Below are 140,311 nucleotides of genomic sequence, written 5' to 3' on the forward strand. Positions count from 1 at the left end.
CCATTTTGCCAGAAGATGTTCCTGGCCCAGAAGGAGAAGGAGCTGCACGAAAGCCCTGATGAGAGAATTACAGCTAAAACACATTGCTTTGTCTCCAGCAGCAGTTGCCCTTACAGGATCTCTATCTACCCAAAGCCCACCTGCACTGCCCCTGCCTCTGACAGGGAACAAGGACATTTTACTTGCTGGCAGTACCAGTGCAAGCCATCCCTGATGGAAACCCTCTGCCCATGCTCCCTTCCTGCTGGGGTGTAAACAGCTTAGCAGCCAAGGGTATCACAACAACCAGGATCAGTAGGAAAAACTGGAATTTAACAATCAGTCTTGAAGCAGTGAATGATATGGGTGAGTTGCTCTGAAGTGCATCTTTTTCCTCTCTCTTTTATTACAAAGAACACATTAATCTCGCTGGTGATCACTCAGTCTTTCAGGCACTATCACTGGACACAAAGCCAGTGTCTCAAAACTTTCTTCTTGCTTGTGCAGCTCCACAGTGCTACCCTGGATTCCCCTTAGAACTGGAGGTTTCTTCTCCATCTCAAAAAGAGATTGATATATCAAAACCAAATTCAATTACAAAATATAATAATATCCTCTTCTTGGAAGTGAAGCTGCCCCATATTCCAGACTGTGGCAGGATTTTTATAACCTCAAACCATTTTTACTAAGTTCTACTTAAAATACATCCGAGTCCCAATCCACCTGTCTGGTGTGTTGTAATGCTCACAGCTGAAGATCCAATCCCTGTCAATTCCTCCTGGATCTTCCAAAGGCCTCTTCTCAGTTGTCTTCTGCAGACTTGAACATAAGGATGGCATTGTAGATCTTCAGGGCAGGGCCCAGCTTGATGCTGAGTATTTTAACGATGTCATTCTGCTTGAGGAGCAGGAAAGCCTCACCATCAATCTGCTGGAGGTTGGAACATGAACAGGACAGAGATTAACCACCAAGGGACAGGCAGGATTCCTACTTCCAGCCATTCTGGGATTCCTGCCTAGTTCTGGCCCCTACACCCCATGATGTCCCCTTTCCAAGGGACACAGACTTCATCTCATGCTCCCTAGAAATGAGAAGCTCCCAGCTTGCCATCCATGGCAGAGGTAGAAAGAGATGAGCTCTAAGGACCTAACTCAAACCATTCCATGATTCCATATGCTATATAGACTAAGGCATAGTGAAGATGCAATATGGCTGGAAAAACACTGTCTCCTAATCCATCAACAAGGAGAAACATTTGATTAGATGCAAATTAAGCAAGTGATAAACATACTACCATGTGAAAATCCAGGATGCTGTAGGTAGCAGCGAGTGAAATCATGACACAATGTTTCTGGAAAAGGTTAAAAATTCACTCGAGCAAAAACATCCACAGAGACAACATAGATATAATTAATATAAACCCCAAATGCTGCAGGGATGAAGCCAAAGATTAATGGACACAGACAAACAATATGTGTCTCCCTAAGTTATTCCATTAAAGTCCATTTACAGAGACTGACAGCGTCTCCTCCTCTCACTTGATGCTCACCAGTGCAGCACACAGCACTGGACACTCAGACTAGCCAGAATAACAATTCTGCTATTTTTGTAGTCTTCCCAGCTAGAATATTTTCAGATATCAATGCCTGGTGCAAGAGGAAACACTGAGTAAACCCAGAGAACACATAATTAAAACAAAGAGTTGGGAGCCAGGAGATTTGGTTTTCTCACCAGACAAGAGACCCTCAGTAAAGTACCTAACCTTCCACTTAAGTAACTGGGAAGTTAATTCCTCCACTGGAATTGACAGCACTGCTCCCAGTGCACAGATGGTGACACCATGTCCTTGCATTTTATTTTCAAGCTGCCTCAAGTCTACACTGCTGCAATGAATGTGTTAAAAATAGCTTGAAACAAATGGGACTGTGCTGCTTAAATTAAATAACAGAGTCAAGATGAGCAGAAAACTGCTGGAAAACAGTCCTACATTTCAAAACGGTTTTGTGTCCAGTATTATTTATTCCTATGCTTCATTCTCACCACATTGCCTCACACTTGCTTATTTTAAACAGCCCTACCCTGAAGTGGACCTAGAAGCAAGTCTGTGCTTTATTATTAATTTCTTTGTTCCATCTTATTTGGATGGGTTTTAGAATCCTGTGCACAATTTGTTCTCTTCACTTCTTATGTATATAACAACCTATCCCCCTCCAGCCCCCCACCAAGGGAAGTCTGCAAGGGATTTATTTATCCTGGACTGGACAGCACAAGTGGAAGCACTTGGAGGCTGATCCTGGACAATGTGGGGGAGGTCAGCTCTCCTGTCACTCACCTGCACACCTGTATTCTGGCCAAAGCCAAACTGCTGAAAGAGTTTTAATTTCAAACTGACAATGTGGTTTGAGCATAAACTGACAAAACAACACAACCCCCTATAAATTTGGCCTAGGGAATCACACTTTGAAGCTGCAGAAAATAAGGATTAGAACAGACCATGGCTATGGCACTGTCAGAACCAGAAAACAGACACTGTGTTCAGAACCAGAAGAAATAAAATACATGGAGAATGGCTGGATTTATCAGGAGATTTGCTGGTACATCTCACCTCTGAATACACTTTTCCCTAGAAATCCCTTTTACACTCGGCTACAGTGAAAGATGGGTTCATTTAAACAAATGTCACTATTCCCACTATATTTGGTTAAGAAGTACTCTACTGTATTGTCACATTGTGGACAGTGCTTTTTGCAAGCCTGTATTTCTTTTGCCTCCTATTTTGTATGTGCCTGCATGGTTTTTAAAACAAGGGAAAATAAACCACAGATACATAAATCCACAAAATGCACTGCAGCCTGATTCTTCCTGAAAGGGAGCCAGCTCTGGAGCAGACAGTGATTCCAGAGCTGCCCATTCCAGTCACTGCCATGCAGAAGGAGTGATTCCAGCCCTTCCCTGGAGCTCTTACAGCCACACAGGAGAGCTCTGAGGACAGAAGCACAGAACCATACAATGGTTTCAGAAGGAACCTTAAAGCTCACCTTGTTCCACATCCTGCCCTGGGCAGGGATACTCACTAGACCAGACTGCTCCAAGGCCTGTCCAACCTCACCGTGGAAACTTCCTGGGATGGGGCAGCTACAGCTGCTCTGGGCATCCTGTGCCAGGGTCTCCCCATCCTCACAGGGAGGAACTTCTTTCTAATGCCCACCCTCCTTCAGGTTAAGGCCACTGCCCCTTGTCCTGTCACTCCTCATCTGAAGTCCCTCTCCAGCTCTCCTGAAGCCCCCTTAGGTACTGGAAGAAGCTCTGAGGTCTCCCTGCAGCCTTCTCTTCTCCAGCTGAGCACCTCCAGCTCTCCCAGCCTCACTCCAGAGCAGAGGGGCTCCAGCCTCTGGAGCATCTCTGTGGTCTCCTCTGAATTCACTCCATGAGCTCCACATGCTTCTGAGGCTGGTGCCCATGGCTGGAGGGAGCTCTGCAGGTGGGGAATCATCTGAGCAGGGCAGAGGGGAAGCACTGCACCCCCACGAGCTGCCCACATTGTGAGATGAGTCCAGGACAAGGTGCAAATTCATCGGTGGCTCCTAAAGAACCTCCAAGTTTTACCTGCAATGTAAGTGGAAGCTGAAGCACCCAATAAATCCTTGTCTGTGATCCACCTACAGAGGTGTGCCAAAAACCAGAACACCCTGTGCCCATGGAGATCTCACAGAGGCCATGGTAGACACACCAGGAATGGTACCAGAGCCCAGCCTGTGGCAGTTTTGACAGGACACACCTCACCCAGGACATGCTCTGACTTCCCAACTTCTGCTTGTCAAAAAGAAAGGTTCCACTCCTGCTCTCACCCCAGCCCACGAGGGAAGCCAGCAATTCCTGGAAAACCCTGTGCCTACCAGGATCCCCAGGAGAAGCAGGCACATGTCCTCATTAGAGGCAGTAAATGAGATCCTCACTAACCATTCCAACAGGGCATCTTTAGAGCAGTGCCAAAGCCATAGCACTACAGTCCAAGACAGGATGTTAAGCATAAGCTCCATGGTTGGAACTGCAGGGGAAATTTCAAGCAGCAGGATGCAATTAGCCATGGTGGAATTCAGCTCCATGCTGAAGCTGCCTCCTAAATGCCACTGCTCTGCAATGACATGGCTGAGCAGGTCTGAGCTCTCTGCCCTAATTCCAGAGACCTGCAGCACAGGGTCTGGGCACACCCCACTTACCTCTTCCCTGAACACAGATGCTTGTTCTTTGCAACCAGGTAAACGCTGGATAAAGCTCACCACCTGCAATTGCATGTGAGAGAAAGGAAACACAGACAATTAAAATGAGACAACATCAACAAAAACCCTCTTATTTCTGTACAAGAGTTTTCTATGCAAGAATTTTTAAAACTCTCATATTAATGAAAGACATAAATGGAAAACATTGCTGGGTTGTTGTAACTACTCTGCATATTTTGGTCACCACCAATAACTGCCCCTATTGCCTTTTGACCATTTCTCTCCCTGTAGGAATCTTCCTCCCTCCTCTAAAAGGTCTTCACAGAATCAACATTATTTTTCAAGATCAAAAGATATATATGGCTTAGACTAATTTAAATTCACTCACAACTTCACTTTCTTTACAGTACTGTTGGAAAGTAAAACTAACAAGAAAAAAGAATTTAGACAGTTTCCCAAGATGACATGCCTGTAGGAGACAAGATAAACCAACTGAATGAGCACTGCTGGTTTACCAACATGCAAAGGCAGAAGAGCTGGGAAGGAAAGGAATTTCAGTTTCATTTAATCTGTGCTGGGTGCACAGGATCCACAGAACCAAGAGGATTAAACAAGTAAAAGTTAATTTTACATTTCACATTAGGGAAAACCTTTCTAAGCAAGAAATCTGTTAACATTTGGAATGATCTCCCTGGAGTCATGCAGCAGCCATGGGGTTACATTATGTAACACCAAGAAGCATGAGGAGCAGCCCTGTGTGCAGTCGAGGACGACTTAATGTGCATTGTCCTCTCCAGCTGCAGCTTCACTGGTTCATAGGAGATTTGTATGTTGAGGCATAATCAGATCAAACATCTCCTGTTAATTGGATGCTCCCTTGCAGCAGCAGCTCTGCTTCATGAGGCATAACCATGTGAGTTGTTGCAGATGTGACATTTCTTCCCTGCACACAAACAAGCAGCTGGGAGGGGTCACTGTCAGATACAGGCTCCCTTCAACTTGGAATTGTCAAAGTCTCTCCTAAATCATCTCCAGATCATCCTACCACTAGACTTGGAGTCATTCCCTCCCGCCACTTCCAGCCAGGCAGGAACAGGGCTCTCAGAGTAACCTCCAGCTTTGCTCTGCTCTGGCAGGAGCAGCTCTGACTCCCGTGGTTTTGTTATGTAACCTAAAAGCAGAACATCCCTCTCTTTCATCCTCCTCTTTCACTCTATCTTAAAGGGAACCCCTAAAATCCACATGGCTTTTGGGCAGTGACTCCAAATTTTCTTCTGTAGAAATGTGAACTCCCATTAGTAATAAAAAACAAAATACTACTTTCGAGTCCTCCCATCTGCTAATAATTAAAACACAAATGAAAATCCTTCTGCCAGGTCTGGTTCCTTGAGAATATAAAAGACAGTTGGACCCTCGGGGCAAGAGCTGAGTGCTCTTTAGTGTGTGTGGCACTGAGAGGCTGGCAGACATCTCCAGGGAATGACCTGGGCTTGCCTTTCTCCTTTATCCTTCCCTGTACAACTGCTGCTGGCTACTGTCACTGACACGGAGTGACAGACCTTTGATCTGCCCCAAAGTCCTTTGTAGGGACATTGCAAATCCTGTGCCACTGAAGAGGCCTCTTGAACAAACAGCAGCCCTGGGATTTACCAGGAATGGAGAACAGATAGGGAAGGAAGATGGAAGAGGAGAAAATGGGAGAGAAGGTCCCCAGGACATGAGACAGACCCCAGGTACCACTGAGCACAGGGACCTGCCTGGCTGTCACTGCTGAGGAGAGGGATCCCAAACCAAGATTGGGCAGTTGAGGGATGAGGAAAGCCTGGGAGTACAAGAACAAAACACCACAGGAAATCAACACAATCCCACAGCAGCAGCAGGTAAGCCTTGAACCCTGGGAAAGGCTGAGACTGGGGCTCAGAGTGAGGGTGGGACAGGTGCTGGACAGGTTTGGAACATCTCAGTGGGATCAGAGCTTTTCTATGAGGAGGTGAAAGTCTGCTGACCCTTCCTGCTGTAACCACTCCATGGCTCAGAACTGTCTGCTGTAAACTCTCACATTCTCAAAGCACATTGGAGAAGGGAAAGGGCTTGAAAAAGAGCTTTGTGTAATCCTGAGAACATCCTGGAAACTGGACATGACCATTCTGGAAGGTGCTGAAGGGTGTCAGACACACTGAAATCAGCACAGCACTGATGGCCCGTGGTGACAAAGCAGCTCCACACCCCTTCAACAGCTACTGCAGGACTGACCCCCTCTGAGGCCACAGAGAGGAGCTGGGGTAACTGGGATTTAGAAAGCCACTCACACTTGGCACAAGGACAGTCCCTCCCCCAAGGTATTAGCATTTGATGCAGGATTAACTAACGAACAATACAACTCTAGCACATCCTAATGTTCTTCTATGAGTCAATGGTCTGCTCTGAAAACATGACAGGAAGCTTTCAATAAATACCAAAGCTGCATTAAAGTAACTAGTCTTAGTGAGTGCTCAGAGTTACCATGACTTTCTTAGCTTGAGGGCCCCTAAATACTGCTGCTGCTGCTGCTCTGCCATTTCAGCTGCTCTCAACCAGCAGAGAATTAAAGAAACATTTTTTCCCTTAATGTCGGTTTCATAAAATAAAAACAGCTCTTCAGCCTCAAACCAAAGGAGAATTTTACACCCCCATGCTCCTGTTTCAGATCAGCAGAATAGACTTCTTTGTGCAGCAGAGTTCAAAGCACAACCCAAAGGCAAATGTTTGCCCTGCAGAAAGATACTGGGAGCCCAAATGCCGACAGACCAAATATATTTTGGACTCCCTAAAATGCAGCAAGTCCTGCTGCTTTCAACTCCCAGACCTGTGGCTACATTGCATTGCACATGCTGATCCTGCAAGTGCTCAGAGAGAGCCTAAATTGATTCCTCTGGGAATTTGTGATGAACATAATTTGCAAAACCAGACCCACTTTACTGAAATTCAAGATAAAACCTGTAATGACTTTAGCCAGTGGTGCTCCATTGTGGTGCTGCAACTGAGGTTTTTAATGTGCCATTCACACTGCTACTGGCAGCCAAAAGTTCCCCAGTTGTTTCAGGCAGCAGCAGAGCTCAGTTTATTCTGGGTTTGAATCATGATATCCAGTGCCCTGCATCCATGTCTGTGGACCCTGCACACACTCATCCATTACCAAACTAATATCCCAGTTAAATTTACCCAGCAGTTGCTTTAAAGGTCAACTGCAAAGGACAAATTTTATTTGGCTTGGATCCTGACACTGTACTTCCATGAAGCAGCCTCCTGTTTCATCCAAAAGAAAGAGATTTTGATTATCATGTCAGAGGATTATCTGATTCTGACTTCATTGATTTGCTAAAAGACCTTTAGCAAATCATTGGAAGCCTTCTCAAAAGGACAGGAACAGTAAATCTTTCAGAGATTTTTTTCCTCCTTGGTAAGAATTTAATTCTAACACATTTTTATTAAAAAGAAAAAAACCAAAAAACCACAACCAAAATCCAACACTACCACCAAACCATAACAACACAACAACAAAAAAAAGGGACCAGGTTTTAAAACATCAGCACTAATTGCTCTGTTTCTTTCCCAACTGCTGTGGTTCCCATCTCCCACATCACTGCAATCCCACCAGACTCCTACCACTCCTACAGCATGAAGAGCAAAGTCAAGACTGGATTTAGATGTTAAGAGGCACTTAGGGAAAATGCACTTTCTAAAAGTCTCTGAAGATCCTCTCTGCATCATGAAGAGCAGTACCTTTTTCCTGCTTTGCAGATTCCCTGCATCCTTGCAAGCACAACACTACAGCACATTTCTCTGGAATTAAATGCCCTGCAATTAAGCACCAGGATCCAAATTGTCACCACTTCCTAAGCATAGAGAGAAATATTATTTATGCCCAAGGCATTGAGGCAAAAACCAACTATTCAGCACACAAAACACTCTGGCTTTTTCACACACCACCTAATTACATGAGACATCTCAAGAGCTGCAGAGACACATCTCCAGCTGCACAGCTACCTCTGCCAGAAATCAGGTCAGGCTGTGGGCAGTTTTGTTCCCAGGGAATCAGGCAGGGAGACTCAGCAGGAGTGGGCATGCACAGTGCACTTTGGAATTCTGTGCACTGTAAAAGTGAATCAGCAGCAAAGTCACAGGAGAGGGGGAGGGGGATCAGAGAAAGGGAATCTGCTGTCAGAATGATGCTTCAGGCCTGAGGACTGAGAGATCCAGGGGTAAATAAACAGAGGGAGGAAGGGAATCCTGTTGAGGGCAATAAGCTGTAGATACCAGAGGGTTAACAGGGGTCCTTCCCCTCCCTGATAAAGGGTCTAACCTCCAGCTGAGTCAGCTGTGGCACACGAACAGCAAACAGAAGACAACTGCTAGGAGAGGGAAGGACATAAAGATGTCTCCCAGTTAGCATTCCAGAGGAAGAGTGCTCTGGCATTCCTGCAGCCCTGGAGAACAGAACAGGGAACAGGTAACTCACCTCCTCCACAGTCCATTTGGCAACTTGTTTGGCTGTCAGGCCTGAGACCTCGGGCAAGAGCCTGCAGTGCTGCTCCCAGAAGAGATGGAGGCGGTGGGTCGGGTTAGAGGCCAGGGAAGGCATGAAGATAGACTGGTGGAGAGCCTGCTGGAGATCCAAATCAGGGCCTGGAAAAGGAAACCAGACAAGTCAGAGCCAGGCTTCAAGTAGGAGCAACTAGAACAAAGCAGGAGGAAGGGTCACAGCCTGGAGGGGAAAGCGAGTCAGGGTGAGCAGAGCCAGGCACGGCTACTGTGTGGCACACACAGCTCTCAGGGTGCTCTCCCCACCCTCCTGAGCATGAGAAAGGGAAAAAAAAAGATAAGATTGCCAGGCTGGAGGCTTTATCCTTAGCTTCTTCCCTGGAAAATGATGTCATGCTGCTAACAGAGAAGATGTTTGCAGCGTTTTATTGACAAGGTGGAGGAGTTCTGGTAACAGCATCCTCGGCTGGGAACTGATGGCACCATTCCAGCCCCAGCTGTAGCCAGAGCTCTGTGCTGCCAGCACAGCCTGGGCTCGCTCCCCAGGAGACTCCCAGGCCAGGAATGCTCAAGGTACCTCCAGACATCAACTCCCTCATGTGTCAAGTGATGGAAGCTTTGAAAACCAAGGCAAAAAAAGGAGGAAGGAATCACCCCTCCCTAATGAGATCACTGGAGCAGTGCAGAGTCATGGTCCTACAGGGACGTGCTGATTATACAACAGGAAGGCAGACAGAGGATGGGAGCAGGCAGGGAAGCACTCCTCTAGTGTACAGCGGCACGGGGGCTGCCCCGACCCCGGCCCCGCAGGCTGCACAGCGCCATCCCGTGGCGCTCCCGAGCATTCCCAGGCATCCGAGCCTCGGGACAGCTCCGTGTGCCGGGAGCGGCCGCTGCCCTGCAGCCCCTGCTGTGCTCCTGCCCCTGCAGCCCCTGCTGTGCTGCTGCCCCTGCAGCGCTGCTGCTGTGCTCCTGCCCCTGCAGCCCCTGCTGTGCTCCTGCCCCTGCAGCCCCTGCTGTGCTCCTGCCCCTGCAGCCCCTGCAGCCCCTGCAGTGCTGCTGCCCCTGCAGCCCCTGCTGTGCTGCTGCCCCTGCAGCCCCTGCTGTGCTCCTGCCCCTGCAGTTCCTGCTGTGCTGCTGCTCTGCTGCCCCTGCAGCCCCTGCTGCTCCTGCTGTGCTGCTGCCCCTGCAGCCCCTGCTGTGCTCCTGCCCCTGCAGCCCCTGCTGTGCTGCTGCTGTGCTCCTGCCCCTGCAGCCCCTGCTGTGCTCCTGCCCCTGCAGCCCCTGCAGCCCCTGCAGTGCTGCTGCCCCTGCAGCCTCTGCTGTGCTCCTGCCCCTGCAGCCCCTGCTGTGCTGCTGCTGTGCTCCTGCCCCTGCAGCCCCTGCAGCCCCTGCTGTGCTGCTGCCCCTGCTGTGCTCCTGCCCCTGCAGCCCCTGCTGTGCTGCTGCTCTGCTGCCCCTGCTGTGCTGCAGCCCCTGCAGCCCCTGCTGTGCTCCTGCCCCTGCAGCCCCTGCTGTGCTGCAGCCCCTGCAGCCCCTGCTGTGCTCCTGCCCCTGCAGCCCCTGCTGTGCTGCTGCCCCTGCAGCCCCTGCTGTGCTCCTGCCCCTGCAGTTCCTGCTGTGCTGCTGCTCTGCTGCCCCTGCAGCCCCTGCTGCTCCTGCTGTGCTGCTGCTCTGCTGCCCCTGCAGCCCCTGCTGCTCCTGCTGTGCTGCTGCTCTGCTGCCCCTGCAGCCCCTGCTGTGCTGCTGCCCCTGCTGCCCCTGCTGTGCTCCTGGCCCCTGCTGTGCTGCTGCCCCTGCTGCTCTGTTGCCCCTGCTGCCCTGCAACTCCCACTGCCCCTGCTATCCCTGCTGCTCTGCAGCCTTTACTGCTCTGCTGCCTCTGCAGCCCCTGCTCAGCAGCTCTCAGCAGGCTGGGGTGCCAGATGTGGGGGGTGAGCAGTCACTACATGGAAAGCACAAAGGAAACAGCTGGAATACAAAGCAAAAGCAGATTCCCAGGGTCTGACAGTTCCCTTCCTGCTGAAGGGGAAGCACCTCTGGAGGTAAAACCTGTCCTAGTGAACAGTCACTCCCCTGGCCCCAAAGCCCCTTCAGCTCATCTCATCTCCCCATCCCTAAAGGTCATGATACAGCATCAAATAACATCAAATTTCTAATAATGAAACCAAGAGAAGATGAATAAAGCCCGAGTAAGAACTGCTCAGTTCAGGAGCTCCTGGTGACAAGTGGGCACAGGACCTGCTCCTGAGAGGGCTCTCACCCCCTCCCCTCCTTCCCTGCTGCACTGCTGCAATGGTGGGGACAGACAGCAGCTGGTCTTGGCTCCACCTCCTGCTTCAGGAGGTCCCACTCATGCCCAAGGTCTCCCCCACTGCCACAGCCCTGCTGGGTGGGCACTTCTTCCATGTCAGAGCAATTCCTTTTCTCCACTAAACCCAAATCCTTGGACTAAGCACCCAAACCATGACCTAGACAAGTGACTTTGATGAAGAAGCAGTGATGTCATAGTTTAAATGTAGCTGGGAGGAAAGCTCTGGGTAATTGTGAATTACAGGTCAGTGGATGATTGCATTTCCCTCCCCTGATTTCCATCACTCCATGCAAGGTGAATGTGAAGGGAGCTTCCCTTGTCAGCTGCAACTGCAGCTTGGAGCTGGCAGATCCCTCAGCTCTGACTGCAGAACTCAGCATTAGGTAAAAATGAGTATTAAAAAAAAAAAAAAAAAAAAATCCAGGCACCTGTCCCAGTTTGTGCCTGCTTAGCTATTTTTGATTGGAGACTTATTACCATGTTAAATCCTCCTAAAAGCCTGGTCAGCTCTGTTCTCTAAAATGGCTTTTTATAGTAAATCTGAAAGTTAAGCATATGGTTTGCTAAAGTGATAGCAGAAAGCTGCTCTGAAAACTTAACCTGTCACATACCAGGAAAAACCCCCACTGTTTTTCTATTTAGCTTTTCATTTTCTTTTTCATCCATAAGAGAACCTTTAAAAAGTCCTTCAATGAGTCCTCAATATGTTTCTGAATATCCATGGGGGTCTAAAAAAAGGGGTGATGGAACCTAAACTATCTGCTAAGTTTTGAGCAAGCTCCCTTGAGCCCTGTGCTGACTTTGTCACAGCCTGACACAGGTCAGGCTTGTCCTTGTCACTAGTCACAGAGGAGTTTGCAGTGGCCCAAAAACCAGTGCAAACTTGTCTTCTCAGCTAATAAATAAAAGGCTCCACTTCACAAACTCCTCTATTAAACCTTTCACTTCTAAGTAATTTTACCCCTTCACCCCATATTAAAGGAAGACAAACTACCATTGCCATAATTTCTAGCATGTGCTTTCCCTTGACTGTGGAATCAAAGACAAAAAAGCTGCAAAGTTCTGATTGCTCCTCATGACCATGGGGATATTGCAGAGATAGGTACACACAGAAAAAGAAGGAGTAAAATTTAACCAACCTTTCCCATTGCTTTCCTGTTTCACCAGCTGAAACTTGATATAGGCATGTGAGCACCCAAGCCTGAAAGCAACAATTACAAAACAATTCAGAAGATACAGAAATGGATGCAATTTCTTTTCTATATGAAGATTAATAGGATTTATAGAAACTAAAAACTTTTTCCTCTTAAAAGATGCAATAGCTCCATCCCTGACCTTCCTCTAAGCTAAGGGCTGTTCTATTAAATTCATGTCCAGAACTCAGATCTGAGTTTACTGCAGGAAAGAGAGGGCCCAAAACAACAGGAGGAAGGGAGGAAATTTACCATGTAATTTTAAAACACTCTGCTGCAAAACTGATCAAATTGGGCTGTTTGCTATTTAGATCTGTTATTTCAGATACAGCAGCAGCATCAAAAAACATAACTGTTAATGCATGAAAATACATCACAAAACTCTTGTTTACGTTTTTGGTGTGGCTTTGATGTCTGCAGAGGAATCCTCATCTCCCCAGCCTCTCTCCCGACTGTTTTCTGACTGCTCTGATGGAGTGTGGATGCTGCTTTGACACCACTTTTCACTGTCTGGTGCAGATTTTCTGGAAAGACAGATAAATGACAGTAGCTGAGCTGACATCCTCTGTTCCCTTTTCCCACAGGAGAGCAAAGTTTGCTGCTCCTGGCAAGTGAGAGCAACAACCACCACCTTGTGGCAGAACTCTCCTCTCCCCTCCATGAGTACAAAGTGCTTTGTTCTTCTTCTGCACAGATTGAGACAGTTTATGTGAAATAAACTGTGGACTCAGGCTTTGATCCCAGCAGCTATAGGAAACCACTGTGTTATGGTGAAAGAAAGAGATTTAAGATTTCTGAATCTTGATACCTCTGGATGACATTTAAGAGTTTCCATGACTAAGTCTGATGCATAAATTGAGCTATAGAATTGGCCAAGGGAGGACAAGCAGCAGGGTGATACCAGATTTACAGCCTGAATTCAGACCTCCTACTATCAGGAAATGAAATACTTAGAAGAAAAGAAATACATTACAATAGTAAAATGCCATTTATTCTGTGAGAATTCAAAATCTCCCAAGAAAGCTTTATGGTAACAGTGCTATTGAAATGCAATAAATTTTGGTGTGGAAATTAGAGAATGAATTTGCCTGCATAGCTGTGGCATGGAAGGAAGCAACTTGGCCATGAAGGCTAGGGAGGAGAGAGAAACATTTATTCCTTTTTTTTTCTGCACAAATAGATCTTGAAAATGTTATAAATCTTAAACAAACAGATGAACTTTAAAATATAGATAAGCCTTCATAAGCAACAAAAAAACTATAGTGTTGCTGGAGTTTACCCTAGTGAGACTGGATTTGTGAACACTAAAAATGATCATAAAAATCCTTCATATCCTGGTCTGTCCCATGACAGGTTTAACCAACTCCTGCACTCCAAGAACTAAGGCACAGTTTCCTTCAGTGCTGCTAAAATGCAAGATTTCCTTGTAAGAAAACAAAGTATCTGATAGCACTCAGCTTGTTTGCTGCTAAGTGATACACACACAGTGCTCACCCAACCCGGGGTGGATCACAGTTACAGTTTAATAGTGCAAAATAACCTTGGCTTGACAGTTCTAGGACAGGAAACCAAGAAAAGAACATATTTTAAATTGAAACGGCAAGGAAAAATTTATGGAGACAGAATGCAATTTCCTTTGTTGGAATGTGACCAGAGCATCAGGATTAAGGAATCAAGAAACCTATTAAGGCATATGAGGGTATAAAAGTGCACTGCTCTGTGTTAAGAGTGTCTGGGGCAGAGGTCAATATTACAGACAGATGAACTCAATGCTCTGCTGTGTGGCAGCCAATTCTGGTGGTTTTCATCCTTGTAAATGGTTTTGCTCCCCAGTACCTGGCCAAGAGTAAAATTCAGCTCACCTGGACTGTGAAGAGTCACCCTGAGAAGACTCCTCCACTCCCAGCAATGGGCCAGGAGTCTCCAGCCTCCTGCCTTTCTGCATGCTGCTCCCAGGAGAAGCTCTCTCCCCACTCAGCCGGTCCTGTAACAGGTTTTCTCTGCTGAGGTTCACATCAGAGTATGGGCAGCCAACTAAGCTGTGACAGAGAAACAAAAAAGAGAAAGGGCAATGAAAACTTTACACTCATACAGTCTTCCCTGATGCAGGCAGAGAAATCCATCCCAAAGCCAGAAAAAATGAGGCCACAAACTCTCAGGAGGTGCTGTTACCCAGCTGTAGGTGTGAGAAAGCAGAGGACTGTATGGCAGAATTAAAAACCAAATTCATGTTGTCAGAGAACCACCACAGAGCACAAGAACACCTCATCCTCCGTAACCTGCAAACTGGAACAACATCTCATGAATCGCGTTTTGCAACTTTCAGACTGAAAAATTCAAAGCCCTTTACTACATTATAAACTACCAAGTCTTCTGACCTCTACCTGAGATTGTTTTCTTGCTCTTTAAATAATTTACTTGAGAAAAGGCTTTCTCTTCCAAGAGCACACAAGAAATCCAAAGGCAGAGCACAAAACACGAGCAACCCCTCCTCACTTTAATATACCACCCATGGCCCCTCTTCTTCAACTGTCTCCTTTCATGTTGTTCAGGAGTATATTATTTCACAAATAGAACTCCTTCAGTGCTGCTGGAATGTAGAAACTGGAGGGAATGAATCTGTTTGCTTTGCAGTTATCATGATTATAGTGGTATAAACAGAATTTATGATGAACCAGCCTGCTTAGACACAAGAGGGAGCTGTGATTGCAGTTACAGCTATCTCCAGAATAACCATCCTGAGATAATTTCAGTGCAGTTGCTTGGTGCTGCAACATCATCATTATTATTATTGTTGTTGTTGTTATTGTTACTAACAGCACTCATCTACATACGTGTAATGTGTTCCGTATCGGGGACCCCGGACGTGCCCAATCCCCTGGCAGCCTGGGGTGGGACATGCCTGTCCCACTGCTCCCTCTGCATCTTCAGCACCTGAGAAGAGTAAAAAAAGGAAGATAAGCAGATTTTCACGTGAGGAGCAGACTGCACATAGGAAATCACTCAGCCTAACAAGAGCATGTCCTGTATTTACCTAGAGGGACTTGCAGAGCGTGTCCAGTTTTGTCACACCAGCCCACAGGATGGATGTCAGGGCTGTCTGCATCCACCCAGAAATCATAGTGATGGTCCCAGCCATCAAAATGTATCTGCAAGAAGCAGAAGTCTTAGGAAAGTCACAGTTCAGGGCATGACTCAGCTTTTATGTTAACTTCCCCCTTTGTTTCCCCTTGGAGCTTGGAGCTGATTCATTCAATCTTTCAGATCAATCTTTCAGTCAGGCACAATCATCTCTGCACTCAGTCTAACTCCTTGTTTTCCTGCATCTGTGTTTTACAGAGTAACTGGGTTCTGGTGACACAGTCTGTCACCCCATAGCCCATGGGGTGCTCTAACAAGCAAAGTCCAAAGCTATGCAAACAAAAATGCTTATTTGTTTTGTTTTCTGTGGATCCCAAAACAACAGAAAAACCAACAAGTTCAGTGGGTTTTGCAGTGAATAAGCTGCAATTTTCTGCTGGATGAAGAGACTGGTAGTAGCTCAGATCCAGGTCAGGTTAACAGAGACTGAGGATCACTGGAGTTTAAACACTACTGGGTTGTTCATGCAGCAAAGTTTCAATGTATGAATTGAGTATCATGCCACTATGGACTGGCAAAGTTTGGCTTTTGTTCACAGCAATGAGACTCAGAATCAAGTGGATAATGGGGAGTGAACTCCAATCCTGCCCAGGGAATCATCCATTGGGAAGGAGATCTGTGGCCACAGAGCCTCCATCAGTGCAGCCTCCACTTTAACTGGCTCATAATTAGTTCCTCAGAAGCCAAAGCACAACAGATTATTTGGGCAATATACTTCCATGAAAAGACTTAAAAGGTTAAAATGCATTTATGTGACAAATTTGTACTGGAGAATGGCGCTTCTTCCCACATGTACCAGAGTCTAAACTGCACTGGGTTTTCCTTTGCTGGTAGGAGAAAAACCCAGTCAGGCAGCTTCCCCAGAGCACACTCATGCTGCCATCAGTCACTGAGATCACATGGAAAATGCCAAGAGATGGGACATCACACTATCAAGTGTTAGTTCAAAACAGTTGCATTAGAACAGCACTAACACCAGGTCAGTTCCATCAGATTTCAGCAAAACAAGGCAACAGAAGCCATCTCCAGTTGGGCAGGCCCAGAGGCCACAGCAACTGCCAGGCTGCTGTCTGCTGCCCCTCCTTCCCTTGGGTGTTTTCCCTGCACTGCCCACCCCGGGGCTCTCAGCACAGGCTCTGCACTTGGGAGCAAGGTCATACCTTCACACGGTGGCTGTCTTTGTCAACGATTGTTGCCACCCTTATCAAGATGGGATTTCGTCTGTCCACAGCCTCTAACTTCGTATTAACCTGGAATCTGTGAGGAGGACGCTGGAAGAGAGGATTACAAGCAGAATGCTGAAAGCCCTGGAGCTCTGAGCTGGTACCTGCTCTGAATGATATCTGCTCCAGTTTCCATCCTCTCCTAGCTGCCTTTGGAGCTTTGGGTTATCTCATGTGGCAGACTGTTCAGAGACTAAAATCAGAGTTGCAAAGAGGATGAGCTGAGTGTTTATCAGCAGCCCCATACAGCTGGAGCAGCAGCCTGAGGTGGCTCAGCACAGAGGAGCTGTCCCAGCCAGGACAAGAGACCCTTCCCTCATGGACAAAAGGCCAGGGACCACCACAAGCAGCTCCACTGACATGGCCTCCCCAGGCTGCCAGCACACCTCCACACTGCAGGGACATGGTCTTCTCTAGAAGAGACTGAGAGGAGGGAGATCTCAACAGTACATATGAGTATCTCCAGGGCAGGTGTCAGAGGATGGTGCCAAACTCTCCAGTGGGGCCCAGTGACAGGAAAAGGAGCAATGGCCCTGAATTAAACCACAGAAAGTTCAACTTCAACATGAGGAAGAACCTTCCACGGAGGGTGGCAGAGCACTGGAACAGCTGCCCAGGGAAGGTGTGGAGTCTCCTTCTCTGGTGACATTCCAAACACACCTGGATGCAAAATTCCAAACCCACCTGTGTCACCTGCTCCAGGTGACTCTGCCTTTGTAGGAGTTGGAATGGATGATCTTCAGCCTCTCTTCCACACTGACTATTCTGTGATGTGACACCAGCAAGGACAGTGGCCAGTTCCCCACTTTTCACATCTGAACACGCCATTGGGTGAAGCCTCTCTTCAGTACCCTGGCATCAGCTCCAGCTCCTGACCATCACAGTTACCCTCATTTCACAGACAACACCTCCTTGTGACAACACCTGCACTGCTCGTGAACAATTGCTGGCCTGGAGCCTGCCCCTGCAGAGACCCACCTTTTCCTCAAATCCTGAAGACTTTGGGAAAACTCCAGAATGTCCTTAGACCTGATGTGTGCCCTTGACAGCAACCTATGTAACCTCTAACCAACAAACAGCTTTTACCAATTTTTTCCTTTATCTGACTGCAAGTTCCTCCTCTGACCTCCTCAGCGGGGGGTTATGGATGCTCACTCAAAATATGTCCCTCTTCACTTCTGCACACAGAGCTCAGGATTTTAGCAAGAAATGATAAATTGTCTATTTGAACATGACAAAGAGGTTAATGAAATTATTAAAATCACTCTTTCCTCCCAGTCTTCCTTACCCTTTTTACTGCCAGTGGCTGGGGGCAGGAAGGAGATGCACTCCTGAGCTAAGGGGTTTAACTCCACACCTGAAGTCCCTCTTTGGTCATTTCACCTGGACACAGACATTTATCATTGGGCTGTCAGACACTGGACACACCACAAAACAAACAATCTAAACTGCTTTTATTTCCTAGAGCATCTTATTAACCAGCCAACCTTGTCTGTCCTCCCTGAAGAAGGAGCTGAGTGCTCAGGGTCCAAATCCTGCCCAGAAGAGGAGCCAGGCTCTTTGCTCAAGCCTTGCTGAAGGGCTGCTGCCCTTTCTGCAATAGCTTATAAATGTTTTGGAATTGCCAGCCCAAGAGGATGGACTGAAATAACAATGCTTACACTGGAGCTGTCTCCTGAGTTTTTGGGTGGAGAGGGCAGAAATCCAGACCAAAGACCTGCTATTTGTGCTGGTGACCTGTGTCTCCAGACTACAGAAGACAGCTCTTTAAAATTGTTAAAAGCTAATTCAGTGAGAAATGCCTGTTCTGGCTCTCAATCCGCATTTTTATGTACTTATTTCCTGTAATTGCTAGCTGGAATAATAATAATAATTTTAAAAAAATCAATAGCTTTGCCATTTATTTGCACTTCAGTCCAACCAAGCCAGAAAAAAATAACGAGGTTTGATCTTGAAAGAGTTCTATTAACTGCTGATATATCAAATACCTTTTCTGTCTCATTTTTGAAACACAGTTTTAGATGCTAATTTACACTCTTGAGCTACATGAGAGCCAGAATTAGTCCTTCTACCCTTCTCTTAAAGCCTGACACCTGGAGGAGCAGAGTAATGGCTGCAGAAATGTCTGGAAAACAGGAAAGGAGACAGACAAGGCATCTGCATTCCCCTTGGGAAGACACTTCACTTTGAAAGGAGGGATTTCTGAACAGGCTCTGTGTCCTGAGCTAAGCCCTCTTATGTACAGATGACATTTCTCACCACACTTTAGAGCCTGAAAATCTGAGGAAAGAAGTCACAATGGCAGATCTTACAGAGGACTTGGGCTGGGAGTTTTAAGTTCACACTTTCCAGCTCTACTGGGATTTTAGGAGTGTGGCTCAAAACAGCTTTGTCCACCCTTAGGGGCAACAACTCTGTCCCACTGACAGGCTCCAATCCTCATCCTGCCCCTGGCTCCAAGGTGCTTCCCAGCTCTGGGAAGCCTCAATCCCAGGGATGTTTTGGAGCTCCACTGTGCTGCAGGTAACTCCAGTTAAAGCCTTACAGCTCTCTGAAGAGGCAAAAGCCTCTTCCACCTCCCTGACACCACCCTGCAGCCTGCACCAACCTCACGTGGACACCTGCTGAAATCTGGCAATTATCAAACCTGTCTGGCTGGATTTTTGCCTCTCTTATCTGAGGCCACTCTGATTGCTTTTCCTCCTCAGTCCCAAAGACCTTTCCACAAAAATACACAGGAGGGCAGCAGGTATTAACCTGCACTCTCACTTCAGAAAAAGGAACCAGGACGTGTCTCACGATGGCAAAGAAGAGTTTTTAAACATATTGCAAAGTCTAGCAAGGTGAGCCAGCAGTGTGGAAGGGAAAAAATCAAATTAAAAGTACAGTTATTTTAAAGGTTTTTGGTTTGTTTCTGCTGACAGTGAGATTCCAGATAAACACACTGAACTGCAGTGAAAGAAACAAAAGCTCCCAAGGTTCAGAGAAGCACCTTCACACTGGGTCTGCAGGATGGTCCTAGTGCACCCAGAGGCTTGGCAGAGATGCTCTTTCACCTGTTCATACATTTATTTCTGTGGAAGGCACAGTTGGCTCCTCCCTAGATGGACTAAGATCTGTATCAGATATGAACTTGATATGAACTTCTCTACCTTCATTCCAGCCTCACCAGCCAGGGAAGTACAGATTTGCACAACTGCTAAGTGAATTTTAGAAAGGTTTTTAAAACTTCATATAGAGGGGACATCAGGTAACTGCACTCTTCCTGTCTGTGCCCTCTGTGAGGCACTTCCCACATACCTCTGGAAGCCAGAGTTACCTGTATGGATTGAAAGCTCTGCCCTTAAATATGCTAATGGAGTCACTGAAGGTATTTAGTCAAAAATCCTTTCTAAAACAGCTTTCCATAGTATTAAAAAAAAAAAAAAAATCTTGCATTTTTCTGGGAGTTTTTGCTTCTGCAGAACTGAGATGATAATTATTACCCAAAGTAAACCACAGTTTCACCCTCCCGACACAGACAAGGTGAACCACACCCAAATAAAGCCTGTAGCAAAAAAAGGGTGAATAACAGCACCTGAGCAAGAACAACCAAAGAGATTCACCTACCAGTTTAAAGGCTCTTGCTGGGGCTGCTTGGGAATTGGTTTCTTCCAAGTATTTCTCCCATGAGAAGGCTTTGGAATCCCTGTGTCCTGAAAAAACAGAGGATTAACATTCCTGTTAGAAAACTCCCCCATTTACTCTCACAGCAAAAAGGCAGCTCTGTGACACTGTAATTAGCACTTAGAAAGGATGGTGCTGGAAAGTTGCCTGTTTGCTCCTACCCACCAACTCCAGCACCCAGAGCAGCCCTGCCAGTTCCCCAGTTTTACACTGGGCTTGAACCCTGGCAAGTTCATTTCTGCACAGCTTTATCAATTCTTACTCTTTAGAGAAAACTCCAATTATGAGCTAGTCAGAGGATTCTGTGATGTGCAAATGGCATCACTAGATGAATTTCCTGTTTTATTAACTACTCTATGTCTGTGTGCCTGTAAGACTGTAGAACCTTCTCCTCTCCTGCAGCCCACCCAGGCTGAGTAAACTCAGCAGCCTGGAGAGAAAAGGCTCCATGGGTGTGCTGCTTTAACAACAGTGCGATGTCTCGCCCTGACAATTACATTTAAGAAACTGCTCTAATTATTTGCTATTTCAGTAATTTTTACTCCCAGTACAGGTTCTTTTTGTCAGGAGGGTGCAGTGACTAAATGCAGAGCTCAGCCTGCAAACTGCTGCATTTAAGTTCCTCAGCAGAGAGACCAGAACTGGCTGCAGGTGTTGTTGGGGGCACAGAAAATCCTGATATGAGCAGAGAACTGCAGAGCACAGCCCTGCTGAACCTTCCAGGAGCAGGGAGAGGTGTGTTGCTGCTAAGAGGGAATGTTCATAACCCCTTCCACATCTGCAGCAAAGACACTGAGGCCAGTTCCACTCGTGCAGAGGGATTGAGCAGTGCTTCCTACTCCACTGAACCTGGAACACAGCAAATACAGGAACTCTTCCCCTAGGGCTGTCAGTCTGACAAATGTCAGTCTTATTTTTATGTTTACTACTTTTTAGGTGAATTAACGCTTCCAAGGCCTGAAAACTACACTGGTTTCCCTGCATGTTCTGTCCTCTCTTATTTGCCAGCATTCTCTTAATTTACCAAATTCCAGTACAGCAGAAAGACATGTGGATCCAGTTACTCCCTCATTTCCAGAAATTTCATCCAGGAAATCATTAGAGCATGGTGCTACCAATGCCAAGGCCATAGTTCAATCCCTGTACAGCTCATTCACTTAAGGGTTGGACTTAACGATTCTTGTGGGTCCTTCCAACCCAGAGTATTCTGTGATTTCCAGAAATTCCATCTAGGAAATCATAGTACAGATCTCTTTTTCTCCTCGCTCACCTTGACGGAAATGCTGGAAATCCTTCTCACTTTTTCCCTTCTAAAATCAAATTAAACCATAAATTACCAAACCCTGTTCCATTCCTTCAAAGAACAGTGAAACAACATAAATTGCAGTGGCAAAAAGTAGGAACAATAACATCACTCAGCAGTAAAGAGTTCTGAAGAGCACCTGGAACTTGCAAACACATAATTACATGCAAGACACAGTTTGCAGGTTTTTGGCTAAGGCAGGAAGTAAGTCTCACTTGCAACCTACCAGGTGGTGTTGTCAGTGGGGTTCCAGTTTCCTGGCAGTAGCCGACAGGACGGATATACGGGCTGCTGGTTTCACACCTGAATCAAAGAGGGAAAGCTGGCACCAGTCAGATGGAAAGCAAAAAGAAAGGCAGGATTTCAAATGCTGCCTGATAGGCCTTTGCTGGGTGAGCAGATGCTTTCAGTAGGTGTGATCGTGGTGTAGAAGACAAGCACTGCCTTGTTAGAATGTGTAACACTGGGTTTTCAAGGCATTCAAGCTGCCCCAAAAGAGAGGGAAATACAAAATAAATCTTGCAATGGTTTTGTTGGAAGGAATCTTAAAGCCCACTCTGTTCCACCCCCTGCCACAGGCAGGGACACATTCCACTGTCCTAGGTGGCTCCAAGCCCTGTCCAACCTGTCCTTGGACATTTCCAGGGATCCAGGGGCAGCCACAGCTGCTCTGGATACCCTGTGCCAGGGTCTCCCCACCCCTCAGGGAACAATTCCTTCCCAATATCCCATCCAAACCACTCTGGCAGTGGAAGCTATTCCCCTTGTCCTGCCCCTCCGTGCCTTGTCCAAAGTCCATCTCCAGTTCTCCTGGAGCCCCTTCAGGTACCACAAGGAGTTTTCTTACCTCCAATGCTTCCCAGACAGCTCAGGCCACCCCGACTGGTTCTCCACTGAGCTGCCCAGCACCCAAATGGGAAGGGAACTACTGGGCAACTGGCTCTTTGTGAAAACCCCAGGTAACTATTCAGAAGCCTGACAACTGACATAAGATCCCAACTTTAGGGCCTGCATTTAAAGCAAAGCCAGTCTACCTGCAGACATGTATCAGAAATAGAATCTTTACCAGTAGTCATAGCTCTCATCCCAGTTATCGAAATGGATCAGCAGCCGGTTTTCCACCATGTCTGTGATGGTGGCGACACAAACCAGCGACGGGTTCTTCTTGTCCACTGCCTCCAGTTTCATTCCCAGACGAAAGCCAGAAGGTGTGACAGGCTGAGGAACAGGACACCATGAAAGGGAAATCAGCCACATTCTTGGTCAAGATGCTGAAATCCCCCTCATAAACTCCTTTGACCCCAAAACCCACAAACCAAAACACTCTACACTGACTGCCAGGAGGTTTGCAGACAGGATTTCTGTGAGTTCTGGCAATGACTGTTACTATTACTAAAAAAGAGCTAATGTGACTCAAAAAACAGCATTTCCAGGTACACCCACCACTGCAGACTCCCAGGCTGAGACACCCTGCAGTGATTTCTGAGGATAATGGGCATTGCACATCCTGTTTTACTGGTGGAAAAGTTAGGAGAATCTTCAGGGAGATGAAGTGACTGAGTGGGAAGCAGGGCAGAGCTGGGCCCTGATTCCACTGGAGTCAGTGACTATCCATGTGCAGCTTCCAATCCACCAGCCTGTGGGCTTTGTGTCACTCCAGTAACATGAAATGGGATGGAGGATTTCATGGGAATTGAGGTTAATAACCAGTGAGAAAGCACCAGTGGGGAAGGATGACAAATGCTCAAGATCCACAGCCCCATAATGAATCCCACAGCACACATGAGCATGCTGCTGGAAACCAGAAATTATTTTGGAAATGATTAAATTAGAGGAAAGTGACACAAATATCTTGACTGTAGGGGCACAGTAAAACAGACGGTTGTAATATATTTAATAAATGGTTCAGTAAATCTTTTTCTCCAGCATTAAGGAGGAAAGGAAATACAAATTCTTTCTCTGGAAAGTCAGGGACTGGGGAAAGGAAGAAAAATTGTACTAGTTTTCCTTCTTACAAAAAAAACACAGTGGGAAGTAGTTTGCATCTGACTGTACTGTGGCTGTACCTCTGACATCAGCATATTAAAATCACATAAATATTCTGGTCAAAACCCACTTAGCACCAGACCTATTCAAACCCCTTCTAGTCCATACCACCACTTACACTGCTGAGGGTCTTAAAAAGGCTTTTTGGAGCTGCTTGAGCTTTGCAGTTCTTCAGATAGGAAGTCCAATTAAATTCTCCCTCCTTGAAACCTAGGAAGAGAGAAAAAAAAGATTGTTTTACATGGCCCTGGTACATTCTGGTGAGTTTTTCAGAAACAGAAATTACCTGGAAAGAATATGAACTTTGCATGATAACTGCCCTGCTATGATCCCCAGGGGCTGTGCATTTCAGCTAAACCAGCTCTCTCTTTTTCACCATAATGGCCAATCATTAATCTCAACCTTCAAATGTTTCTAGAAAATTGAATGCAGGAAAGAACTGAAAGCAGGAAAGAAGCAAGTTCTGAAGCAGAGATAGACATCCAATCCAGAGTTTCTACTGCAACTAACAATGTCAGCCTTTGGGAATATCACAGAGATGATATTTTGCTCTTTTGTGAGTCACTGTGTTAGTTAAAACTCTTCCCTTTAGCCCCTCAGATTGAGTTCCACGATGAAATCACACTAAAAATGAAATATGCAGAGCCAGGACATCTAGTTCTTAGTGGAACTTATGATTTCTTGTACACCACACTATTTTCTGTCATACCTTTAGGAGGAAGCAACTTATGGCTTGTTTTTTCACACCAGCCCACAGGATGGATGTCTGAGGAATCAGCATTAGCCCAGAAGTCGTAGCACTCTGGATAACCATCAAAGTGCAGCCTTACCCTGTACCCCTGCACCTACAGTGAGAGAAGCACTGGTTATCACCAAGGGTCACAAAGGAGAAAGGAAATCACTAATAAAACACTCCCTCATATTTGCACTTACAGAAAAAGTAACTTAGGATCTCATTTATTTCTCAGAAACTCCAGCTGTATTTTAACTCACTTGCTCTCCCAGTTTCCATGCTTCTCTTTCCCCACTTCAAACAGCTGGAAATAGAACTGGTCAGTGGAATCTCCCCGAGCTCCTGCTCCATGCACACATTCCTGGGCTACAAAAGCAGCCTCAGAACTTTTATGCCTATACCAGATGAGCCCAGATTTCACATAACTGAAGCTGCTTTAAAAGCATTCTGACTTATTTATATTTACTAAGTCTTAGGGCCTCATGGCATTGTTCTTTTCCATACTTGTTCAGTACAGGCAATTAATAAGTTTGCTATTCTTAGTTACAAGTGCAAAAATCTGCCAGTAGGATTTCAGGCAAAGATCCTTAATCACATAACACATTCCTTCAGTGTCACCCTGAACTCCTACCATTAATTAACTAACTAAAGTACTATCACTCATGTTTCTACGCTTTATTGAAAAAAAAAACTAGATGTACATGGGACTTTTGGAATCAAAGACAAGAAAAGCAACTACCTCAGCCACTGTGAGAACACAGAATCGAGAGGGGTGTTCAGGATCCACCCCTTCCAATTTCATTCCAACTTTAAATCCATTTCGGCCTTGTGGAAATGATTGATACTGTGGAGGGGGAAGAAATATTTGTTTTTAATTCCTAAAGACAAAATCTATTGCAGAGCAGTCATAGCATACTTAAGACTTCAAATTTTTGTATTTCAGGCTTCAAATGCTCAATTCAGAGAAGAAAATCTCACCCCGAGTGTTTGTGGCTCCGACAGGTGCAGGCTCAGGGATCAGTAATGGCACTATCACCATATTTCACATTTACTCATTATTTTAATCAATCTCTCAAAAACACTGAACTGTGGCAATTAGCTACAAACACATCTTTGAACAGATGCAGAAATAAGCTCTTCTTAAACACAAAAGAATCCCCTTCCCAGTTCAATGCAGAACCAAAGAAGTGGGAAAGCTACAATCACTTTGTGTCAGTCCAGACTCTCCCCAAAGGCAACTTGTATCTTCAAATGGTGAAAGTCACAAGGCAGGCTTGATCTGCAGCCCAGTTTTACAGTTATTCCAGAAAGCATTTGTGGTTTTCATTTATCTGCAGTCTTAATCCAAGTGAAACAACTGAAATACAGTAAAAGTTTAAAAGCACCTTGAACTGGGATGCAAATGACCCAGTGCAGGACTGGACCTTGCTGTTAGGCTCCCTCTGGAAGGACAGACAGCCCTGGGCTCTGAACAGCTCACTGGGAGCTGCACATTGACCTGAGGTGCAGAGGCAGCTTCACCAAGGCTGAACTCAGCCTCTGGCACCTCCATGGGACTGCCACAATGCCCAGCCTCCCTCCTGGTACTCCAGGGAACCCACAGCACTCCTGAGCCAGGACAGGCTGGGATAGCTCTGTGCAAGCACACAGCATGTGCAGCACCCATCAGGCTGTCCCCCTCCTGCTGTCCTGGGAGCTGCCTAACAGCCCCAGAGCAGGGCAGATCCAAACAGCTGCTGCTTATCCAGGAGATCCAACCAGCCTTTTGTACAGCCTGGTTTGGGATGAGACTCCCAACTGCCTGCTTCCCTGGGCAGAAAACAAACATTTACTGCCTGCTTGTACCAAATACAAGTGCTGGCTTAAGGTTAAGGGTGGTCTCCAGTCCCACCTCCAGCAAGCCAGTAGCCCTGTGACTGCCAGTAATGCTGTGACAGCAAGGGAGTGAAAAAAGCTGCCAACCTCTCTGAACAGCTTTTGGGGAGCAGCTGCCATCTGTTCCTCTTCCAAGTACGAAGACCAGTTCCATACCTTCTTCTTTCCAGGAAGCACTAATAAATCAATAACAACGAGAAAATGAACATTTTTCTCTGATGCCTCCTGCTCTGCTTTTCTTCCTCTCTTCTCCTCCTCCTCCCACGTTTGCCCAGAAGAGGCAGTGTTACTCAACTTTTGAGGGAAGGTAGGAATTCCAACAATAGGAAAACCGTGCTCATTCCTCAGGAAATGAACATTTACAGTATCACAAGTCAAATGAACTGTAGCACCTGGACTGCTGCCCATGGAAAGGTGCCACGGGAAAGACTGGACGAAACAGAATAATTTAAAATTGTGGGAATTAATTCCTCCTCCTGACATTTCACAGAGGAATAAGGGGTTAAATATAAACTAACAGGCAGCACAGAGAGGCATATAACTGCAGCTAAAATAAGCCTAAAATAAAATGAATTTAAAACCAAGTTATTTTTTGGCTCAGTTCACAATTTTTTTTTTTACATATATGCATCTATATTTATAACCTCCTAATAACACAATGCATCTACTAGAGAGGCAGCTCCCAGATGATGAAAACAACTTGGACTAATTCTGGTAAAACCACAGTCATACACACAGAAAATGACATTCTAAATGTATATTAAAACTCTCCCCCCACTTACATACTGACTGATTTAAGGTATATAATACATTTAACTCATAGTCTACAATCAATCACGTTTACAAATTTTTTTTATTTAGCATTGTAGGTTGTGGCTGAAGTTCTTTAAAGTCAATGGAAAAAAGATTCTGATTGTCTTCACTGAGCTTTGGATCAAACTGACTCCTTCCAGATCCTTACCCTGTGCCCATTATGCAGGCAAATCCAGGATATTCCTGCTAATACACCCCCGAAGCTGACTGTGGTAAGAGGGTTATGTACTGAATAAGCTGTTCTGAATGTGAAATGAGCTCTCCTGTCCTTTTCTCTCCTGTTTATTATTATTCACTTTATAGTAGCTACTAAAAAAAATCTATAAACATTAAAGAAAAGAGACTATGAGCTTAGCTCACCTTGTTTTATTGGTTAGTGTTTCTGCGGCTTTCATATTATTTGATTTATTCTTCTCCTAGACACAGATATGTTAAAAAGAAGTTTAGCAAGATTGTTTTTCCCTCCCCCTCTGATCATCTCACAATGCAGGTACAACACAGATGTAGCAGGTAACTAAAAGGACTATTAGCCAGCATTGCTGTCTCTTGAACAACCCTGGAAGAATATCAGGAGGGAATGTTACATAGATAACGCTGATCTTGGTATCCCAAAGTGCTTTACAAGTTATTTAATATATGCTACTGCAGATCTTTTAAATGTGGCTGTTAAAGAGCAGCACAGGACCAAAATCTCCATTACAATACAGTGGATTTGATTTCTGCAATGCAGGATTTGCTGCTCACGTCAGCAGCCTTACTGGAACACTCCTTTTTCCTTTCCCTTTCTTATGTCCATCTACGCCAGGGAATGGATACAGCTGAAAAAAAGGAATTTATGAAGTCCTGAAGGAAGCAGAAGCTTCAAGTAACTCCTGTCATAGACAAACACCCCAGACAATGTGGTCTCCCCGTGTCACACTCCAAGCCCGACTGTCATTCCCATTTCTTCCATGTGCTTGCAAACTCGGGTTTGATCCCTCCCAGGCTGTCATTCCTCAGAGCAAACTAAAACCAGGCAAAACGTGCCATACAAAGCTGCCTGCCAAACACTCCCCAGAAGGGACAGGGGGACAGTTTCTAATGAGGACGAGGAGAAGGGGGAAGAGAGAGGCTGCAAGGATTTCTGAAAACACCCATCCCTTAAAATATCTCACCCACATCCCATAGAAAAGCTGAGCAAGATGATGAGTTAAACTGGTCATGACAGCAGAGGCTGCAGCTTTATTGCCCACAAACATCTACCCCTGTTCTGCCATACAGAACCCTGCATTATGTGAATAAACACGAATGGCTCAGAGGCACTGATGGGTGGGAGCAGAGCACAGGGGGGCACAAAGGTCCCCGGGAGGGAGCTGGGGGGTGCAGGAAACTGAAGGCAAGATCAACTCAGGACTGGAATACTGCTGTTTATGCACCACTAATAGAGGTTTCTGGTGGTGCAGTGAGAGCACATGCAAGTATGTAATAAAACTCAAACCAACCCTGTGATTTGACACTGATCTTCAATATCACACAACAGTATTTGAGTGTAGTTATTCTGGAGACACATGGTGCTATACTGTGAACTGACTTTCACTTCCCCTGAGCTATTCATTCACCTCTGTGACTCCTCAGAACAGAAACTCCCATCACTGACGTAAATCAGGATCAGACCCAGACCATTCCCCAGGTACAGAACAACCTCCCTCAGCCCAGTTTGCACTATACAAGGAACTCTGAGACAACTGCCCCTGTTTGTCACAGCTCTTTTTAAAGGAAGGACATGCAGCCTCATTTACCTCATCCTCATATGCATTTTCCTCCTCATCCTCTGAATCCAGAGGCAATCTTCTCTTTCTCCGGAGACGTCTGACAGGTCTGCCAGCCTCAGTCACCTGACAGCCACTGCTGGTAGTAAGATTTCTATTATTTCCTGTTTCTGCAATCATCTGGAATGTCTCTGATATCATTAAATATCCAAAATTAAAAACAATATCAAATTAAAAGTGCAATATTATTCCTGCACTGTTCCCAGTGTCTCTGAACCTCTTGGAATGAGGAGGCCTGGGCTGAGGACCTGAAGAAATTAAAGGTGTCTGCAGGATTTCCTGGATATAGAACTGAAACACTTGGTCTGACAGGTTAATTCTACTCACAGCAACACCATGGTCTCTTTAAATGCTTTCAAACAAAAAATGGGGGAAATCTGTGATTTCTGTACCTCTCCCTGTGCTGCTGGGAGCCCATTTGAGTACAAATCTTCCCATTCTCAAAGCAATCCATTTGCTCACAGGTTTGGGAATCAGAGCAGGGGACGGCTTGTCTGGGCACTGCAGGAGTAAAAAAAAAGACAACTATTAAATTAAAATGTTAAAACATCTTTCAGGTAAGGAGTACTGTCAAAGTCCTTTACAAACTTCCATTTACTGACACTTAGTATCCCATTGTGAGGGATGTAACTACCATCTGTGTGCTGCCATACCACCTCAGAAGGAAAAACACCCTTTTATTTGTAATGCTTTAATTTTGAAGCACTGGTCTCCAGTAGTACTCTCAGGCACTTCTTGGTTGACTTGATGATCTTAAAGGTCTTTTCCAACCTCAATGACTCTGTGATACTATCTGTGAGGGAGAGCTGCTGAAACAGTAATTTAATCAAAGGAAACTGGTGATTTACAAACAAGTGATGCTGAACAGCATGAAGGGCTGGCCCTGAAGAAGAATGACCCACGTTGCAGCAGACTGTGGAGAACTGCTGCCTGTGGGATAGAGTCACTTTGAGAAGTCCATGAAAAACTGTCTCCCACGAGAGGAATTCCCTGCTGCAGCAGGGAAGAATCTGACTCCTCTCCCCAAGAGGCAACAGAAATAAACTGTGATGAACTGACTACAACCCCCATTCCCATCTCCCTGCACCGCTAAGGGGAGGAGGGAGAGGTCTGACACCTATCCCTGCTCCAGCACAGCCCTGCAGACACTCAGCCTGTCCTGCTAAGGACAGCACAGGAAACCCAGATGCAGAACTAGAAAACCCATCCAGACACACACAGGCCACCTCTGGAAAAGGAATGAAGGTAAATTTCAGAGATTCATCAGGCCATGCAGGAAAATTTTACTGGTCCAGATAAAATTATGGAAGTGTGTTAAATAGTGTCACTGTTCATCTTATATTACTCCTGACCTGCAAATGCAACCAAGCATTTAAAAAAAAAAAAAAAAATTAAACTAAGGAAACGACATTTCTGATCAGCAAATAGCTGCAAAGATTACTCACTCCTGGATCTTCTTTACTGAGTGCATTATGGAGCTACTGAACTCCAGAATGAAACAGACAAGTCAAAGGTGGCTGCATTTGCAAGCTCTGCTCCAAAGCTTTTATTCAAAGCACTTCATTAGTCTGAGATCTTTTCTCAGCCATCTGCACTTCACTGAAACCTCAGTCTGAAAACATTTGCTTCACTCTGAAACAGGGCTCCTTGTTGAGTGGAGAAGCCCCCTCTGTCTTCTACTCCTGCGTGCTTCCTGCCCTCAGGATCCTGTCTCCAGCACCTTATCAAAGCTTTATCCCAAATGTTCTTCCCTCTCTTTACCTAAAGCTTATATTTCTTAAAGCTTCAAAGATGCTGGACTTGCTTCTGAAAGACTCATGTCCTTCTCTGCAGCCCCAACGAGGGAAAAGAGCATTTTCATTCCAACACAAAGAGAAAGATCCCATTTTGAAGAAGTGATTCTAAGTGGACTCAGCTGCTGCAGGATCACTCCAGTTCACTTCCCTCAAGCACTTCAGCAGCAGCAGCAGCATCCTGGTGCAGACTGCAGGGGCTGAGGCTGATGGCACTGCTCAGTGCCATGGCACAAGGTCAGTAGAAGGAGATCTCCAAGCTCCACATGCTGTTTCAGAGCTCCTGTGCCAGGGAGTGGGAAGATGCCCAGGTGCTGCAGGAGCAGGTCTCTGGGCAAGTGATGCTCCTGCACACAAAAGAACAGCTCTGGTTCTGCCCAACCCAGTGCAGACAGAGGCTGGGGCTCCCTCCTGCTATCATTTTACAACACATCTGTGGCCAGGTGAGCTGGGGAAGCCCAATCCCAATCCCAGAACACAAACTTCTAATTTTGTATTAGAAAAGCAACGAGCATCTTTACTAATAGTTTCTGATCTGAGGGTGAGGCCTGGTTGATCATGAGGGCAACCTCAAGTTTCATCCCACAGCTCTATCCCTCATTGCTAAATCCTGGAAATGCAGAATTTACTATCAGGACTGCACCTTCCTTTACACAACGCACCCCAATAGAGCAGGTTTGCTAAAATGAAATCCACACACACCCTTCAGAAATAATCTGTCCTTCCAGAGATCTTCTTGAATGGTATTAAGGAAAAATATTCCATGGAGGCAAGAACTGGAACATAGCAGCAAGAGGGGGTGGGAAGGACTACACAGCAAAAATATATATTTATATTTGGCACCTTAAGGACATAGCAGCTCTCTGGGCAGCCAGTTATTGTGCTCCAGCTGAACATTGCAGCCAGACCCACTAACCAAGGTACTCAGGGTCTTACACTTGATCATCAATATAAAACAACACATTATTATTTGGTGTCTTTCAGTCAACATATAATGTGGTGCTTTGCTGATTCTCTGTTTTAGGAAGAATCGATAGAAGTAAAGCTGTTCCTGAGGAACAGCTGGGTAAGGAGCAGAAGTGTAACACCTTGGATTGAACACAGGGCAAAAGTTACACCAAGGCAAAATAATCCAAAGGAGTCAGTGGAGCAATTCCATGTTTTATGGGAATGCAGGCTGCTGATCTCAGAACACTCCAAGCATGAAGGTTTATCCACATCTGCTGGCAGAATTGTTTCCTCATAGCTTAAGGTCCTTCCAAGCCTTTCCCACTGCTCAAAGGGAGGAAGAGGAGGAAAAGGAAGATTATCAGCACTGTCAAATGTTGGGGGCCTGATTCTGAATGCCTGATGTGCTAACAACAACCTGATTTTTCAGAGCTCTCAAGTTCCTTCAGCTCCCATTTCTTTCTCTTGATCTTTTCCTCCCCAAAGCTCAGAATTTGCAGCCTTGAAGACAATTTTGCGTAGCTGTTTTCAGCACAAAGGAACAGAACGGCTGAAGGTAATTTGCAAATGTCAACAGCCACTCCCCCTCCTCTAACACACAGCCCCAGCTTTGTGACCATCAGACCTTGGCTCTGATTCACCAGACCCCTCTTTGCCCCTGAACTCCACTCTTGACCTAAAGCCTTCCAGGTGCTCAACTTTCTACCCACAGGTTCAGTTTGAGCATAATTCAGCCAAAGGCAGACCCATGGGCCTGATGCATGGTAGCACAGGACACTTCAGCATTCCTGCAGCTCCAATTTCAGCATCACCACAACTCTTCATGATTATTTTAACTGGGCCAAAAGCAGGACAGACATTTGCAAATGGCAATAGCAAATATCTCTGGGTAACACAGGATGTTCTTTGTAGGAGTTCCCCAGCTTCCACTGGTTTGTCCAAACTGCAGGTGCAGAACATCTGCAGGCAGTGTCCATGTTCAGGGTCACAGAACACATCCACATCCCCATGGCTGCAGGGAGAGGCAGGAACTGGACTAAATGAGCCTTGTGTCGGGTGGGATTGAATATATTAAAATCTGATGCAGCCTTGTACATTTATAAACATTTGTTTGTAGCAAATATTTGGTTGCCAGTTTCAACAAGGGCAAACCCATCCCTTTTAAGATTTTATTCTTTGCATTCAGGCTTTAAAAATAAAGAAACTCAAGCACTAAGACTATTTACAAAGTTCTCTCAGGAAGAAGGAGTTCGGAAGTTACTTGGACAGAACTAATTAACTTAGAGAGTTTACTTCAAACTGGGCCAGGAAAACTGTCAAAAATCACAATGTAGAAAATAATCTTGAAGTTAACCAGAGAAGACTTGATAAAATAATCGGTCTTTCTCATCTCTGCATTCTATAAATACAGTAAAACCCATAGAAAAATACAATAAAGAAATTGCTTTTCTTATAATGCTCCCTATCAGTAAAATCTACAATAAAATCAAAACAAGCCAATAAAAGGAAGCAAATGGGGCAATTAAGAAAAGAGCAGAAACTAGCATGAAACGTTTTGAGGAACCACAGTCAGGCCCAAACATTCCTCATTTGTCCCAATCTGTGATTTCTTTTCATCTTTAGAATTTTAAGTCTCAGAAAAATTAAGGCAAAAGAAGATACTGTAAAACTGAGATGAGTCATTCAGTTCCAAGTTGCAGATTCAGATTTATGAAATGATAAATTATTGCCAGGCTGGCAGAGACAATGGAGCCTAATTAATATGCTTCCACACAGACCTCTATGCTTTTTCTTTAGACAGGGAATCCACAGGAAGTGGTCAGAAATACTCAGGTTTTGATCTCATTTCTGCCCCTGAACCAGTGCAGATTTGGGAAACCACCTCATTGTTACTGCAGAAAACCAGCTTTGGCTTTTAATATCCATTTTATCTTTGTTAGCAGAACCAAAAATAAATTAAAAAAAAAAAAAAAAAAAAGGTAAAAGTTTACACAAAGTGAGTGTGAAGGCTAAATAGGGAGATGGGGGTTCACTCTACTTCTATAAGCACCATTAGACTTGATGGGGAGAGAAACATTTCAACAGAAATCCCATTTCAGGTGCTGCCAGGATCATTTGCAATGACATGAGGATTTCAGTGTCTCTCTCTGATGAGGAATGCAATAGTGCAATAAACCAAAGACTGCAAATCAAGTAACAATATGAAGTTTGCAGCTAAGCTTCCATGGACCAGCAGGCAAAATCCCATTCAAGAAGCAGCTGGCATCAAGAGAGCCATCTGACACTGTGCTGTTTGGATTTACCTTTGTGCCCTGAACCAGGGCAGGAGCTGAGCAAAGCTGCTCCTCTGGCTCGGTGTGAGCTGGCTCTGAGAGCTCTGTGCATCCTTCATCTCCTGGGAGCTCTGCAGCAGTGTCTGACACCTGACGGGTGACATCTGCCAGGCTCTGCTGGGCCATCAGTCAGGAACAGAGCTGCAGTTTAAACAGGAACACACAAACCCCACCATGACTCGTTGCAGCACAACTAAACTGGTCTCAGAAGTGCTTGGAACACTTAGGAGCTCAGACACAATCACCTGGCTGGTACTTTGCTGTGATGATGACAGATGATGCTTTGCTCACCCGTCAAAACCTGTTACTCACCTCAGGCAAGTAATATTTTGCAAGGCTGAGCTAATACCATTACCATATAAAACCCTAGCCTCATCTCCAGGAACCTCATCAGTCAGGGACTGAAATGAACCTTCAGAGCCTGTGATGGAATTGTACCAATGCCTCAAGAGAAAGTGTCAGTAGCCACCAGCAAGCATTTAATGGCGTGAAGAGACTGTCTATGTCACTGAAGGGAAAAAAAACCCAAAATTCAGAACTGAGGAATTCTGAGCTCCACTCATTGCACTTCCTACTAATTTTTGTTTGCCATGAAGAGGGAAAAATTGTAACTACAAATCAAGGAAAATATTGCTCTGAAAGATTAGAGTGGAAAAGGGTCTAGGAAGGGAGAGGGATGCTTTGGCTGGCATGGAGAGAAGCAAACATTTTTTGTCTAGGCTCTGCCACAGGATCACAAGAAGAAGTACTTATGTTTTCAGGAGTTTGTCCAGCTTATTTGTATAACAGAGCCCTTCCAAGTTTCCCCTAAGCACATGATAACATATGGATTATGGTAGGTGCTACTGTGCTGGGAGAGCACCTAATAAAGAGCACCATGGCAATGTGACCCCCATCAGTTCATAGGATCAGAGAACTCTGAGTTACTCTAAAGCAGTCACTCATTCCAGAACGAAGCCCAAAGCACTGTTGGAGCCTGTGAGCTGCTCATCTTGGTTTGCTGACACAGTTGTGTCAAACACACACACACGTATCTATTTCAGCAGTCAAAACAACAGCACTGGCACAGGCTGTGGCTGCTGAGCCTGTGCCCACTCCATGCCCAGCCCCTCTCCTGCTGGCATTCCAGCACTCCCACAGAGCACATGCACCAGCACACCTGGCACTGCTGCCTCACGTGCAGTCTGACTGTCCTGTCCCCTTCTGCCATCACACCCCCCTTGCTGCCTGTCTCTGTGACACCGTGATGGCCGTGTGGCAGCAGCTCCTCTCTCCTGTCCTTACAGGCACTCTGTGCCATGCTGGACAGCATTTTGACCTATTCCAAACAGATTGAGAAGGATGCAAAAGAAGGCACAAACCCTTATTCCATGACAGAGCAAATGCTTTCTGTTCCTTTATGGAAAGAGAGGAGCAGGAACAGAGTGTACTTCCATTTTTATGGCTTTCACTAGGAGACATTGGTGCTGAGCTGCTTTCCCTAGCTCTCACCTCCTCCTGCTTGGGAAGAGCAGTGGCTCTGGGAAGGGCACCCAGCCACTGCCTGAGCCTTGCACAAACCTCACACAGAGCTCAGCTGGGAGCCCCAGGAGTGCCTCCTCCAGGCCTGAAACCACAAAGCTGCTAATCCCAGTCCCTGGGAATCACCTGTAACCACTCTAACACTTACACACACTTCTGAACATCACCTAGTGCCACACAGGAATTACACACCTTAAAAACCTTCATGCTCTCAGGAATGACCCAAAGTAGAGTCACAGAATCCTGGAATGGTTTGGGATTGGAAGGGACCTTAAATCCCATCCAGTGTCACCCCCTGCCATGGGCAGGGACACCTTCCACTATCTCAGGTGGCTCCAAGCCCTGTCCATCCTGGCCTTGGGCACTTCCAGGGATCCAGGGGCAGCCACAGCTTCTCTGGGCAACCTGTACCAGGGCCTGCCCACCCTCACAGAGAAGAATTCCTTCTTAATGCCTGATCTAAAGCTGCCTCTGTCAGTGTGAAGCCATTCCTGCTTCCCCCATCACTCCATCCCTTGTAAATCGCCTCTCTCCAGTTTTCTTGTAGGTTCCCTTTAGATACTGGAAAGCTGCAATTAGGTCACATCAAAGCCTTCTCTTCTCCAGGCTGAACAATCCCAATTCTCTCAGCCTTTCAAAAAGTTTAAAAGCTACAGCATAAATAGGGCTGTCAAAACAAATACTGTATGATTCATGAATACAACCTCTACCTGTTTGGTTAGCTATGCCATGCATATATCCCATCATTTTACTGGATTCAATCAGAAATCAAAAAAAACAATACAAACCAAACAGAGATGTGCCAAAAGACAGTAAACATAGTAATGTAACACCCATTCCCTGTGGGTAAAGTATTTTACCAGTAAATTGAACTATTCTCTTCAAAATAATCTGCCAAATTCAGCAAAGCACGTCTGCCCTCACAGCTCACCTGTGGAGCAGGGTGAGTGATGCTAATTAGGACAAAGAGGGCTTGGTCAGATCTCAGTTGGCTTTGGCTGCTAATTGATTCCATGTGTAGGAGTGTGCAGCTGTCAGCCTTTCTTAACAAGGACTCATTTGGTCATTTTTCCCCCAAGTCTCCAATCTAATTTTTCACCCCACTGTGTCTCCTTCTTCCCGCTCTTCTGTCCATGCAGCACAATTAGAGGGCTTGAGGGAAGGCTGAACTAAATTAAGAATTACAGAAAATAGGGAACAGTGTGTGGGGAAGAACCGACATTGCCACTCAGGAATCACCTTGCTATTCCATAGAGACTATAAATGCCCAGAGTAATCACTGCCATGGGTCAATCTGGTTTTGATCCAGTTTATTTTCTTGATATTAAAACTGTGCAATTCTGAGAACATGATTTAGGCCCCCAGAACACTTTTCTGCCCAGAGGTGAGGCATGGGCTGGCACATGGACACTCCAGACATTACCCTCTGACAGCACTCACAGTGGGACTGTTGGGGTGTCCTGTGCCAGGAGTTGGGACTGGATGATCTCTGTGGGTCCCTTTCAACACAGGGTATTCCATGATTTTATGATATCCATCACTACCCTGAGAGAATCTGATTCCACATCCCAGTCCCAGGCTTGCAGCACGAGTCACCTCTCAAAAATCACCAGCACTCATGGAAAAGGACAAGGGGGTTACACTGAAGCTTCACCTTTAAATACACATCCCTCAAGACCAATGGAATATATTGTCATACCCAGAAGTATCTGCACTAAAAGCTTTGCATGAAGAAAGAAGTGAGATAAGAGCCAGCCAGGCCTTCTCCTGCAGATAAACCACCACAATTTTAAGAATATTTAAAGTAACACTGCAGACACAGCTTTAAATAAATTCACAGTTACTTTTAAAAATCAGTGTAAAGCCTTAAAATTTCAGTAAATAAAGAGCTGGTGATAAAACTGCTGACAAACAGCATGGCTGAGGCAAGGAAAACACACCATTTCCTGAGGAGCCAGTGGGGCAGCAATGGTCTGCAGAGCACATCTGGCTATGTACCCACCCACCCTCCTGCAACTTGCTCATTATGGCAATGAAGCCCCTGAAGAATAAATCACCTCTGGCCAAGACAGTCAGAGCTGGCCCTGCACAACCTGCCCAGGAGTTGTACAAGCTGTCCCCAGCAGCTCAAAGCCAGCTCTGATTCCACCCCAGCACCCACCGGGAATCACAATTCATTTCACACACGTTCAGCTTTAATGGGATTATGTGCACTATAAGGTGCAATCAATTTTAGGGCAAAACTAGTGCACAGAGGCCAAAAACATCCTCTGTTTTAATTGCATCTGTAATTACTTTGTAAAACTGCAATCCAGCAAATTACCCTGGGGACTCCTATTAATCACCATTACATATCTCCCATGGCCAAGTAGGAATACTCACTCAGGAACAGACCATTCCCATCCTCAGAAATGTATAATCCAAGTAGATTATAGATCATAAAGTGAGAAAGCAAAACGCTGATGAGACTACGTCAGACTGTTCTGAATTGCTGTGTAGGGAAGGAAAGTTTGAAGCACCAAGTCCCTGTTTTCCCTCCTTTTTACTTCTGTTATACTATATAATAAAACACAGACCAGAAAGGTCTTTTACAACTTGGCACAAAATATCAGAGCTCTTTATCCCTTAAACCCAGTTTCAGGCCATTTTCTTAAATTTATCTCGGTTGTAATTGAATAAATTAAATGTTTTCATAGTATAAATCTAATCAGATTCCTTGCAGCACCAGGAGTCCATAAAACTGTCCTAATCCCTTTCTCCTGACACCAAACATCACTCAGACTGTCCCACACCGATCCCCGGCTGCAGCCGATCGATACTTTTGAAGGATTATATTTATCCCTCTGTTTATCAGCACCGACTTCCCCTCCCAAAATCCCCATCCCATTAGGTCTGCACTTTGAATTTGCTGCCAGAAAGTTTGATGGTTTTTTGTTTTTCCCGTCATGTAAAATCTGTTTTCAAACTTAAATCTTTCTGGTTTGGGGGAAGTTTCCAAGAACTGTTTCCACAGCACTGAGTTTATATATTTGTTAATATTTTTGAGTTGTCACAATCCCGAGAAGTTTCACCGGAGCGGCGCCCAGGCGGGATAACCCCGATTTTCTCCATCACTTCTTGCGTCAAAATTGGGCAACCATCACCTCAGAAACTGTAAATACTTTCTGGTCGTGCAGCGAACTTAATCCGGCGTCCTGACTGAAACAAATAGGCAAGGCAGCAGCCGTCCCGCGGGGACAGGGTAAAACTTTGTGTGAAGGATTTACTCATCACGCTGACGGCGTCCACCGGCGGGCTTGCGGCGCTCTCGCCCCTTGTGGGAGTTTAAACGCACTTTGCGCCCCCAGGGGCCGCGCCAGGCCCGGCCCGCCGGCGCCAGCCGCGCTCCCGGCGCCCACCCCAACATGGCGGAGCGCCCCCGCCCGGGCCCGCGCCCTGCGCCCGCCCGCGCTGCCTCCCTCACTCACCCACCGACAGCGGCGCGGCCCGGCCCGCCCCGCCGCCGCCGCCGCTCCGGGCCTCGCGATGGAGCCGGGCAGCTGCGAGCCCCGCGGGCCCCGAGCGCATGCGCGGCCCCGGCCGCGGCCCCGGCCCGGCCCGGCCCGGGGGAGGCGGCGCTGGCTGGGGATGGGGATCGGGATCGGGGCGGTTCTGGGATACGGGCTGCTGAGGTATGGGGAACTGGGGTATGGGGAACTGGGGTATGGGATACTGGGATATGGGCTACCGGGATACGGGCTGCTGGGATATGGGCTACTGGGATATGGGCTACTGGGATATGGGCTACCGGGATACGGGGTACCGGGATACGGGCTGCTGGGATATGGGCTACTGGGATATGGGCTACTGGGATAGGGGCTACGGGGATATGGGGTATGGGGAGGACCTAGGACAGAGCTGGCACTGGGACATGGAAACATGGGATGGAAATGAACTGGGATAGGCATGAACTGTGACAGAGCTGGCACCGGGAGGGGGCAGGTGCGGGACACTGGGGGCACTGGGGGCACTGGGAGTGGGCAGTGTGGGGGCGAGGGGCACAGCCCCACTCCCAGTGCTGCTCCCAGAGCCGGCTGGGTGAGGCCTGGGCACGGCCATGGGGCTTGGGGCACGTTCATGGCTGAGCTGGGGATTTGGGAAGGGGAGGTTTGGGGAGCTGTAAATCACCATTGCCACCAGCATCCAGCAAATCATGACCGTGGTGTCCCACTGCCTCCCACGCCCACCAGTAACAGAGGGTATTGCCCCTCTTTTCTGCATTTGTTAAACTTGTTTGTCTTCTCATCTGGGACTGTTACTTTCCTTTGTATTTGAGTTTTGCAACAATAAAAGAGATGGGGGTAGGATTTTTTTAATGACGCATCAGGGGTTTTCTGCCACGGTGAGTGAGGAAAGAGCACAAGCGGGCCCCAAGCTGTGACAGCTTAAATGGAATGGGATTTCGGGAAAATAATAAATGAGATTTGCAATGGCTCATTTGAAATACACATCACAATATTCTTCATCCCTCGAGCGAGGCACATAAAATACCCTTTAGAATCTTTAAATTTAGGCAGAAAACAAATAATTTCTCATCTCATCTGCGCCAGCAATTCCAGCTAAAACACAAATACTGCAGAGTCTTGCAGCCAGTTGAAGCATTCAGTGGGTCTGGGTTTACAGGAGTGTTGGAGAGAAAAAAAATTTACAAGTAATTGAACCATTCATATTTATTTAGACTCTTAATTTGATTTTAATTGTTGTAAGCTTTGTTGAGAGATTCCTAGTTCAGCAATTCTTGCCCTTTTATCTTGCTGCTCTACTGATTGTTTTGCCAGAACCTGCCCTGTGCCCACCACATGCATTCCTGCCTTCCCACCTCAGAGCTCATCTCCAAGGTGCTTTTGCCCCACAAGACAGGTACCTCAATCCTAAATCAGATTTGGGCTGTTTTTCAGTGCATTCTGATATGAATATAAACATTAAGTGATGCAACAGAGCCCAAGTGAGTCGTGTGCATGGCCCTGCCCATGGAATCACTGCTGTGGGGGCACTCGCAATGCTTCACACTAATATCAGCAGTAAGATGTCCCAGAATCTGGGAAGAATGGAAAGAATGTCCATTCCCTGGGAATTTCTGCTCCAACACTCCAACCACACACATGGTGGCTGTGGAAGATGAGCCCATCCCAAGGTGTGTCCCTGCCCTGGGCAGTAAAGCCCCAGTGCTCCTGCCAAGGGTGCTGTGTCCAAACCCTGCACTGCACTCCCAGGAACCATCACTGCTCCAGGTGCTCACACATGAAGGATTTTTGGCTTTCCCTTTTCTTACTGCACGCAGTGACAACCTCCACCTCAGACAAGTTTCCCACATACCTCCCCTCCAAAGCCTTGTCCTTAGGTATTTAAGGAATGGATGCTTCTCCCAGAGGGCTCATTAAAACCTGGTTTGGTAATTTCAAATAGAGTTGCCAGACAGCAGAAACTGGAGTCACTTTTTAGTCTTCGCTTAGACCGTATAGTTTGCAGATTGTTTTAAAAGTATTTTTCAATTAATTATCCCTTATTAGCAAAGATCTTGCCTTTGCTGGTTTGCTTCTGTACTAAGATTAAGCAGCAAAAAGATTAAAAATGTCATTTTTAGAGTAAAAAAAGCAATATATATAGCTGGAAAAGGCTTTTCCTTCTGAAGAAATTAAATATCACTTCCACAGAGATTTCTCATGCTGCCGTGGTAATATGACATTTGATAAAGTCTGAGCCACTCGGCAAGCCCTGACCCCTCTCAAAGTGTGGGGAAATATTTTGTGTTGAAAGCAACTCTGATGATCTATTACCTCTTCATCTTTTTAATATGGCAGGACAAGTTCCAAATGATCAAATTATATGGAATTACTGCACCTATGAAGTGACTCTTGCTGGAGAGCCACTGCCATCAGTTGTGAGCAGTTTGGAATCAGCTAAAGGACAGTTTTAGGGGAAGCTGTAACTAACCCTTTTATTCCAGACCAAGAACTCACAAAATACATTTTGCCTTCTATTTTTCAGAATGTTGCTTGCAGGCAGAACAGGTGCTGGGGATGTCACTTCTTCATTCAAAGCCAATTGTGCAGAAGAGCTTGTGGGAAGTTCAGTTTGAGCAATTTGCAAATGGCCCAAGTCTGAATTTGGGGTATTATTCAGGAACACCTACACACCTACAAAACTTGCAAGAAGCTGCCCTCCCTTCTCCCCAGGAATGCTGGGGACAGCCACAGAACAGCTGCCACCACCCTCTGTGCTTTCAAGCCCAGAAGCACATCCTGAGCTTTTTCCTTTATGTAGGCTCCTCCCAAGCACAGGGGTTAGGAGGAAAAACTCCTGGAAAATATGCTGGAGAAATAAGTTCTTTATCTGGACTGTATTCAAAAGTTCTGCCTGCACTGAATATGACTTTCTGAATTAAGAACCTTTTCTCTGAGTGACCCTGCACAAATTCAAACTTACCCTGATCAATAGAAAATGCAGACAATCACAACACAGCACCATGTAACCAAATGTCATCAAGCAAAAATAGTCTTTATTCAAATTTCATGGAAACGGGGATCACTGTACTTTGCAAGACAGGGAAAAATAAAATAAAAAAATTTAATATAAAACAAGGATATTGTCACAATACCAGAATATGGAACTGTAGTTTTTTCCCTATAGATTACTGCAAGTACCTCTATTTTTTTTTCATTTTGACTGTGCTATTCACAACTTTGTAAGTCCAAAAAAAATGGAACAGAAGTAGTATGAAACTTAAGACTTAGCACTTCCACTAAATGGCAGACATCAAAGGGCATCAATCTAGGGCAAAGACTGTTGAATTTGTCATACCTACCTATCAGTCACCACTGCAATCCCATAAACCCACCAGGGCACAGTGCTCAATCCCTGCAAGGCTCTCCCTGGAAAACAGGGCAATCTGAGGGCTCAAGGAAGAGCTGTACGTAAAGAGAACCCTTCTATTGGATAGAAAATGAATGGAGCAGCCTCACAGCAGAGAGTGCTGCAGGGAGAGAGTGCTGCAGTCAATGACAGACAGACCATCACGTTGTTAAAATACACAGCATCGACAGGGTTTCTACTTCAATCACTTGGTTACAGCTACTAAACATGTACAAAAGACTTTCCCAACCATTCCTAGTGGGGTTGCAGCAAGGTTAGGATCTGGAGCGGGACCTTGACCGCGACCGTGACCTAGAGGCAGACCTAGACCTGGACTTGGACCGGGACCTTGGCTTTGAAACAGATTTGGACCTGGAACGAGAATCTGATTTGACATTTGGTTTGGACTTGGAAACAGACCTAGACCTGGAGCGGGATTCTGCATCCTCTCCCTCACCTTTTGCCTCTTTCTTGTCTGACTCGGATTTGAGCTGCTCCTTTTCTTTGGAGCCTGACCTGGAGCGCTCATGGCTGCCCTTCCTTCTCTTCTTGCTGCTGCTTTTGCTGTCGCGCTTGCTGCGCCTCTTGCTTTTTTCACTCTTGCTGCGGCTCCGGCTTCTACTTCTGCTGTCATCCCTGCTCCTCTTCCTACTTTTCCTTTTATCCTTGCTGTGGCTCCTGCTCCTACTCTCATCCCTGCTTTTGCTCCTGCTTCTAGCCTTGCTAATGCTCTTCTCCCTGTCTTTGCTTCTACTCTTCTCTTTGCTTCTGCTCCTCATGCTCTCCCTCGCCTCTCCCCTCTCCTTACTCCCACTCCTGCTCCTGCTCTTTCCCTTGCTGTGGCTCCTGCTCTTGGCTTTCTCATCACTGTTATGGAGAATGCCCTCAGATTTATCCTTGCTTTTGTTTCGGGATTTCTCTGCACTCCTGCTGCGGCTCCTACTTTTATCCTCTTTACTTGGAGTCCTGCTTTTTTCTTTCTGGCCTCTGCTACGGCTCTTGCTCCGACTACGACTCTTGCTTCTGGAACGGGACACAGACCTGGAAGTGCAAAAGCAACAGACAGCTCTGCTTTAGCATGGTGAGGGTTTGAGCAGAGCGTGCAGAGAACGGGAGGGATAGGAAAAAGTGTTCCTGCTGCAAATTTAACGTGATGCTTCTCACTGAAGTGAGAGCCCCCAGCTCTCCCAAGACAAAGACATACCTGGATCTGGATCTGCTCTTGGAGCGGCTGCTACTGGCACTGCGGCTCCTGCTCTTATGGGAGTGCCTGCTTCGAGAGCGAGACCTGCAATGCAAGGAACCAGCTTCATGTTAGTACCTGTCCATGGAGAGCTTGTGACCCCCCTAGGCACAACCCTGGGGGCTGAAGCACCTTTCAGCAGCCAAATGTTCAGTTACACAACACAGTCACTTAGAGCAACCTTCTCCCCACCTCTCATTCCTGCTGCCATGTCTGGCTGCAAGCAGGGTGCTAATCTGGAAGAAAAGATGCCAGTTTATTTAAGGGATAATCACTTTCCCAGTCAAATCACAGTTTGAATATGGAGAGACACTGACATAAAGCTTTGACTTTATATTTTTATTTCATAAGCAAGTTCTTCAAGGAACAGTAAAGAACAGCTTGAGTTTTCTTGCAATGAGTTCTACCCCAGAATCGAAGGGGAGAACACTTCGTGCTGCTGAAGCAGCTCTTGGTCAGATAAGGAAAGCAACAAATCTCTGAGAAACAGGGAACAGGTGGAGGTTTCCAAGCTGAGAAAGAACTGTTAGTCCTGGTGCTTGGAGCAGAACACAGTGTTCAGAACTAAAGTGTTAGAAGCACCTTCTGTTTCATTCCATGTGCATGGCTCCAGTGGCCACGCAGCTGCTCCCACAAGGAACAAGGGCTGAGTATCAGGGAAGAACAGTGACAGGTACTGAGGGAGCAGGTCCACAAATCCACCAAGTGACACACCTGAGAACACAGCCCTCATTTGCCCTGGATACCAAAACATACTCAAAAAGCTAGATCTGTTGAGAACTCCAGATATTTCCAAGGTGTTTTGGAACCCCAAAGTCTGCATCCACTCTGCAGCCTTAGATACATTACACACATACCTTGAATGGCTTCGGCTTCTGGAGTAAGAGCGGCGCCGTCTCGATCCAGGTCTGTCTTCCACTAATCTAATCTTTCTGCCATTTACTTCTGTCCCATCCAGCTTTTCAAGGGCTCTTTTCATGTCAGAATAGGATTTGAACTCAATCACACCTTCATTTTTCCTTCCTTTGTGTGCATCTGCATATGTCACTTCCCCTGCCTGACGCATATAATCCTAGGGGAAGAGGACAGAATCACCATCGCCTTGAACCCAGAGCCAGGCTTCCAGCTGACCCTGCTCACTTCTGACACGATGCTCCCTGAGCCTCTTCTATTCACAGGCATGTCAGCAAGAGTTTGACCCAAACAGCATCTGTAGTGCCAAATAACACACCATGACTTCACAGAGTTAGTGTGATTAGAACCAGGTTGACAGTTTTCAGCCAAATGATAACTTAAGGTCTCCCACTTCAAATCTTAGATCAAATATGCTCTAGACTCTTAAGTTTCAAATTATAGAAGCAATTAAAGCAGTAAAATGCTTGCTCTCTAAATCATGTTTTCAAAAATAATTGGGAAAGGTGATAAAGGTGGAACATGAAGAGGAAGAAGCCCACAGAGAAGCAGACCTCCCTTCATCCTCCACCTCATCTACACAGCGTGTTCTGCTGTCAAAAGCCCCCACAGAATTCCAAGTTCAATTCATTTCCCCACTTCATGTTTCCTGGCTTCTCTGTTTCCATCCCTAAACCCCTGTCTTTATCAGGGGTCTGTTCTGCTCTGCTTTGAGCAAGCTGCCAGGCCAGGCTATCTTTCAGCCTCTGTGGAATTTGGCTGCAGTGGAAACAGGGCACAGAACTCTGGTTTGGTTTGTCTTCAACCCAGCTTTTGAACCCATTTTAAGTACACTGAAATTCGAGCTATTCCCAAAAAAGCAGTAATGCATCCATTGGAGGATTAATCATGCCATGCTCTACTTCGGATTTTAATACCAGAAGCAAAGACAAGCTACTGATGGTGTAAAGCATTAACAACAAAGACAATGGAAGCATCTCTGTACCTACCTGAACTAGTACAAAATTGAATTACAGACCAGTTTCTACTACATCAAAGTTTGTTTAGAACAAATTTTACAGGGGTCTCAGTAAAGGTGTGTAAAGTCTCTTCCTTGAAAGAGATCCATAAGAGAAAGCATTCCAGTAACAAATGGGTTTAACCATTGTTGGTCAGTTTGATAAGGAAGCAGCAATCTTTTTGATTTGCTATTGAAAATCCTGCTCCCTGATGTGCATAATCACGAGCCAACATGCCACCTCCAGAGTACTCAGAGGTACCGTGGGCTCCACAGTGTCACTCAACACCTCCACTACCAAGAACCACCTGCCACTCCTTTGGACTTCAAAAGTAAGTTTTTGGCAGAGATTTTGCATGATTACTCATTCTGGAAGCATCCTTTCCCTGAAAGTCTCATTAAAACAGCTTTAGATGGTGTGGAAATTGCTAACAGAGACATTGCAGGAACAATGCTATTGTTTCAAACAGCTGTAGCACCTTACAAGTTGACGGGTTAAATCCAAACTGACAAGGGTAAACTCCTTTATCTACAGTGAATCCTACCCCTGGCATGATTTGAATCTGTTTTGACAGTGCTTAAGAGAAGATAAAACACACCTGTTCATTTATTAGCTGGTGCTATGGATAAAATTATTCTCCCACTGTCCAGTGCCACCAGTTCTGGAGGTGCAACTCCCAATCTCTCATGAATGGTTTAATATATGTAAATATATTCCTGTATTAAGGTGTGTGTTACTTCCAAAATCTACTCCCCATGGAATTGCTCAGGAGCTGGAGCAAAGCAGAGCTGCACACCTCTTTGCCTTGCTGAAGATGTCTTTTACCCTTTGTACTCTGGAACAGAGAGAGGGTAAGGAAAGGGGCCCCATACCTTCAGATCCTGCCAACTGCAGCGGCTTGACAAATTTTCCACAATCAATCTGTATTCTGTACGGGTTGGGGGACCGTACTTATCTCTTCCGCTTCTTCTATAACCATATCCACCTTTAGGAGGTGACAAGCAGACAGCAGAGCTTCAGCCAGGGAAACAGAGCCTCGCTCTCCATCCCGATGGAACTGCTCTGTCCCGGGCGTTCCCAAAGACATCAGAGACACCACCCAACCCCCACCCTGCCAGGCTAAACCCACCCCCCCTTACTAACACCTTACAAGGACCCAAAGCATTCAAACTGTTTTACTGCAAGCTCCTAATTAAACAAGGCACAGAACTATAATTACACTAGAATTAACATGCAATTATGTTTAATATTATTTTTAAAACAGTTTGAGATAAGAAACTAAATAAAGCCAGTTGACTAATGTTACTTACATTGCTTAAAGGCTTTCTGAATATCTGACATGAATAAAGCTTTTCAGGCACCTATTTCAGATTAATCTCATCTGTCTCTAACCCTTGGGATCCTCACCACCCAGGTCTAATGGGGAAAGCTTGCGGTCGTCACATGGCTTCTTTATTTTTTGGTCAGCCAAGGGCCACATAGGTCAAAGAGCCACTCATGGAAAGGTACCCCAAGGTCAGCAAATGGAACAGGAAGTCATCTTAGCCTCAAAGGACTCTTTCAATTAAAACATTGAGGTCTTTGTTAAATCTGTGTTAAACATCACATTGCAAATAAAAATAATTCAAATAGTTAAGCAAAATGATAATAAAAATGGTACAAGAAACTGTGTTTATTAATGTATCAATTAGAAGAGTTTAATACAACAAACAAATTAATAAATATTCAGATCAACAATTACATTTACAGTTCCAGAACACTAGTCACAACTTTATATCTCTTTCCTTTTCAATGACTTTTATAAAACAGCAGAGCAATGTTTTATTTCAAACGAGCCATGGATACAAAAGCACCAGTGCTTACTGCGTCCAGAACCGTAAGTGCTGTCGCGGCGCGGGCCCCGGGCGTGCTCCACGATCACTCTCTCCCCGCACAGATCCTTCCCGTTCAGCTCATACACAGCATCGTCTGCATCCCGCAGGTCATCAAACTCCACGAAGCCGTACCTGGGCACACGGGGGGAAGAGGCATCACTGCAAGGAACTGAGCCTGAGCTGCTGCTCAAAAGCAACTTGTGCTTTCCTGCAGTGCCCTGCAGATCAGCCTCCTGAGCCGACTGGAGGGTTCAAGGCCTGGAGCCTTAGAAAAAACCTACAAAAAATATTAAAATCCTTCTAAAACTAGGGAGAGAAATAGCAAGGCATGAAAACACATCTGCTGATTCACTGAATTGAATCTGAAGTCATTTTTCATCAACAAAATTATAAATCGTGTGAGAGTGTAATGGCTGAATTCATTTATGTTAGCAAGAGATTACTATTATGGCGTAATCTTTGATTAAATCAAGGGTGTTATCTATCTTTTTAAAGGTAGAAGTTAAAAACCCCAACCATTAAAGGTGAACACTACCCCACACACACCAAAAAAACACAGAATCACAGCACTGTTCAGGTTGGAAAAGCCCTCCAAGATCAGGGAGTCCAACCATGACCTTAAGAGATGGCCTTAGCCATCCCTGGAAGTGTCCAAGGCCAGGCTGGATGGGGCTCAGAGCAACCTGGGACAGGGGGGTGGAGAAGGATGGGCTTTGAGGTCCTCTCCCACCCAAACCACTTTGGAAACCATCTTTGGAAAGCAAACACTGATTTTAAACTGAGGTAGAGGGAAGGATGGAAGTTTGAAGCTTTGACCTGTGTTCTTCAATTCACTGCAGAAGTTACATCCCTCTGTTCTCCAGGTATTAGGATGAAACCTTGAATTCTTCAGAGCTGCCCAGAGCAATGTAGGCAGGTAAGTACAGGAGTAGAACTAGTTTGTTTTTTTTTCTTAGAGGCATCACAAGTAGCTTTTAGTGTGTTCACAGGTAAGATAAAAAGGAGGCTGAAAAGTCTAATTTTCTGGTCACTTCATACATTCACTACACATACAGAGCTGTGACTGTCAGTGCAGCTCTGAGCAGGAAAGAGTATGAAAACTAAGAGCACACAATTAAAAACTGCAGCTTGAAATGGAGAATCCTACATGACCCACATTTTTCATTTCCCCATCCTTCCCTCAGGTAATAATTGCTTTAAGCCATTGAATTTCAAGCTCAAATTACAGCTAGTGAGCCCCAGCTAAGCTTTGAGAGCTCTGTGCTATCACTTTGCATTCCATTGTCCCCCTCCAGCCTTCCAGTTCTGCTGCTGAAACACACAGTGGAGGATCCACCAAGGAGAACCCCCAGATTTCCAGAAATAACTTCAAGAATCTCTCCAGTCAAACACTATGCAGAAAGTTTCAATTGTCTCCTGGGGAATACCAGAAACAAGCCATGGAGGAAAGCTCAGGAGAGCACAGATCAGCCCAGGTCTTCCCAAGCACAGACACAAAACATGACTGCTCAAGTTCCATTTTTGACAAGGAATTTAACTGCAAACCTGTTAAAAGACTTCAAAATACAAAACTAAAAAGACACTTAAATTTACTTAAAAATAGAAAGGCAAGTCCCTTTTCCACATCAGCCACATAACTCAGCAGTTCCACAACTGTCAAGAAAGTTTAGCTGGCTCCCTGCCCCCACCCCCATCATGTACAAAACAGAAATACTGAATTTGGATTTAACTCAGCAACAGGAAAACTGACCCTCCCCAAACACTACCAAAGATACACAGCAGGACTAGAAAGCAGCAGCCTCAGATATTTCAGCTAATCTTCAACGACACCTGAGGCTGTGTGGGTTAAAACACTGACACATGAACAATTGTTTGCTCTAATAATGGATTTTATTATCTTATAAACCTGTTAAATGTCCACCTGCCAGCACAAACAGCATTAAAACTTAATGAACCTCTTTCACCTTAATGCTCAAGGACTTACTTGAACAAGAAATTCTTCTCCACTTCTGAGGTGTAATAAATACCTGTCTCTCCTGGTCATATAATGATAAATCCATATTTCATTCAGCCTTCCTAAGGAAGACTTCAAGCTGGGTTTCTTGCAAAAAGCAAAGGCACCAGCACTCATGAGGCTTTGGGTGTTGGGGAAAAACCCACCAAAAATGGCAATTTGCTTTTTCTTCAAAAATCCACACTTGTATGTCTTGGCCAAGCCCTGGTGGAACAGGATCCAACCCCTGCAGATGCAGTGAGGGCTCAGCTGCTGGAACAGCACAGGTGAGAAGACAGAGGTATGGTGGGTTTGTGGGGACAGAACAGACCCCTAGAGGCTCTGGGAGCAGCTCTGCACCCCATATTCAAAACAATGGTGTTTTTCTGGGGAGTGGTTATCTTGGGGTGCAGCCTGGCTCACCCGTGAGTGCTTGCCCTGAGGTGCAGAGGGGCTGGGGTCCCCTCAGGGGACACCCCCTCCCTGCAGGAGGTGGGGCAGGCCATAGACGAGCTGGCCCCTAAGAACTGAGGCAGGATATGGCCGTGCTACCCCCCGATTGTCACTGAAACCCAGGCGCCCCGCCTTGCAAAAAGAAGAAACCCAGCCACCCATCCGGGCCCGCCCCAAAGGGGCAGCTGCAGGTGTCCTGCATTCACTCCAAAAAACCGGGAACCCAACTGCCCAGCCTCCCTCATCCCCACCAAAAGGAGAGTCCCGGCATCTGCCTCTCCTCAACAGAGCCCCAGCCATCCTGCCTCCCCCAAAAGAGACCCAGATGTCATGTCCCCCCTAGAAAAGGAGAACCCAGGCATCCTGCCCCCCACCCCAACAGGGAACCCGAGCATCCTGCTTCCCCCAATGGGGCAGCCCAGGCCTCTTGCTCGCCCTTCCCAGGGGGGTCCAGGCAACCTGTCCCCCTCCCGGAATGGGGAACTCAGGCGTCCTGCGCCTCAGAAAACGGGGAACCAACACATCCTGCCCCCTCCCCCACAAAAGGAGAAACCCAGACCTTCTATGCCTCCCCAAAAAAAGGAACCTAAGCAAACTGCCCTTTCCCAATAAAAGCCCAGCCATCCTCTCCTCCCCCGCAAAAAGGGGGACCCAGCCGCCCCGTCCCTCTTCCAATGGAAGTTCAAGCATCCTGCCGACTCCCGAAAAGAGAACCCAATATGCCACCCCAATAAAGGCCGAGGCTTGGCACCTCCCCACCAGGGGGGAGCCCGAGCTCCCTGCCCCTCTCATCCCCACCCAAGGGAGTTGCCCCAGCCGTCCTGTCCCCAGCACTGCCCAGAGCGCCCCGGCGGCCTCTTCTCCCGCGGCCCCGCCAAGGGCCTCAGGCGCCCGGGCCCTCTCCTCGCGGCGGCGGGCCGGAGCCCGCGCTCACCCGTTCTTGAGATCCACCTCCAGGATCTTGCCGTAGCCCTTGAAGAAGCGCTCCACGTCGCGCTCCCGGGCCTGGTAGCTGAGGCGGCCGATGTAGACCCGCGGCATCGCGGGGCCGGGGCTGCGCCCGGAGGGCGTGAGGGGCCCGAGGGCCGCGCGGCCGCCTGACGTCACGGCGGCGCGCGGGCAGCGATGCGGGGCAACGTCATCGCGCGCCACGCCCCTCGCGCGGGCTGGCTCTTAAAGGGGCCACGCCCCGTGTGGGCCCCACCACCTGCGGAGATGGTACCCGTTCCCCTTGGACAGCATGGATCGATCCCCCCTTTCCCACGTGCGAAGCCCTAATGGGCGTTCCCGTGTGTCTGATGTGCAGGGCAGTGTGGCATCCCCCTTCCCGTGCTCAGGGGGCTTGTGGGGTCCCCTTTCCCCATGTGTATTGGGGTGTATTGGGGTCTGCCTTCCCATGGTGGTCCCGTTTCCCATGGAGAGGATGCATCGATCCCCCTTTCCCACATGCAGGGCACTAATGAGGGTGCCGAGGTGCCTGTGGAGAGCCCCGGGGAGTGGCCTGCTCCCAAAATGCTGGATCCTGATGGGATCCCGAAGGCGGGCAGGGATGGGGGTCCCAGATCCCCATGCTCGGGGTGCCCATGGCATTCCCCATCCGTGGCCAGACTTGGCTGTTCCTCATTCCCTCTGGTGAGCAGCAACATCCCTCTTGCTGAACTCTAAATGTCAGTTTGGGGGAATTTTATCCTTTTGGTTGAGACGTCAGATGTCTAAATCACACCAAATCTCAACAAAGGCTCTTGGAACTTTCCAGCATTAGCAGCCGCCCTCCTAAAAAAACCCCACAACCACCTCCAAAATGATTAATACTGTGTAGGTGCAACATCAGCAGCTGGATTTCCAACTATGATCCTGCTCATTTAACAAGGAGAAATAAATAAATTTATTTATTCCTTTGTGCCCGGGTATAGGAGTGAGAGGCCGGAACATTTTGTGAAAGAATTCCCCAAAGTATGCTGGATTTTATTACTGAGCCAAATAAACAATGGGGGATAAAAGCTTTGCATTAATTTTTCTGTTTTATGTCATGTTTAATAGTGCTTGTAATGATCCATAGGTTCTTTTTTTGCTTTTTTTCCCACTTTATCCATTGATCAGGAAGCATGGAGGCATAGGATGGGGCTCTGCCTCCAATGCTAGCACGGGGAAGGAAAATGCACAATACTGGGGGATTTATTAGGGATGGAGGAGGAGAAGGGTGACACTGGCACAGAGTCCATCCTGAGGCACTCCTCTCTGCCAAGGGAGATCTCAGTGTGAGGGGATTTAGGGGGGATGAAATGGCTTTGACACATCCATTTAGTTTCCAGCATGGCACTGGGGTTTAATTTCAGAGAGTTCTGCTCTTCCAGGCGCACATACAGCTGACAGTGCTCCCTCCAACCCTGAGCAACATTCCTGCCCCGCTCTTCTGCTCACCCCATGGGGCTCAGAAAATTCCCCAAATGAAGGTACACCCTCCTGGGCTGTCCCCACACCCTCCCTGTGCAGGGGAATGACACTGCCATGTCCCAGTGAGGAGTGGTCTCCCCAGGCCTGCCACAGCCCCACCAACTCAGCCAGGGCTGCAGGATGAACGGCAGAAGAGCCTTCAGCTGTCATGACCGGCCCCTCACAATTCCTCAGTCCAACACACAATTCCATGGCCGCAGTCCTCCTAATCAGAGTGTGTTGGGAACAGGGCACACAGGTGGGAGAAACTCCAATGAGGCCCCTGGGTCATGTTCTGAAGGTTCCGAGCAAAGAAATTTCAAGGAACCCAGCCCAAGGGAAGCTATTTCCATTGCAAGATGTGTTTTGGGGAACATTTCCCCTATAATTCATCCTATGGAGCAGCACGGAGAGCCAGCTGGGATCCCAGAGCACCGCCCAGGAACAGGGACAGTCCCAGCAGGAGCAGCTCTGTGGTCACCACACAGCGGGGCTACTCCAGAGCGTGCTGGCTTCATGTGCTCGGGAACGGTGGATTCCCCTCAGGGCAGGCACCATGAGCCCGGGCAGTGGGAGGGACTCTCCCGCCCCTGGCAGCTTCCCCTATGAGCCGCTGGCACCAATCAGAGAGCTGGTTTGGTGATGGACAGCTCGGGAAACCAATGGAAGGTTATTTCGCTTTCACAAATCACAGTAGACCAAGTTAACTCCTCCCTCTTTCGGCTTCCGGCATCCGGAGGTGCGGGGGTTCTCTGGCAGGGGCCCGGCCCGGCACCCCGGCACCGGCTCTGCGGGGATCCCGGCCCGGCACCGGCTCTGCGGGAATCCCGGCTCGGCACTGCCTTTGCAGGAAGCCCCTAGGCCGGCCCCAGTTGGCTCGGGGGGCCGTGGCTCGGCCGCATGGCACCCGGCCACGTGGCCCCCGGCCCCCCGACCGCAAGGCTCCGGGCAGCCTCGGCCCTGGCCTGGTGGCCCCCGGCTCCTCATGGCCCCGGCACTGGCTGCATGTTGTTTCTTCACGATCTGGCTACAATTTTAACTTCTTAATGCTTGGATGAGATTCTCGATCTCCTGAGCTCCCTATCTAAGGCATGGAGATTCTCGATCTCCTGAGCTCCCTATCTAAGGCATGTTGACTACAGAAGTCGGCAGAATAAAGATAAAGTTCCTGATGGGAAAAGATTGAAAAGATGCACCTGATAAGTAGCTGAAAACCTTTATTTTGTGGGGCGATGAGGGGATTGTGACTTCACTAAAATTCCTTTAAACTGTGAAATATACTTGGGGAAGATGGGTGCTTGAGATGAAGACTTTTTTTTTGCCTCGGGAAATTGAGCTCTCCGTTTTGTGACTGGAATATGAACAGAGACATTTGATAGAGAAGGAGATGAAGAGAATTTTGTTTTTCAGCAGCCTGCCTTTAAAAGTACCCCATGTGTGCATTGTAACCCATAACATGGCTCTGGAAGGACTGTGGGAATGAGAGGAAAATTCATAGTTTTGTAGGTCCTGGGCAGATGCAGACTGTGAAGGTGAAGACACCTCCTAAGTCTAAAGCAGAAAAAGAAACTTTTCTCTTTTAAGTGTGTTTTTGGTTGTTTTGACTGGCTCCTCTCCTTGCTTCCCCCGTGCAGCTCCGGCCCCTCCCCTGGGCTGTTTTATCTAGGCTGGTGTTTTCTGGCTGGCTGCTGCTGTGCCTCGGTTCTTGGGCTGTCTTGCTCTCTGCCGTTTGCTCAGCTGCCCCCCCCCCCCCCCGGCTACTTTAGCCGCCTTTCCCCCCCCAGCTGTTTTGGCTGCGCCCCTGTTTTGGCTCGTCTTGTGCTCTCTTTGGTTTGTTTTGGGCTCGCTTTAGCTTGTCTTGGGCTTGCTTTGGCCTGCTCCCAGCTGCCCCTCCCCCTCTCTCCCTTCTCCCTGCTCCAGGGATTTGCACCGACTCCAGAGGATGAGGATCTGGACTTAGGGAACCACTGCTGGGTATCGGCTCGGAAGGCTCTGCCGCCCTCCCCAGCGAGGACCGGCCGGGTTTGTCTCATCTGGGTCTGAGCTGGGGAGTGTTTATTTTGTATTTTTGTTATTAAAAAAGTTTTTTCCATTTTCCCCTAAAGAACAATTCCTTCCGAGCTCAGTGAAGGAAGGAATTGTAAAAAAAGGCGGGGGGGTGGGGGGGGTGGGGGGGGCTTTGGAGCTCTTTTTCCCCAAATTTGTCCTAAACTTGGACATATTATTTTTGGTGCCCCATGTGAGGAAAACTCACAACCTTGGCGTTATCAGCACCAGAAAAAGTGGAAAAAACTTTTATCTAATAATATGTTGTTTTCAGCTGTTGGTATGGCTACGTCTCTTAAGTCCATAATATCTTTTGTTGTGGGAGCCTGTTTGTATGTCGGCTTGTTAGGTTTCTTTGAAGTTTTAATACCTTTGTGGTCATTGGGTTTGTTTACTTATGCAGAGATAGCTCCGGTGTTGTCTTTAATACGTAGTTTTTGTATGAAAGGGATATTAACAAAAATACTCACCGGGCTTGGCTTGGTTGCAACGGCATACTGGAGATTTTTAAGAATGTTGGAATCTGCTTCAGGAATGTATAAATCATGGTTTGTGTTATTTATCAGAGGAGAAGCAGGCAAAGAAGATTTCCTGCCTTTATTTCCTTTCCTGTCCTCTGAATCAGTTACCTCTTTATTAGAAAACATTCAGATCTCCCTGAATATTAAGGAAACCATCTTTATGGCAATTAATTTAGTAAATCTTTGTTGCACCATTTGCAGTTTATATAGAATGAAGGCTGAGATTTCTAAAGGGGCTGGGAAGACTCCTGATTTAGGAGTCAAGCTTGGCAGGAGGAATCTTGAGTGGAATGGCAAATGGGAGAAAATGGGCCAGATTTTAAAGGAATTTTCTGACCCCATAATCTGGGAATTCCCAACTGAAAAGATTCGGGATCCAATCGAGGTTGCAAGATACTTAAAAGGGAAGTGCCAGGATGGTTCTAAAGAGAAAAGGATTATTACAGTGAGCTGGGCCCTGGCACATGCATATTGCACCCTGCTAGGCACTATAGAGCAGGAGACAGAGGAAAGTGAACAGGGAGATAAATTATCAGAACTGAAATTATTATTTGGGCGAATAACTGACTGAAGTTTTCTCTGTATGTTGTTGGTAAGAAATGTGGAATGAAGGGAGGAGGGAATAATCTAGGAATCTTATTCTGATTTTTTTTTTTTTTTGTGTTAATAATAAATTTCTTCTTGTACTTTTTGAAGTTTTAAGCCTGTGTTGTCATTACTCCTAAATCCTATCTCAGAAGGAAATTAAATATTTAAAATTGGCAAACCCAAGTCACACCGTGACACAGAGGAATTCATACAGGCATTTCTGCATGGGGGAGAAGGTGCTCAAGTGAAAAACCTCAGTTCTGGGGCACTTGGATGCCCAATGCTGTTCCCTTCCTTATCCCCCTGCTGGCACAGCTCCCAGGGGCACTGGGACACAGCACTGCCTGGCAGGACATTCCACATGGAAATACAGCTGGAGTCACCTCTGGGGTCAAACAACTCTCTGGGATGATTTCCCAGAGGGTTTTGGGGTTATTTCTGCATCTCCCACCTCCTGCTGCCAGGAGACGGGTGTCATGCTGTGATGTCACTGTGATGGAACAGAGGCTGGAGAATTTCCCAGGCAGCTGGAGCTACGGAACTCCATCCTGCTGACTGCCAGGACCAAGAAGCTGGTTGGAGGCAGCCAAGCTGTGGTCAAATAAGTCAAAATGGAGCTATCTTCACAGGAGACATCCTGTGCTTTTGACCTGGAGGATCCAGCTTGGTGGGTGACTTCAGCTTCTCCTCACCATCCCGGAGATGATATGCAACCATCTTGGAATGCTGCCACTGGACCCCCTGCAGACAAAAATGTCCTTGAAGGTTGGCCTAATGAATCCTGGGACCCCAACATGAAATTTAGCTCCTTGGAGATCTCTGCTAGCACCAAACCTTTGGCTGACTCTTTCCTTGAGAAGCTTTGGGAGATCCTGAACAACCAGAGCTTCAAATCAATCTGGTGGGGCAATGATGGGAATTGCATTATCATCGGAGAAAAGCTCTTCAGGAAGGAAGTGCTAGGTAGGAGGGAGCCCCAGAAGATCTTTGAAATGGAGTCCATGAGAGGCTTCCTTGTCCAGCTCATGTTCCATGGATTCCGCAGACTGGAAGGGGATTCTCCCCTGCTGACCTCCATGGAGGAGCTCCGAGCAGTAGCAGCAGCTGGGTCTGCACTAGGAAAGGTATGTCAGCTCCTCTTGACTCAGAGATTCCTTGGGACATTCAGAGGGAGGTTCAAGTTACAACTAAAATATGCCTAGACAAGGCTGGAGACTGACAGGAGCAAACAGCTTCGTTTTGTCATGGGGTTAGTTACTCTGGACATGCTGAGGGGCCTGAAAACTAGCAGGCATTGGGTTTCTTCAGCAGTTTTCTGGCTTTTGAAAACCCTACACTTCTCTGCTCCCAATGCTCAAAACATGAGGGTTGTTGTAACTTAACAAAGCTCTGTCCTCACACTTTTCTTAGCCGAAGACTGAGATGTGAAACGCGAGTCCTTTAAACCCCCATTTCTCCTTTCTCATGCCAATGCCTGGCTCTCTCGGATTTCTTCCTCCTCCTCACAGCAAACAACCTTTCTTTGCCTTTTCCAGCTGCTGTTCTACTCCAACCCCTTTTTCACGAGGGATGACCCGCCCCGTGTCCAGAGGGGTGTGCAGGGTGCTGGGGAAAGCAGAAATCCCCCAGCTGTGCCCCATCCAGGCACTGAGATCCTGGCAAAGCTCCCAAGGAGAAGGTGGGATGCTCAGCCGGCATCGAGAGCGGAGGAGGAGGATGAGGACACACAGACATCCACGAGCAGCAGCTGCACAGTGCCCAGGGCGGGCACAGGGCCACGGACAGGCCGTGCCAGGCCCCCGCCATGCAAACGGCCCTGCAGACACAGCCCCGCCGGCTCCCAGCCGGCAGCTCCTGCTCCGGCCGCCCCTCCTGCCCCACACGGGCCCCTCACACTTTAGGCACTGCCCACACCCTGCTCTGGGCAGCCCAGCCCAGGGGCTGAGCCGCCCCTGCCCTGCCCTCCGTGGTTTGCGGTGGCCGTGCTGGGACCAGGGCCAGGGGCTGGCCACGCTCCGGCCCGCGGCCGCTGCCCCAGCTGCAGCCGCACGGCCAGCGCTGCCGGACCTTGGCCAGAGCTGCACCAGCAAGAGGGACCATAGGGAGCTTGTGGGGCCGTAGAGGCAGAAGTGCAGCACAGGAGGAAGCAAGAACACACTGTTGGTTGTTCTCAATAATAAATCTTTTCACATTGCTCTGCAGTGTCCCAGTCACTGTCCCACACCTGGGAAGGAGGCCTTCAGGGACACTGAGGGTCTGGCTCCAGTGTTTGATGGCCACAGACTCTGGCCCTTGCAGTACCCTTGGCAAAACCCAGCCAGGGGTGACCCAGGCACCTCCAGGAGCTGCAGCAGCACCTAGGGCTACTCCAACCACAGCACCCCTCATCATCTGGGGCAGTCCATGCCCCTCCCTTCTCATTCTTGTAGCAGGCCTGGAGGCAGTGTGGCTGCAGGGAGATGACTTGGGCTTCCCTGCTCATACCACATTGCAGCAGGGATAACTACAGACCTGCCAGCCCCAAAAGCACATGTAAGGGGGAACTGCTGCTCTTTTCACACCCTGGGCTGAGCGAGCCATAATTTGGGCTCCCAGACTCCCCCAGCTCCACTGAGATGCAGCCTCACTCCAGCAGCACTTCCACACAAAGCTGGAGAGACTTTCAAAACTTTCAGTGGGCACCCAAAATGTGAAAAACAAAGGAAAAAAGAAATTAAATGGATCTGGAGAGTCTTTCCCCCCCTCAAGTCTGCGGACAAGCATGTGGAACAGGACAGGGCTCCAGAAGATGCAGGTCAGAGGAGGAGAATCTGCTTGGAGGACACGAAGGGCTTCATGCAGTCCTGCAGCGCTGCCCTGTAGTGCTGCAGCGGGAGCTCAGTGCAGGCTGGTGCTGTCAGCTGGCCCCGGCGGATCAGCTGGCACAGCGCCTCCATCATCGCAGCCACGCTCTCCTGGTCTGCACGGGAAGCAGGGAGCTCTCACTGTGCCATGCAGGGCCATCCCCACCCTGGGAACATCTGCCTGAGGCACACAGGCTCCCTGGGTGTGCCCCCTGCTCAGGCATGTGGGATGAGGGCAGAGCCCCCAGCATGGTCCTTGCCTGAGCCCAGCACCAGTGTCTCAGCACCCTGGTGATACCTTAAGCTTTAGCTTTCATATTTTCCAGATTCTGTACTGCATTAGTATATAACTCTGAACTTCATATGAAGTGTTACCCAGTTCTCTTCACAGTTTAGTTAGACAAAACAATCCTTTTTCAGCCTGAGAACCAAGGACACTGCTACAGCTTATAATAATAATATAAACAATATAAATAATAATATATAAAATAACATATAAATAGTATAATCAACAGGGAATTGAGAAGAACAATCTGGGAGGATGGGACTGCATTACATGGAGTTGTAATTGAACAATTAATGCCAATATGTAAATGGACCAAAACTTATAAAATTGTGAAAATGTGTGACTCATTGTCCATCTTGGGTGTAGCCTCAGCTGGGCTACTGTACTACCCAAGGTGAATCCTTTGAAGGCTTTTTAATAAATACCTATCTATTCCTTTAACACTGTCTAGCCCCTGCTCCAGGTAGCCTCTCAAAGCATCACTGGGACAAGCAGAGACAGCTCCATGAGTGGGAGTGCAGATGGTACTGGGTGGGGTTTGGCTGTGCCCCCACACCTGGCAGGGACACAGCTCCTCAGACCCCAGGTCAGTTCCCCCCAGCTCAGTTCCCTCAGCCCCCAGCTCAGTTCCCTCAGCCACCCCAGCTCAGGTCCCTCAGTTCCCTCAGCCCCCTCAGCTCAGTCCCCTCAGCCCCCAGCTCAGGTCCCTCAGTACCCCCCAGCTCAGTTCCCTCAGCCCCCCCAGCTCAGTCCCCTCAGCCCCCCCAGCTCAGTTTCCTTTCACCCCCCCAGCTCAGGTCCCTCAGCCCCCCCAGCTCAGTTTCCTTTCACCCCCCCAGCTCAGTTTCCTTTCACCCCCCCCAGCTCAGGTCCCTCAGCCCCCCCAGCTCAGTTCCCTCAGCCCCCCCAGCTCAGTTTCCTTTCACCCCACAGCTCAGTCCCCTCAGCCCCCCCAGCTCAGTCCCCTCAGCCCCTGGCTCACCCTGTGCGTGCTCCTTCCTCCACTGTGTCATCCAGAAGCCGCGGAGCCGCACATCACGGAAGATGAAGGCGCTCTGTGGAGAGGGAATGTGTGACACGTGTGTGTCCTCCTGGTACCCAGTGACATTCCTATGTCCCCTTGTGCATCCCATGTCCCCTCACACAGGCAGTGACACACGTGTGTCCCCTCCCAGCATGACAGTGGCAGTAAGGCCCCTCATTGGAGCTCCCATGTATAAGCCAGTGATGCAGAGAGGCGACTCTGAGGCGTGGAGTCAGGGCAGGTTTGATGCTCAGCACTTGTGGGGTCATTTCCCCAATGGAATTTTTAGGCAGCCCAAACCATCTGTATAAAAAGCCAAGAGTCCAGAAGTGGGACACAGTCTGTCCTGTGATGGACCCCATTAGGCAAATGATAAAGGCTGGAGGGTCTCAATCTGCAGCTGGGGAGAGCCAGGTGCCCACAGTACCAAGGGGATGGGGACACACAGTGGAGCACAGGGGACTAAGGAGGGGCATCCCCAGTACTCACCACAGGCACCATCACAGGCTGCTTTGCCATCCCCCCGTAGGTGACCATGGTCCCCTTGGGCCTGCAGTAGGAAAGGGATATTGGGTTAGGTGGTCCCAAAAGTGAAGCTCTGAGTTGTCACTTCCTCCTCTCCCATCCCCAAACCCCCTGGGGCTGTCCTTGCACCCAGGGCTCACCAGTTACCCCCCAGATCCCACTTTACAGGCTCTCCTCTTGCTTCCATGCACCACTAGCTGATTTTGCAGCTCAGCACACCAGTTACACCTTGCCAGGACCTGGGGGACCTTCATAACTTGGACCCCAGCTGCCCCCAGCCACCAGCACTGTGAGACTTTAAATCACTGTTGTTATCCAAAAACACTTTTCCATTCATCTTCCCTCTCCAAAAGTTCAACAGACTCCAGAGCAGGACCCTCTACTGCCAGTTTCTGTCCCCAAGCTTGTGCCCAACCCAGCCAAACTTACTGCAGATGCCGCAGCATCTCCGTGGTGCTTTTGCCTCCAACACAGTTCAGGGCAAGCTTGGGCCTTGGGATGCTCTGCAAGAGTTTACAACAAAGGTTCCCAAACTTGATGGCTCCTTTAGGTGAGGGGAGCACTGTTCTTGACAAAGCGTCTCCATTAACCTCAACATTTACCTGAGGGCTGCTAAGAGTTATAGAGCTAAAAATCTGTCAGAATCAAGGAGCATTTCAATCCCCTGCAGGAAGACACCTTCAGCTAGACCAGGCTGCTTCAAGCCCAGTCTAATTGGAACCAAAATCTGTGATCCTTCCCTTGGGGCAGCAGCAAAATCCCTCCACTCCCGGGGCTAAATCCTGATCTGGAAAGGAATCTGTCCTTCCCACCGCCCCTGCATTTCTCCCCAGTACTGAACAGCAGTGACAGCCCTGGACCATCTCTCCAGTGGGATCAGCATTGAGGTACCTTAAATATATCTTTCATCTCTGGCTTTCTCAGCATCTCCTCTGTGATGACGTGGTCAGCACCCAGGGCCATCAGCCTCTCCACCAGCTTTGGGAGATCAGGTCTGGGGTAGGAAAAAGGAGATTAAAAAAGAGGACTAGATGAGCCAGGAAGCAGAGTTCCACCTTCTCCCTCCTTCTGCTCTGGCATTGAGAGGGCACAACAGGGAAGAGGCTGGAGGAGCCAACAGGAGAAAATTCTGAGTTGGATGAGCAGATCCAGCTCCCAAACTTGCTCCTCCCCAGGGGACCCACCTGTTCCTCACCACGTTGATGCTCTTGATGCCGGAGGCCCTGGCGATCTGGATGACGGCCTGACCCACACCACTGTTAGCAGCATTCTGGATGATGGAGTCACCTGGAGGTGAACAAACCCAGATTCCCCCTGCAGAGGCAGCCAGGAGATGCGTGTGGAGCTGCTCCCTCGTGGCAGGGCCATACCGGGCACCAGGCTCTCGAAGTCGGCCAGCATACGGAACGCTGTGCAGGGGTTGACGCTCAGAGTGGCAGCACAAAGCACTGGGATGTCACTCGGCACCTTCAGCAGCATCTCCTCAGGGAAAACCCCCCGTGTCCGCCACGTCCCTGGGCACGGCAGCACCATGTGCACAGCCACAGCAGGGGGGAGAAAGCAAAGGAAAACCATCAGCTCACAGCACAGCCTTGGCACCAGCAGCACTGAGCACTGGGAACCAGCTGCACTCTGAGAGGGAATTATGGAATGGGCTCCCATATGGGTAGAGTCAGAATGCCCCAAGAGGCAAGGAATGGATTCCTCGCTGCCTGCCAAAATTTATCACCCAGCACAGCCTAATCATTTCCCAGAGGGATAATGGGACTGGGGCTCCCCAGCTATGTGTGCTGAGATAATGGAAATACTCTCCCTCCTATAGATGAGCCCATATATTCTAAGCCAATTTCGTCAGCTTTACTCCCTCTACGCTTATATCCAATTTAACCTTCCACCATCTATTTACAGTGTTTTTATGCTTAAAAATACCCCATTTGGCTCTTAACTCCATCGTTTTCCTTCTCTCATTTAGCAAAAAGCCTTTTAAGAAGAAATAGGCAAAGAACAAGCTGTGACACTAAACCACAACCAACAAATATTAGGCCATTTGCATTTTGGAGGAGCACAGGAGACATTCGTTGGGAAATAAATTCCCACACTCTCCCAGTGAGAAAACTACAGTGAGAAGCCACCACGAGCTTGCCCATGTGAAATGTTTTGTCCCAGGTCTTTAGGGAAGCTCTAAGCTGATGGGACAAAACATGGTTGTTTCCAGAGAAACACAGATTGCTGCAATGCTTTATAATGGCACAGACATCCCATAATAGGTCTATGCTACACAAAAGAAGATTATTGCTAAATTTAAGTTTGGCACTAGCAAAGGCATTGCCACTGCCCCTATTCCAGGTGTTCTAGAGTGCATGCTAAGTCATGTGCACAGAAGCCACTTCCCTGGGGACCCTCAACCTTCCTGAGAGCCTTCCTGTGTCTGTGGAAGATGAGCAGCATCACTTGCTGGGGCTGGGGAGCAGGAACTGAGCTCGCTTTAAGAAAATTACATTTAAAATAAAATTAAAATATATCAATAAATTAAAAATAAAAACAGGTGGTGAAAATAAACCAAGACACAAACAGGTAAGACATAACTCCATCAGTTATCCCAACTGTCTCACTATGATTGGTCTTACATGGCAATAAACGGGTTCCAACTCCTGCTTCCCTCGCCCAGCATTCCCTAGGGGAGCTTTGTTGCCCATTTTGATTCCCTCCCATCAGGTGTAATTGCTGTAAGTGACAGGGCTCATGGCTCTATCCACACCCTACAAAGATGGTGCTTTGGAGAGCTGTGCTTTTACTCTGGAGCCCCCAAAATCCCCCCAGCAGCTCATATAGGAGCACAACCATGAGTTTGTTCTCTGGGCAAGCCTGGGCACCTCCCAGGGGCTCCAGCACCTCAAAAATCCCCTGGGAATATGCTCTGCAGCAGGGGGGTGAGCGAGGACCCAGCAGTGCCAAGGATGAACTCACCAAGGCCAGCATCTGCAGGGATGACCCAGTCCCCGGGTTTGAGAGCCGCCACGCGCCGCCCGACCTCCAGCACCTCCCCGACACCTTCATTCCCTCCCACGGCCGGCAGCGGCGACAGCAGCGGGTAGGTCCCTGTAGGGAAGCTGGAGGTGAGCTGGGGACCCCACCCCCAGCACCCCTGCACCAGGAGCCACGTCTGAACCCTCCAAGACAGGAACCGGGGTTGATGATCCTCGTGGGTCCCTTCCACCTCGGAGCATCCTGCAAGAACTAATGCACAAAGTATTAATGCAACACATCACCTTGGATCATGTTGATGTCGGCGGGATTGATGGGGGCTGCCAACATCTTGACGTGAACATCGCAGTCCCCCAACTTGGGCTCTTCCAGATCCTTCAGTCTGAACAGGGAGACACAAAGGAAAAGGGCATTAACACCAGTTTCTCTCTGTGGCTGAAGCTGGAGGGTACCTGTATCACTTACATACCCCATCTAAATTAATAGCACCATATGTCCCCTCCTATTAAAAAATCAGATTTATGTTAGACAGAAGGACAGATTTTTGGAGAAGGCTGCTAAAAGCCATCCAAAACAATCCCGTATCACCAACCCCAGTGGTGCCCATTAAACTTGATTAACTCAGCAGGTTGCGTAAAAAAAGCCGCTGTTTTGGCTGGGGAATTTACAGTTTGTCCTGCCCTGCTCAAGCATTATGGGAACCTGTGATATTTCTGGAAATTTTCTGTGAAAAAGGAGAAATCACAACGCACAAAGCAAGACCGGTATTGCACAAACAATGGGGTGATAACAGGAAATCTCAGGAAGTGGAAGTGGTGACAAGCATCATTGCAGAACTAAATGATCATTTGGAAAAGCAACAGTCTTTCTCAAAAAAAACAGGGGCTTAGTGTCTGGATGTACCTGCATAATGTATGAGCATGAACTGAGCTGGTTCAAGAGGTGCAGCAAAACATCACAGTCTCCATCTGTGAAAAAACAGCCTAAACTCCACTAAACTATGACTTTCTCTTTCCCAAAATTTTTGATGCTGAGCATCAGCAGCTGTCCCAAAAAATGCCTGTGATGCTGCTTTGGTCCCTGAACTGGAATCTCAAAAAGAAGCCCCATCAATGGGATGCAACCCAGGATGAAGTTGGGGTGCAGCGATGCTGGGGCCCGGACCTTCCTGTCGTACCCCAAATTAAGGAAGAATGGGCTTTTTGAGAAAAACACGAGGTTTAAGGCAAATACAAGGAGCAGCAGCAGGAAGCTGAGGGATATGGAGGTGCCACCCCCAGCATCCACCTCTGAGACCATGGCACCAGGAAAACATTGGAGAATACCAGGGTCCTCCTGTCCCGCTCTGTGTTCGGGGAGCTGCACCCCATCCCCACCCTCTACACCCGGGGTGGGCAAGTCCTGACCCCCCTGCACGGCACCCCTGAAGCAGCCCTGCAGCACCCCAAAACATCACCTGCACCCCCACCCCTCTCTGCACCCCACTCCAGATCTCAGCCCAGTTGCGCCCCCGCAGCCTTGGCCCTACACCTGCACCCCCTCCCTGCAATGCTCCCCCAAATTCACCCCCACCCCATTCCTGCAATGCACCCCCGCGTCCCCCCCTTACTGCACGACCGCTGCGGGCTCCCCGTGCCGCTCATAGAGCAGCCCGAGCGGAGCGGTGTCCGCCGGGGCCGATCGCGCCCGCACCGGGGGGCTCCGAACCGGGGGGGTCCGAACCGGGGGGGTCCGAACCGAGGAGTTCAGCACTTGGGGGGTCCGCGCCCCGCGCAGCACCCGCGCTGCCGCCCGCTGCATTCGGCCCGCTCGGCTGAACTCGGCCCCGCTCGGCTGAACTCGGCACTTGTCGGCACTCCTCGGCTGAGCCCGGCGCTGCCGCCGGTGACGCTCAGCTTGGCCCCGCCCCACAGACCCCGCCCCCCTGGCCTTAAAGCGGCTCGGCTGCTCCTGCGCTGAGCGGCCGGGGCTGAGCCGGGACTAATTGAGCCGGGACTCACCGACTGAGCCGGGACTCACCGACTGAGCCGGGACTTGATTTGCGGGGACTCACTGAGCGGGGACTCGGCGGGGCCCTGCCTCCCGCTGCTTTGTCCCCAAAACGCTCTGGAATTATAACTGTGTCCGTGTCGGCGCAGCCCAGCTGTCTGTGCCATGGGCACGGAAGTATCGTGGTCCACGTGGTCACTGGATCATGGAATCGTTTAGAGTGGAAAACTCCTCCAGGATCATCCCTGCTGTGTCCGGGGCCTGGTTGGACGGGGCTTGGAGCACCCTGGGGTAGTGGAAGTGTCCCTGCCATGGCAGGGATGGAATGGGATGAGCTTTAAGGTCCCTTCCAACCCAACCCGCGCCATGATTCTGTGATTTTGGGGAGAAAAGTCCCTTTTCTCTGCTTTATTACCCAGTGCCTTCCAGCTGCCCTGGCCAGCATGGACAGGCTCCCAGCAGGGAGAGCTGCAGGGGAGTGTTCATCAGATGATTCTTTAAAACAGATGCCTGACACAAGTGGTGAGAAAAATAAATCCTGATAGTCATTTAATTCAACGTTTTGTGTAATTATCTTGAGGGAAAGGTCTCATTTACTCTTCCACTTAAAACTAATTAGATCAGAGGGGGAAAAGAGAAGTGGAGCGTCCGGCCTTCCTGACAGACCTGTCACAGAGAACAGTGGGGCTTAAAAATTATTTCTTCTCTTCATATGGGATTGGATTTATCCATCTGGATGCTGGGAGCAGCTCCCTAAATCTTGGTTTGCCCAGCACAGGCTGTGGAATTATAAGATTGCTTCATTAACACCATCCCTCCCTGTGGCAGCCCTGGAGTTTGCTGGTCCTGGAGCACTCGGGATGGGTGAGAACCCCCAGGGAGCCCCAACAGGAGCCTCTGGCCAGGTCCTGCCCTCCCAGGCTCTGCCACCCTCAGCTTAGGGGGCCAGTTCTGTTCCAGTTCGTAAGTCAAGTGTCTCTCTGAAGAGTTCTGAAATCAGAGTGCAAGAATTGAAATAAAACCCTTAGATTAAAGTATGTTAAGCCACTCACACATAAAAGTGTAAGTTTAAGTTTTAGAATAAGCAAGCAATCAAGTAAGAATAAGTTTTAAATGCTTTTAAATAGTAAAGCTCTCAAATACCAGAGTAAAAGTGCAAGTTCTAGTAAAGGTTAAAAAGCTACTAGTGTTTCCATGGAAGCTCCAAGAACATAGTTTTAAATGTAATAAAACTATAGTAAGAATATTGCTTTCATATTTCAGATAGAAACAGATAGACCATATGTGTAGTTTGTAGGTTTGCTAAAAAACTAAAATTCTAGTAAGTTAAAAAGTAGTGGTTCAACTTTGTGTCTTCAGCTTGTTGGGCAGTTAGTATATAAGAATCTATACATTAGGGAAAGCTGCATGTCTTTTGCCTTTTTGCCTTCTGCTTTTGTTCTTACTCTCCTTACCACCATCATCATTGCCCCAAAAAAATAAAACCTGCACAGCAACATTGGCCCTGCAGGGGCCCTGGGGAGCAGCTTCTGCCTCTATTCAGAACCCAAAACTTTAGCCTGGACTTTAATGCTTGTAACTCTTTGCCTTTCAAAACTGATGTGCCTTTGCAGTAAACAACTTTGTAGCACCTCTTAGCTGCTTGGCCTTTAAAGAAAACAACCACAACCTGACAAATGGTGCCCTGACCACTAAAAAAATAACCCACAAGTTCTATCCCTGCTCTGCAGTGTTGGGGTTCAAAGGCCGCAAGCATCACCCCAAAATCCAAACACTTCCCCTGACTGCTCACCCCATCCCATTCTCAAGCACGTGGTGTTTTATCCCCACAGAATTGCTTTGGAGAGGATTGATATCCAAGAAGGAGTTGCTCAGTTCAGCCCCACAGATTCCTCCTGGATTCTCACAGATCTTCCCAAGATCATCCCCATTCCAGTGAGCCAGTGCAGACAGACCTGGTGGACACTGAAACAAGGCCAAGTGCTCAGGGCAAGGTCCTTTCTGGCTCAGGTGACCCATCCCTAAGGCTGTCATGATCCTAAATAAAAAACTTAGTTGCTTGATAGTTCACATTATTTTTTTTTTATATAAAGGGAAAATAACATATTCTTTGGGGTACGAATTAATGTCAATTCAGGTTCAAGATGAAGGAAAGGTTCAGATTTGGAAAAAACTCTCTTCCAAAGTGCTGGTGAAGGGTTTTCTGGGGTATGATTTGCTATTGGAGTGCTTCAGATGGCTCAGGGGTGTTCCCACCAGAGCCTCTGTGACAGCATAGGGGAGAGAGAAAGAAAAAGAACTTTTCTCACTGACTTCTTCAGTTTATAAAGGAGCCTTGAGGTCAGCTGCAGGTGGATGTAAAAGTCTCCCATGTGATGGCACTGCAAGGACAGCAGAGTCAGAGCACAGAACAACCTTTTCCCACCTGGATGTTTTGGTGGGATCCTGGGCATGTCCAAGTCCTGGCAGCACCTGCACCTCTAGGCAGGAAGGGGTCTCCCTGGCAGCTTCCAGCATGGCTGGACATTTCAATCAGCATTTCAATCTAATCACAGCAGTAAAATAATGGGATTTTAATAATCTCAAAACCTGCAGCTTTCCAAGGATGCCAGGAGTGCCTCAGGTATTTTGTCTTGGGGGGGACACATGAGCAATCCCTGATAGAGGACACTGGTGGTGTCCATGCCCTGCCCCACATGGCAAAGGGTTAATCATTAATTACAGCAGCCAAATGACAGGCCTCTCTATCCCCTTACAAACGTGTGCACCCACAAATCAGGGCTGGCAGACAATTTATGATTATTTTGTTAATGTTTCTCCTGTAACAAGCACAATTTCCGGGTGATTAATGACTACTTCACATCCTGGAATTGCACTTTTTAATAGAAGTGTTGCAGGAAAATCCACTTTGCAGTTGAGTTTTTAGGAGTGGGTGGGCAGAGGAGGAAGAGGAGATGATTCCTCATCTGGAATCTGGGGGAAGGAGTGATGTCCTCTGCTCCCCTCTGCTTTAACCCCTGTTATTGTTAATGAGCTCTGCTTTATCACATTATCATGATTTATACAGCCATTGATTGATTGGAATTGTTTGCACTTGGGCACGGCTGGAAGGCAAAGGTGCTGCCAGTAAATTGGGTTTGTTCCTGCAGATGTGAGGGGATGCAGGGTGGGAACAAGCACCTTTGTGACACCAGGGTGACATTTGCTGCCATTTCTTCCCCAAATCCTCTTAAGGACAGAGATTTTCTCTCCTGGTTTGGAGGAGTTGAGCCCAGCAGGTTCAGACTGACCCCGGGAGCCTCGTGGGCTGTGCTGCCTCCAGCTCTCTCAGTGCTTAATCAAGTTAATGTGGAATTATTAATTAACTGCTTATAAGGTTGACACGCCTTTTAATTAAAGGGAATAATAATTTATTGCCTTTTCCCTTTTTGGTGGAGAAATGGAAGGTGTGTCTGCTTTGCTTAGGAAAAAATAGGAAAGTTGAGGCTGGAGAGGTTCTGGGGTGGGAATTTGATGTTGCATCTCAGTGCCTGTCCCAGGGCATTCAGATGTGGGCCAAGCCCTGCTGGATCCCCCGGACATCAGGTAGGAGGCTGGGCTGGGATCTCAGGGCTGGGATGCGCCCAAAGGACAAGGCTTGTGAAACAAGCTGCAAAATAACTTCCTTGTCCAGGCAGAGAAGGGGATGCTCAGAATTCCCCATGGGGGAAGGGGCTGCCCTGGTCCCCAAGCACTGAGCTCCCATATCCCCAGACCCTTTCCCTCTTCTCAGTCACTGCAGCCACCATCCCGTGTCCATTGCAGGCTCCTGGGGCCAGTCCCTCCCCTCCTCCTGCATTTTGTAGTGCTTGTGAACAGCTCAGCTGGTCATTTCCCATTTTGAGCCTCATTCCCCCAAATTCAGCAGTGCTGGCAGAGCCCCATTGCTCTGACATCAATCACTTTTTATTAGACATGCCTGAATCTTTGAATGGAAAACTCATTGCCCTTAAAGATCTTCTTTACATAATCCTTGGTTTATCCCTGAATCCCTCATTTAACACCTCTGATTGAGCTGGACAATCCCATAAACTATTGAATTCTTCACCTCAAAACATGTGCCCAGTGCTGCTCCTGGCTCCACATGGGGATGAGGGTGGTGGAATGGGATGCCCACAGAGGTTTTATTTTTTAAGCACACTGACGGCTGTTTCTTGCTTCTCTGATGCTTTTTCAAATCCCCCTTTCAATTGTTTCATTGTGAGATAATTAAGAAAAAATGTATAGGAAGAAACACAACGCTCAGTGGCAAATGGAGAATTGATGAGTTCTGATCCTCTGCCAAGGAAATGAACAAGGCAGATTCGGCTCCAGCCATAAATAAAAAAGGAGAGGGAGATGCTGAGAGGATCCAGCTGTGCTGGGACATGGTCCTTGCTTGCTCCTTGCTTTTCCCATCACGGCATTTTCCCGTGCCACCAATATTCGGGTTGTGCAGTGGAGCTGGTCCATCCCTGGACTTTCAGGGGTGATTGATAGAAAAATCATCCTGTTCAGGCATTTTTCCAGCTTGGGACAGTGCAGGAACTGGTCCTGGGGATTGGTGTTTGAGAGGTGACACAGAATGGAGGTGTGATGTCCACTGGCCATCATCCAGCTGGATGAGGAAGAGCATGGCTGGGATGGGGAGGGGAGATGCTGCTTTTGGGGAGATGCTGCTTTTGCTCCCCATGTTGCCACAATGGCACCCAGAGGCATCACCCCAAGTGACTTGGCAGGGAAGATCTCTAGAAACAGCTTGAAAAGTTGCCCAGGTGGAGAAAGGCACCACATTGGTGTCTTTTATCCTTTTAAAACTGTATTTTAACTTATCTTTTTTCTTTCTGTTGTCTGCAGTCCTGAAATTTTCCCAGCATTGCAGAAAATTGTGAGCATGAACAATTACTTGGGGAAAGAACTGATGCATGTCTGGGTTCTGTCCGTTCCAGAGCTGGTTGGTTTTGTCTGTTCCTGTGAAATGCCCGATGAACTCTCTTTGTCACAAACTGCCGAGCGCATCCTTTCCCCAGTGGGGCTGGAAAACCACCAAAGCAGAGCTGCTGATGCTTGGAAGAGGGCAAACAAGAGAGAGGAGGGCTGACACTTCCCCTGCACACAGAACTGAACACAATAAACTGAACAAGATGTAAAACCAAATTAAAAATTATAATAAATAACTGTTGGATGGGATACTGTTCTCTCCTTTCCTTGCTGTTGAATTTTAAATGGAGTTGGTTGCACACCCAGCTCTGTGCTCAGGCTCCAGCCTGTCAGCACTGAGACATGATTATGAGAAATCTGAGCAATAGCCAAATCTCAGGTCTGAAAATAAATTACATTTTTGATTTTGGATGTGACCAGAGACACAAAACGCCTTGGCTGATTTACATCCCCCCTCAAAAAACCTCCATCCTGAGGCGACACTGAAGGAGCAGCACAAAGAGTTTTGGTGTAGAACTGCTTGGGTTCAATGCCTTAGTTCTGGTTGGTTTTTAATCAAGGTCGTTTTCTTGCAAGGTTTAGAGATGGGCAAATCCACACAGCTGGAATGGCAGCTGGGCTGGGCGAAGTGCTGAGCAGATGGACAGATGGATGGTGCATGGTACTAGGGGATATTTGGGGGTTAAAAGCAGTTTGTGAAAATTCCAGGAGCATTTATGACACTCCCAGACAGCTCCAAAAGCAGGGAAGGGACTAAAAATGGACCCTTGTATCCCCAGTAATGTGATTTTTAACTGTTTTACATGACAATTCCAGGGGAGGAACCACAGGGTAATGTAGAGCTATTTCTGCATTTTCACCTGCACTCACAAAGGTCTTTCCAGGAATAAAAAATAAAAAGAGAACAAAAGTGACCTGAAGGGAGATAAATAAGCCCAAAACAAGGTGAATGGAGGAAACATTTGGGCTTTTCCTGCATGGATGGCCAGGAAGCAGCTGTGGCTCCAGGTGCTGTGGGTGCAGCTCCAGGAGCAGCACAGTATGCCAGAGGTGACACTGGTAGTGCTGATGTCCCCATGTCTGTCACACTCCAGAGGGGACAGAAATTGGAGGGTTTAGTGGAGTAGCAGAGGGGATACAAGCAGAGTCCTAATAACTGTTGGGATTTAAAATTTTGCAGTGGAACTGCTGCCTTACGCCATTCCTTGCCTGTCCAGGGGGGAGGACCTGAGGGATTTGCACCTCTCTAAGGAAATGCCTGTAAAACCCCACTGGGGGGTTGGTGGCACAGGGAGAGCAGTCAGGGCTGGCCAGGGCAGTGGTGCCCTGCAGGGCCTCCCCAGAGGCTCCCAGCTGGCTCCAGAACATCTCCCACAGGGGCTGGGATACTGCCATGGGCTGGCCTGGATGTTCCACCTGCAGATCTGGGCACATTGCATGGAGCTCTTGGGAAATGCAGGGACAGCTTGAGACAGCTCTCTCTGAGATGAAAAGCAAAGTTTCTCTTTGGAATAAGTACCTGGGGTGAGCAAACAGCAGTTTGCTGGGTCAAGTGGTCTGAGGATTCAGCCACATATGGGACATTTGAGAGGTTGTGCCACCAAGCACTCAAAAAATGTTGGAGCAGCACCAGGATGAAGATTTAGCTATGGGTGTTGGCACTGATCCTTGAGCTTCCCAATTCCCCATGGAGAAACCCCAGAGCCCTTTGAGCCCAAACCAAGAGGTGGCTTTGCAAAGGGTTGGGTCTTAAATAACATCTCCTAACACCTTCTAATGTCTTCTAACATTTTCCTATTTCCCCTGGGAGCTCTTGTTCATTCGTTGCATTGAACAGGAATAGGGAGTTTTATTTGGATGAAGGCACAGAAGTTATTTCATCCTTTCAGGCTGTGATAACTCATCTAATAGCCCTATTACATCCGGCCACGGCACGGCGGCAGGCGTCTGACCGCTTGGGGCTGGACAGACAGGGGGGAGAGCAGCAGGATGAGATAATCTATTTTGTCTGTTAAGAAAGAAAAAGGACTTTTGGCATTAGCAAAAGGCAGGTGATTTGAGAAAATAGCAGAGTTGTTAGAAAGGGCTGGATGGGGGTGTGATAGATGGAGGTAAGAAATAGGGGGATATGGGAGGAAGAGGGAGAGAGGCTGGAGTAAAGGAAAAAGGAGGAAAAAAAAACAAACCAGAAGGCAAAAATTTTTGGGAGATGAAATTGCTTAAAATTCAGTGTGGGGTGTTGTGTCCCAGCAGCTCTGCAAGAGCTGTTTGCTGCAGGGAAGGCAGTGCTGGGAGCGATGCTGGGGAGGGAGTGATGTGCTCCGTGTCCTGTGGGTTTAATGGGGAAAAATGAGGAATTACTGTGTTGGCAGCAAAAAGCAGTATTCTGAAATTAGTCAAAAATTAAAGGGTTTTGGTGTGGTCCATGTGGAGATGCTCACCCAGTGGTTTGGTGGGGACCAGTGGGTGCCGCAGTTCCATCCCTGGGCTCCAGGATAAGGGCTCAGGGCAGCCCCTCTCCCTCAACCTGCCATTTTACAGTGATATCTGAGAGCAAAATAATCCTACTGAAAGTACTACTGGCTCCTAAGAAATTCAAAGCCCCAAATCCAAGCTCTTTACCCCCAAATCCAAGCTCTTTACCCCCAACTGCCATAAGATGTGATGTGGCCACATTGGCTGTGCTTGAGGCTGCTGTCACTGAGCACCCCAGAGCTGAAAACATTTCTCCCTCAAGTGGGAGGGATGGTTGCAGTGGAGACCATTTGCAATCACAGCAAGGCCTATATTTTTCCTGCAAATGACTGTACTTGAAGAGTGATTACTTCATTTTAGCTCGATTGCTCCTACAAGACACTTGGGGGCTGATGGCACAGAGAGACCGGGCAGGGGACTGCAGGCTCATTCTGCCACTGCTCAGGGTGGGAGGAGAGGCTTGGCAAGGGTTAGGGGAAAGGATTTGCACCCCAGGAATGGGATGGAGGTTGGTCCTGATGGGTTGTCACTGGCTCTATCCCTGCAGCTGCATGGGGCAGTGCTGTCTGCCCATCCATCCTTCCTTCCTCACTGCTTCCCCTTGTCCCTCCTTTCTTCCCTGGTGCAGGATTAGTCCCAGGCCACTCATAGCAGGTGCTGTACCACCTCCAAACCCACCCCTGTGTCCCTGTCTGTGCCCCTGGCCCAGTCAGTGCCAGGGAGATCCCCCCCAGCTCGGGGAAGCGGTGATGGGTCCTTGGCCAAACTTCCCTCCCATTCAGCCCTGTTGGACAGGTGGGATTTGAGTCGGATGTGCTGGAGGGGCAATGTCTGTAACTGTCCTCCTGCAGAGCCCTGGGGACAATTCCTGCTTGTCCCCAAACTTAGTGGAAGCATGAATACACACCCTCCATGCATTCCTCCGTGCATCCCTCCCGCACCCAGCTCCATCTGCCCGGGTGGCCCCTCCAAGCCCGTTCCCCAGGGAGGAGCCCCCGGGAGGTGCCGCCCGCCCGCACCGCGCTGCCCTGGGCCAGTGCCAGCCCTTCGAAGGGACAAGGAGCCTTTGTGGAGCCCCGTGTCCGTCCCTCCGCTCATGCCGCATTCGTGCCGTGCCCCGTGCACCCCCCGGTGCATTCACGTTCCCGTGGGGAAGCACAGGAGTGGCACCAGATGAATCCCAGGGCTCACCTGAGCAGGTGGCACGGCTGGGCTGTGGAGTGTTGGAGCAGGATGGTGACCCACAGGGAACGGGAAACAGTTCTGTTGTCACACGCTGGCTGCAACAAAACCCCCTTTTTATAGTTTTGTGAAGTGATTGGTTGGGAAATACAATTCAAGGGTCTAAGAGGTGGTGGAAAGCACAGCACAGTGCTCCAACAGGTAGCTTAAAAATTCATGTTTCCTGGTTGATTCCCCCAGAATCCTGGGAATATCCTGCTTTGGCTTGCCCTTGGCTGCATTTCCCTCCCCCCTGAGCTGTTTCAATTCAGCTGCTGAGACAAGACCCCCACAGTCTGGGCAGAGACTATCCCCAGCTCATCCCTCGGTCGCTGCGTCACCCTGCTCATCTTCCCAGAAGGATTTGGGGGATCTTTCTCCAAGAAACTCCAGGGGGACCCTGCAGAGTTAGCACTGTGCCAGCCCTCTCCTGCCTTTGCTGCCGTACATCTAAGCAGCTTAATTCCTTTATGGGGCATTATTTTACCAGGCTTTTAGTGTCACTGGGGAAAGGATTTGTCAGGATCACTCCATGCTCAAGGTGGGGCAATGTGGAGAGGAGTGTCATCACCCTCCACCCTCAGCCCAGATGTGCTGTCCTGGCTAGGGGACACATGGTACTGGTCTGGTTTGTCCCCAGATCCATGGGGACTGATGCATCCCTGCAAGAACTGTCACCATGCTGCTAACCTGCTTGGGGGACTGCTGGGAGCAACTGGGGCCATCGGGAATGAAACATTCTGTATCCCCATGGCACAGGGAAGGGTGACACTGGGGACACTGCCAGGAGGAGTATTTGGGGCTGGCAGCTCTGAGGTGACCCAGATGTCCTGAGCCCCTGTCCCAGGGAGGAGGAGGCTGGGAGGGGGCTCTGCGGTGCCCCCGGGTCAGTACAGTGTCCCAGATAATGAAGCCAGCCCAAGACGGAGAAGCAGCCAGCAGCATCCCTAGGGATGAGCTGAACTCGGATGAAGCTGGCAGGCAGTGTTATCCTACTTCCAGGGCTGGAGCTTCCTGGTGGGTTCACAGGGCTCAACAACACCCAGGTGCTGTCCTCTGTCCCTGTCACCTTACTGGGTGCTGGCAGCTGGCTGCTGTCTTTCAGGACAAGGCTGAATCATCGCAGGGTGATGCCAATGCCGGGGATTCTCCCTGTCTGATTTGGGGTAAGAAGTTCCAATATTTCCAGCATTGTTCTCTCTGCCTTCCAAGTTTTCCTGTGCTCAGGCAGTTTGCCACCCTGGAGTCGAGCTGGGGCTAGGTGACCCAAGCATCAGAGGGAAAGCTGATGCAAAGTTCCCCTCCTCCTCACCCCAAACCCTTGGGAAAACATTTTCCTCCAGAAATAGGACTGGAGAGGATGTCAGTGAACAAGAGGCCTTTCATCCCCGCTGGCACTGCCAGCAGGGACACCAGGGCTGCCAGCACTCTGTGCCTCATCCTGTGCACTCGGCTGGGAAAGGGAGAGAGATTTTCCTCCTTTTACATCCTTATGGGTTTTTCTCCTTTCTGCTTACTCTGAGTTGGATCCTGCACCTCCCTCTGTCACCCCTTCCCACTCTGGGGGATGGTGGCTTTGCTGGGTGTCACTGGGGTCTCAGGTGTCACTGCTGCTCTCATACAGCCTTGTCCAGCTTTCCCTGTCACCATCCCTCGGAGCAAAGCATCCTGTCCCTGTCCCTCAAGGACATCCAGCCTGTGCTGCAGGACCGGGTTTCAGGGTCCGAGGACACCCCAGGGTGGGCAGGAGGCTCTGTCCCCAATATCCAGCCTGTAGGGTCTTGTCTCTGCCCCACAGCCTCAGGCACAGCCCAGGGGGGATGGGGGGCACTCGAGGGGCTGGGGGCACCCACCCCAGAGTGGGTCTCTCCTAGCCTTCTCCCAGCACCTAGCCTGGTGGGAACCCTACAACTGGGATCCCTAAAGTCACCCCCTGCATTTGGGGGGTCGTGGGGACCCTTCTGTAAGCTGGAGGCGCTCCCGGGCAGCCCGGGCCCTTCTCCCCGGCACCGGAGACCTCCCCTTCCTTAACCGTGCACCGCTCTCAGTCCCGTGATTCCCGGGACCCCCATTCCCCGCCTCGCCTGGGGCTTCCTCCCTTTCTCCTCCGGTACCGGATATTCGCAGCCCCCGGTACAGGAGACCCACTCCCCCTTACCCACGCACCGCCCGCCCTCCCGTAACTCCCGGTACCGCCCCCCTCCTCGCACGCCCTACACGGGAGAACCTCCTCCCTTAACCGAGCGCCGCCCGCCGCCCCCAGCTCTCGGGACCCCCTCCCCATCTCTCCGTCTTCCTCTCCCCCTTACCGGTAGAACCCCCCAACTCCCCCGTAAAAAACTCCCGGGGACCGGCCTCCCCATCTCTCCTCTCCTCTCCCCATGACCGGAGAAGTGCACGCCCCCCAACTTCCCCCGTAACTCCCGGAACCCCTCCCCCATCTCTCCTCGCTCTCTCTCCTCTCTCTCCTCTCCTCTCCTCCTCCTCCTCCTCTCCTCTCCTATCCTCTCCTCTCCTCTCCGCTCCTCTCCTCTCCGTTCCCTCTCCCTCCTCTCCTCTGCCTCGCCTCCTCCCTCTCCTCCTCCTCCTCCTCTCGGCTCCTCTCCTGCCTCCTCTCCTCTCCTCTCCTCGCCCTCCTCCCTCTTCCTCTACTCTCTCTCCTCTCCGCTCCTCCTCTCCTCTCCTCTCCTCTCCTCTCCGCTCCTCTCTCTCCTCCTCCTCCTCCGTCTCCTCTCCTCTCCTCTCCTCTCCGTCTTCCTCTCCTCCTCTCCTCGTTCGCTCTCCTCTTCCTCTCCTCTCCTCTCCTCTCCTCTCCTCTCCTCTCCTCTCCTCTCCTCTCCTCTCCTCTCCTCTTTCTCCTCCTCCCTCCCTCCTCGTCATCTCCTCTCCTCATCCTCTCCTCTCCCTCTCCTCTCCTCTCCTCTCCTCTCCTCTCCCTCTCCTCTCCTCTCCTCCCCCCAGTACCGGAGAGCCCCCCCCAACTCCCCGTAACTCCCGGGACCGCCCCCCTCTCTCCGCAAACTTCCCCCGCGGCACCCACCGCTCGTGTCCGCCAGGGGGCGCCGCCGCCCCGCCGCCGTTGCCGTTCCCGGTACCGGCGCCCCCCCCGCGCCCCCCCGCGGGCGGCGGTGACGTCAGGGCGGGCGCGAGCCGCCGCCGCCGGTATTTGAGGCGCGGGGCGGGCGCGGGGCCCCGCTGCGCCCCCGCCGCGCCGGAACCGCGGGCGCGCAGCGGCGGCGGCGGCCACGGCCCCGCCGCCCCCCGCCCGGTCCCCGGCACCGGCCGCACCATGCGGAGCGCCCGGGCGCTGCTGCTCGCCCTCGCCCTGCGGGTCTACGCGCTGGACACCGAGACGCCCGCCGGTAGGAACGGAGCGCGGTGTGTGCGCAGGGGAAAGGGGTCCTGCTCGCTCGGTGCGGCTCCGGGGCTCCACTGTCCCCGGTGCGCGTAGGGTCCCGCCCGTCCCGCCGCCACCTGTTCCCACCGGAGAGTCCCCGAGCCGCCTCGGGACCCGCGTCCTCACTGAAGCCACCGGGATCCCGCCTCCCTCCCCTCAGGGAACCGGCACAGGGGTTCCTCCTGCCTGCGGGCTCCCGCCAGACCCCGCCGCCACCGGGGGAAGTTTTCCATACCGGGGGTCTCGGCGGCGCCCCCCACCCCGAGGATGCTCCGCCGAGCGCTGCCCCACGGCTCCCGCTCGCTCCCGGTACCGGGGTCGCCGTCCGAGCCCCTCTCCCGCCGCACCCCCGGAGGAAAAACTTCCCCCGGTGGCGGCGGGGGGAGCGCGGGCGAGAAGAGCCCCATGGCGGTGCCCGAGGGGCGGCGGGATCCCGCTGGTTTCACCGGGGGCCCCGACGGGAAGCTGGGCACCCTCCGGTAGAACAGGTGGCGGCCGCGGCGGCTTCGGTCGCAGCCTCCTGGCTCTCTTTGTACCGCGGGGATACCGGGGGAGTTGTACTGAAATACGATCTATCGATTAATTTGATTTTATTAATTCACATATTTTAAGTTTTGCTCTCCTCCCCCTGAGCACCCCGGCGCCGAGCCCTGTGCCCCCCGGGACCCCCCAGGCAGGGGCTGGGAAAGGGCTGATGCGGGGTGACGATGACTCGCTCCCGGATCCCTTCGGGAAGCTGGAACGGGGTTGGATGCTGCGGGAAATGGGAATTTGGGGCTCCCGAAGTGCTACCGGGGGCTATGAGCGCTTTTTGGAGGAAACGGAGCCACGGGGAACAGGGAGTTGGTGCCTCACTCCAAGGGGTCCCTGGCGCTGTCACCTCTAGCTCCTGGATGATGCTGATCACATTAAAGTGTATTTTTGCCTAGTTCTTTGGGTTTTTATCTTTAAATCCAACCTGCTCACCTGCACTCAGTCCCTGTGGTGGTGCATTGATTTTGTTTTTATGGGTAGTGGCATTTCTCCAAAGATTATAAATAGTGACACCCATCAGCAGAAAACAAGCGGCGGCTGACCTGTGCGGTGGGGGATGGATGGGGGAGTGGAGAGACGATGTGGGGGGGGGAAGGTGAAGCCATTGAGGCTCCCCTGGCTCATGCAGGGTGGGGGAAATGGGAAGGGTTTGCATTTTGGTGGGGGGAGGGGGAGAGTTTGTGTGCTGGGAGAGCTGCTCTGAGCTTCGGGGCTGGCAGGGGGTGATAGGGAAACTGAGGCACGGGGCTGGTGGGGAGCTCCGTGCTCCGCTGGAATAGGCGGCCTCTGTTCCCCCGGTTTCGGGGGGGGGGGGGTTTGGGGTTTGCTGCTCCCCAGCCCTCGTGTGTGTGTGCTCTGCTGGCTCTCAGGGCTGAGCTGCTGCAGCCCGTGAGAGGCTGGAGGGGCAGTGGTGGGGACGCACTGGGGACTGGGGGGCTTTGTGGGGAAAGTCCCCTCCTAAACAAACCCTTTTCCCTCGGTGGGTTCCCTTCGCTGCAGGGCGACAATGGCGAAGGGCAGGATCGAGCCTGCTCCTGGTGTGAATCAGGAGCGTGTTTGCTCCATTTCTCTGGCAGATGCAGAGCAGGCTCAGCTCCGCAGTGGAGCCGAAGGGACTGGATCTAGCTGGAGGTGAGGGGTCTGCTGCCAGCCCCCCCGCTCCACTGCACGCTGCTTTACCCATGGATCTGCTGTTTGCTCCTGCTGATGTGGCTTGGCCGGCTGTGGGGAGGTTGCCCGGCTCATCCCTGGGGCTGCACAGTGGCAGGGCTGGGAGAAATTATTTAAACCATTTACACGTGCTGTGGGCCGCTGGGGAGCACCAGCTGCTTGACTCGGTGGATATTTTAAGAAGATGGGTTAGTTTACCTGTGCCTTTGCGAAGAAGGGGTTCCGTGTGGTCCCTTCTACAGGTGGGGAAACTGAGGCACAGGGAGGAACTGGGGTGCCCTCGTCACAGCCCCCCACGGCCTTAGGGTGTGTTTACTCCTTCCTGCAGCCTTCAGGCTTCCCGTTACGAAGGTTTCGCGGGGAGTGAGCTGCCATTGCCGGCCCGTAGTGCCTGTCACGGAGGGGCCTGGCTGGTGTTGGGAGGGACTGGCTGACCCCCCGAACTGAGCAGCGCGGGGCTCGTGGGGTGTCAGCAGGCTGGGATGGGGACCTGTGCTTGGCACCAGCGGCTTTGCCAGCCCCGTCTGTCCTCCCTGGGCTCTCTGCAGCAGCACGCGGAGCCTTTCCCTGCTGGAAGCCCGTGGCCGGGAGCCGCCTGGCTCGCAGGGCTCCGCGCGGGGCCCGGGGGCAGGAGGCTGTGCAGGCTCAGGTGTCTCCCTCCGCTTTTTGCGTTCCCTGCCAGGAAAGGTGGATGTGACACTTGGGGACGTGTTGAGGGCATGGTTCGCTCAGTGATGTTTCCCAATGATTCCGTGGTAAGGTGCGCTCTGCTTCTCTGTGTTGCCCCCAGGAGTTCAGCAGTGAGCTGCTCGGGTCCCAGCCCGTGCGCCCGGGCTGTTTTCGGGCGGTGAGGACGCGCGATGGGGACACACGGCCGCGGCGCTGCGTGCCACTCCTGCCGGAATTATGCGGAAACTGTTTGCGCTCGGCTCCGACTTCGTTAGCAGGAATTAAGTAAATAAATTATTTGGGTTTGCAGCTTCCACTAGGGAGGTTGGGATTGCCAGGGAGCACTGGACTGGGGCTGGCGGCGTCTCCAGAGGCACTCAGACTGCTTGGGGGGCCGGGGGACGTGGCTGCCGGCTGTGGTGACCAGCTGGGGTCAGGCAGGGGGGACGGGCCCCCCAAGCGTCCCTGTCCCCGCGGGACAGCGCTGGCAGGAGGTGGCACGGGTGACCCTGACCCCGACGCGGCGGTGCTGTCGCGGTGGAATGAATGGGAGCAGCCGAAGCGACGCCGTTCCCGGGGCTGGGATTGGGGTCGGGAGCGGGGCAGCCCCGCCCGGTAACGGCCACGGGGGCTCGGGAGGTGCTGGGGGAAGGGATGAGCAGGGGATGCTCGGGGAAGGGGGTCAGGAGCAGAGGTGTCCCCGGGTGCTGCGGGGGGACGGGGTGCTCTGGTGCCCGATGCTTCTCTTCCAGCGTTTTTCCCGGTGTTTGTTTCCCTCCACCGGCTCTCCCAGGCCAAGGCATTTTTATTCTCCCCACCCCGCCTTCGCCAAGCACATAAAATGTGCGAGAACGTTACATTTTCCTTGTCAGCTTGTTTCAGGCTGCGGTTTTGGTTTTTTTCCCCCTCTTGCCTGTTCTGCCGCGCCAGGGGAGAAGCTCTTTCTCTTGTTTGTTCCTGCGTGTGTTTTTAATGTCCTGGGAATGCCATGCCCTTTCCCGGAGCGCCCAGACAGTGCAAACACCCTTGAGGCTCCTGCGTCGGGATGCTCTGGAAAATCCTGTTGACATGCCCAGGTGTGCCCGGGGCAGAAGTTTCTGGTTCCCGAGCCCTTGGCTCTCCAGTGTGTGCAGAGAGACACTGCAGTGTGGTGGATTTTCATCATCCATGAGGGAGAAGCAGAATTTAGGGAGGCTCCAAGTGATGCTGATGCTCCTGGATGGACTTGTCTCTCTGGCTCTGTATCTGCAGCTCCATAGTGGAGCCTGGCAATGCCTGTTTTTCTTCTCCCCCATCAAGACTTGGAGTTACATTTGTTTCATTTTTGTGCTTTTCTTCTTGTTCCAAAACTCCTGTTTCATGTTTTGTCTCTGGGTGCCTGGACCTGCCCTGGCCTCGGGAACAGGGATGCTGGTGAGTCACCTCCTGGCCTGAAATACACATTTTTTCCTTTATTATCCAAACTAAGACAAACTAGGTCTATTCCAGCTTCCCTGGGAGCTTTCCCAGAATACAGCCTGTCAGGATCAGGGTCCTGGGGGATGAGGGACGCCCCCTGGAAGACCAAGGCAGGTGCTTGTTGGTGGCTTTAACCCCTGTCTTGGCTGTGACAACCTCCTTGCTGTCTGTTGATGTTGTTTTTTCCCTTGACTGCACTTGGGATGGAGCTTTTCTGTCACTTCATCGCCCAGTTCTTGCTCTGCAGAGGAGTTGGGAGCTCTGGGCACCCCAAAATGTTTCATAACAATCTCCTAGCTGCAGTCCCTCTGCAGGGATTTGCTGCTTTGCTTTGGGCAGTCATGTGAGGGTTAAGCACGAGGGGCTGGAGGCAGAGGAAGGCAAATCCCTGCTGCATCTCTGGGAAGTGGGAGGTAGCACAGGCTCTGGAGAGCCTTATCGACATGGCCCTGCCATCTACCTGCTTAAACATCCATAAATAAGCTTTTTAATAATCTATTATTAACATGCACTGTAATTGTCTTATTAGACATGTCTGGGAACCTTTAGTTAATGTGTGATTTAATGTCGAGATTCCCAAACCTCTTCTCCCCTGTGGCAGCTCAGGATTTGCTTTGCAGCTTTCCTTGAATCCTGCTCTCCCATTCCAGCCTGGAGACCCCTCTTTGTGCTTGGTGAAACTCAGACTCTGCTCTGGACAAGAAGGATTCCCAACAATTTATCCCCCGGAGCTAATTGCCTCCTTGTTGTCAGCCTCAAAGTAAATAGGTCCTGAAGATGGAGCTTTTCCTTTCTGCTGCAGGTGGCCTGGCAGGAGCTGCTGCTGCTTTTGCCCGTGCTGGGATGGATGTGGGTGGATGATGGGGTGGGGAGGGGGTGCCAGGCTGTGGCTGCCTGGCTGGAGTGGTCCTGGGGCCATGGGCTCTGCTCCTCTTTGCTGGGTGAAGGACGTCTCTGGGGAGTGGCTGTGGAGCTGGCAGGTGTCAGGAGACTTTCCTGGGTGTTCTGAGCTGTTGTTTTCCTGGCCCTGGGAGTGGCAGGTTCTGCACCCTCTGCCTGGATCAAAAGGCAAAGGCCAGCACTTCCAGTTGCTGGAAGGCAAAGGCAGAGAGCTCTTGCCTGTGGAGCAGCCCTTTCCCCCTCCCTGCTGGGACTCACATGTCAGCTGCCCTTTGTGGCTGTTATTTTATGTTTTTTGTTTTTTTTTAATCAAGAGTGTTTTTCCTGCTTGCTGGGTGGTTGTTGGCTGCAGCTCATTCCCAGCTGCTTGTGTGCTGCTCCAGGTCCTGCCTGGGTGTCACAGCCCAGGTGTGTAGCTCTGCCTGGGCCCTGGTGGGGGGGAACATGTTTCCTGCATGTTGAAGGGGCTCAGGCTTTGCACCCCAATTTCTCCCACCTGGAGAGTGAATCCAAGTGTGGGTTGTGGTGAGCCAGGCTGGGGCTGTCTCTATTTCCTATTCCTGGATGCCTCTGCCAGACCCCAGATTTGGGTGCAGGTGCTGCTCACTGCAGGAGCAGGAGAGCAGAACTCCCCCTGTGCCATGGGATCTGGGGCTCAGAGGGGTCTCAGTGTGTCACCTTGACTGTGGGACAGATTCACAGCTGGAAGGACCCTCTTGACTGGCTTTGGTCATAAATGTGTTATTTCCTGACCTTCCTGCCTCCCAGAGTGCTCTGGATGTTGAGGAGCAGGAGTGGGGTAAGGGAGGTGCTTGGCACCCCTTTGGACCCGGCTGACCCAGAGTCCTGCAGCAGGGGTGGGGGCCCCAGCTCAGGTGGGAGGCTCTGGGCAGCCCTGCTGCTGGAAGCAGGGACAGGGATGTGCCTGGGGACCCCGCTGCCCACCCAGGGTGGGCTCTGACTGGAAGCTGGGAAAGCCCCCATCCCCAGCAGGGATGCAGTGGGAGTAGAGCATTGCACTGCAGCTGGGGGGTGGGAGTATGCTGCAGCTGGAGCAACTTCCTGAATATTTTTGTCATACACGATTTTTTGATGCCTTTTTCTAATTGGGCTTGAAAAATACTGGCAAATCACTCATGACAGGGTGGCTGTGCTGGCACAGGTCCCCCAGCTCCCTGAAGCCTTCCTGGACTGCCAGAGGGTCCATCCTTGCCCATTGCTGGTGCTGGGGAGCCCCAAATTAACAAATAAGTGCTTTGGCTCCCTGGGCTCCCTATGTGGATCCTACTTTCCTGACATCATTAAGTTAATCAGGATTGTGGCTGGGATGGGGAGGCAGGAGATGCTCTGAGGATGAGGAATGGGGACATGGATGACCTGATGAATCTTAATAAGGCCACTGTCCCCACAGCCCTGCTCAGGAGACAAGCCCTAATGACCCCTGGGTGTTTGTGTGCTGCTTTGTGCTGGAGGCCTTCAGCCTAATTAGCCCAATGAGCCCAGCCAAGGCTCTGGACCAGCAAGGGAGCCTCAGCTGCTGGACACGCTGGCCAGGGTGGGACCCCAGAGCAGGATGCACCAGAGGAGAGTGGTGGCCAGGCTAGAAGAGGAGATGAATCACTTGCTGTGGCCCAGCTGCTCCCCCAGAGAGAGGGGCTTGGCTATAGGGCACTGCCTGAGGGCTCTTCTGCTGTGTCCTGGCAGGAGATGTGGGAATGGCTCCTCACTGGAGGAGGCCAGAGCAGGTGCAGGGATGGACTTCAGCAAACTCCATTCCCTTGCTTGGATGGATTTGGGGGTGTCTGTGGAGCTGCTGTGGTTCTGGGGGTGCTCTGTAGGACTCCTCAGGGTGCAGCCCCCTCTCTGTCCTGTGCTGCGTGGCCCTGGGGCCTTAGGTTCCTCCAAGAAGCTGTGATGGTGGAGGGTTCATTGGCAGCAGTTCTCAAGGCTGGTCAGGAAGTGCAGGCAGATCCACCCAAGGATGGTGTCTCCTCCAAAGCCCTTCCCTGCTGCTGGCAGCCCACCCGTGGGAACGAGGACCTCTCACAGCCCCCCACACCCTCAGGTGCCAGGTCCTCATCCCCTGCCACCACATCCTGCCCCTTAGCTGACACCCTGGAGAATTAGCTGCATAAATGCTCTTTCCTTAATTACCATGTGCTTAATTGAATTAGTGTAGGTGAATGATCCTGGGCATCCCCTGGCACCTCAAGGTCCTCACTGGGACATCTGGTTTTGTGGTTTTGGTGTCAGTGGGGCACCTGTCTCTGCACCCTGTGGAGGTGGGTGCTGGAGCTTTCTGGTGTGTTTTTTGGGGAAGGAGCAGCTTGGGAGTGACTTTGGAAGACCCCCAATGCCAGGGCAGGCTCTGAACTCTCCCTTTGGTTCAGGTTCAGCTACTGCCCTTCTGGGGCTCTTCCCAAGGACTCACTTATTTCTGTTATTATTTCTACTTATTTTTACTGTATTTTCATCTGTCTGCTGAGTGATAATATCCCATTGATTTTCTGCAGCCAGCAACCAGCCTGCTTTCCCTGGATTATAACAATATTAAACTAAAGCGCTGCATCTCTGCACTGGGCTATTTCTCTTTGTATCAGCTGAACTTTTTATTTAGTCTCTCACCCTCTCTCACTCCTGTCTGGGGAGCTGCTGGCTCTGAATGACATTTCTCTGTGCAAGAGGGCTGCTTCCTGCCTTCCTTCCCATGGAATGGTGGCTGCAACTGGTCTTGGATGGGAACTGGGATCTGTCTGAGGCAGGATGTGTGCAGGGAGGAGGTGGAAGGTGCTGGGCACTGGGGTTTCATGGTTCTCCCATGGGGTTGCAGGGTGTTGTGTACACTTCTGGCACTGCAGGGACTTTTCAGTCATTCCTGCACACTTAGTGTAATCCCAGAGTTTTTGCTGGAATGGGTTGAGGGTGCTGCAGGTCAGGATGGATGGATGTCCAAGCCAGTGTTGACTGGGGTGGCTGAGCCAAATTAATGGACTGGTAAACCATGGTAAAACTGGTAAACTGGTAAAAACAAACCTCTCTTTTCTGGGTTTGATTTGCTTTTTCCTTACCTTTGCCTGTCTGAAGGGTGCCTGGCATGGTCCAGTGTGTTCCCCAGAGCTGTGACAGACCTGCTGGGCACAGGGCTCCTTTTCATTCCTCCTGTGAGGGCTGGTGCCTGTGACCTCCAGCTGCACAGCAGAGGCTGGGCTGAGCCCTGGTGATGGATGTGCCCTTGTCACACACTGTCACCCCCAGCCCCACGTCAGTCAGCCCACACTGCTGTTCCTGGCTCTGCTGGTGGCATGGAAGGAGGAGGAGGATGGTGACCTGGATTTTGCATGGCACTGAGCCTCATTCCTCTTCTCCCCAGCTTTACCCTGTGTGGAGCTGGCTGGGGCGCTGGGCACAGTGGGGATGCTGCAGCCCCATCCTGGGTGGGAGCTGAGGGTCTCTGGTTCTGTTCTCTGCCCTGAAAGCCATGAATGACCCTTGGAGCTGCCTCCTGAGGCCCTCCCAGCACTGGCACATGCTCCATCCTTGGAGGATGAGCCTCCTGGCACTGTGCTCCTGCATCCATCACTGTGAAGATGTGGGACCTGCTGTGGCAGGGGAGACTGAGGGTTCCCCCCTTTCTATCCCCTTCAGAATGAGATTGGTGTAGAAAACTTGGTCTTTCCCATGATTTCTGCAGCTGGTGTTGGAGCCTCCAGGGCTTTGTTGGTGCTGCTGTGTCCCTGGGTAGCTGCTTTTCCTGCCTGAATTCGTGCCAAGGGAGCATCTCCATGTCCTCAGGCATCCCCTGAAAGCAGCGTGTGCCCCTCAGGTCTCACGGTCCTGGTGTCTCTGGGTGTGAGGGGTGGATGGTCCTCAGCAGGGACCTGGGGGACCTGATAGTAATAAAGGAGCCAGGGGGAGAAATGAGCTTTCTTCCCCCTGCTTTTCCCAGTTTTTGATATGTTCCCATTTTTTTCCCCAAGGCAGCTCTGCAGCCCGTGAGCTGTAATTGCACAGGGAGCGATCGATAGTGGCAGGACGGAGCTCTCCAAAGGTTTCCTGCCCTGTTTTTCTTCCCACAGAGTCCAAGAGGCAGCACTGACGACGTTAATTAAGCCATGGTTCATTATTAAAGCACTTGTGCTGAGGGTTAGTGGCCTCCTGGCTGTCAGCTTGAGGGTGTTTTTGTGCTGCAGGACCTCTCTTGAGCAGAGTTCGAGTGATGTTGGGCCTTCCTTGGGAACAGCACTATCTGGGTCCAGGTGTTGGGCACGAGCAGCCCTTGGATGGGATGTTAAATCCCCACATCCCCTCTGGGCATGGAGCTAAAACCTGGCTTGTGTCCCCCAGCATCTCCAAGCAGCCAGGGAGGTGAACTCCAGGGAGACATTCCTGGTGCTACCTGCAGCGGGCTGATGCAGCACCCCAGTCCCAGGAGTGCTGATCCCCCTGGAGCTGAGAGCATGGGGAGCTGCAGCTGCCCCAAGGAAGGATTCTTGCATCCCCCTTTGCTTTTAAATGCACTTTCACCATACAGTGATGTATGGCACACTTGGTCCTTGCCCAAGCACAAGCCACCCCTGTAAACTCTTTGGAGTTGTATCTTCCCAGATGTGTTTGCTTCAAAATGCCTGTAATGAATCCAGATTTGCCAATTCTCCCCCATCCCTGGGGTTCCTCAGAGGCTGCTGGGAGTGGGTACTTGCTGCAGGAGGTTTGACAACTCCTTGGGGACCTGCAGGTAAAAGCCATAGAGAGTCTTTAAGAGTAAAAAAAAAAAAAAAAAGGGATAAAAGGAGATTTATGTCTTCTGTAGTTGCTGGCAGATGGATATTGTTCTCTAGTCCTGCATGTTCCAAACACTGAGGTTATCAGGCATAAGTGACTTATTATGCAAATCCTCTGTCTTAATATCTGGCTGCTCTCTCCCTGGAATTGCATTGGCCAAACCCCATGTGTTCCTGGAGCTGCTAATGTTTACACATTAGCTTCTCTGGCTAATATACAAGGCTTCAAGTTGCAAATTGATGTTTCTTAGAACTGAGCAAATTATTTTTCTATTATATACAATATTTAAAATTATTTGGAGAACCAAAACAAACTATTGGTGAGAATTCTAATGGTGCTGCTTTCCATATTCTTCCAATCAGCTTTTATCAGAGCTGAGAAATCAGTGATATTTCTTTTGAAAGTTTCTCTTTGGCAGAAGTGAGGAGCAGAGGAGCAGGGAAGGGGTTTGTCGTCATCTCTGGGCAGTGATGCACAGAAACACTTTCCATGTTGTGCTGCTGCCCCAGGCCCTCTGCCTGTGCCAAGTGCAGCTATGGAGAGATCCAGCTCCCCTTGGCCTGGCCTGGAAGGGCTCTCCCAGTGAACTCCTGAGGTGTTTGGGCTTGGCCAAGGAGCTGTTGTTGTACCTGGCATGGTGGTGGTCCCTGTCAGTGTGAGATGTTGGGGTGCTGGCACACAGGACCATCTCCCTGTCTAGATTTTCACATGAGCTGGATTCCTCAGTGCCAAACAGCCCCAGCCCCAGGAATCTGAGCCCCCTGCAGACAGAAATGATCCCAGTTCCCTTAACCTTGCCCAGGAGCCTGTGGGGTGCTGTGTACAGGATCTCACTGGCTGAGAAGTGCATCTAATTGCATCTAATTTTAGAGGAGTTGCAGAACGTGCTCCCTGTCCCCCATGTCTGCCGGCGCCCGGAGGGAAGCACCTCCCAGCATTTCCTTCCTGGGGCACGTTCCTGTAGGAGTGTGCCAAGGAAAGCACCTTTAAATAGCAGCTGGGATCTGGAGATGGAAGGCTGGCTCTGCTCCGGGGGTGCTAGGGAAGGGATGGCACCTTGCCGGGATCTGCTGGAGCTGTGCTTCTGTATCCCAGCAAACCCATCTCCCTGGGCTCTGTGCCATCCCTGGGGTGATCCCGGGCTGCCAGTGTTCTGGGACTTCACCACATCAACTCTGTGCCTCGCTTTCCCCACTTGCAGCATTTACACTGTGTAGAGAGCTTCATCCTTTGGTGCAGACAAAGAGCATCTTGCTCGTGTTCATGTAAGAGGAGAGGCCATGGGCATGATGGTTTGGGGGTGTACAACTGTGGAGCCTCTGGCTCCATCCCTTCTCCTGGGAGGCAGTGGGAACTCTGGGTTTAATGGCAGGAGAGCTCTCTTCACCCCCTGCCACATCTTGGTGTGGTCATATGATGGTTTTACTCTGCAGGGTGGCTTGCTGCACTCAGAGATGACCATTGGGCTGACCCAGTCTTGGCTAAGCCAGGCTAGAAGCAAAATGGGCTTTTTCCCATTAGGACTGGGTGTCCTGGGTGGCTACATTGCATTTTGTAGCTCTGGGCAAACAGCACTTGCTAAAGTTTTGGTATGAACCCATTTTTCATAAGGCCTGTCCCCATTTTGGGACATTACTGGTGTATCATTCCCATCAGATGATACCCCAGAGGGTCTTGGGTGGGAGAGAGCACAATCCTGCCATCCTGGATGGTGCTGGGCTGTGATCCCAGTCCTGGATGATGCTGGGCTGTGATCCTAATCCTGCCATCCTGGATGGTGCTGGGCTGTGATCCCAGTCCTGGATGATGCTGGGCTGTGATCTCAATCCTGCCATCCTGGATGGTGCTGGGCTGTGATCCCAATTCTGGATGGTGCTGGGCTGCCCTTTGGCACTGGAGCCTTCTCAAGGCTGCTCGATAAAAGGCAAGAGAAGCCATGGATCATGTCCCATGGTGCAGGAGGTTAAACAGGAAAGGTTTAAGTGTGTAATTAACTTGGAAGAGAGAGCAGCGTTGACTATGTGGATGAAAGAGCGCAGGGTGGGCTGTGGGCAGGCAGCCACGTTCCTTGGTGGCCACGGAGAATTAATTAGATTCTGTCCTTTGTACTTGGCAGTTTGGTCTTTCTTTTCCTCCCTCTTCTTTGTGAATCGCTAGTCCCTCCCCTCCCTAGACTTCCTCCTCTCCATCCCTGTAGAGGGGGATGCTGAATGGCAGTGGTGCCCTTCTCCCTGGTGAATCCATTAATCCACCTCCTCTTCTTTCTTTTTAAGAAAATTTAGTCCATCTGGTGTTTAATCCTCATGTTGGTGCCCGTGCCTCTGCTCCCTCCGCATGCCCCGGTGCTGCAGTGGTACTTAATGCTAAGCTTGCTACCAGGCTCCCTGGCAAACCCCTCAAGTCACCTGTGTTTGCTTGCTTTCAAACAGTCTTGCTTCATCTGGTGTTTACCCTCTGCACTGGTGCCTGTCCCTCTGCTCCTTTCCGCCTGGGCACATGGTGGATCCATGGAGGTGGCAGCACTACCTGGAGGAGGCTGAGCAGCACAGGTCTCCACCTCCCTAGCAAATCTCTCAAACCACCTCTTTTTTCATTATTTTAAAAAATATTCTGGTCCCTCTGGTGTTAAATGCCTGTGTTGGTGCTCACCCCTCTCTCCCCTCTGCCCAGGAATGCTGTGATGCTATGGGGGTTTTGTGTTGGGTGTTCAACGGGGCACGTCTCATCCTTGGCTCGGGCTGCCTCTCGTGCATGAGGCAGGCTCTGTGTTTGGGGTGATTAGGCAGCTTTGGGGTGCTCAGGCTGTGTCTCAGACACATCCCACCCCCGGGGCAGACCCCCAGCTCCCTGCAGTATTTTTAGCTGTTGTCACATTGGGATCTCACCTCCCGCACTTGCTGCCTTCACCTCCGCACCCGGAGCTGCTGTCGCCCTGGCCTGGAGCCAGCTCTGGGGGCTGGGGGCTCCTTGCTTCGCTGTCAGGGTGTATCCATTCCCAGAACAGTCCCACCCAGCTCCCACAGTCCCTGTCCTGCTGCCCTTGGGATGGAATAACCTCCCACTGCTGCAGATGGATATTTTGGGTTGCGGCCTCCCTGCCCTCCTCTGACTTTCCACAGCTGCTGGAGCACCTCCAGCCACCCCCTGTGGAGTTGGGCTGTTGGCATTTAATTGCTCAGGTGTTAATTTTTATGCTCTTAATCTTGTTATGAGGTGGGAGAACCTGCTGGAGGTCGAGCTTCTCCCAGCCATGTCCTTGACTGGGGAGAGATGGTGCCAGAAGCATCCCATAACTCTTGGAAACCAAGGCTCGTGAAACCCTTTGGCTTTTTTCCCTGTGTGTACAAATCATGGACAAATTAGTCAGGGAAATGGAGTGGCCAGTGGAACTGCCTTCATTTTGTGCCGTGGATGGGAGGGAAGGCTCGTGCTGGGAAAAGCCGTGGCAGTAAACCTGTCTGAGCAGGGAGATGGATCAGCTCGGCCAGCACAGGATCTGCTCTATAATTGCATTTTAACTTCTGCAGCCCAGGCATCGTCTTGTGGGTGGCCGAGGAGGCAGCTGTGGGCTGATGGAGCCGTGGGTTGGTGGCAGTGGCTGCACTGGGGGTGGCAGCAGGGTTTGGGTGGGGGGCTGCAGTCCAGGACGGGGAGGAGGGTACATATCTTGTTATGTTTTCAGCGGCTGGGAATAGTTTATTGGGGGTGAAGGAATCACTTTTCCCTGGGAATAGGGCTCTGCCAGCCTGAAACATTGTTTGTCTCTGCTCTGGTTTCTCAGTCCAAAAAAAAAAATCCCCCAAGAACAAATTTCTGCCTCCCAGAATATCCTGCTCTGCAGATCTTGGAAAGAAACACTTGGGCTTTTTTTTTTCTTTTAAATCATTTGGCACTTAGTCTCTGACACTGTTTTATTTTGAAATTTATTTTATTTTCCTTCCTTCCTGGAAAATTTTGACAGATTTGTGCTTTTCCTCCCGTTAGAAAGTGCAGCCAAGTTCCAGACTCTAAAATCTGACACGTCTCGTGGTGAGAGCTGAGGACCAGGGGCTGTGGTGCGGGGGCACATCCGCACGTGGGCTGGGCAGACGCTCCATTTCGGGAAGGGCTTTAAGAAAGCTGTGATGTCTCAGTGCTTCCAGACGTATGAATAGGAGAGAATTTGCTTACACTTTTTAAAAAAGAAGTTTCTTATGGCTCTGAGAGGAAAAAACAGTTGGTGGTGGAGCTGGAATGTGCCCTCGTGCTTTAAAAAATGAGTGCAAAGGGGCGAAAAAAGCCACAAATGTCTTCTTACATATGATAGAGTTGGGATTTGAAATTTCCTGGGCATCTTATGGGCTTTTTCCCCAGTGTTTGGACTCGTGTTTGACTAAGTGTTGCATCCAAGCATCCCTGAGCACAGGGAAGCACAACCCGTGCCGGCAGCGAGGCCATTAACTGCCAAATCCCCGGGTGGCGGGGGGAATTACTGATGTAATTTGGGATAAAATGGGAGGAAAACAGCAGAAATAATCCCTTGGCCCAGCTCTGTTTTCCTGCCGGCCCATTAGGGGATATTTGCCTTTGTTCATTCCGCTTGCTCAGGGCTTCCCGGGGCCCCTCGTCAGCCGGGCGTTAATGAGCGCCGTGCCGGTCCCTGCGCGCGGCGTTAACGGGACAATGGGGCAGTGTGAGCCAGCAGCCCCCGCGGGCCCCACGGCCCAGCCGCCCCAGCCCCGGCTCCCATGGATGTGGGATGGGGGAGCTGGAAATGGGGCTGGACTGGGAGGGGGCTGGATGTGGCATGGGGAGCTGTCTCTGTGTCACCTCCCGTGGCAGCAAGTGGCCTTTTGGCATCTGCTCCACTGCTCAGTCCAGCACGCCGTGGACCAGGGAGGTGCGGTGTGAACACCCTCGGATTCCCAGGAGATAAATCTGGAATAAAACAGAACTGCCCAAAGGACTCAGCTGTGCTGAGGGGGGCTCAGGGCTGCCTTCAGGGAGTTGGAGTTCCTGGCTCAGAACTGCCACACTCACATGGGGCCATGGAAAGACCCCCAGGAGCCCAATCTGCAGGTGGAGGGTTGGGGTCAAAGCACGAATTTTGTGTGGCCACCACAGACAAGTGCTGTTTCCTGGGGGAAGCCCCTTGTGTTACCTTGGGAAGCAGAGCTGAGGCACATCCTGCTGCTGAGGCCTCTCTGGGACCTGGCACCTGCCAGCTGGTGGAGCTGCACAGGAGCCCTGGGTCCCTGGCAGCACCCAGGACCTGACCCCTGCCCATGGTGCCCTTGGGGAATGTCTGGAGTCCCCCAGCATTGCAGGGGCATCACACAGTCCTGGTGGGGTATTGCAGGGATATCACACAGTCCTGGTGGGGCATTGCAGGGATATCACACCCTCCTGGTGGGGCATTGCAGGGGCATCACACAGTCCTGGTGGGGCATTGCAGGGGCATCACACAGTCCTGGTGGGGCATTGGAGGGGTATCACACAGTCCTGGTGGGGCATTGGAGGGGCATCACACCCTCCTGGTGGGGCATTGGAGGGGCATCACACAGTCCTGGTGGGGCATTGCAGGGATATCACACCCTCCTGGTGGGGCATTGCAGGGATAACACACCCTCCTGGTGGGGCATTGCAGGGGCATCACACAGTCCTGGTGGGGCATTGCAGGGATATCACACCCTCCTGGTGGGGCATTGCAGGGATATCACACAGTCCTGGTGGGGCATTGCAGGGGCATCACACAGTCCTGGTGGGGTATTGCAGGGATATCACACCCTCCTGGTGGGGCATTGCAGGGATATCACACAGTCCTGGTGGGACATTGCAGGGGTATCACACAGTCCTGGTGGGGCACTGCAGGGGCATCACACAGTCCTGGTGGGACATTGCAGGGATGTCACACAGTCCTGGTGGCATCTTGGGGAGGGAGCATCTACTCTGGGAGCTCAGGGGCTGACAGGTGTGTCCCCACAGCTGGCTGCACCTTTGAGGAGGACAGTGACCCCAACCAGTGTGAGTACAGCCAGGGTGAGGACGATGACTTCGACTGGGAGCTCATCCGCAGTTACCTGATGCCTCACCTGACCCCTGACCTGCCTCACGGTGAGTTCTGGGGTCCCCCTGTCTCTGGGACCCTCTGTCCCTACCCCACCTCTGTGTCCTGTACACCAGGGCTGGACTATGTGACTCCTCCTGGTTTAATTCCTGCAGTGTTTTAGGCTTGGCTTCTCCCTGGGTCTGTGGGAAATGGGGGAGAAAACATTTCTGGCTTTTTCAGCTGTGGGGAAGGCCTTGTGAGTTGGAGGCATCTCCAAAATCTTGGGAAGGATAAGGAAGAAAATGAAAATGGACTTTTTAAAAATCTGAATTTTAAAATTTAATTTTTTTTTAATTAAAAAATTTAAATTTGTTTTAAATAGTGTTTTGTTATTTTCTGAGTCCGTGTTCTCTCTAGTGGCCAGGCAGCTATGAGGAGCTCCCCTCTCCATGAGGATGGTATAGGCACCATACCTGTGTGCATCTGGGGGCTTTGCTCATTCCCTGCTCTGAACTCTGTGCTGCTGTGACCCCCTTGAGTCATCCTTGAACCCATTTGCTCAGTGGGGTTCACTGGATGTGAGATGCTCCTTGTTTTTGGCACTGCTGGCTCCTGCCTGATCCTGAAGGCCAAGTCCTGTGCTGAGGATGGGCAGGAAGACAGGAGAGCTGGTTTACAGCTCAACAGTAAAAATGACCTTTTCTGTTTATTAAGATATTACCTGCTTTATAGGAAACTCTTTACTGTTCCATCAACCTGCCTCCAGCTGTTTATCTTGTGCCTTGTTTATGCCAGGGCTTAGTTTGGCTTTTCTCCTCCACTAACTCTCCTCTGCCATTGCCTTTTCCCATCCCCTTTGCCTTCCATCCTGTCCCTCCTGGCATGTCCTGGGTGCTGGGGGAGGGTAAACAACCTTCAGGGGTCTGCTGACAGATCCCTGCTCCTCCCTTGATGATTTTTCCAAGTAATTGCTTTAAACTGAGCTATCCTAATTGGTGTGTGTCCAGGGGGGGTTTCCTGGGGAAAGCAGAGCTAGGAGTTGAGGTGGCTCATGATGGAGTCTGAAACCTGTAATTAGTTGAGTTTCCTGCTCAATATTCAGTTGTAATTTAAAATCTGCAGTGAACTGCCTGAGTTTAAAGCCTGGGGCTTGCAGGGGGGGCAGGAGGGTTGGGTGCAGTGGAGCTGCTCTCCCTACTTGAGGAGCAAAGAGTTTAAGGGGTACCAACTGCAGGACTGATGGGGAGCTGGGTGTGACATCTCTGGTTGGATGGTGTGAGTGTCACCCTAGGAAGAGGATTTTTGTCCCTAAGCTCCCCTAAGAGCAGGTAGATGGTCTTGGGGCACCAAGGGGTGCAGGGACCCCACTTTTGGGTGGTTTTACCCTGTTTGGGGTGGGGAGCTGTGCATGAGACTCCTGCAGCCCCATCACCCCCTCGGCAGCAGCTCAGGGGATCAAAGGGATTTCACAGCACCAGGGCCTCTCCAGGGAGCACTTTCCAAAGAGTCTCGTGGTCTCAGATTAAAATGAGTTTTTATTGGAGATCAGCCAGTTTCAAGGAGTGTAGGATTTATTGGAGCGGGCGCTGGCTGCTGGCCACCTGCTGCTACCTTTCCATCCCACTCTCTTCTTGCTTTCTTGTTTGGTTTGGGGTTTTTTCCCCCCTTCTCTTGACTTGTCTCTCTTTCACCTAAAGATGACAGATGGGTCTCTCCCACATTGCAATCGTGATTATTGGTGTGGTTTTTTTTTTTTTTTTTTTTTTTTTTTTGTCTCTTTATTGTTCCTTTTTTAAAGAAGCAGCTGTAGGGAGCTGGGTAAGGCAGGTGAGAGCCTGCAATCTCAGACTAGCTTGGGTTGGAAGGGACCATAAAATTCATCCAGTTCCACTCTCAGCCATAGCAGGGGCACCTTCCACTATTCCAGACTGCTCCAAGCCCCAGTGTCCAGCCTGGCCTTGGGCACTGCCAGGGATCCAGGGGCAGCCACAGCTTCTCTGGGAATTCCATCCCAGCCCTGCCCACCCTGCCAGGGAACAATTCCTGCCCAAGATCCCAGCCAGCCCTGCCCTCTGGCACTGGGAGCCATTCCCTGTGTCCTGTCCCTCCCTGCCTTGTCCCCAGTCCCTCTGCAGCTCTCCTGCAGTCTCTTTTGGCACTGAAAGGGGCTCTGAGGGTCCCTCACTCAAAATATTCAAATAACATATTTGTGGGCGAGATTTTTCATCAAATATGCTTTTTCCTAGAATTTCTTCACTGACATTTGGAAACCCCCTGTGCATCACAGCTTCTTGGTGCATGGAGCTGCTGTGTCCCTGCACAACTCTGTCCCTGTGCTGTGGGGGACTGAGCTGTTGTCCCCACCAGGAGAGCTCAGATGTCTCCCCACCTCATCCAAGGACTTGCTCCTTCAGCTCTCAGCTCGAGCACCGCTTTCCAATCAGCTCCTGCTGCACATCCATAAAACCCTTGAACCACAAAGCCTGGTTGTTTGCTCCCATGGGAATTGCTGCAGTGTGTCCAAGGATGCCATGGGGGTGGGACATCATCCCCTGCTGCTGGGGCTGCTTTGGGAGATGCTCAGCACAGAAGTGGGGAGTGGTTCCCTGATTCCCGTGCCGGCTCTGACATGGAGAAGGATCCGTCAGCTTCGTCTTCCAGCAGGATTTCCTGGAGACAGATGCTGCAGTGCTCAGACCTGGTCCCCTGGCACCTCTTGTCTGGCAGTGCCGCCCTCTCCCTGTCATCCTGCCTGCCTTCCCTGCCTTCTAATAGCTCCTGGAAGTTTTTTTTTTAATTTATTTTTATCTCTCGATGATTTTGTAGGAGGATAAACTCATTGAGACGGGAAGCAGAGGGACTGGGTTCTTCCCCCTCTTCTTCTAGGGCTATTTGGGTTTTCCCTGGAGGGATGCAGTGGCAGGCAGGGCCCTTGGGATGGGCAGCACGATAAAAAGAGCTGCCCCTTCCCTCCCTGGGCATGCAGGGCTTCAACTGGCCTTGGGCACTTCCAGGGATCCAGGGGCAGCCACAGCTTCTCTGGGCACCCTGTGCCAGAGCCTCCCCTCCCTCACAGGGAACAATTCCTTCCCAATATCCCACCCAACTCTACCCTCTTGCAGTTTGAAGTACCTCTGCTTCTCTTATATTTACAAAGGAAACCCAACCCACACCCTGGGCTTCAGGCTCATGCCAGATATTTACAGCAGAGGAGGATAAAATTAGCACAAAAGCGAGGGGTTGGAACCTGCTTTTTCCAATCCTGCAACACCAGGAAGAAAATTAAGAGGGGAAAATAGTGTGTGTGGGAAGCCTTGCCCAATGAGGGATGCTCAGGTGCATCCCTGCTCCCAGGTGACCTTATGGGCATTCTCTGTCTTTTAAAATAACTCATCAGTGGTTTAATTTTAGTCTTGACCTCTTTATTTTGATCCTGTGACTTTTTGTTTGTAAAGGGAGGGCAGAGGAAGGGCCTGTGTTTGTTAACAAGAGTCCCTTCGTTAATGAGGTGGCTTTTGGGAGATGTCCCCTGGCATGGGGTGGCTCAATGGTCTCTCTCCACTCTGCTGTTGCCTGGACCAAATGGGGCTGATCTCATTAGAGCAGAAGTAATTTTGCTGGGGGAAATAAGAGGAGAAAAAAGAGAAGCATGGACATAGTGGCTTCCCCTTGGTGTGTGAAACGAGCTGTGCTGGACTCTGAGGAAATAAATTGTCATCATTTTATTTCACCCTGAGTAGCCACCCCAAGGGGCTGGCAGGACCAGGCAGCCATGCAGGTCAGTGCTGAACATTTCCCCTTTAGGGGTTTCTTTGCCTTGCCCCGTTCCTGTCCCTGAAGAATGCACTGGGAGATGTCTGGTACTGGCACCATGTCACCCCAGCTGGTGCTGTAACCCCCTGGGGGTTTTGGGGTCCCCCCCAGGTGCAGGTCCCAAATTCTGGGACAGTGAATGGGTGCCTCCTGCAATCCCCAGTGTTGTAGGGAAATGGATGGGTGCCCCCTACGATTCCCCCTCACTTTCCTTAGGCTTTTCTTGGAGCTGCTCAGTGGGAGTTGATGGGAAGAAAGCGCCCGAGTTTAGAATTAATAACGAAGCACTGACTGTCAGGAAAACAATGGCAGGCTTGAATAAACGGCCCAGCTTTGTTATTTACAGCTTCTGCTGGTATTAAAATGAAGATTAATATTGCCCTTGCCTTTGGTGAGGGGGAGGATTCAGTGGGGCAGCTTCCCATGCGTCCCATATCCCATCCATTCTGTATGCCAGTCCCACAGCTCTGGGACAGCTCTGGGAGCTGCCACGAAGGGCTGCAACCCCCCCCCCCCCCCCCGGCTCTAGAGTGCCTGGGCTGGAGTGTGCAGGAACAGGGAATGATGCTGCCTTTGGGTCCCCTTTGGGATTGTCATCCTGCCTGCCCTACAAGTACAGCTTCAAGGCTGTGCTGAGGCTGCTGGTGATGTTGGGTGGTGGGAGGTGGGATCCCAGGTGGTGAGGCAGGTCTGGGAATGACCACCCAGGCATCCCTGAGAGCTGGATGCTGCTGCTCGTTAAGCCAATGAGGTTTTCCCCTGCAAGTGCCTGCTGAGCACAGTTTAAATGCAGTGACAACTGTGTGGTAAATGATACGAGGAGCTGGGAATGGAGTTAAACAGCTGGGGTCCCTCTGGAGAGGGGGATTGATGCAGCCAAAGCTGTGAGAGTTAAAGGAGGGCGACACTGTAGCTGTTCCTGACCCTGGTGCCCTGGGGAGGCAGCAGCTCTGATCCTCCCCTCTTCATCCAGCAGCCAGGTCCCACCACAGTGTCCTGCTGCTGCCCAAAAGGCATCTGCCCCTGAGTCCAACCCAGGTCCCTCCTGTCCCCCACATCTTTGTGGGCTGTCGTGGGCCAGCACCCTGGGGGACATGGACATCTTTGTGGTCCCACATCCTCCATCTTCTGTATCCCTTCTGGCAAAACTCAGGAGAGGTGGAACGGGGATTGGAATCAGAGAATGTCCTTATTTGAAGGGACCCACAGGGATCATCCAGCCCCTGTCCCTGCCCTGCCCCCAGCAATCCCCCTGCCCATCCCTGGAGCTCTGGCAGTGCCCATTCCCTGGGGAGCCTGGGCAGTGCCAGCACCTCTGGGGGAGGGAAGAACCTTTCCCTGAGCTCAGCCTGAGCTGCCCTGGCCCAGCTCCAGCCCTGCCCTGGGTCTGTCCCTGTCCCAGGGAGCAGAGATCGGAGCTGCAGCCCCTGCTGAGCTCTGCCCTCAGTTTCCTTTGTTCCAGCTGAACGCACTGAGTGCCCTCAGCCCCCCCCCCCCCGTATGGCCCCTCCTGACCCTTCACCATCCTCACAGCTGCTCCACTCTTTCCCCCTTCTCCCCCACTGCCCCAGGCTCCTACCTGATGGTGAACTCCTCTCAGCACACCCCGGGCCAGAAAGCTCACCTGCTCCTCCAAGCACTGAGTGAGAATGACACCCACTGCCTCCAGTTCAGCTACTTCATGTTCGGCCGGGACGGGCACAGCCCCGGCGCGCTCCGCGCCTACGTGCGCGTGCCCGGGGGCCTGCTGGGCGGCGCCGTCTGGAACGCGTCCGGCTCGCACGGCCGCCAGTGGCACCAGGCGGAGCTGGCAGTCAGCCTCTTCTGGCCCAGCGAGTATCAGGTGAGGCCAGCAGCCCCCCTGGCCCAGCCCGGCCCCCCTGGCCACGGGTGACCCCTGTTTGGTGCCGCAGGTGCTCTTCGAGGCGGTGGTTTCCAGCGAGCGCAGGGGGTACCTGGGCCTGGATGACATATTGCTCCTGAATTATCCATGCTGTGAGTGCCGTGGGGTGGAACCTGAGGGAGGGATGCTGCTGGGCTGGGCTGGGCGCTGGTGTCCGTTGGGGTGGTCCTGGGGTCTGGTGGCACCTGGGTGTCCTGATGTTACCTGGGCTGGTGGAGCTCCATCTCCTGGGCTCCCCCGAGGCTCCTTTTTTGCATCTCCATCCCTGTCTCCACCAGCTCCGACATTGCTTTAGTTTTTATAAAACCTTGGAAAAGACAGAACACGAGGCCTGAGTGTCCCCATCAAGAGAAGCCTCCGAGGCTATTGGAGACCCAAAATCCGACTGTCCCAACACACTGGCTCTTGGCGTCATCCCTATTTCTTGCAGGCAGGAGACCTGTGCCCTCTATCAATACTCAGCATCTGGCAGACCAGCACTGTGAAGTGCTGGAGAGAAAGGCTTTTCCCTCCCTGGGACACTGGCTGGTTCTATGGGGACAGGAGCACATGGCTCACTCAGAGCCAGGTTGGGAGGGTGGGCGTCAGGCTCAGCTCAGCTGTGACATCCCGGGTGGGTTTTTGGGTGTGGAGGGATTTTTGCAGCAGTGCTGCCGTGGGGTCCCTTGGAGCTCAGGTCCTTCCTCACCCCTTGCTTTGTCCCTCGGCAGCAAAAGCACCCCATTTCTCCCGCCTGGGTGACGTGGAGGTGAACGCGGGACAAAACGCCACCTTCCAGTGCGTGGCCGCTGGCAAGGCGGCCGAGGCCGAGCGCTTCCTCATGCAGGTGAGTGTGGCAGCCGGCTGCGCACACGGCTTTCCTGGGGCAGAGAACCCCGCTGGACTCGGCGGGAGAGGGGCGGTCCCCCTGCTTTTAGGTATCGTCTGGGGACAGCCCCGGTGGCTCCGGAGGTGCCAGCGTGCCTCCCGTGACACTGTGTGTTCCCTGGGCAGAGGCAGAGCGGCGAGCTGGTCCCGGCCGCCTCGGTGAAGCACATCAGCCACCGGCGCTTCCTGGCCACGTTCCAGCTGGAGGCGGTGTCCAGGGCGGAGCAGGACCTGTACCGCTGCGTCACCCAGTCCGCCCGCGGCGCCGGCGTCTCCAACTTCGCCGAGCTCATCGTCAAAGGTGGGTGAGCTGCTCTGGGCCGCTCCTGCTCCGCTCCGTGCGGAGGGAGGTGGGATGCCCGGGACAATGGCATCGTGGTTTCTCACTGTGGATGAGTTGTTACATGTGGACTGTGAAGCATAAAACCAGAAACTCCCTTTCCCAGTAGCTTTAGATCATTTATTTTTGATTGCAGTAGGTGGGAATTAATTAATTATGGTGAAACTGTGCGGCACCACGCTGGGCCCTGTGACTTATAAAGATAATTAAGGTTTGATCAGATGAAACCCTATTGCAGCTGTTAAAGCCTTCTGAAAGTGATGGAGGGCACAGGCACAGCCTGAAGTTTAAATACTGGATTGATGCTTCCTGTACTTGGGTGACTCCCACATCCTCTGGGTAAGGAATCAGTTTGTTCTGTGCTGTGTAGCACAAATCCCAGAATGGTTTGGGTTGGAAGGGACCTTAAAGCACATCTAGCCCCATCCCCTGCCATGGGCAGGGGCACCTTCCACTTGACCATGTTGCTCAGAGCCCTCTCCAGCCCGGCCATGGACGCTCCCAGGAATGGAGCAGCCACAGCTTCTCTGGGCAACCTGTGCCAGGGCCTCCCCACCCTCAGGGAAGAATCTTTTCCTAGTGTCTAATCTAAACCTGCTTTGCATCAGTATGAAGCTATTCCCCCTTGTACTGTCACTACATGCTCTTTTAAAAAGTCTGTCTCCATCTCTTTTGTAGCCCCTTCAGATACTGGAAGGTCACAGTCAGGTCACTCCAAAGGTTCTCTTCTCCAGCCTGAGTGTGGTGGGGTGGTGTGGGAAAAGACGCTGGGAACATGTTGACTGCAGCCTGTAAACAATAAGATAAAACCATGGTACCTGTGGTTGTGCCAGTGCTGGCCTGGCTCTAGGGATGCTCCACCTGCCCCTCTCTTCCAGAGCCTCCCACCCCCATCGCGCCCCCGCAGCTGCTCCGGGCCGGCTCCACCTACCTCATCATCCAGCTCAACACCAACTCCATCATTGGCGACGGCCCCATCGTGCGCAAGGAGATCGAGTACCGCATGACCTCGGGGCCCTGGTCGGAGGTGCACGCTGTCAACATGCAGACCTACAAGCTCTGGCACCTGGACCCCGACACGGAGTACGAGATCAGCGTCCTGCTCACCCGGCCCGGCGAGGGGGGCACTGGCAAGCCGGGGCCGCCCCTCATCAGCCGCACCAAGTGTGCAGGTGGGTCCCGTGGCATCTCCCGGGGAGGTCCTGGCACCCTGAGCCCCCCATGTCCTGTGGTGAGGAGAGGAGCTGACCCAAGGCAGCTGTGTGCTGCTGGCAGAGGTGTCCCTCATTAACTTCTCCCATTCACTGCAATTAGAACTGACTAAACTCCCTCCCACTGATGGCACTTGGTCCCTCTCCTTTGGAGAGCTTGACTTGGGCTTGATGACAGCACCAGGGCTCCCGTGGTGCAGGCACCTTTCTCTGGGCATCTGGGGCTGCTTGTGGGGCTGGTACCCTGCTTCACCTCCACAGGGAAGGATGAGCCTGTGAGGGCTGCTGTCCCTGCAACCCAGACTGTAGGGTTGGTGGCTGAGAGATGTCCCCAGTGGTGTCCCCAGCCCTGTCTGCAGGGTAGCAGCATCCTTTGCTGGGGCTGGTCCCAGTTTTACAGTCAGGGTTGCTCTCTGCACTCGTCCCTTTTGTCCCTGTGCTGTAAAGGGTTTTCCCTGACAAGACACATAAATCCATGAGATGTTTGTCTCCTCGCTCACCTCTCCCATCTCTCTTTCCCTGCAGAGCCCATGCGAGCCCCCAAAGGCCTGGCTTTCTCTGAAATCCAGTCCCGACAGCTGACATTGCAGTGGGAGCCCCTGGGCTACAACCTGACCCGCTGCCACACCTACACCGTGTCCCTGTGCTACCGCTACTTCGTGGGCAGCGGCCACAACCAGACCTTCCAGGAGTGTGTGAAGATGGAGCGGAACACCAACCGCTACACCATCAAAAACCTGCTGCCCTACAAGAACATCCACGTCAAGCTCATCCTCTCCAACCCTGAGGGGCGTAAGGAGGGCAAGGAGATGATATTCCAGACAGATGAGGATGGTGAGTCTGCTGGGGGAGGTGCATCATCTCCAGAATTGCAGCTCTGTAGCTGGTGAGCTGCTGGGATGTTTCCTGTGGCATGGTGTGCATCCCTGGCTCCTGGCCCATGGGCATGATTGGAATATCTCCTGAGCCAAGCGGGAGGTGAAAAGGATCTCCCAGTCCCAGAGCTGTGTGACAGGAGGAGAAAGAAAGGGGCAGTGATGGTGTTTGTGGAGAGGAGATGCCTGGTGGGCTGGGAGACTCAGGGACTGGATGGGGATGTCACTGTAGACACACTGCCCTCATTCTTGGAGTGGAATCTTACATGGGTAAGATGGCTGGTCCAATGGAACGTGTGGGAGTTGGCTCATACCCAGCTTCTCTCAGCACGAGTTGTCCTCACTCACCTGTTACTGGGAACCAAAGCCTGGCAGCCATAATAACAGCAATTAAAACAATTTATGCTTTGCGCTTGGTAACATCTTTTATCTGCTTGGATGCCGATGGACTCGGCACTGCTGCAATTCTGGAAAAGTGCTGTTCACCAGCACAGGTGCAGCTTTCCTTGGCTTCCCTGGGGCTCTTCCCTGGTGAAGTTTGCTCTTGGGTGGGTTCAGGTTTGTGCTGAGAGCTCTGCACTGTAAGGTCCCAGTTTCTGGCAGCAGCTTTGCTCCTGTTTTCCCCCTGTTCTGGCTGTGCCCTCTTCTGGGTTCCCTGTCACCTGAGCAGGAGGACATCCTTGATTGACAGCATTGCTCCAAGACTTCTTGGTTTTGGAATCTATTGCTCTGGCAAGCCCTTCCCTGAAGATCTGCTCAAGCTGGGGCTGCTGGAGAGGTCTCCCAGGTCCAGCCTCACCTGCCCCTCACCCTGACTGCATCTTGCCACCAACGGTGCCTGAGTGGCTCTGGACTCTGGAGATATGGCAGGAGCTACAGGACAGAGCTGGCTCTGTGTGTCCAGTGCCTCCTGTCAGTGACAGGCCACATCCAAGGCTGGTCTGTCCCACTTCTGACTGCTGGGGGCTGAGTGTGGCTGGAGCATCCATGGCTCTCACCTCGAGTCATCTGTTAAGCAAAAATGGAATTAATCTTCAAAGCACTTCTTAGCATCAAGAATCAGCAATTAAAGTGAAGGAACTAGTAATTGCAAAGGATTGAGCTGGCTCTGGAGCCCTGGAGGACCCCTGAGGAGAAGCCTGCACAGAATTCCCTTGCACAGGACTTGCAGTTGTGTGTGCAATGCTCACTCCTGTCTCCCAGGCTGGAAAGCAAAACCTGAAGAGCTGGAGTGGAGCTGAAAGTGTCTCCAGGTCCGTTTTCATCTTCCAAGCCTAAATCCAGCACCTTCCTCTTCACACCAGCACTTTGCACATCCCTAGCCCTGAGCCTGCCTCAGCAGGGGCACCCAGCTCCACCCTGCCAGTGGTTTATTTTCCAGCTATAGTTGCTCCTGTTTTCTCACTGGACTGTGACTGCTCCAGCTGTTTGCTTATGGAATATTAATACAGGAGCTCCAGATGTCTTTTTGCTATACTCTAATCACTCCAGCTGCTTTTCCCTGTGCCTCAATTAACTGGGGCTAGTGGCTCCCCCTTGAATTGAACTTGAGGCTGTGTATACATTCAGTCTCATGGAGATGGATCTATGGATATCCTCCTATGGATATATGGCAGATACTCCTCACGTGTCTGACCCAGCCTGCCTGGCAGGATGATGAGGGTTTGAGCTCCTAGAACTGTGGGATGAGCAGCTGCCCATGCAAGTAAACCAAGGTGCCAAAAGCTCGTTGATCACAGGACCCTTAATTGTGGTTTATTTTGGCATGAGGTCAGTTTTGGCAGCAGCATCCCCTAGGGCTGCTGTTGGTGGGCTGCAAAGAGGCACCTCCCCATCCTGAGTGGTAAACTGTGGTTTTGGGCTGGAAAATCCAAGTAACTGGGGCAAACCAAGGCTGTTGTTTACAGCATCCCTCTTGGACCCTGGGCAAAGCTGTGCTGGGTGTGTGGGCAGGACACTGAGGGAAGTGTGCTGCATCCATGGGTTGTCCAGCTGGTGTTTCGGTGCCCCCTATAGATCCAGGTCCTATGGATCCACAGCTGGAGACTTCATTCTGTGTGTGCATGAAATGATGGAACTCAGTCCCTGGGCCCTGTGGAAATATCCCTGCAGTGTGATGGTGCTGCAGGGAGCCAGTTCTCCCTGTGCAGGCAGGGTGCATGTGCTGCACGCCAGGATAAATGTATATAATTCCATAAATAAATACATGTTTGCAAATATGCATAGCAGAGGGGTATGTGCACACCTGGGAGCTGTTGTGTGCATCCTCTGTCTCTCTCACCCTGGGGTGGAAGCATAATACCTTCACTTACATACGTGAATATACAGGCATTATTATATTAAGATAATATATTAATTATCCTATGGACAACAACAATGATACAACATACAATAATAAAAAATAAGATGCAATTGTCTATATAATGCAGACTATGTATAATAATAGAAAATAACATACAGTTATGTATAGTGTAGGTTCTGTATATTAAAACCCAATCTCTGTAGGTTCTGTATATTAAAACCCAATCTCTGTAGGTACACACTTTCCTGCCCTACAGGTTTCTGTAATTCTTCCCGAATTTAATAAGCGCCTGTGTACACGTGTAGGACACAGTGCCTCTGATTAAATTAACGTGTAAATCAGGTGGCAACCGCGCGTTGGCACGGTGGGAAGCGTGGGAGTGATCCCTCTCTCCAGCCCGTAATTACCCCCGGACAAAAGCTGTGAAAAAAAGCAATCAGAGAGAAGAGCTGCTGTCCCCTGTGAGGTTTGGGAGTGGGGGATGCTGCTGGTGCCTTCCTGAGCCATCACCTTTCCTGGCCGCCTCAGGTGGAGAAATCCATCAGAAGGGAGCAGATATTGATCCCGTGCCGCTGACTGCCGTCTGCAATTACAGTTATTATTGTGGTGCTGTTAATTAGAGGGGAGGCTGGGCCATGTCAAACCTGTCTGTGAGGTTGTTGCTGCTCCTGGCAGTGTCAACACAGGATGCTAATGGCTCTGGGGGGGGAAAATTGGGTTGTGGGGGAAAAGGGAATTTCTTTCTTTTCCTCATGCTGGAAAGCTAGGGCACCCTGTGCTGCTGCCGGTGCCTGGGCTGAGGTGCTGGAAGTGGTACCTGTGGGGCTTGTGCTGCTGTGGGGACCTCCCCCTCCCATGCCAAAGTGGCACCAGTGGGTCCAGGAGCATTGATGCCTTGGGCATCTCCCTGGGAAGCCACCAGCCATCTGGTGGCACATGCTGGAGATGAGTGACATGGCAAAGGGAATGTGGTGGCTCTGCCACATCCACCCAGAGGGGTTTCCTGGAGGACTTCTTGCAGACTGGTTTCCAGCTACATCCAAGCACACCTCCTTTCCTTCCCCAGTGCCTGGTGGCATCGCCTCCGAGTCCCTCACCTTCACCCCACTGGAGGACATGATATTCCTGAAATGGGAGGAACCGGTGGAGCCCAACGGCCTCATCACACAGTACGAGGTACGTCCTGGACGGTGTGGCACCTAGGGGACATGGGGACATGGGAGGGTCCTGTTGAGGGGTGTGTTGGAGGAGTCTCAGACAATCTCAGACCATGGCTGTCGGCCATTTGGAATAGAGGCAGCTGCTTCTACCCCTGAGCCCTTTGGCTTTTCCATTGAACCTCTGGCTTTTGTTTCACCTCAAAAAGTCCCTGGCTGCCTCCAGGCTGCCCTGTGACTGTCCCCTCCTCTGAATTCTTCACTTTAATCCCTTCTCCACCCAAATCTGGGCTCTGTCCCCTCTCCCACGGCCACAGGTGATGCTGTACCCTGTCCCTGCAGATCAGCTACCAGAGCATCGAGTCCTCAGACCCAGCGGTGAATGTGCCGGGCCCGCGGCGCACGGTGTCCAAGCTGCGCAACGAGACCTACCACGTGTTCTCCAACCTCCAGCCTGGCACCACCTACCTGTTCTCAGTGCGGGCCCGCACAGGAAAGGGCTTTGGCCAGACTGCACTCACTGAGATCACCACCAATATCTCCGGTAGGTTCCCCCACTCCACTCCTGCTGCTGGGGCTTCTCCTCCACTCAGGTGTCCTACGGTGGTGTGGAGACTCTGGCTCACTCTCGTGGTTTTGGTGGCTGGATGCTGCCACAGAACGATGCTCCTGGTGGTGGCAGCTGTATTGTGAGCCCCCGGGCAGTCCCCAGACTGGTGGGTCCCTGTCTGGGGAGTCTGGCCAGCCCGGTGCTGGTGCTGTCAGAGCTTTCAGTGTATAAGTGAGGGATTAATTGGGCTTTGTTAATAGGCCATGCAGTACTTGGGGCTCTCTACTCATGTCTGTGGAGTCGCATTAACTGCAGCAAATGGGCTGAGCTGGGTGTGAATGGGGACACTGGGATGAAGCAACTTAAGCTGAACCCCAGCAGCTGCCAGTGATGATTTGGGGACCACAAGGCTATGCCAGGCATGAGAGGGGTCCCCTGCCTTGGTCTGGGGGTGCTGCTGGGCTGGCTCAGGTGTGCTTCTGCCCTGGGATGGGGAAGCTCACATTGTGCCCGTGAATTCTGAGTGGTGCTGGTCTTGGGCACATCTGAAGACTGGAGCATTCAGCTTATGCTGAGGATGGATCCCACTTTTGGTTTTCTTGCCTCTGCCAGACTGGTGTTGGTAAACTCCCTTGTGCACACCCAGGAGTCCTCTCTCAATTCTTGCTCAAGACCTGGAGAGATTTTTTACTTTATTTGCAATAATTTGTATTACACCACCGGGTGATGCCTTGCCCTGGGCAAAGCTGCTCATGTCTTAGTTTCCCCCTAAGCCAGGGGAGCCTCAGAACTGACCCCAGCTCCTGTTGCAGCTCCCACCTTTGACTACGGGGACATGCCATCGCCCCTGAGCGAGTCAGAGAGCACCATCACGGTGCTGCTGCGGCCGGCGCAGGGCAGAGGGGCTCCCATCAGGTAGGTCGGGGCTGCAGGAGGGTGAGGCCCCAAAACAGGGTGGCACAGCGGGGTCCAAGGAGGGGCAGGACCGTTCTTCCCAAAGCTAACCCGTGCCTGGCCCTCACCAGCACCTATCAGGTGATTGTGGAGGAGGAGCGGCCCAAGAAGCTGAAGCGGGAGCTGGGGGGGCAGGAGTGCTTCCCGGTGCCGCTCACCTTCGACGACGCCGTGTCCCGCGGCTCCGTGCACTACTTCGGGGCAGAGCTGCCTGCCAGCAGCCTCACAGAGGCCAAGCCCTTCACTGTGGGGGACAACCAGACCTACAGCGGCTACTGGAACCCGCCCCTGGAGCCCAAGAAGGCCTATCTCATCTACTTCCAGGCCATGAGCAACCTCAAAGGGGTGAGTAGCCCTGCACCCTGCTCCAGCCAAGGGTTGGACCAGGTAAAGGCAGTCTGGGGTCTGGGGGTTGATAAAAACGGGACTACTTTTAGATCCCCCTCGGGGTTCAGGTGTCTTACCAGGGCGCAGTTGGTGCTCCAGGCCATCCTTTATGGCATGTTGAGATGATGGGTGGGTGTCCTTCTCCAGCACCCCTGGGTGCCTGTCCCCATGCCCATGCTGATGCTGGGGGTCAAGTAGCCTAATTTCCTCCACCCACCACAGTACCAGCCAGGATATCAACAAGCACCAGTGCAGAGGAGACCCCATTCCTGGGGCTGCTCCTGGCTTGAGAAGAACTGTTTGGACAGCCACAGCTGTGTGTCATTCTGGGACTCAGCACTGGTGGGACAGCCAGTCCCAGCTCCAGAGATCCTGGGAGCTCCCGGGCTGCCCTTCCCTCCCTGCTGCTGCCAGTTCCCTCTTTGGAGCTGGACCCCCACATCCCGCGGGCTGATTGCTCCAGAAACCGGCAGGACTGCCTGTGGGGACCCTTCTCGGCACCACCCGCTCCGGCAGCTCCTGTCCCACCGCGGGAGTGTCCTCATCCTGCACTCTCTGTCCTGCTGAGAAGTTGCTACGAGTCCTTTTCTTTGCTCCGGGGTTGTTCACACCTCGCTGCGTTGTAATTCCCGGCTCTGGCTCGCTTGGCACCACTGGATAATAACTGGTGGCTGATGCTGTGTTACATCTTTCCTGCTGGGAGGCAATGGATTTATCCCAGCTGCCATCAGATGCTGGAAATACACTGGATCATAGCTGGGGTTTTTCATGCTTTTTGTGCCAGATGAAGCAAGAAGCAGGAGAAGGAAAAGCTGGAGATCCCAGGGAGAGCAGTGTTGTAGCTGGCCCTGCCCTGGACATATGGCATGGGCAGGTCTTGGGCCGAGGGTGGACATAGCAGCATTGGTGCCTGGTGTCCTGAGAGACTGGAGGATGCTTGGAAAAGAAGACAGTACTGCCACAATGGTGGTTTTTATTTTGCAACAGAAGTTGAATGCATGGAAAAATGGAATACTTTAGCTGAATCCATCCCTAAATTGCAAATGTTGAAACTGTTGGAGACTTGAGCTGAGACCTCATGGCAAAATTGGCAGCAGGTGCAGAGCACCAGGATTGCAGCTTGAAACTTTGACTGATGGAAGACAAACCCATGAAGCTCTGGATGACATGGAATGTTATCCATGGGAATATTTTAGCTGTAGCTGGTGGCACATTAGTGACATGTGGCTTGGCTGCATCTGCTGGGTCCTCCCATGCTGTTGAGCTTTGCCATCCCCTCTGCCAGGAGCAGTGGCTCCAGCTAAACCTGGGAATGCTGGGGACAGATCATTCATCAGCATCTCTTGGGATGTGGGTTCCCAGGAGCTGTTTGGGTGCTGCAGTGCAAATCACCCATGGACTCCCTTAATTTAGGGGCCAAAGTACCAGTGGGCCATTCCTGTGCCCACCCAGCCTCGCTGGGGCAGGAGTGGGGAGTGGAGCCGCTGGGATGCTCATCCAGCACTGATCCCTCTTTTTACCTCCATAGGAAACTCGGCTGAACTGTGTCCGGATCGCTCGCAAAGGTGAGCCCTCCCTTTCCCTGCGGCTCCTGCCCGCGGCTGTGCCGGTGGGTGGGGACCAGCACTGGCGGTGGTTGGGCTGCATGTGATGGGTTGTTCCAGCCACACCCCATACTCTTTTGTTCCCCACTCTTTTTGGCATCCGGAATTTTTCCCGTGGTTGAATTTTCCTTCTTAATGCTGTTAATCTCCTTCTTAATGGTGGAGATGGCAGGCTGAAGTGGTGGCGCTGGATGCTGAATCCAGGAATGGATGATCTTACCTGGGGTGTGATGAAAGGTGCACAAAGGGGCCGTTTCACCCCACTGGAACTGAGAGAGGGACTTGACCACGGTCATAGTTGGCACCACAGAGCCCTGTAGCATCTTGGTGGAATAATGTGTGTTCATGGAGAAAGGAGCATCCCGTGGGGTGAATCCCAGTGTTTTCATGTCTGATGGTGCCAATCCCCTTGGAGTGTGGTAGGTACTCACAGCACCCTTTTCCACCCACCCCTCCTGCCTGTCCTTGTCCCCTGGCAGCTGCCTGCAAAGAGAGCAAGCGTCCCCTGGAGGTGTCCCAGCACTCGGAGGAGATGGGCCTGATCCTGGGGATCTGTGCTGGGGGGCTCATCGTGCTGATTATCCTGCTGGGAGCCATCATCGTCGCCATTCGCAAAGGGTAAGGAGACTGGGCTGGTGGCTGCTGCTTCATCCCTCCCTCCCTGCTCGCCCTTCTCCACACCCCAGCACTAACTGGAGTTACTGGTGGGCATTCAGCTGTGCTGGGCAGGCTCCAGACACTCCCTTGGGCTGTGTCTCTGTGTGCCTGTGCATCCCACTGCACACAGAGCCTCTGCTCTGTGACACCAGGCATGGAGGGGACACTGGGGATCGAGCAGCAAAGTCCTTTCCCCCTCTGCATCTTTGTTCCACTGTCCCTCTCTCCCATATTTTTTGGTCTTTTGCATCTTCTCCTGCTGCTTCTTGGCTTTGTGCTGCTCTGGTGATCCTGCATGGATGGAAACACTTCTGGCCTGTGCCTGAGCCCTTCACCAGTGCCAAGCCCAGCTGTCCCTGTTCTGCCAGCTCTTCCCTGCCAACAGCAGCCACGGGACCCCAGGGTGTGCAGCCCCACACCCCCAGCCCAAACTTACCAAATCAGCTTCATCTGCAATGGAGATGTTCCTTTGGGCTTCTCTGTTGCCTTGGCCAGGCCAGCATGAGCACATCAGCATGGATGTGGCTGTAGCTGTTGTGGTGGGCTTGTACTGGGGGAGCTCATGGGGTGGGAGGGAGGAGGACAAGGCTTTTCAGGACACTCATCCCTGGGAGCACTGGGGATGCAGCCAGTGCTTTTCACGTGGCTGCAACGCCCTGGAAAAGTGGCTTCTTCTGTGCAGGGCTCGAGGCAGCACCGGGCTGGGGGGGCTCTCAGGGCTGGGATAAAGGACAGCAATTAAACACGGGGCTTGGGAGGATGGAGCAAAGTACGTGAACAGCCAGAGGGAGAGAAAAACAGCAGAGCCTCGGCCTCTGTAAATCTGCAAAGCTCTTTATGGCTCTGTGCACCCTGGAAGGATCCTTGGGGATTTACGTCTCTGGAAGAGCGGGGCTGCAGCATCCCTGCACACTTTGAGGTGCAGGGCTGGCTCATGGCTCCTTTGGCTCCTTCCCCAGTGGAGCAAATGCCAGCAGTGCTGATGTGTTTTGGGGAGTGATGCTGTGGGTGGGAAGCTGAGAGTGTGGCTCTGCATTCCCATTGCTGGTGCTGTGGGACAGGAGGAGGAGGAGAAGCTGCTCTGCTTCAGCATCCCAGGATGAACCTGTTGAAGGATAAACCAGAGCCACAAATTAGATCTGGTGCTCAGAGCCCTGAATTGCAGGCTGTTGGGAAGCTGGGATGAGCTCATAAATCTTCTCCAGAGTGCTTTGCCATTTGAGAAACACTGATGTGGTGGAATGGAAATGTAATTTTGGAATACGTTTGTCTCTAGTAAATGGTGCACTGGGAATGTGACATCCCAACCCCATCTCCCCCTCTGGGCCCCTAACCAGCAGCCTGGGAATAATCCCTACTTTCGGGACATCTTTGTTGCTCACTCTAAAAAATTATGGAATAACCCCTTGGACAGGGGTGCTGTGGATTCTCACCACAAGTGTGGCCATGCTGAGAGCTGGTACTTGTGCTCTCCTGCCGGGGTGCTGGCTCCTGCCTGGAGTAAATAACCTGTGGGTGCCACAGGGGAGCCTGATTCCTTTACGGTGCATTGAATTTTCGGGCAGCTGACTTGCCCTGTAACCTCCCTTCCCAATGCTGGAGAAAAGCTGCTTATGCAATTTCTGCTGTTCTCTTTGTTTGCACGCTTGCCAGGAGGAACTACTATTCTTACTCCTATTACCCGTAAGTAATTGTCATTCTCCTGCTTTACCCTCCTCCTGGCTGCCCCCCTCACCCTGCTGCTCCAACAAGTCCTTATCTCTGCCAAGTGCATTTTAAGGGTCTCTTTGGATCAGGGAAAATAATGCTGCTGAGCTTGTTAGAGACAGAAGGCAGCATAAGGGGGAAGGGTCAGTGACTCTGAGTGGAATTCTGGATTTTAGCAGTGCTTTGCAGTGTTCCAGACCCACCATGATGCCGACACAGGCTCAGATCTCCTGTTCATCCTTCTGCTCTAATTGCTGCTCTGGTTTTAGAGCCTGATGCTGCCTCTCAAAAACATTAATTCATGTTTCTTTGCCTTGAATTTGACTTGAATTTAGGGTGTGAGGTTCTGTCCCAATGCAAACTCTTGGGATTTCTCAGCATATTTGTTAGGTGTCTAAAGAGATCCTGCATATTGGGAAAAGCCTCTGCAGTGGGTGCTGAGCATGGGTTTACTCAAGGGGGTCCAGCCCATCCATTGGGATGGATTTGGCCCTGACATGGCTTTAAAGTCACAGAATGGTTTGGCTTGGAAAGGATCTTAAAGCTCATCTCATTCCAACCTGTGCCATGGGCAGGGACACCTTCCACTAGACCAGGGGGTAGTGCCTGGAGAAATGGGGCTGGGGAGGGCTGGGGCAGATCCATGTGATGGGAGATGGCTGGAGAGAGCCTTTGGCTGCACAAGGAGCACTCCTGACTGTCCAAGGGCAGGGGACAGGAGGGGACACTGAGGCTGAGCAGCTGGAGTTGCTGCAGCCAGTGAGGGATGCTGCACATGCAACTGTGACCTGGACAGCAGAGCACCAAAACATGATGACCACACTGCTGCAAATAATCTATCCTGCTCCCAGGAATAATCCTGGAGCTTTGAGGTGACCTTAGAGCACCTGATGGTGAGCCCTGCTCACTTGTGCTCCTCCCTGCTGCAGGAAGCCCGTGAATATGACCAAGGCCACCATAAACTACCGGCACGAGAAGACGCACATGATGGGCGCCGTGGACAGGAGCTTCACGGACCAGAGCACCCTGCAGGAGGACGAGCGCCTGGGGCTGTCCTTCATGGACACCCACAGCTATGGAAACAGAGGTGAGCTGGGAGCCTGGCTCCCCTGTTCTCCTTCCACAGCTGTGGACACACAGGTGAGGGTGCTAACCAGCATCCCCCTGCTGCCATCCCACAGCTGTGGCAGCCAGGGTAAGGATGGGGATCCTGGCATTGCCCTTCTTCCTTCCAGCCACAGAAAGGTGTCCAGCAACCTCAAAATACCACAGAAACAACCTGCCCAAGCTCAAGGAGTGTTTGGACAATGCTCTCAGGCACAGGGTGGGGTTGTTGGAGTGTCTGTGCAGGGCCAGGAGTTGGACTCTGTGGTCCTTGTGGGTCCCTTCCAACTCAGGATATTCTGTGATTCTATTGAAGGCTTGGTGTTACATCTATTTTAGACTGCTGTGTGTGGCATAGCAGGCTCTTCCCTGCCTGTGTAAATCTCCAAGAGCATGGATTTCATCGGTGTTGGAGCTTTTGCCACCATCCAGGCTGTGCTGAAGGGAAGGCGCTTGTGGAGAGCTGGATCTCTATCCTCTCATGGACATCTGAGCTTGTGGCTAGGCAGTTTGAGGCCATTTGTGGGCTCAGGATCTGGCTGCAGCCCCCCTGGAACTGGGTGAATCCCACCCCCTGGCTTATGCTGAGGTTGGAAGCTTTTCCCCCAGCCTTCCCCACACAGCCTGGGCTTTGAAGGGTTAAAGAGCCCCCGCACTCACATCAGAGGGAGACTGATAACTTCACACCCTCTGGAGGATGTGTCTCCATGCTGATTTAGTTGTAAAATAACTCTTTGGATGCCCCAGTTTCAGCCATATGCTAATAACATCTGTTACAGTAACTGCAAGATGCTCCTGCACCGGCTGCGGGATTGATGCGCTTCCCACCATTGTCTCATGGATCATTAAAGCCCAGAGGGCAAACTCTGCCTCCTCTTCGTACACAGAGCTAGCTTAGGTGTATTTTTTCTTTGGTTGCTGTTCTTGAAACTCCCAAAGGCTGGTGGGGCTGAGCTGGGGAGCTCGGGCTGCCTGCCATGGCTGGGTTTACATGGTCACTGCCTGTAAACATCCTTAATTAAGGAAGGGAAATGAATGACTTGGTGACTGGTTGGTGGCTGTTCCCCCCCATTCCATTCTTCAGTTTCTGTGCATTTAAAAGAAAGTCACTAATCCTCATGGAAACCAAGTGGTTCCTCAGTAGAACTGTGGAACTGTGGCAGCACCTTGCAAATGCCAGCAATTAATTAATTTCTCATTAAACCCAGTGGCTGATGAGCCCATTGGTCAGGTCATGGGATGTTGAGCACTCTCCTGTGTTGTCCTGTTGGTTCCCACTACTGGAGGACAGGGTTAGATGGGACATTGGGAAGGAATTGTTCACTCTGAGGGTGCTGATGTCTTGGCACAGGGTGCCCAGAGCAGCTGTGGCTGCCCCTGCATCCCTGGCAGTGCCCAAGGCTGGATTGGAGAGGGCTGGGAGCACCCTGGGACGGTGGGAGGTGTTCCTGCCATGGCAGGAGGTGGCTCTGGATGGGCTTTAAGGTCCCTTCCAACCCAAACCATTCCATGGGTCCCTGCTTGCCCATCTCTGGGAGTAGTACAGAGCATCAGGTTTTGTGCAAACCTAGATTTTGGGATCTGGTGTGGGAGCTTTCCCTGATAAACACAGGTGAGGTCTTAGGCTGTGCTGGTAATGACACAGCAAAGGCACAAACCAGGTAAATACTGCACAGACTCTCCATCTGACAGCAGTGAGCTCCATTTGTGGCAGCATGAGGAATCCAGTGCTGGTCTCTAGCAGGGAGGGAAATGAACAGTTAAGCTGTGCTGGAGACTTTGGCAAGGTGATTTTTCAACTCAGGATCTTGTGTGAATATTTGGGCTTGGAGCTCTTGCTTGTCTGCATGGGAGCTCTTTGTTCCAGCCGATGGGAAATGAGATTATTACCCCTTATGGCCTTGCCCACTGATTTCTAATAGATCTGCTGGGGTCCTAAAAGGCTGTACTGGGTATTTTTGGCCTTGTGGTGCAGAAAGAGCTGCAGAGAGCATGAGGGAGTGTGAGTGGGATTGGGGGCTGGACCTCTGGTTGTCCCCCGAGAAGGTGGCAGCACCAGCATCTCCTGGGGATGTTCCCCCACCCCTCTGTGGTTGTGAGGAGGCGACGGGGACGCAGCCCAAGGTTTTGCTGCCCTGACAGCCCCTGGCTGTCCCTCCCTTGTGCAGGTGACCAGCGTGGCAGTGTGGTCAACGAGTCCAGCAGCCTGCTGGGGGGCTCCCCGCGGCGGCAGTGCGGCCGCAAGGGCTCCCCGTACCACACGGGGCAGCTGCACCCCGCCGTGCGCGTGGCCGACCTCCTGCAGCACATCAACCAGATGAAGACGGCTGAGGGCTACGGCTTCAAGCAGGAGTATGAGGTGGGGACAGCTCGTGCCAGCGCCTCAGGGGGAGTGGGGATGGATGGGGGGAGACATGGGGACATGGATCTGTGGGCAAGGAGAGGATGCTCCAGGTCTGGAGCTCTGGGCTGGCGTTGTAAGCATGGGGGGTGCTCTGAGTCTGGATTCAATGGCTGGTGCTGACAGCTCTGGGTTATTTGTCAGTTTGGGCAGGTCCCTGAGATGAGCCAAAGCAGCCCAGCCAGCCCTGTCTGCAGTGTGTTATCCCAGTTCTCCTGCAAAGGCCAGGGCTGTCCTTCCTTTCCCTTTCCCTCCCCTGGGCATCACCATTCTGCTCTCCAGCACACTTGGCCTGTGATAAGCATGAGGCCGTAGCCTAAGGACAAGCAAATCCTCTGCAATCTGGCAGCTCCAAGACCATGAAGACCCTGGGGATGCTGGAGAGGGTGATGCCAGAGGAAAGATTTCATTCTCAAGGGTTGTTGGCAGCATCATGTCCATCCCAGCTGGCCAGGTTGGAGCACTCGTAACAGAGCAGGTTGTTTCTCAAGCTTCTTCCTCAGCACAGCCAGCGGGGTCATTTCCTGACTCCTCAGTGTCCCACAGGTCTGGAGATTGAAATTTCCCAGTGAAATTACTGTTTAGTGCTCAGCTGTTTCAGGAAAGGAGCTCTCCCCCCTTTTCACACATTGGACAAACCAGGGCTTGTGATAATCATTAGTGCTCCTTGAAAAGCTGCTGTATGTTCTTGGAACTAGTCATTTGAAAGCACTCAGATATTATGGGAGGGGAGAAAACATGTAATTTCCTTCCACTTTCCCCCTCTTATGCCAATCTATGAATGTCACTGTTATTACACACAAACCTGTTCTGTGCTAGGAAGAGAAAGGAGCTGGGGAGGTTTAGGGAAAAAAAAACTGACAACCAAACCTGGAAAAAAAACCAAAAAACAAGGCAGTCTGTAATTTGCTGGAAAATGGACCGTCTTGTGGATGCAACAGGAGTATGTAGCTGGCAGAATGAGCTGGGGCTACAGGAGTCAGGTATTGAGATGGAGGGACCCCCCTGTCTGTCCTGCTCCCCAGGGAGCTTTTGGGGTTGGGGAGACCCCACAGTTCTGCCCGTGGCTCGAGATGTCCATCTTTTCCTTACAGAGTTTCTTTGAAGGCTGGGATGCTTCAAAGAAGAAAGACAAGACCAAAGGGAGACAGGATCATGTGTCCACATGTGAGTGCCTTTTGCCAAGGCTTAGACACCCCAAACAGCTTCAGAATCCCAGAATCCTGCGTTCTGCAGATTCCTGGGCCAGAGTGATTGCCTGGGATGCCCTGGGGGTGAGCAGGCACTGATGGTTCCTTGTCCCCTTTCCCCAGATGACCGTCACCGCGTGAAGCTGCACCCACTGCTGGGTGACCCCAACTCTGACTACATCAATGCCAACTACATCGACGTAAGTGGGGACAGGGCCGGTGTCCTTGGGGCTCTGGGCTGCAACAGGAGCTTCCTGTGGACCCTCAGGGTCTGTGCAGCAGCATTTGGAGGAGTTTGGACAGCCCAGGGTGGGCTGATCAGTGCATCCCTGGAACGCATCATGAAGGACCTGCCTGATTTATTTGTGTTCATCAGCACTTTCTGCTTGTTGCATCTCTCCCTGCTCTGCTCTGTCCCTCCTTTCTCATTCCCTCTCTGCTTTTCTGTCCTCTTCCCTCTCACCTGCTCATGTGGCTGTGGATCTCCCTCTCCCTGGTTTGGGCATGCAGAGGTTGAAAGGACCAAGGGACCATCTGGGGCTCACTGCAGGGTCCCCCTCGATCCTGCTGGTGTGTGTGAATCTGGGCAGAGCCCAGCCCTGGTGCTCTCTGAAAGCAGTGTCCCCAAGAGCCATGTCCCCTGTCACCTCCAGGGATGCTGAGACCAGAGCAGGTGCAGGAAAGCTCCACTGTCTCCTGGAAGCAGCAGCAAATCCCACTCTTCCCTCCTGCCCAGAGGGTGTGTCTGTCAGTGGTGGCCTGATCCCAGTGCCCGAGCAGTGTCCCTCAGGCTGTCCCTGTCCCCTGTGTCCTTTCTGCCCTGTCTCTCCATGGCCTGCTTTTGGCAGGTGCTCTAACCCCTCTGCTCTGTGCCTCACTAATGTCTCTGATCTTTTTCTCTTTAAATCTGTGTCCTAACGGGATCGTTAAGATTCGGATTAACCGAGAAGTAAGTAGACTGCTCCCCCTCTCCTCCCTTCTCTGCTCTCATCTCCTGCCAGGCCTTGCCCTGGCCAGTGTGGTCTAAATACCATCAGGGAGAGGCAGGCTGGGAAACTGTGTCTGTAAGCCTGGGAATGGTCCAGGAAATGGGAAAGCAAGGTCTGTGTGGCACTGGGGCATGGAAAGCAGGGCCCATGTGCTCAGAGAAGGGATTGGATTTGACCCACAAAAATCCCCTGTGGAAAGACTCGTGGGGGATGGAGAAGCCACAGTCACCTCCGTGTGTGTGCAGTGGCTGAACTCTGCAGGACCCATGGCCAGGTGTGGCACGCTGTGTTTGCAGTCCTTCTGGCAGTAGCCTGGCTGGAATGTGCTCTTTGGCAGGTCCTTGTTAAGGGTTGGGCAGCTGGGATGAAGGAGAGTGGGGCTGTCTCAGCACCAGGTGGCTGCTTTGGAGTGGGGGGTCACCAATGGGGCTCTCCTGGCAGCAGTGTGGTGGCAGCAGGAGCTGGAGCAGAGCTTGTGGATCCCTCAAGGTGCTGATAAAGGATTTTGGTGCAGATCAGGGGTGCAGGTTGGGCATTACATGAGCCTCTTGTGGGATGCAGGAGATGCACCCTCCCAGCACGGTGTGTACTGAATGTGAGATGGCTGCTGAACCTCCTCCTCCTGCAGTGGATTTGCAGGACCTGGCCCAGTGGCTGTGGGGAATTTCTACCAGTTGAGTGACTGGGAAATGTCTAAGGGTCTGTGTCCCAATTTGGGGCTGATGTCTCTGCTTCCCTTGCAGGGCTACCACAGGTCCAACCACTTCATAGCCACACAAGGTGAGTCATGCCCTGCCCTCTCAGCCAGTGGTTCCTCAGCTCCTGATGTAGCAACCATGTTTTATTCCTGGTGGGATTAAACCTTGCAGGAGCAGGAAAGGAATGGAGGGAATGAATATGGAACAGCTCCCATTCCTCCTGCCTCCCCTTGGGAGCCCTGCACAGCCCTGGGGAAAAGGTGCCTTGGAGCTGTTGGTGCCTCAGAGGCAGGAGGAGGGACATGGTGGCATTGGGCCACTGCCAGGGCTGGTTCTGCTGGTGGTGCTCATCCATCTATGGGGACTTTTACTGTGTCCCACAGGGCCCAAGCAGGAGATGGTGTACGACTTCTGGCGCATGGTGTGGCAGGAGCACTGTTCCAGCATCGTTATGATCACCAAGCTGGTGGAGGTGGGCCGGGTAAGGATCCCATCCCATCCCATCCCATCCCATCCCATCCCATCCCATCCCATCCCATCCCATCCCATCCCATCCCATCCCATCCCATCCCATCCCATCCCATCCCATCCCATCCCATCCCATCCCATCCCATCCCATCCCATCCCATCCCATCCCTCCAGGCTCCAGCTCTGCTGGAAGGCACCTCCACAGAGCCAAACCCCCATCCTGTGCTGTCCTTGCAGGTGAAGTGCTCCAAGTACTGGCCAGATGACTCCGAGATGTACGGGGACATCAAGATCACGCTGGTGGAGTCTGAGACACTGGCTGAGTACGCTGTGCGCACCTTCGCCCTCGAGAGGGTACGGCCCTGTCTGCCCTTGCCCCTGGCACTGCCCCTGGCACTGCCCCTGCCCCACCCTGCCCCCTGCCCCTGGCCCTGCCTGCCCCTGGCACTGCCCCTGCCCCTGCCTGCCCCTGGCACTGCCTGCCCCTGGCCCTGCCTGCCCCTGGCACTGCCCCTGCCTGCCCCTGGCACTGCCTGCCCCTGGCACTGCCTGCCCCTGGCACTGCCCCTGGCACTGCCCCTGATATTGCCCCTGTCCCACCCTGCCCCCTGCCCCTGGCCCTGCCTGCCCCTGGCACTGCCCCTGGCACTGCCCCTGCCAGCCCTGCCCTGCCCCTGGCCCAGGCCCTGGCCCTGCTCCTGCCCCTGCCTGACCCTGCCTCGGGGAGAGACCCCCCTTGGGCACCTCTCACCCTCCACAGCTTGGCATTTATGAGTATCCCGTTTATTTAACCCAATATGGGGTCACCAGTTGTTCCTTCCTTTGCCTTTTCCCTGGCTCTGCACCCTGTGCCAGGCGAGTGGCTCAGTCCCACCTTGGATTGGACAGTGAATGAGTGTTTAATTTTTGTGTGAGTGTGATGGGGGTGAGGGATGTGTTCCTCTCCTCTGGGCTGGAGGCGATGTAGCCATCACTCTGCAGTGTGGAAATTGGAGATGGAGCCTGTGCAATTTACCCCTTAATCTACAGGAATGTCAAATTGCAGTCTGGTCATAGGGCAACTGCCACCTGAGGCTGCTGCCACCTCCTCCTTTTTCTCCTTGGTGGCTTTTAACCCTATTGCTGCCAAGAGGAGAGAGCTGTGGGGCTGCCCAAGCGTGTGACTGCTGTGTAGTCCATCTGCCTGGATGCTGATGGCAAAATGGTGTATTCCTGAGAACAGCAGGTGTTTGATGTTGCCCTCTCACCCTTCCCTTGCAGCGGGGTTACTCAGCCCGGCACGAGGTGAAGCAGTTCCACTTCATGTCGTGGCCCGAGCACGGCGTCCCCTACCACGCCACGGGGCTGCTGGCCTTCATCCGCAGGGTCAAGGCGTGCACGCCGCCCGACGCCGGCCCCATCGTCATCCACTGCAGGTGGGCACGGGATGGGGGGCCCTAAAGCCCATCCCCTGCCACGTCAGGGACGCCTTCTGCCAGTCCAGGCTCCTCCAACCCCTGCCCAGCCTGCCCGTGACATCCCTCTGTGATGGAATCTGGGAAATGTCACCGCTGGGCTGATGGCAGCAGGGATGAGGGGCTGGGACAGACAGGGAGCAGCACTGTTTTGGGGCTGCCCCAACCTGGTGCAGGTGACAGTTCTGTCCCAGTGGACAAGAGTGAAATGGCAGTGGGCGGCTTGACCACTGCTGAAGGTCAGTATGTGGGGTCTGGCTGAAGGGAGAGGCAGGGGGGCAGCAGGACAGCCCTGTTCCCAGGGTTACCCACAGGGCTGTCCCTGCAGGGCTCAGCCACTGGGATGCCAGAGCTGGGAGAACACATCTGAGTGACACATCTGAGCAGCTTTTGTGGCTTCCCATGCCCTGAGCAGGCATTCCCACATGATGGGCTAATGGCTGTTCCACCACTGGGCAGACCAGGAGGAGCTGATGAGTGGGAAGGATTTTTTTATTTTTTATTTGATTTCTCCCTGTCAACTGCCTCATCAGTGTTCATTCACCAGCCAGTGTGATTAGTGCCCGTAGCCTGTAATCACTGATAATCACGATGAGTGATTCATCAGCCCCAGAAATTAGTATTTCCCTGGAAAAGACTCTGTAGGAAAGGGGTAGGGGGTTGGTTCTGTTCCTGACACATCATGGGGGGGGTCAGGGCACAGTAGGTCTTCAACTGTGACTCCAGCCATGACAGGGCCTGGGATGTCACCATTGCTGGGCTGGCTCTGGGCATCCTATTGGGCTCAGCCTTACCCTGAGGGTCTTCCCTGAAGCATTCAGACCCACCCATGCCAGGGGAACCTCCCTGTTCTCCCAGGGCTCAGAGCTGAGCCCTGCTTGGTTCTTTTGGGATCCCAGCTGACTGTTGGCACTTAGATGGTTCAGTTGTTTGTTTTGTTGCAAAACCCATGTGTTCTGCTGTCTTAAATTAAAAATTAACTTCAGACATGGGTGCCCACCCACAGCCTGACCATCACACAGCCTTGGGGCTGCACAAGGGTGTTTGGGCAGATTTGAGGCTCTGCAGGTGTGTGAGGTCCTGGCAGCCCTGTGGGGTTGCCTGGTACAGGGTCTGTGTGTTGAGCCCTCGCCCACAGAGACCTTGCTCAGTGCTCAGCAGCCTTTGGGCTGTGTGTGGATGCCAGCACAGACTGGGAATATGTTTGCTGTTTCCTCTTCATGCCCAGTGCTGGCACAGGGAGGACTGGCTGTTACATCGTCCTGGATGTGATGTTGGACATGGCTGAGTGCGAGGGTGTCGTGGACATCTACAACTGCGTGAAGACGCTCTGCTCGCGGAGGATCAACATGATACAGACCGAGGTGAGCGGGAGCTGGGGACAGCAGAGACTGGGGCTGCTGTCACCAGCTGCCTCTGGAGCCTCAGCCCTGTGCCCTCTCCTCCCCAAAGGAGCAGTACATCTTCATCCACGATGCCATCTTGGAGGCCTGTCTGTGTGGGGAGACCAGCATCCCCGCCAGCGAGTTCAAGCCCACCTACAAGGAGATGGTGAGGATAGAGCCACAGAGCAACTCCTCACAGCTGAGGGAGGAGTTCCAGGTGGGTGTCCCAACACCTCTGCAACTCCCCCTTGTCCTCACTGTCCTGGTGCCCGCCCCTGCTGGCACTAGGCAGGGCTTTGAGGGGGACCTGTGCACCTGCAGACCCTGAACTCGGTGACCCCACACCTGGATGTGGAGGAGTGCAGCATCGCGCTGCTGCCCCGCAACCGGGAGCGCAACCGCAGCATGGACGTGCTGCCGCCCGACCGGTGCCTTCCCTTCCTCATCTCCGTGGATGGAGACAGCAACAACTACATCAACGCGGCCTTAACTGATGTGAGTGTTCCCTGGGGAGGGAAGGGGCTGCTTCCCACTGCCTCGGGCAGCTTTTCACAGCAAAACTTGGCTCGGTTTGGATTTATGGCCTCGTTTTGCACGAGGGAAGAAGGCTCATGGCAGCTGCATGTGGGGGGGGAAGGGTTGGGACTGGTGTAACGAGTCCTGCACCCCTTCTTGTGTGTAGTAGCACCCTGCAAGAGCTTTCCTCCTGCTCTCACGAGACAGGCACTGAGGGGATTCAGGATTTTGCAGTGACAGTGAAGCAGGGGAGGAGGAGGAAGCTTTTGGGGGGTTGGTAGTATTAAGCCCCCCATGTGCTGCCAGCCTCCCTGTGATCCTTCTGCCCCTCTTTCTGGTGCAACTTGAGGGGACTCTGAACTGCTCCCAGAGCCACTATGCATCCCCCTGGTGCAGTCAGAAAGGACCCTGTGGTGACAAAGCTATCTCCTAGTGACTGATGAGCACCAAGCAGAGCAGAGGATGCTGCAGGCTCCAAGCCCACACTGAGGGATGGGGTCATTCATCACCAAACTCACTTCCCTCTCCTTGAAATACTTTGCATGGGCAGCATGCAGCCCCCCATACCTAAGGCATCTTCCCCAGACCCTCCTGGTCACAGCTGAGTGCTGGCACCAGGCTGAGCATTATGTGTCCATGCTATGGGTGATTTATCCCACTGGATCTCTGTGCAGATCCCATCTCCCTGATTCCTGCTCCCACAGCAAAAGCACTTTGTAAAGCAGAGTGGGCTGCTGGTGGTGGGGAGTAGCTATTGTAGCACTGCAGTGGGATGGGAATTTCGGTTCCAGCTTGCTTGCTGTTTGCATATCCATTTTATCTTTATGCATCACTGAGCCTCCCTTAATCTCTGCTAAAGGGTCAGTGAATGAAATATTTTTTATAGACAGACAAAGCCCTTTGGATGAAATTCTTGCTGAAGGGATAAAACCTAATTTCCCTCTTTGGGTTAAAAAAAAAAAAAAAAGAAAAGTCTCATTCTCTTTAAGTGCCAAAGTGGTTTGCTCAGCCAGTCTGTCCATCTGTCAGATCAGCTTGGCCTGTGCCACCTGTCAGCAGTGCTGGTGCCAGTGGGTCCGTGCCCTGTCCACACGCTGCTGTCACTTACACCCGTGCCAAAGAGCAGGGTGCCAAGACAAGCCTGGGCAGTACCTGGTGGAATCTCTTTCACCTTGCTGCTCTCATGCCCCTCCTTGAGAGGGTGGAAAGCTCTTGCTGAGTGCTAGGGTCTCACTGCTGTCCATGGACTGGGCTAGGGGAATGGTTCAATAAAGGCATTTCTGTGAGCTCAGGAGGTTCTGCAGCAGGTAGAGGACCCCCGTTAGCAGAGAGCTGTTCTGATTCTGTGTTTGAAGAGGCTTGAGCCAAACTGTTAATTTAAGTGTGCCTGATGCAGTGTTGAGCTCAGCTGTCCCTTGGCAAACCAGCAGCAGGATCACCATCTTGTTCAAAGCACCAGAGATAGTGTAATTTCCTTTCCTTCCACCTCCTTCTTGCAGTCTCTAGGATCTTTTCTTCGGGGTTTTCTTTCCTCCTCACAAAAAAAAAAAAATTGAGCCCAGGTCAGTGGTTGTCTCTGCTGCTCTTGGTGCCTTGTGGTGGGGTGCTGTGGGTGGGGTGGTGCTGTGGGTGATATTTCCAGACAGGGCCAGGCTGCAGAGCTGGGGTCTGGGGTCTTCTGGAATCCACAGCTTCTGCTTGTTCTTGGCTCAAAGGTGACATCTTTTCCCTAATTATCTATGCAAAATATTCTTTCCTGTGAGAGAAAAATGTAGGTGTTTTCATCCTGACCAAGGGCGGGATCACTTGGGTCTCCCCATCACCAGGGCATGGAGGGACTGAGGCTGTGCCAGGGAGATCAGCTCTGCTCAGGCATGGAGAGGAGGGTTTTGGTCCCACCCATCTGGTTGCACTGATTCTTTGGGGTGTGACAACAGTGGCTCCAGTGTCACCAGCATGTCCTTACTGGTTCTCATCTTTCCTCTCTGCAGAGCTACACCAAGAGCGCTGCCTTCATCGTCACGCTGCACCCGCTGCAGAACACCACCACCGACTTCTGGCGGCTGGTGTACGATTACGGCTGCACCTCCATCGTCATGCTCAACCAGCTCAACCAGTCCAACTCTGCCTGGGTGAGCCTGCTGCCCATCAGTGCCTGTCCTGCCCTGTCCCCATCAGTGCTTGTGTCCTGCCCTGTCCCCATCAGTGCTTGTGTCCTGCCCTGTCCCCATCAGTGCCTGTCCTGCCCTGTTCCCATCAGTGCCTGTGTCCTGCCCTGTCCCCATCAGTGCCTGTCCTGCCCTGTTCCCATCAGTGCCTGTCCTGCCCTGTCCCCATCAGTGCCTGTCCTGCCCTGTCCCCATCAGTGCCTGTCCTGCCCTGTTCCCATCAGTGCCTGTCCTGCCCTGTCCCCATCAGTGCTTGTGTCCTGCCCTGTTCCCATCAGTGCCTGTGTCCTGCCCTGTTCCCATCAGTGCCTGTGTCCTGCCCTGTCCCCATCAGTGCCTGTCCTGCCCTGTCCCCATCAGTGCTTGTGTCCTGCCCTGTTCCCATCAGTGCCTGTGTCCTGCCCTGTCCCCATCAGTGCCTGTCCTGCCCTGTCCCCATCAGTGCTTGTGTCCTGCCCTGTCCCCATCAGTGCCTGTGTCCTGCTCTGTCCCCATCAGTGCTTGTGTCCTGCTCTGTCCCCATCAGTGCCTGTCCTGCTCTGTCCCCATCAGTGCCTTCATCCTGCCCTGTCCCCATCAGTGCCTGTGTCCTGCTCTGTCCCCATCAGTGCTTGTGTCCTGCCCTGTCTCCATCAGTGCCTGTCCTACCCTGTCCCCATCAGTGCCTGTGTCCTGCCCTGTCCCCATCAGTGCCTGTCCTGCCCTGTCCCCATCAGCACCTTCATCCTGCCATGTCCCCATCAGTGCCTGTGTCCTGCCCTGTCCCCATCAGTGCCTGTCCTGCTCTGTCCCCATCAGTGCCTGTCCTGCCCTGTCCCCATCAGTGCCTGTGTCCTGCCCTGTCCCCATCAGTGCCTGTGTCCTGCCCTGTCTCCATCAGTGCCTGTGTCCTGCTCTGTCCCCATCAGTGCCTTTGTCCTGCTCTGTTCCCATTGCCCTGTCAGCACTGCAGCCCCTTGCCTTGCTCACTCAGCAGTTTCTCCTCTGCAAGGGGACATGAGACTGTCTGCAGCACTCAGGATTGTCCCCTCTAAGCACAGGGCTGGCCAGTTGGAGCCAAGGGTGTTGAGCAGCAGCCCAACATGGGTGCTGGGTGCATGGCACTAGTGTTGCACTTATATTCTGTTGGTATTGTGTTGGCATTGGTGTTGAGTTGGTGTTGGCATTAAATTGCCATTGGTGATCTGTTGGTGTTCCATTGGTGTTGGCATTGCAATGGTGTTGCACTGGCATTGTGTTGGTGTTGGCATTAAACTGGTGTTGTGGTTCCGTTGGTGTTGACATTCCTCCAACAGGTCCATGTCCCTCAAGCTGGAGGCAGCTCTGCAGGTGGGATCTCACCTGAGCAGGGCAGAGGAACAGAATCCCTTCCCTTCCCTCTAACATTTTTCCTTTTTACTCAGCCCTGCCTCTTTCCCACCATCTGTTCTTCGGGGGTGTCTGGGTTACAATATTTAGCTGGATCCTAAATGTTTACTGATCTAAGACCAACAGGTAATAAATCAACCTTTCCAGCAGGCAGCTCCGAAAGGTGACTTTGAGGGTACAGCCCTCACTTAAACTATGCCTTGCTAAGGGAAGTTTTAATATCCAAATGATAGTTCTGAGTCTGGAAGGCTCAGAGATCTGGGAGATTTATAGTCCCTATTAATAACCAATTATTCCTGAGACACGTTTGCTGTGCAGTTGGGCCCAGGCCGTGGCTGACCTGCGTTGCTAAATGCCCTGTGAAAGTGTGGTGACAAACATCATATATTTTGTGTTGCTGCTGGTTTCCCAGCTGTCACACTGTGAAAACAATCTCACCCATGCTCCAGGGACCAAGCCATCCGTCAGTGCCATGACGGACACAGGGAGGGGGAGTTGCTCCTCAGAGATGCAGGCTGGGATTGCTTTGGCTTGGTGGGATGTCCTGGCCATGGGATGAGGAGCTCTGACATCCCACATTGCTGTCACTGCTGGTGGCAGAGTGGTTCCTAAGCCAACAGGGCTTGAGAGCCAACTGGGAGCCCAGGATCAGGTCTGTGCTGGAGCTGGGGCACAGCCCATCCCACAGTCTCCTGGAACAGCAGTGTTCATTCCAGGCAGTGTCAGCTGTTGTGTGGAGTGTGAGGGGGCTGTGTGGTGCTGGGGGTGTGTCCTGATTTGAAGGACAGGTGTCTTTTTGAAATGGAGAATGCAAACCCCCTCCCTCCAAATTATTATTAAAATTTTGAAATTAAGGGGCTCTCAGGCAAAGATAGGGGTATTAGGAATAACAGTTCTTTACTAGGAAAATTAAAATAGAAATACAATATTACAAAGAACAATCCCAAACCCTGCCAGAGTCAGAATCCAAGCTGACACCCGTCAGTCAGTCAGGGTGGTGGCAGCAGTCCCATTCAATGGTGGCTGCATCCTCCTGCAGTGGCAGATGTGGTTCAGCTGGAGCAGTGCTCCTGGAGAAGGTGCAGTTTCCTCTGAAGCTCCAGGGATGATGTGGAAAGGTCTGGCTTTCCTCTGGAATCCAGTGGAAAGAAGGTGCCTTGGTGTCCAAAATGTCAGTTTTTCTCTGGGTAGGAAAGGCTTGGCTCCTGCCCTGGCTGGAGCATCTCCCAGTGGGATGATGGAATTTTATCAGTCATGCACTGGGACTCACTGGCCATGAACAGGAGATATCTCCTGGAGGGAGGATGGGCTGTGGGAAGATAAAGATGATTGCCCAGCTGGTTTAAAGATGGCCTATTATCTGCTAATGTGTGCCAGGAGATCAGGGTCACTGCCCCACCCGGGTCAGCAGATGGGGACAGAATTCACATTGCTGGGCACATCAACCCAACATGGGGGGGACCTGAACTTTCCTCTCAGATCCCCCAATAAGCTGGGAGATCCTCCAGCCATTGATGTGCTGAGTGAGAAACAGCACTATGGTCCATCACCCTACCCTGGGGCCACCATCCCACCCTGGGGCCACCTCATGCCAGCAGCCCCCCGGGGTCCAGCACCAGCCGTTCCTTTCACAGGCATTTCCTGGTGCCTGATGCCCTTCCCCGTGTCCCAGCCCTCATTGCAGTCCCAGTGAGCTGTGCTTCTCTCCCCAGCCCTGCCTGCAGTACTGGCCTGAGCCGGGGCTGCAGCACTACGGGCCCATGGAGGTGGAATACATTTCGGGAGTGGCGGACGAGGACATCGTGTCCCGGCTCTTCCGAGTCCAGAACATCACACGGGTGAGCTGCCTTATATCAATTACAGAATCCCAGGGTGCTTGGGGTGGAAGGGAACTTCACAACTGTTTTGTTCCAACCACGGGCAGGGACACCTTCCACTATCCCAGGTTGCTCCAAGCCCCATACAGCCTGGCCTTGGACAGTTTCAGGGATCCAGGGGCAGCCACAGCTGCTGTGGGCAACCTGTCCAACAGCTTGACAACACTAGAAAAATGGAGAAATTTTCCCCTAATGCTCCATCTAAACTTCTCATGATGCAGCTTGAGGCTATTTTCTCTTTTATAATCACTTGTTTCCTGGGAGAAAAGACTGTCCCCACCTGGCTTCAATATTTCAGGGAGTTGTAGAGAGCAGTGGGATCCTTCCTGACTGCTGGGGTCTCCAGCCTAAGTCAGCTCCTGCAGAGGAGGCAGCCCCAGCTCTCCTGCCAGAGAAGAGTTTGTAAAATTACCATTGCTCCATCCAACTTCTCTGGAGTTCTCAGCTCCTTGAAAGGTATTAGAAAACTGCAGGAAAACTTTTTCCTCCTGCCTGAAGGTCCATCTCTGCCCTACCTCACACATAGCACAGGATGGATACTCCCCACATGGGCACAGCAGCCCCCCGGGCACCAGGAGAGCCCTTTCCATGCAGGATGAGAAGATCCACACAGATTTTCACCCTTTGTCAGGGTTGCATGGCTGGTTAAGGTTGCCTTGAAAGAAGAGAAATGCAGGGCAGCAGGGAAGGGATGTGTGATGCAGAGCTGTACATGGAAAGGAGAAGCCCATTTACCTACAAATGCCAGCTGGGATGAGGTGGCATCCCTGAGGTCTTTAAACTCCTGATGGTTGCCAAGAGGCTGAGGCCAGTGCCCCAGTGAAGGTCACTGGGCAGATGGGAATTAGGGAGCTTGGAAGGGAATGTGTGGCTTGGCTGACAGCCCGGCTGGGAAGGTGCTTCAGCGGGGTGGCTGGGGCCAGTGGAGATAAATCCTGATTATCTGAACTCTTAACACAAAGAGGGTTTTGGTTCACACTCCCTGAGGGAGCATCTGGCATTTCCTGGGTGTCAGCACAAAATCCTACACCAAATATGCTCAGCTCTCAGGTGGTAGAATATACTCTGGGCTAAATTAAAATGCAGTGTGATGGAAATCTCTCGATCGACCAGGATATTCCTCCAGGGAGCAGATTGCTGGAGCAGGGCTGGGAAATGCATGGAGCCACTTTGTGCCAAGCTTTGCTGGAATGGAGATAGGTGCTGGGGGTGTCACAAGTGTTCCAGAGCTTTCACCTTAATTCAAAGCAGATCCCAAAACTTTCCTTCCCAGGCTGTCAAAGGAGTTTTCTTCTGTTTTAACTCAATTTGTTTGTTTCCTCTTCCTCCTCTGCCTTCCTTGTTTCCAGCTGGAAGAAAAAACTGGAGCCTGGGGTGGTCAGTTCATTACAGGCACATCACCAGCTCACATCAGAGCTCCCAGAACCAGAAGGGTTTAGGAAAGCCCCTAGAAAGGTTCAGGAAAGCTGTTGTTTGAAATGTGCAGGTTGGAGTGGGTACCAAGTGCCCCCAGTTCCCTGGAATACCTGTTCCCCTACAGGAACACTGGTCCTGCTGGGTGAAGGTCTGGTGCTCATCCCACTCAGCAGGCACCTGAAACTGGGTGGACAGAGCCCTCCAGAGCTGAGTGCCCCCCATCTGGGCCTGACCCCCTCTTTCTGCTCCACGTGCTACCCACACATGAGCTGCAAGGGGGTGACCGTGGTCTCATCCCATCCTGTACTGGGGGTGCTCCGAGTGCTCCTGAGCAGGAGCCCCACATCTGCCCAGCTAATGCCTGCTGAGCTCCATGGATGTAATCCTCCTCCTGGATCCAGCTAACCAGATTAGGTTTCCAAACTAACCAGATTACCAGGTATTAAGCTCCTGCCTCCATGGCAGCCTCTCAGCAGCCTCCTAGTTTACAGAGAGCACGACAGAGCCACATCCCATGGATCTTTGACATGCAGAGGAAACCTTGGGGAGGCTCTGGGGCCTGGAGCAGGTTTTGGGGGATACAGGGACAGCCCAAGGTCTGCAAGATCGGGTAAACCGAGGCAGCAGAGTTCTCCTGGCTGGGATGGGGTGCTGGAGCAAGTGTGAGCTGGAGGCCAGGGCTGAACCATCCATGTTAAAGCAGCAGGAAAGGGTTTCCCTCTCTGCCTCTGCTGTCCATGCATGGCAAACCCCTCCTGCCCTCAGTCAAACCTCCAGTGGAAGGAAATGAGGGCAGCCCATGGGTTCAGGTGATGATTTTGCTTTTGCAGCTGCAGGAGGGGCACCTGATGGTCCGGCATTTCCAGTACCTGCGCTGGTCAGCCTATCGAGACACCCCAGACTCCAAGAAGTCCTTCCTGCACCTCCTGGCCCAGGTGGAGAGGTGGCAGAAGGAAAGTGGTGATGGCAGGACTGTGGTGCACTGCTTGTGAGTGTCAGCTGGGAAGGAGCAAGCTCTGCTGGGGGACAGATGCCTCAGATTCCATGGCCACAGCTGTGCCTGGAGATCCTCCACAAAGCCCTCACTGGGGTGACTTTGTCCCCAGATGGGGCCACCTCTGCCACAACATGAGTTTTGGGTGAGGCACCCTGTGATCACCTCCTCTGTGAGATGGATGCTCAGCAGAGGTGACACCAGCCTGCCCTTTGTGCTGATCCTTCCCCCTTGGCAGAGGTCCCAGCCCTGTCCCCACACCCCGTGTGTGTGACAGGCTCCAAAGGGACATGGCAGGAGCTGTGCCATTCCCACCACTTGCTACTCATTGTGGGGACAGAGAATCATGGCTGGGAAGGGACCTTAAAACTCATTCTGGAGGGACACCTCAGGTTACTCCAAGCCCTGTCCACCCTGGAGATGGTCTCCTCCCCTCCTCCCAGTGGGGCTGGCTCACAAACACTGTGTGTGCTCCCCTTGGATGGGACCTGGCACGTTCACAGATGGGGAGAGACAGCAGGCGAGCCTTTAATCAAAAACTAATTACAGCCTTGTCCATCTTCGTTAGCTGAAGGATAATTTGAGAACATGCTTTATAAAGCTCTGGCATCCTGTTCTCTCTTCCTCTCCCCTGTTCCCAGTGCTGTCAGGCTTCAGGTGTGGTGGTGTGGGAGCAGGGGTTCACCCCAGGATTTGGGGAGGTTTCCAGTGCCCTGTGTGGATCATGGGGTGGTTCCTCCAGGCAGCAGCATCACCATGTCACCAGCCCAGGCCAGGGGGACACAGCAGCTTCCCCAAGGTCACACGGAGTTGATCCATGGCAGGGCTGGGAGCTGAGCCCAAATGTCCAAGATCTAGCCTTGGTGATCCAAAAAAGTGTTTTCATGCTCTCGTGAGGGTTGGAGGGTAGGATCATTGTCCTGCCACCCCATGGGGCAAGTTCAGGTGCCCTGATACAGGTACAAGCCCCTGCTCTGGGATATCCCCTGGGATGTAGGGTTGGATAGAGAAAGGGAGACTTGGAGGGAGCAGGAACGTGCTCTGATGCACCTTCTCACCCCTGACACGTGTGTTTGTCCCACCAGGAATGGAGGTGGCCGGAGTGGCACCTTCTGTGCCTCCACCATGATCCTGGAGATGATCAAGTGTCACAACATGGCAGATGTTTTCTTCGCTGCCAAGACCCTCCGCAACTACAAACCAAACATGGTGGAGACCTTGGTAAGCACCAGACCCTCCCTGCCCACCCTGCCTGCCAGTCCTGCCATAGAGGAGAGGTGCTGGGGATGCTCACCTCCCAAAACACCATCTTTTTCCACTCCAAATTGTGATGATCTGCACGAACATCTTCATGCCAGCACTGTGCTGGGATGGGCTGGGAAGTGAGACAGCTCCTCAAAGCAGCTTGGGCTTGTCTTCATCCTGCCATGCCAGCACAGCCTCAGAGTCAGTGCTTGGGATTGTTGGAAATCCTCCCCAGGAGTTGTAAGGCGGAGTCACATTAATCCACAGGATGCAACTGCCATTCTTGGGAAGGTTTGTGGTGTTGGGAGCAGCGCTGGTGTGGAATCAGATAAATTCCTGTCAGAAATACAAAAGGGAATGAGCTCTTGGAGTGAAGTGAATGGGTGGACGAGCTGCTGGGAGCAGCAGTGGAGTGATGTGTCCTGAGGAGGAGGCTGGAGCTGGTGGCAGGTCAGGACAAAAAGCCCTTGCCCTAATTCAGGCCTCCAGTGATGCAACAGGGAGGGAGTGGGCTCATGTTTGTCCCTGTGGTGGAGGAATCCAGGTGCCTCATGATGTTTTAAAAGCAAGTCAGCTGGAAATGTTTACCCCATTTGGATTAAAAAATCCCTAAATTGCAAAATGAAATGGTTTTGAGGAGGGGATGGGATTTGCATTAGGAATTAAAAGCAGAGGAGAAGGTGAGGGAGGGGAGAGGGGAGCAGGGGGATGAATGCAGATTAAGGAAAGATGATATGACAAGCATGAAGCCACCAGACCCATTGGGCTAAATTGCAAGGATATTAAAAAAGGCAGCATTTCCCATCAGGACACAAGCCTCCTCCTGCCTCAAATGAACCTGAGCTGGCTATTCTGGGAATCTCAATCTCCCAGAGTGACCAGGAGGCCAGATCCGTGCCTGGTGTAAGGAGCTCGGCCCAGCAGAGAGCACTTCCTGCTGCCTGCGCCTCTTCCCCCTCTGTTTGCCCCAGGGGTTATTTTTATGGGATGAAAAATGGAAACAATCCCTTTCCTTAATCCAAAAAGCATTATGTGCTTTTAATCTGGGCTGCTGCAGCTCCCTCACTTTGAAGTCCTTCTCCCCCTCTCCCTGATCCCACCTGGGATCCCGTGGCTGCCCACCCATGTGGGATAACAGGATTTTCATGCTGGTGCTCAGGCTCCAGTCCCCATCCTGTGGCCAGGATCTGGGGAGATGAGCTCTCCTCTCTCCCTCGCTGCTGTCACACCCAGAGCGTTCCCACCTGATGTCCCAGATGTCCCAGCCTCTGTAGCAGCTCCAAAATCCTGATTTGTATGGGGTTTTTCCCCCAGTTCAGGCTGGTTTTGCTCACTGGAGCAACATTTCCTGGGATGGCACTGCCAGGGCCAGAGCTCTCCCAAGGTTTTTGTACTGTGAGTTGTACGAGGGCAAGAGAGCAGGGGAACAGCTCGTGGAAAGGAGGGCAGGGATGGATGAGTCTGCCCTCACAAGCCCCAGTTCAGGGATTTTTGTTAGAAAACCAGGAGTCAGCCACTCTGGGCTTTCCTTTTGTGCAGCTGACAGGGAGTGAAGGGTGAGAGGATGCTGACAGCATCCCTGGGTGTCTCAGCAAAAGATGGGAGAGAGAGCCTGCTCCTTCTGGGCAAGAGAATTTGTGATAAAGAAATGTCCTGGCAGCCAGGGCAGGGCATCTCCATCCACTCCAACCATGGATATTTGCCTGGGTGCTCTCCCCTTTTCCAGCCTCTGCTGAACTCAGAGACACAAACTCCTCGATTTCCTGCCTAAGGTTTTATTGTGGATACCTCTGACCCCAGACTCCATCATTCCCACATCTCTGCACCATTTGATTGACACATGCCAGTCACTGAGATGATGAGGATGCTGAGCCCCCACTGCTGGTTGTACCTGGGGTGGTGAATAAAGGTATTTTCACAGTAAGGGGATGTTGCAGTCCTGGTCCCTCCCTCGGGGCAGGTGGAGGTTTTTCAGTGGATTTCAGTGCTGCAGAGCTGTTGGGTCTGGGGCACCATGGCCCTGCCCCAGCAGTGGGGCAGAGTTTGCCAGGAGTGGAGCAGTGGAGGGCCAGTTTCCCAGGCTGTGGCCTCAGCAGAACTGTCAGGGGGCCCCGACAGGCTGACCAGTGTTTCCTCAGGGCTGTTGACTTGTTTTTTTCCTCAGATAGGGATAGCTTTGGGAAGTAGCTCCCTCGGGATTGTAACACCCTCTCTTCTCTCTCCAAACAGGAGCAGTACCATTTCTGCTACGACATAGCACTGGAATACCTGGAGTCCCTGGAGACCAGATAGCACCTGGCCACGAGAGGGGCAGCAAGGGCTCGTGCAGGGGCCGTGCCAACCACACTTCCCAGCTGGGCACAGTGTCCCTGCCTGGGGGGAGGGAAACAGCAAAGGACCCACCAGGAAACTCTTTGGATCCAGAAAACGAAAGGACATGGAGATGGCCACTCTCCATCTTCATCCTCTTCTCCCCATCCTCTCTGCCCTGGTGTGTCCCAGGGGGTGGATCCCACAGCTCAGCTGTTCCTTGGAACCACAGCCTGGGCTCGCTGTGTGCGGGATGCAGCCCTGCTGTGCTGCTGGAGAGGGGGCCAGGGAGGGGAGGAAGAGGAGCCCAGAAGGAGCTGAGGCTGTTTCCCAGCAGGGAAGGATGGATACTGGGAGATGTTGCTCTTTTGTGTGTGCAATTGAAGCTGCTCCTCAAGGAGCCAGAGGCTGCCAGAGGTTTTCCCTTGGTGGGACTCGCTCTGAGCCAGAGCAAAGACCCCCCAGGAGCTCTTGAGTTTCTTCCCGTTGGCACCATGAGTTTGATCCTGTTCTAGTTCTGTGAGTTCTGATCCTTTGTGTGTCCAGCCCTGGACAGACAGGGATGAGGGATGGGAGGGGTGGAGGGCACTGGCCATGCAAAGTCCCTCTGCAGGGACTGACCTGCACTGTCCTGGTGCTTTTGCAGAACTTTGAGGGGATGGTTCCCCAGTGTCTCCACACCTTCCTCTCCATCTGTAGCAGTGAATTCCTCCTGTTGTCCCACAGGCACTGGCCCATGGGTCTGTTTCTTCCCTTCTGTGTCTCTTCGTTTGAAGCAAAATCCTCAAAATTCGGGTGTGTCCCCAATACTTCCTGGATGCCACCCCTGGACAGTTGCCTGTTGATGCTCTTGGCTTTTGCTGGGCCTGGGGGGCTGGGAGGATCAGTTTTGGGGTGCTGTTGGCTTGGGCTGAGCTATGCCAAAGCCATGGCCATGCATGGACAGGGGAAGGTCCCCACACTCCTGTGCCACCAGGCTGGTGGCTGAAAGTACCTGATGCTTTTAGCTCCACCCTGCTGCAGGTGAGTGTGAAATGGCACTTTTTCCATCTGATGTTGTGGTAATTGTAGGAATTCTGCTCTCAGCCTGGTTATAATAACATAAACAGCCCTGGGAAAGTGCAGCCAGAGGCATCCATGTCTGGGGTCTGCCTGAGGCATTGATGGGAGGTTGGTTCTATCCTGAGGGCCAGGTAGAACCCTTCACCAGCACTTTTGGGGGGATGGAGCAGAGCAGAGGAGAAACTGTACTCTAGATGCTGAAGGCTTATGTGGGCAACCCTGTCTTTCATCCATCTGTCATCCTTCACCCTATCCATGTTACCCCCATCCTCCAGCCCCAGGGCAGGGGCAGCTTCTCCACCCTGCCTGCTGGGGCTGGCAATCCCTTTGCCCAGGGAATTCTCCCCAGGGAGTCATGAAGGCTGCACAGCTGTGTGCTGGAGGAGCAAACCCAGGTGTTTCCATCCACCTTCCAAGGGTGAGGGAGAGCAGGAGGAGCCATCCCTGCCCTCTCTCCTCTTGGGCAATGTGCCACTGCTGTGGTGGTGGGGATTCCCCAACCCTTGGCTCTCCCACCTCCTCCCTGAGGAATTCACAGCCTGACAATAACTTATTCCAAGGGCTATATGACATCATTCCTTCCTTCTTTCCATCCCTGCTGTCTCACCTGCCGTGTGCCCATTCTGTCTTGTCACCAAAAGGTCTTTTTTACCCCCAAATGGCCCAGTAACACCAGTACAGGCTCCATCAATACTCACACTGGGATAAATTAGTGTCCTTTTCCCAGTCCCCATCTCTCCATAGCCCTGTCTGTGCTGTCCTAGGGAAGGTGCTGCATGCTGGGTGCAGAAATTATTTGGTTTTGTATGAAAATGGCTGAGCTGAGCCTCTGAAATCCCTGGGAATGGGATGGTTTGGGGGCTGTCCAGCCCTGGGAGCTGGAGGGATGCTGCTGCCTGGGCCACCTGCATCCTCCCTGTGGTCCAGAGGGAGGGAGTGTCCCACAGGGCTCTGCAGGTAAAGTATTGCCAGAAAGAGGAAAGGGAGGGGAGCTGAAACCCCAGTTAGTTTTACAGAGACAACAGAGACTGGAGGAGTTGTATATATGTTTTAAAATCAAGATTTTTTCATTTTTATTTTATTTTGATACCTCCTTGCTGGGTGTCTCTGGGTTTTTAGGGCATCTCTGGTGAAGGGCAGATTTTGAAATCCAAGTGCTATAAAACCCAACCCATCTCCAACTCCTACTGAGATGTTCTTCTGACACGAGGCAAGGACATCCTGTACATAGAAATATATATATAGAAATCTATATATAAAAATATAAATACTGTTCTTAAGATGGATAATGTTTATTGGTATTATAGATTGGAGTGGTATTTTTTTTTTAATAAAAACAAAACAAAAAAAAAAAAAGGGAAAAAATTAAAACTCAAGAAAAACCACCAAATTGGAACCATTTTGTCTATATGCAGTCAAAGTGATCCTAAAAGCTGGCAGCATCCCAGAGCTGGTGCCAAAGGGACCTGGGACCAAGAGGCAGCTCCACCATGGAGGAGGATGGAGCAGTGGGACTGAGGGAGGGACATGTCTGATGTGGATTGTACCACGCACATCCAGCTGTTGTTAACTGGTTTTTTTATTATTTTGTTATTATATTATTATTTTTGGCTTTCTTTCCTTTTAAGAAAATCAGTTGCATAAATAAATGTTCCAAATTTGTGATGGCCTCTGGAGTTCTTTCCTGGCTCTGAGCTGGGAGCTGTGATGTGGGGAGCTGTGAGGTGCAGAAAAAGCCTCTCTCAGCCCTGTCTTTTTGAGGGTATTTCTGGGGGTAGATTTGCAGGGGCAGGTTCCTACAAATCCCTCATGGGGTTGCCCTGTGCTTCCAGAGCTTTGCTGTTGGTGCCCTCCTGGAGATCTCAGACTGGCAGGGTTTACCAGCCAGCCTGGCTGCTCACAGCTTCTGCTGCAGCTTCCCCATTGCTGGAAGGGGTGGTGTGGAGGGAAAAGAGCCCCAAGACCCTGCCCAGCTGGAAAATGAATGCCTGTTGTAAGAAGAGCCTTCAGGAAAAGTTGCTGCATTGTCTTCAGTGATTTATTTATTACGAAGCAGCCTTCAGTTAAATGTGTTGTGATATGAAACACTTCCAGTAACACTTGAGTCTTAATTTAATGGAGACCACGGAAAAAAATCTAATTGACTTGTCAGGATTGTTTTTCATCTTTAATTAAGGCTCGTGAAGGAAGCAGTAATTACACATTACTGATAAATTATAAAAAGGGGGATCACGCAAATGAAAACCGAGTCCAGCCCTTAGGAGGGGCTCTGGGTGTGTGGGTCAGCCCTGGCAGGGGTGTCCCTGGGGCTGAGCTCTGTGTCCCCAGGGCTGGCCTGGAGGGCACAGTGGGCTCAGGCTGTCTGAAGAGAGAGACAGCAGCTGCTCTCACCCGGACCCAAGGACTGTGGCTCGTTAAGGTTAAAGAGGGAGCAATCACTGGGGACAAGGGTTGTGGCCACTGGTTTGGTGTTTCTCAGGGGCGTGGGTGGCACCAGTGCCCTTCCTCACTTCATTCCTGCAACTTCTGGAAGTGGCATGGACAGCCCAGAGAGCCAAGAGGGCTCAGAGCAAGGACAGGAGCAGAAGTCCAGGTGCTCATCCTGTGGAGATGTCCTGTCCCACCTGGGATTCATCAGCGTGTCCTGGTGAGTAATACCCCCTGTTGGGGGTATCTGGGGATGGGATGGGATGGGATGGGATGGGATGGGATGGGATGGGATGGGATGGGATGGGATGGGATGGGATGGGATGGGATGGGATGGGATGGGATGAAACCCCTCTTTTCCTCTTGTGCAAAGCCAGGAGAGCTTGGCATGGGCATGGCTTGAGGCACTCAGCTCCTGCTGCTCTGCCGGGCCTGGACAGATCAGAGCTGCTTAAAGGGAGCACTTTGCATGTCAATAACTAATCCAAATCCATGCCCAGTGCCCAACTCTTGGCTCTTGGGAATTGCTTGCCAGCTCCACGCCTCCTTTGTGCTGTTATCTGCAGCACACATGCCTGGTAGAGCTGGTAATAATTTCCCTAAGCCAATGTCATGGTATTGTTGGAGGTGACCTGGATATTCTCATTCCACCAACAGGCTCGTTCCCTAATCCTGGCTGACAGACAGCACTGAAGTGTTGGGGAGCTCAGCCCCAGCCCAGGGGGTGTCCAGCAGTTGCTACAGGTGGGACCCCTGTCCTACCCCTCTCCACCTGCCCAGAGGGGCCAGTGTTCCCAGTGAGTGCTCAGCTTTGTCCTCACCAGCCCCTCCGTGGCCATCCTGCCCCTGGAGAGCCCCAAAAGCACAGGGAGTGCTGCCAGGAGGCTGCCCAGATCTCACCCACCCAGGTACTGAGGGCCATGCTCAAGGCTGTCAAAGGAATGGTGGGCAGGGATTCCTCTTCCTCTCCTCCTTCAGGAGAAGCTGATCCCTTCCCATCATGGGGGTCCCACCTGGAGCCCCTATGGTCATCCCTCCCAGTGGCTCATGGCACTTCAGCCCTCTGAAGTTTGGGTTTGTTCCTTTTGATGTGGCATTTTGGAAGCTGCCTCGAGCAAAGGGGCAGAGCAGAGGCAGGGCTGGGGGAGGCTGTGCTAAACACTCCTGATTAATCTCGGCAGATGAAATCATTAAAATGAAACCAAATTCAATTAATTCCAGCGGCCCATTTATCACCTGGGATGTCCCTGCTAGGCCAAGAGCTGCTGTGGCTCAGGCTGGGCTCATCTTCTCCATCCCCTCTCTGATCCCAGTCCTGCAGAGCCCTGAGGAGGCTGGGATGGGGACAGAGCTGTCCCACTCCTGCCCCAGGGGCAGGGCCATGTGCCTGGACCGCCCGTCCGCCCTTGCTTGGTTTGATTTTTGGGCACAAGCGTGGGGAGGGCTGGGTGGGATGACCCTGTGGCATGACCTTGTTCCCCTGGCCAGCCTGGGGATGCCCAGGGCTCTTCATCCACAGGGCACAGGGAGCAGAGGCTGCAGAGCCCCATCCAGGGATGTGCCCATCACCCCAAGCCATGATCCAGCAGCACACACCGTGCTCTTCCAGGGACTTCCCACCTCTCCAGTGCTCCAAGTGCTGTAGGATAATTTATTTAAGCAGCCTGAACTGGGCTGTAATCTCTATGCTGCTCATGTCACCTCTTAATGTTCCAACCAAAGGCTTAATGGGAAGAATTTGTATTTTGAAACAAATATTTCCACACGGTGTGCAAAATATCTAATCATGTATTTATCCTTAAGTACTTCCAAAAGTCAACATAATTATTCCAGTCCCATTAAGTTTAATTTGCAGTAAATTATGCATTTAGCTTTAAGTTGAGGTTGTTGGTTAGAGTCAAGATAAAGCTCTTGCTATTTATAAGGCAGTATTTCAGCACAGATACAAACCACAAATGCTTGGACAAGAAAATCCTGCTCGGGAAGTTTGGGGAGAATTTCAAATAGGGAGGTTAACAAAAATATCTGTAGCATGAGTGTCTAATCACAGATGTGTGAGCACACTCAGTCAACTAAAATGAGCTCCCAAACAGCTTCTGGAGCCCTGGGCTGCCAAAACAATTTTCCTCTGGCTAAAAAATTTGGGTTTTTTTTCAGGACATGGTTTTGAAAAATAAATGAATAATTTAACTTTCCTCCTAGTGTCACATCTTTGAGGTTCACACACAGGGAAGTTGTTCCCACTGGAAGAGGTGGAACAGCTTTAACCTGTGATTTATCTGTGGTCTCAGGTGTCTCTGCAGATTAAAGGCAGCAGGGAATTGATCTCCCCCTTCCTGAGCAGCCCAGGGCCCTTGGAGCCCATAGGGATCTCTGAGGGACACGATGGGGGCTCAGTCAGCCCTTCCACAGCAATGGCTCTGCAGCCAGGTGCCATGGATGGACCCACATCTCCATGTGCCAGATCCTCTGCATTTCAGGATCAATGACCAAGTGACAATTTTTTTTCCATTCCCAGGAGGTAAAGAAAGTGATGGGAGGACCTTCAATCCCAAGAAGCTGTGCTGGTGGGGCCAGTGGATTGAGAAATGCCCATTTGCTGCTGGGTGGAGGATGGTCCTTCAGGTAAGGCAAGAGTGAAGATTGCCCGTGGCTCACTGTTCATGTTAGGAGATCTCTCAGTGCTTCACCTCTCCCTTCCTAAACCCAGCCTGACTTCAACTGAGCTGGAGTCCTGGGCTGCTCCCCTGCGTGTGGCATCCTGGGGAAGGGCTGAGAGCAGCCCCTGTGCTAGGCAGAGCATCTCCCATCACTCACTGTCACCCTGGGGACAACAGTGCTGCATCCCCAGCCCTGCCCTGCTCTGCCCTGCCCAAGCCCTGGGCAAGGACAGTGCAGTGGCAGCAGGCAGGACAGACTCAGAGCAGCAGTGCTGCCCATGTCCTGCTCAGCTGGGTGTGCAGTTGCCAGACTCAGAGCAACAGTGCTGCCCATGTCCTGCTCAGCTGGGTGTGCAGCTGCCAGACTCAGAGCAGCAGTGCTGCCCATGCCCTGCTCAGCTGGGTGTGTAGCTGCCAGACTCAGAGCAGCAGTGCTGCCCATGTCCTGCTCAGCTGGGTGTGCAGCTGCCAGACTCAGAGCAGCAGTGCTGCCCATGCCCTGCTCAGCTGGGTGTGCAGCTGCCAGACTCAGAGCAGCAGTGCTGCCCATGCCCTGCTCAGCTGGGTGTGCAGCTGCCAGACTCAGAGCAGCAGTGCTGCCCATGTCCTGCTCAGCTGGGTGTGCAGCTGCCAGACTCAGAGCAGCCTGGCTCTGGCTGTGGCTGCAGTGGTGCCAGGTGCTGGCAGAGCCTCGGCCCGCTGGTGGCCCAGCACACCAACAGCTCAGCTGCTGCCTATTGATCCATCTTCAGCCTGCCCCAATGGATGGTGTTTAAAGCAGCAGCAAAAAGGGAATATGGAGCAGCTCATCTCCCCCTGCTCTGCAGGACACTTAGAGAGCTTTGAAGAGGGATTGGCTGACTCGGCGTCTCCAGGATTTTTGTTTTTACAAAATTAGATTCATTAGAAATGTCTGGCTGGGAATTAGGTCTCATAGCCTGATTTTATCCTGAGGATTTCTGCCTAGAAGTGTCTAGGTCACGACAGGGAGGCTGGAGTGGTGTGGGAAGGGCTGGGATGGGGAAGGCTGTCCCTGAAGATGTGCTGGTGGCTCTGCAAACCCCTGGAAATTCACTGGGGTTCTGGCAATGGGGGCTGTTGGGGTACAAGTCAGAAAGCTTTTGCTCCAAGGAAGGATTAGAAAGTGTAAGAGCTTTTGCTATGTAAGCCTGTACTGACATCCTGTCATGCATCCATCCCTGATCTCCCTTCTGCCTCCTCTGCAGGTCACCCTGGGGAGGTAGAGGAGCACCAGGGGCCCAGGCAGGAGCCTCCTCTGAAACTGGGACTTAAGCACTGAAATGTAGAAACTTTTCCAGAATCATTTCACAGCAAATTTCACACTCAGATTTGGTTTGGGCTCAATTTGCACTTTTTTATTGTTGTTGTTGTTTTTTATTTTTGTTTTTTTTTAAAGGAGGACATATTTTGCCCTGTCAAAAATTTCTCCTAACTTGTCATTAGAGACCAAACCCTTCTGGGCATCTCTCCAAGCACCCTTGCTGAGCCAGCCCCTGAGTCCTGTCTCTGCAGCTGCCATGGGGGTCTCTCACCCAAGCCCCAGAGATGCTGCCTGAGCCCAGTTATCCATGTGCTGCTCCTGCCAGAGCCAATGGGGACTCTGG

The 140,311-nt window shown here is 51.4% G+C and overlaps 4 protein-coding genes and 1 long non-coding RNA gene across 8 annotated transcripts; 2 read left to right on the forward strand and 3 right to left on the reverse strand.

The window, feature by feature from the left end:
* Positions 1-334: 334 nt before the first annotated feature.
* LOC306811792 (lethal(3)malignant brain tumor-like protein 4) lies at positions 335-38,592 on the reverse strand. Its single transcript, XM_079325811.1, is given in 21 exon segments — positions 335-909; positions 4,200-4,262; positions 8,698-8,864; positions 12,174-12,235; positions 12,620-12,751; positions 14,090-14,266; positions 15,062-15,161; positions 15,262-15,376; positions 16,529-16,639; positions 20,201-20,286; positions 21,787-21,863; positions 22,627-22,778; positions 23,725-23,816; positions 24,316-24,451; positions 25,079-25,183; positions 26,302-26,390; positions 27,388-27,401; positions 27,403-27,443; positions 28,806-28,914; positions 29,228-29,336; positions 38,574-38,592. Coding segments are annotated over 20 exon segments (2,019 nt in total). The 5' UTR covers positions 29,290-29,336; positions 38,574-38,592; the 3' UTR covers positions 335-780.
* A 3,354-nt stretch (positions 38,593-41,946) lies between these two features.
* On the reverse strand, positions 41,947-50,924 carry SRSF4 (serine and arginine rich splicing factor 4). The gene is made up of 6 exons (XM_079325453.1): positions 50,729-50,924; positions 47,338-47,480; positions 46,347-46,459; positions 44,422-44,636; positions 43,526-43,609; positions 41,947-43,362 (listed from the first exon to the last, which is right to left on the reverse strand). The coding sequence occupies exons 1-6, from the start codon at positions 50,833-50,835 to the stop codon at positions 42,597-42,599; spliced, it is 1,428 nt and encodes a 475-aa protein (XP_079181579.1). The 5' UTR covers positions 50,836-50,924; the 3' UTR covers positions 41,947-42,596.
* Positions 50,925-52,483: 1,559 nt separating this feature from the next.
* Positions 52,484-57,150, forward strand: LOC306811814. Its single transcript, XR_013776738.1, has 3 exons — positions 52,484-52,732; positions 55,585-56,506; positions 56,918-57,150. It is a non-coding gene; the product is annotated as an uncharacterized lncRNA (long non-coding RNA).
* A 398-nt stretch (positions 57,151-57,548) lies between these two features.
* Positions 57,549-64,940, reverse strand: MECR (mitochondrial trans-2-enoyl-CoA reductase). 4 transcript variants are annotated; one of them, XM_079325824.1, is made up of 10 exons: positions 64,655-64,940; positions 63,330-63,427; positions 63,028-63,159; positions 61,431-61,574; positions 61,245-61,347; positions 60,952-61,054; positions 60,490-60,563; positions 60,025-60,085; positions 59,494-59,566; positions 57,549-58,341 (listed from the first exon to the last, which is right to left on the reverse strand). In XM_079325824.1, the coding sequence occupies exons 1-10, from the start codon at positions 64,843-64,845 to the stop codon at positions 58,178-58,180; spliced, it is 1,143 nt and encodes a 380-aa protein (XP_079181950.1). In that variant the 5' UTR covers positions 64,846-64,940; the 3' UTR covers positions 57,549-58,177. The 4 variants fall into 4 exon arrangements, with proteins under 4 accessions (XP_079181950.1, XP_079181952.1, XP_079181953.1 ...); XM_079325825.1 differs by lacking the exon at positions 57,549-58,341 and adding an exon at positions 58,734-59,067; XM_079325826.1 differs by lacking the exon at positions 63,028-63,159.
* An 11,888-nt stretch (positions 64,941-76,828) lies between these two features.
* PTPRU (protein tyrosine phosphatase receptor type U) lies at positions 76,829-135,261 on the forward strand. The gene is made up of 30 exons (XM_079325844.1): positions 76,829-77,051; positions 92,564-92,692; positions 98,012-98,283; positions 98,354-98,435; positions 99,054-99,169; positions 99,337-99,511; positions 100,429-100,722; positions 101,287-101,595; positions 105,005-105,114; positions 105,438-105,639; positions 106,458-106,560; positions 106,671-106,944; positions 108,515-108,551; positions 109,070-109,208; positions 111,884-112,041; positions 114,227-114,417; positions 115,554-115,626; positions 115,773-115,849; positions 117,382-117,418; positions 117,720-117,817; positions 118,042-118,158; positions 119,065-119,219; positions 120,487-120,622; positions 120,711-120,860; positions 120,965-121,138; positions 123,151-123,291; positions 126,408-126,533; positions 128,819-128,976; positions 130,068-130,203; positions 132,457-135,261. Exons 1-30 carry the CDS (start codon positions 76,979-76,981, stop codon positions 132,517-132,519), a joined length of 4,305 nt encoding a protein of 1,434 aa, XP_079181970.1. The 5' UTR covers positions 76,829-76,978; the 3' UTR covers positions 132,520-135,261.
* The last annotated feature ends 5,050 nt before the right edge of the window (positions 135,262-140,311 follow it).

This window comes from Erithacus rubecula, assembly GCF_903797595.1.
Source record: "Erithacus rubecula genome assembly, chromosome: 23".
Taxonomy (NCBI): Eukaryota; Metazoa; Chordata; class Aves; order Passeriformes; family Muscicapidae; genus Erithacus; species Erithacus rubecula.

Bases quoted from the DNA above. Each gene is read 5' to 3' on its own strand.
- SRSF4 (XM_079325453.1), bottom strand. From the start codon at position 50,835: ATGCCGCGGGTCTACATCGGCCGCCTCAGCTACCAGGCCCGGGAGCGC. The intron at 44,637-46,346 runs GTATGGGGCCCC...CTCTTCCCCTAG, and splicing joins GCAGTTGGCAGGATCTGAAG to GATTATATGCGTCAGGCAGG. The intron at 43,610-44,421 runs GTATGTGTGTAA...CTTGCATTGCAG, and splicing joins AGAAGCCGAAGCCATTCAAG to GTCTCGCTCTCGAAGCAGGC.
- MECR (XM_079325824.1), bottom strand. From the start codon at position 64,845: ATGCAGCGGGCGGCAGCGCGGGTGCTGCGCGGGGCGCGGACCCCCCAA. The intron at 61,348-61,430 runs GTATGGCCCTGC...GTTCACCTCCAG, and splicing joins CTTCGAGAGCCTGGTGCCCG to GTGACTCCATCATCCAGAAT. The intron at 58,342-59,493 runs GTGAGCCAGGGG...CTTCCCGTGCAG, and splicing joins GAGGAAGGAGCACGCACAGG to ACCAGGAGAGCGTGGCTGCG.
- PTPRU (XM_079325844.1), top strand. From the start codon at position 76,979: ATGCGGAGCGCCCGGGCGCTGCTGCTCGCCCTCGCCCTGCGGGTCTAC. The intron at 92,693-98,011 runs GTGAGTTCTGGG...CCACTGCCCCAG, and splicing joins GACCCCTGACCTGCCTCACG to GCTCCTACCTGATGGTGAAC. The intron at 123,292-126,407 runs GTGAGCCTGCTG...TTCTCTCCCCAG, and splicing joins ACCAGTCCAACTCTGCCTGG to CCCTGCCTGCAGTACTGGCC.